Source organism: Mercenaria mercenaria, chromosome 8 (genome assembly GCF_021730395.1).
Source record: "Mercenaria mercenaria strain notata chromosome 8, MADL_Memer_1, whole genome shotgun sequence".
NCBI classification, from domain to species: domain Eukaryota; kingdom Metazoa; phylum Mollusca; class Bivalvia; order Venerida; family Veneridae; genus Mercenaria; species Mercenaria mercenaria.
The window spans coordinates 82,799,576-82,943,754 of record NC_069368.1 but is presented as its reverse complement, the minus strand read 5'-3'; the positions used below and the strand labels follow the sequence as shown (position 1 = coordinate 82,943,754).

General features: G+C 35.6%; 2 long non-coding RNA genes across 2 annotated transcripts; one reads left to right on the top strand and one right to left on the bottom strand.

The window, feature by feature from the left end:
• Positions 1 to 41,837: 41,837 nt before the first annotated feature.
• LOC123565954 (uncharacterized) lies at positions 41,838 to 47,101 on the bottom strand. The gene is made up of 4 exons (XR_008372278.1): positions 46,818 to 47,101; positions 46,429 to 46,507; positions 44,164 to 44,193; positions 41,838 to 44,012 (listed from the first exon to the last, which is right to left on the bottom strand). It is a non-coding gene; the product is annotated as an uncharacterized LOC123565954 (long non-coding RNA).
• Positions 47,102 to 78,194: 31,093 nt separating this feature from the next.
• Positions 78,195 to 143,243, top strand: LOC128559125 (uncharacterized). The gene is made up of 7 exons (XR_008372206.1): positions 78,195 to 78,311; positions 93,235 to 93,401; positions 99,243 to 99,339; positions 119,831 to 120,015; positions 123,922 to 124,082; positions 134,441 to 134,542; positions 143,190 to 143,243. It is a non-coding gene; the product is annotated as an uncharacterized LOC128559125 (long non-coding RNA).
• Positions 143,244 to 144,179: the final 936 nt, after the last annotated feature.

The window sequence follows — 144,179 nt, the reverse complement described above, 5'->3', positions numbered from 1 at the left end:
CACTCAAGAGCATCTCAGAAATTTCCAGAGCCTGGACCGGGATTCGAACCCCGAACCTCTGGATTGGCGGTCAGGCGTGTTACCACTAGACCACCGGCCCACATTGACAAAACAAGTTTCTGAACGACAAAACAATACATAGGATGATGTCATGCCAGCAAAAGGCTTGTAAACACGTTAGTATTCCAAAACGTCAGGTTGCAATCATTACATTGGAGGAATAAAAATCCGGTGACCGAAAGGAATTCTTGGAAGTGATACAGTGACTCCAAAACAGCTCATTTGCCTTGTTTTAAGAGGAGACAAGGCACCTTATGATTTGGACGTACTTCTCAACTAAATTTGGATAGAAATGATCTTGGCTGTTACCTTTGCTAAACGGAGGAAAACTCGAAAACAAACTGAAGAGGACTTGAACATCGTATGTGTAAATCAAAGTCAGTCATTGATTATGAAAATGTTTAGATGCAGACGTAGACAAACGGTTAATAAAATTCCAAACGTTGAACAGAAACTTAGATATTTTATAGAGACAAGACAATAACAATAAAAAGATTAAGACAGATCTATGTGTTTATATACACACGGTTGAACTCTAATGTGACAGTAACTTAAACTGTGCAAACTGTCAGTATTTCTTGGAAAACATTACTCTTATGCATGAATAGATCATTTCTTAAAGACAATGTGTTGTTTCTGCAGTTCATAGATATTCTAATAAAGTATATGAAACTATCAATGAATAATGTAAACATTAAACAAGATGTATGTACTGGATTCTTAAATGAAGAAGTTGATTTAATAGTATTGTTAAGCTAATACCAGTTATAACAAAGGTACATATAAGCTTAAAGGAAGGAATATACTGTAAGTGGTTTAAGTGTTCTTAAAACAAAATGTTGACGACAGCAAATCAAAATTATCAACCGCATTTTACAAACATATATTGCAATGTCCAGGATATATGGCGATAAACGTTTAGTGGCAACAAATTTTCGGTAAACACACAAAAAAAAAACACGTTGTCATACCCTACCAAATATGATATTCATGTTCTAGTAAACATCATCATCTACCCTTTTGTATTCTTAAAATGGTATTCACACACTGGCCAATGTTTATCAGATCAGGTGGTTCCAACCTTGTTTGAGTGATAATCATATTGAAACAAAATGATGTTTGCAACAATTGAAACAAAATGATGTTTGCAACACAATATTTGACAATAAAGCCGTTGGGAATAAAGCCAAACACTCAAAGCATGGTATTAGTTTTCAAGTATGTCTCTTGTAATTATTGTTTCTATATACTTATCTTATTTCATTGTTTTAATAATAGTTTCAAGTCACTTCAAACGCTTAATCAAACACTGAAAATTGGTGTCAGAAGTAAGGGCTTATATGTTTACTTATACATAGAAATTTACGGATTGACAGCGTTTGAGGCGATGATAATCTTACATTTGGCTTCATATCAGCGTCACTTAATTAAAGACATTTGTAAAAACATACATTTTGTATTACACGCTAGGAAATGTTGAACGATTTATATGTCTTCTATCATGTCTATAATAGTGCCTCAGTCGCGATGAATATATACAGCAGTACCAAATCTTACGCATGCGATTGCATTATATCACGCAAACCTCTCAGGATCACAAGATCTTCCATTATTCCACGAGACTTGATTTTGGGATGACTTTCACAAAACAAGATGGGCTTACAAAATGCTTTAAATTCGGGTAATAAAATTGCAGTTGGTTTCTCCTTAAAAATGGGCTCGGGAAGCAAAGTGAATATATTTGCATCAATACGCGAGTCAATATTTTTAAGGTTTAGGAGTATATCACCAAAACACAGAAATATTTTATAAACGAATAACATCGTTACCAATATTTTACTTAAACATTACATGTTCTGCCGTACTGTCCCGTATGGAAAATATTCTGAAAAGTTGTCCCCCTTTGAAAATGAATGCCATTTGTAAAGAAATAAAAATAAACAATTGCTGAAAACTGTGTTCCACTTAGTTATGTGAAATTTCAACACTCGCATGTTATTGCAAATGAATCAAAACAAACATGTGTAACAGTTCTTTGAAAATGGTGAGTTTCTGAAGGCGTTTGACTGCCCGGAAGTGGGGCCCCTTTAGGCAGTCCTTTTTTCGGAATTCAATGTTTATATTAGTATACTGACACTTGTTTTGTTGTTTTTGTAATGATAGCGTGTATGTTACTCAACAAAACAAGTGTCAGTATACTGATATAAGCATTGAATTCCGAAAAAGGACTGTCTAAATAGGCCCCACTTCCAGACAGTCAAGCGCCTTTAAAAACTCACCATTTTCAAGGAACTGTTACACATGTTTGTTTTGATGCATTTGTAATAGCGTGCGAGTGTTGAAATTTCACAAAACTAGGTGGAACACAGTTTTCAGCAATTGTTTATTTTTATTTCTTTACAAATGGCATTCATTTTCAAAGGGAGACAACTTTTTCAGAATATTTTCAGTACGGGACAGTACGGCAGAACATGTAATGGTCAGGTAAAATATTGGTAACGATGTTATTCGTTTATAAAATATTTCTGTGTTTTGGTGATATACTCCTAAACCTTAACTTTCTGATGTTGTTCTAAGTCCAAGCATCTAAAATTTCTTTGCGAAATGATGAAGGTATTGGCAAACTTACGAAAGACCGGTGGTTACATTTCAAATTCACGATTTCTCGACTTCACGATTTCACTTCACAATTTCACGACTTTACGATTTCTCGATTTTACTTCACAATTTCTCGAGTTTACTTCACAATTTCAGGATTTCGCGATTTTTCGAGTTTACTTCACAATTTTACAAGTTATCGATTTTATTTCACAATTTCACGATTTCTCGATTTTACTTCACATTTTCAAGATTTCACAGTTTCTTGATTTCACTTTACAATTTCACGACTTCATGATTTCACGATTCCTCGATTTAACTTCAAAATTTAAAGATTTCACGATTTCTCGATTTCACGATTTCTCAAATTTATTTCACAATTTCAAGTTTTTTTGATTTCACGATTTCTCGAATTTACTTCACAATTTCACGGCTTCACGATTTCTTGATTTCACGATTCATCGATTTATCTTCAAAAGTTTACGATTTCACGATTTCTTGATTTAACAATTTCTCGATTTAACTTAAAATTTACCAGATTTCAAAATTTCTTGATTTCATGATCTTGTATTTTTGAAAGATATTTGAAAAACTTTTGTGTGCAGATGATGATGTCCAAAATGATGAAAATAATTATATCGAAGTACTTGAAGAAAATATGAGACAAGCAGTGCTGTCTCATGGTCTAAATGAAGCCAAGAATGTACCAGAGTCTATTCTCGAGCTGTTGAGAAAGTGTTTGACCTACGACTTAAGAAAAAGGCCAAGTGCAATTGACATCATTCATAAACTGCGACACTTTCAGGTAAATTGCAGTAGATGCTGCAAAACTAATCCATTACAAAATAGCTAATGATTAATAGCTTACTGGAGCACAATTTTGCAGAATTAACTACACTTTCTTTGAAGTGTTGCAGCTATTGTAATCACCATTTATCTGGTGAAAGTCTGTTGTTTATTCACACTATTCTTGTTATCAGTACAGAGACAACATTTTCAGTCAAATCAACATGAAACTTAGTCTAAATGTTTCTCTTTTAAAGATAAAGGTCAAGTGCAGAAGCTGGTCATAAGGGGACAAAAACTTGATCACTACACTGGATCAAATGAAACTTGTTCACACTCAGGAGGCCACTTTTCAACTAAAATTATCATGAATCTTGCTTAGAATGTTTGTCTTGGTGATTTCTAAGTCAAGTTTGAAATAAGGTCATTCGGGGTATAAAAAGGACACTAGAGCATACCAATGGAAAAACTTTTAAACACTCTAGACCCCACATTTTTAGTCAAATAAACAGATTTTTTGTCTGAACGGCTTTAGGTTAAGCATGAAACTGTATTATTTAGGGTCAAAATGTAGGTAACAAAGCCAGATCAAAGAAAAACTTAAATTTGACACTCAAGAGGCCACATACTAAGTAAAACCATCATAAAACTTTGTAAGAATGTTTCTCTTGATAAGACTTATGTCCAGATGTAGGGTTTTTTTTCCATCAATTTGGGAATATAAGCCATACCCCTGGCATTGGAAATTTTCACGTCGTTTTTTTTTTTGCCAAAATTGGGGAAATGCATTTTTGAAGTGACATTGAAACACAATATACTGACATAAAAACTTAAATAGCGGTTTTCAATATATAATTAACCTTATACTTAAAATCACCTTTCAAGTTAAAACCCTGGCTTTTCTGGTTTATTACATAGTGTTGTTTTGTTGTTGTTGTTTTTTTAGATGGAAATTAGGAGTTTTTTACTTGAAATTAGGACAAAAAGACAATTTTCATTTGGGAACATTGCCCATTACCGGCTATAAAATAGGTTATTAAAACTGTCGGTTCTAAATGTAGGTCTTTAGAATAGATAAAAGTAAAACTTTGATAATACTTTTGAAGCAACATTTAATATCAAGAAAGGAATCTCACTGAATATATTTGTCTTGATGATTTTTAGGCCAAGATTGAAAGTCAATCGTCTGGGTCAAAACTAAGGTCATACGAGAAAATCAGTCAAAAACAATGTTAAACAAGCATCTTAAATAGTAGGTCACCAAAGCAAATCAAATGAAAACCTAGATCCATTTGACACCTGAATTACTGTCCAATTATCAAAATACTTCATCATAGTGTTGGTCCTAATGATCCCTAGGACAAGTTCAAAACTGGGATATCATGAATCTTAATCGGAAAGGTTGTCTTATCTTGTCATCAGAGGCAGTGATATTCAGGGCCAAGATATTCAGTGCCGTTATGACCCCCTTGAGTATTTGTCCAGTTACGATAACTAAACACAAACATATAGAGCTTGCCCATAATTTAGCAGATAGCATAATGCCTGATGGTCCTCAATCAAGATTTGGACACTTTTAAATAAGAACTTGAACGACCTATTTAGATATGTCAACATCTGTGATTCTGCTTTTAAATTTGCTGTTTGTTTCGGATATTATGATGACAGGCAAGTAAACAAATTGATTAATACGATTATATATGAAACAAAATGGGAAATTTGGAAATATAGAAATAATTGTAAATACAATAACAACTATCAGTCAATAAGAAGCTTTTATAAACATCTAGTTAGAAAAATTAAAGAACAAATAAAATGGCACAATACTGATAATGAAAAACTACAGTTATTGAAATCTATTGAGTCCATGTCAGATACATATATAGACGTATAAATTTTCACAATGTTGTGTATGAAAAAAAATATTTGTAAGCTTGGCAATAGAAACTTCGTCAAATTTTACTTGTCTTACAAGTTCTATTTCACTGGCGATGTAACTATTGTGTTCAATATAATATTATCACTAAATTTATTATTCATATGTTTGTATGAATTGGTTGTTTAATGACTTCTTTTCTGGTTATTGTTTTGTAAATGTTCATACTTTACAAAAATAAATGGGGTTATCCCAAGCGGGAGCCCGAAAAAAAACAAAAAAAAAAACGATTGTTTGCATGCAGTCACATGATGGTTCACTGGTTAGAAAAAATCTCTAGATATCTCATAGTCTGAACAGCGTGTTCTGGTTGGCACTGCCCAACATCATGCCAGTAACAATAATGTTATGGAAATGTAACTTTGTTTAATTTGGAAGAAATGAGAAATCGTGAAAGCGAGAAATCGCGAAACTGTGAATTAATATCGAAAAATCGTGAAATCCAGAAATTGTGAATTAAAATCGTGAAATCAAGAAATCGTGAAATTGCACATGAAAATCGAGAAATCGGGAAATCATGAAATTGTGAGGTATACTCGAGAAATCGTGAAATCGAGAAAAAGTAAAATCATGAAGTTCTGAAGTAAAATCGAGAAATCGTAAAATTGTCAAATTGTGAAGTAAAATCGAGAAATCCTGAAATTGTGAAGTAAAATCGAGAAATCCTGAAATCGAGAAACTGTGAAATCACGAAATTCTGAAGTAAAACTTTCCTATCTAGAAATCGGAAAATCGAGAAATCGTGAAATCGAGAAATCGGGAATTTTAAATACTACCACCGGTCTTTCGTACAGACCAGTAAATGACAATTTCGCTATTTCGATAGGTATGCTACAGTGCTGTTGTTAGAAAGTGTATAAAAAGATCATTTTCATAGCCTTTGATAAATTTCACTATACAGCATACGACAGTGTATTCTTGTATTTCTGAATTGTTTTCTCCTTGATGACCCAAAATACAAAATCCTCCTAAAAACAAAAAAAAAACACATTTTATCATGCATTTCTAAACCAAAACTTACTTCGAAATAAGGTTTTGGACATTCTGATGATGGTTAAAAGATCCCTTTATATGAAATTCAGTGGGAAATGTATGAGTATGTGATAGCAATATTGGAAATCATTTTGTACTTCCAAATGAATGACTATATTGTTTGTAGAAAACGATAAATTGTTAACAGTTGTCTTGTGTCTATTGAATATAATTTCCAAAATCAATTGATTGTCAGCACGAAGAATAATGCATATTTTCATGTAATAATACATGTGAATACACGGACAAGCACTGATTGATGGCCGTTGGGGGTCCGCACAAAGCATTATTGATATGTTCTTACATTCAGACCTGTGAATACATTAACAAAAGGGTTATGTAACTTATTTAAATTATTTCAGTGTATATTTTACCACTAAACAATATAATCGAGAGTCATATGCATGTAATGTAAGGGCCAAATTTTGGCAGACAGTTAAAAGTCCTATTAATTTTACTCTTAAGAATATCTCACGAAGCTAGTGAATATATTGATTGGCATTGGTTATAACAGTTCGAAGTAGGTCTGAAGCCATGCATGACTTATTACTTTCTTGGTATTTGGTTAAAATTTCATTGGCCTGGAGACAAACAGCAATGGATGACCATGCATTGGTTATTTACATAGTATATATCATATGGAAAAACAAAGGTAAAACGCCATTTGCTTTTTTTGCAAATATCTTAAAAGTTAGTTTAGTTTAAACTAGGGATGGGAACGAATATTCGAAAATTGGTCGAATATTTGAATATGAAAATCAAATTCGAATATTCGTAAATTATTTTTCAAAATAAATATATATATATCATTGATTTTGGGCAATATAAGCATGCTTATCCTACGTTTGTTCTGTCGTGTGTGTTTATCGCGTATCAAAAGATGTCCAATTAAGAACATAGCAATGCATAATTGGCAGGAGCCACCGTTATGGATTAACAGTTTGCAACAGGCGTAAATGTGTCAGATGCATGTCATACTTTTAACATATTTATTCCAAATAAATGTAAATATATTTACATAAAAATGCATTACATGTATTACATTTGATAGGATTAGAGTTAAAGACAACATTTTCAGATATTTCCAATTTTAAGAATAACTGACGTGTCGTTGATAAGAGATCATTTTTTTTTAAAAACATCGCATTAGTCGAATGCAAAATTTCATTCACTTTACTATTTAAAAAGTCACAAAAAGGTGTGTTTAGAAAAGTGTAGATTTTAGAGGAATGGTTAAATATTACACAAATATTAAATTCTTTTTCCTGACAGGGCACAACAACGTAATTTTGTTCTTCTTGTTATTTTATTCCTTGAAAACTGTTTTCGCCCATGATGAGTTTGTGAATTCTAGACATCTTTTTCTCTGATATCTGACTTTTCAAAAACTTGTCGGGTAGACTCTTTCTTGGCCGATTGCGCGGGGTTTAAACTTGAACGATTTAATGTTATACAAATTTCTGAATCATTGTTGATTCTTTTTAGAATATGATTGGTCTCTTCAACATACAAAAATTAAATAGAAACGTCACTTATGGGTTCATTATACGTTATTCTAACACGATCCGATTCATTTTCCTATTAAACAAAGAAGGCTGGAAACAGTGAACTATTAAACAACAATTCACTGTTCTGACGTCACAATATTACGTCATAGCGTCAAGCGGCGTAGCGGCGCGCTGGAAAAGAACCCGATTGAAAACGGGCAAATATTTAATGCATGCCGACAAGGATGTACTTTAAAGTCCTTAATAATGTGTTAGAATCGAAATAATATATCTCATTTAGTGATTTGCTCTTGAATAAATCACTGTTTGTCGTTCAGATGCGTAGCATTATATCACTCGGGCTGCGCCCTCGTGATATAATTCCTTCGCATCTGAACTCCAAACAGTGATTTATTCAGCGACAAATCACCGATGAGATATATTATTTCTTAAATAATTTACACCGTATACAGGGTGGCCAACCCATGTGACTTTTGGATGCTGTACACACGGAGAAAACGTCCCGCTTCAGGTAATATTTTGCCCATATTTTCCTTATTACTTGGCGGATTTTCATAAGAAAAAAGGAGCGTGGAAGACAGCAAAGTGAGTGCTTTCCTCCGCACAAAAAGTCTGCAATCATTTCTCAGTACTTTTCTCAATCACTTCGCCCAACTGAAAGTGTGTAGAATCTACGTTACCTACACAGTTAGTCCACAAAAAGCACGTGGGCGAAGTATTTGAGAAAAGTACCGAGAATTAATGGCAAACCCTTTGTGCGGAGGAAAGCACTTTTGCTGTCTTCGGCAAATCTCCTTGTGTACGGTATCCAATAGTCATGTAGGTTGGCCACCCTGGTATATATATATGCCTGGAAATAGACTCCAACGAGATGAATCTGTGATAGCTTGTTTTCAAATCTTTAGAAATACACTTATCATTTATATATGACTGTTATATATTTGTGTATGAACTGAAATAAATACTGTTTAAACTAATCAAATCTGGCTTGCTGTTTGAAAAGGAGTTAACTGACATAAACAAAAAATCGCTTTGTCCTTTTAAAGAAAATATATATAGTGCGAATTCATCTTAGGTTCAAGCTCTCGTGGAGTCGAATGCTTTATTCTAGGAAAGCCATCAACAGGCATTCTGAATCTGCAAGGCAATTATGCCTGCAGTAGTACCTGAGCGATTTATTCACTTTTACACTATGACGGATGACATTTGACCTAGTTTATCAGTGTGATAACATGAAAGAATAAGAAACAGACTGCCTAAGTCAATTGTCGCTCTGGGTGTATTGCAATGCTGCTTAATGCTTCAGAAAAAGTGATATCCGTTGCAAGTAGAATTCTTACAATTGCAACATCTTCAAAATCTCGAGATTATAACGGAACTTTAAGATTAACAATCGTTTTCCATTTACACGAAAAACATAGGTATATGTGTATATCTACATTCATCATATGAAAAACAACGTTTTATGACAGCACACACATTGCAGTCACCCGTTTCACGACAAATAAGATGATACAATTTAGATTAGTTTATCAGAACTGACTCGCTTTCATGCGGCTTTGCCAGCTGATGTAACACCGTAGTGTTTCCTTCAAAAGAGTGCCTTAATTTGGATAAAGTTTAAGTGATTTTCATTTCAGAACATGAGCATTGCAGTCAGCACATTTCTGCTTAATATGTGCAAAACATCTATTTTTATAATACTTACTGGTACATTATCTCACTGGTACATCGCTATACGAGTTCTATGTCAATATACAGATATAGGCAGCGAAACCAAGTGTAACATCTAACATTAAATTCTTTTATCAGACAGCAGATGAAATACTACTTTTACAATGAAGTTCTAGTCGAGATGTTAACAATTGTTTACTATATCTAAACCATTGTAATATGTCAATGACGATTGTTTTCCCTGTGAAAAAAGTTAAAACATCTGTTAAATAAATAAGTTGTCCTTTGCTTACGTCGTGCTAAAGTTCATCAGCTATTTTCCTGTGAACCGAACACGCAAGAAACAAAAGAAAGCAGCTGTTTAATCGTGACATTGCAATCCAATTACCACATGATTAATGATTATCGTGCTTCATCATGATCACGTCTTGAAAATAAGACAATTAGAAAAGTAACAATGATAAATAATCTGTTATGAATGACATTTACCCAGGTCAAAAACAAAACAAATACAATTTTTGAAATAACCGTCAATGACATGAAATCAGGATAACGCAAATTTGTTATCATGCTGTCGCAGTTCTTTAGATTTTCAGTACTTGTCTGCAACGTCTACTGTTCATAGACAGTTGATTTGGTAACTTTTTTTTCTTACGACTATTGCAAATTACCGTCTAGGTGTTTGCTTTTAAATATGGTGTGACACCAGTGAATCTTTCAACCAGTAGAAGCTTTACGTGGCTTAGTAATCATTACAGTCTACATAGACAAATACAAAAATGTGGACAAGTAAAATATCCCTTAGCACCATTCACATTATTCATCATTTAAGAATGCAAATCATTAGAAATAATATAAGGGGCATTCCTATACTGCTGCAGATCTGAAATTCATTGTATTTCAGTTCAGAATATATAATACACGTGCAAGATTCAGTAGCAGTCGGCAATTCGAGTAATTAGTGCAAACAGGTCTTTTTTTACCATTTCTGTGAAAAGTAGCAATGATAAATAATCTGTTATTAATGGCATTTAGAAGGTCAGAAACAAAACAAATACAATTTTTGAAATGACCGCCTATGACATGAAAACAAAAATTTGATCATTCCAGTTGATACTATAAAATCCATAGCATATGGGAAACGTCATCAGGGAAATAGGTGGGCCGGTGGTCTAGTGGTAACACGCTTGACTGTCAATCCAGAGGCCCGGGGTTCGAATCCCGGTCGTCCAGGCACTGAAAATTTCTGAGATGCTCTTGAGTGTCTCCCGCCTAACTAAGAGGCCTGTACTGGTTCTTCCCAGGAAAGACGGCTTCGCGTGTATCGGTGCTATACACCGGGCACGTTACAGAGTCGCAAAGAGCTAGGCTAAGTTAGCCTGTGTCTAAAAAGCAGTTCTCTCTATCTGTTATTGGGGATTTATCTCACTCTGTCCCTCTGGTCAGATCGCTCTGAGTCTGTACTAGTAGAGGATGAATGTCGCGCCCTATGTGGCAGTGTTTGCTATATGTTAAGCGCCTTTGAACGTGTTTATCATGGAAAGATCTATAAATAATAATAATAAGTGATATTTACCAAGAACACCCGTGTAACTCTTCATGCTTCTTACCTTTGAAAGGAAACCGGTTTCAAGCCATTTTCCTACATGAACCTGAAACAAAACATAATGTTCTGAAAGGCAAGCAATAAATATCAATAAAGGATTCAAAGTTAAGACAATTATTGCTATTGCAATTATTGCATATTATTGTTATGGGGGATTTATCTCACTCTGTCCCTCTGGTCAGATCGCGCTGAGTCTGTACTAGTAGAAGATGAATTTCGCGCTCTGTTTGGCAGTGTTTGCTATATGTTAAGCGCCTTTGAACGTGTTTATCATGGAAAGATCTATAAATAATAATAATAAGTGATATTTACCAAGAACACCCGTGTAACTCTTCATGCTTCTTACCTTTGAAAGGAAACCGGTTTCAAGCCATTTTCCTACATGAACCTGAAACAAAAATTAATGTTCTGAAAGGCAAGTAATAAATATCAATAAAGGATTCAAAGTTAAGACAATTGTTACTGTAAATTAGGATAGCAATATCGATTTCATCAAAAACACCTCTCATTAATCGTGAAATGTGATTTATTAATACTTAAGAATATTGTTTTTGTATTCGTTAAAAGTAATAACTTTCCTTTCTGCAAAATAGTTGCAGAATCCTGCATAATTATGATAAAAAGAACCGATAGTGATATTTTTTTCATTTTACTAACGGTTGTTAGAAAATATTACTGACGAACAAATGATTTTAAATGATACAGTTTATTTATTAGGACAGTGATATTTCGTTACTTTAAAGTGTGAATATTTGACTAACATAGAATATTGTGTCATTGTATTTATTAATGTTTATAAGTTCCCTTTATAGCGCTGGTGTGCAAAATTGAAAGTAGTTTTTCTAACAACTAAATTACGCATACTGTCTATTTTTGCAGCAGCGTTATCCGTTTTAAAGTTGCATTTATAAGGCTTGAAACTGTATGCTGAAAACAGATGAAACAGCTGTCCAAATAGATCTTTAACATAAATACATGGTTAGGAAAGCGCTACTTTTAATACTGATTATGATTTTTTACAGTTAGAGCCATAAAGGGGGATAATAGATAACAAATTGAATGCAAGTGCATATGAAAACACAAATCTCTTCTATACAGAAAACGTACCCGGCTATAATCATAGTGTGGTTAACGAACGCAAATATGCATTTTAACGTAAATAGTGTCGTTGGAAAGAGCATATGATAAGCTAAACGTAGATAACTTTGATTTGTCTCTGATCAAAACAAAAAGACCAGGGCAGCCTTATGAATATAACCATGGCCGAAAATTGATGATTTTAATTTTGTAAACTGTCAATACTTTTAATTACCAACTCATTGTTTTCTCTAGTTGTGGCTATTTCGTGAATGCTACTAAAACATTATATGGCAAAGGTCTTAACCCTTAGCCTCCTGGCGGCAACTGATTCTGCCTTTGCGACCAGTGTTCGCTATTCGGTCTGTAAATTTTCAGTGAACACCCCTTCAAATACTAAATGGTACTGCCAAACTTGAAAGATAGACCAGTCCAATTTAGATATGTTGCTCGTATGTTGATTCATATATTGCTTCTATTCTAAATTACTCGTGTGGGATTTGGGAATTTATAAAGGCAGAATATCTTGAATGTGTGCATAGAAAGTTTCAACGTCATATTACGTCATTGTTACCCTTTCACCTTCCTAACTGTTTTGTGAACAAAACTGTATATTATGTTGAGAAATTATCCTCTGTCATCATTTATCACACATGAAACTGACTTTATTAAACAAAACCAGTTCGTGAAATACCAAAGAAGCATAAACGGAAATGTATTTTCAGTCTTAGTTACTTGAACGAATGCGGAGGCGAACGATTATTTATTTTGATTTAGGCAAAAATTTCAATAAATGTTTCTAACTGTACTGAAATAGTGTAAGAGTTTATCATTTAGATTATAAATTGTGCCTCTATTACGTGGAGAAATAAAAGGCAAGGCAAATGATTTTGTACTGAACAGACTTGACAAGAAGCTCCGGAATGAATGTAAGGTCTTCCTCTTTTTCTATTGTAATGGCTAACACTGAATCCGATGATTTTAGTTTACAATATTTTTTTCTAATTATACAGTTACATGCATATATGCTGTAAAGTAAACAATGACATTAGGTGATGAAATGATGATACTTTCATTATTATCAATATTTTAAAACTTTAAACTAATTATATTGTGTTTCATTTGTTTACTAACGAATCATCACATGTCGATTTACTATAATGGAGTTATCATCCGGAGAAATATACACATTATTTAGTAGGAAAGAAAACATTCGGGTGATATCTAGGTATTGGTTTCATATCTCTGTTGCGTGCTTATTGTTAATTCAAACCCATATATTTTTTATATACAACAGTTAATGGAAAGATGACATTAAATCATGATTTCTCAACTCCTTTTGCGCCCATATAAAAGGGATTAGATCTTATAAGATAAAAAGTCAGCAAATACAGAATACAACAAAGTCAATACTTATTTCTTTGGAATCATGCAATATGTTTTCTTTCTTCGCTATAAGACACATTAGAGACGTACGATATTGTTTCAGTGTAAAGTAATGTTCGAAACCTCAGAAAAGTGGCAATCTAGTCTGTGTGTCAATTTCACGAGTAGTAAAATACATGCATACATAAACAGAAATGTGAAGTTACATTTCATGAGCATCAACATACCAGCCAGGAATATTTTAAATTTTTAATGTCATTCTACATGTTTGTCTACAGGAAGCGACGGCGTAATGTCATTTATATACGGAAACCTCGGACTAATGCCTGGTAGCCGTTATACGGGCAGCATGAATGTCCCGTGTATAAAGTAATAAAGTCAGCGCTACTGCATTTCTTAAGGTAAAGTATTTTAAGAATACGAGTCTTTAACGTCATTAATATCGATTTATAAATAGGCATTTAAAACAATTAAATAGTGTGTCTCGTACTTGGGATCACATATGCTTTTCGCAAATTGTAACAAATACGTATAAAAAAACTATTTCAATAAGTGTCCCGAAATAGTATTCACATACAATAGAAACAGATACTTGCTGGTGTAATAAAAAGTCAGTTCACCTTACTTGATCACTTTAGAAAACCACCATGTGTTAAAGCATTCCGCTGGTATATCTCAATATTATGTACAAGCTTTTGCGGAGGAATTACAATCAGTTGTTTCCGTGGTGTAGTGGTTATCACATCCGCTTAACACGCGAAAGGTCCTGAGTTCAATCCTCAGCCAAAACAGAGTTTTTTTATTTACTTTTATTGCACAAGCATATGTAGGCTAAGTATCTTCATAGAGAAATGATTATAATTGCTTTCTTTCGCTTTAAAGCTATTCGCCGGAGCCGGAGTAAATTTTTCCAACATGTTCATTTCCAGCAAGTTTGCCATCGAGTGTACATAAGGCACAGAAAATGACATATGTGTTAAGATAAGTGTTACATATTTGGGAAAAAGGTAAATGAATGTTGATTTTCTCCAATATTTCAAGAGCGTTGTAATGGTGTGCTCTCGTGAACGAATTCAGTCTAACTGAATCTACTGTTGTTGTGCTTCCATTTGTACTATAAATTCCAAAGGGCTTATATTTTATGAAAAAAATGTTCACATATTTCTTCAAAATAATACATTTACCGAAAATCAGTGTCATCCATTAATAACGACGAGTTTTTGTTACTTTGGTATAGGTAGTTCAACATCCTTCACTTATATTTATGCATCATTTGATGGCAGTTTACACTTTAAATTTCAACATAGGATTGAATAACAAAACGCATTTCGAGGGTTCAACGCAATAAGGGCGTATCTACATATAATAATTATTTGTAGATATGCCCTTATTGCGTTGAACCCTCGATATGCGGGTATTTGGTCTCATCCAAGTTCATTACAATTAATATGGCAAGTCCTTTATCTAGAGGGAACAGCACAACTTTTGCCTAAATTCCGTATAAAATGCACAAAGGCCAAAAGAATGAAGGAGAAGTTGTTATATGTCCCAGGGCTCCTGTGGACAGGTATAGAGAAGGTTTAATTCTGATAATACATTTTGTACACTATTCCAGGGTACCTACATGAACGTTTTGTGGGACTTGTGTAAAACTAAACAATAATTTAATTGGAAGATTTATGAGTAACATGATGCTGGAAATCACCTTGTGCGAATCAGAGTGGACAAGCGACCGTGTTTCGTCAAACACGTAGAGAAAGCAGTTAGTAACGCACACAACAAAGCCTCGCCTATGATAAAACGATCTCATGTAGTATTTGTAGTGCAATACGTAGGGTTTCTTATAATTAATGTTTTTTTACGATTGTTATATTGTTTTAAGTGTCTATAGGATATGTGATATACTGATAAGACCCAAATAAATGCTAAATACTTGTATGATGAATATATATACACTGGTTGTCAGATAATTAGTCAAGTATAATTTCTTATTCTGCTTTAACATTCAACATAAGTAACACAGAATGATTTCGAAGTTTTTAACAAATTTGTAATGTATGTGCTTAAGACATTCTCCGTATAAAGGTCTCCACTGTAGAACCTGTTTATAAAGGTCATTATGTTCTCGTTTCACCACAAATGCTAAGACTGAATAGTGCAAATTTACTTGTGTTGGGAGATCACTTGTCAACAACAACCTGATAGCGGATTTTACAGACAGGTCTGACTTTGAAATGATACTAGTAGTTAACCTTCTATCTTACTAAGTATTTAAAATCGGATTTTAAATTATGGAAATATTTTGCCTGATGTCCATTTTAAACATTATCTCACAAGTGGTGTAATATTACTAGATTATTTCACTTTATTTGTTTTTTTTTTTCTTTTTTTTGTAAATACATTACTCAAAGCATTAGTAGTACTGGCAAACATTATTTTACTGTTGGCTTACAACTTTGATCAGTAAGCTAACTACCAAGCTTCATACAAACAATTTATAGATTTTCTGAAATTTGCAATATACATAATGCAATATATTTTATTGATGATGCAACTATCTTATATTGGCTCTCTATAAAATAAAACCAGCAAAACTCGGATATTCCCTATTTTCTGGAAAAAGACCATAACATAACAATTATCAAATGATAGTGAATTTTTACCAAAATAATGAAGCATACAAAACAAATGTACCGGGCACATGTAATAGAAACTTGTTTTAGGGTACTAGTACCTACAGAAATTTGCCTCATGCTTATCGGTTAATCACAGTGCATAAATTATTATAATATTTTATTTTCAGTTGTCTTTCGCATGATGTAAATCTTTTTCAAAACAGGTGAAAGTTTGAACAGAAGCAATTGTAACATACCTGTGAAGACATAGGAACACTTAGAAGTTGTATTTGTATCATATATAATACAATCTGTAAAAAGATCATATGGAAGCAAAGAATGCAACCAAGAAGAATAATAGCAGACTCGGTTTGATTGAGTGTTCATGAGAGGTAATCAAATATGCAACGCCTCTCACGCCCCCTAGCACCGGCTTAAGCGGAACTCCATTACGCATATGTTGAATGGACTCCATGATCCCAAAGGACCAGAAAATATAACAACACTGAATCCAAAGCCTCCGTTTGGTGGAATATAAATAAAGTTTCGAGGAATCGATATTTGATTGTAATAATCTCTTACTGTATAATACGTACAGAATTCGAAGTACAAGCTGCAGGACCCTCTTACACTGAATATTTTTTGTATATTTTGCATTTGTTTACTTCATAACTGAACATGAACCGCAAAACATTCAAAACATTTCTTTTACTTTATTTTGTAATTCTTGGTTAGTTATAAAGTAACTTATATACGCAGCTAGAGCAACGCACCCAACGCTGAACCTTCGGCAGATAGACACTGTAATGAAAAGATAGAGCAAATGAAGTGCTCCATATATCTATCAGCATTCTGAAATAATAAATATGTTGATTAAAAAGTAAAATTCTATTAACATATGAAAATAGTAATCAAAACAATATGAAACAGCAAGAAAGTTGAAAATATGACCTCCGGCTTAGAGCGACTACACTCTCATATTTTAATCAGCACGATCGCATCGATATACTGTTGTACCTCGGCTGTTAGGGCTTTTATGTTGGGGAAGAAATATGATAAAACTGAAAACTTTACTTTTTCCATTAATTCGATGACTAAACCATGCAAAGAACAATAAAATATCTGGCCCATTAGGGAAAATTGTGGCTTTTATAGCTGGGCGTAAGGAACGTCTATCCAATGCATAAAGCTCATCTGATCCTACAAAACAAATTGAAGTAGCAAAAAAGAACATGTAATAAAACCATTCCATTACGTCTACATTCTATTGTCTATGCTGTTGGTCTGATTACGGCATGTGTGCCTATTATCTTTCTAACTGTATTGATTGATTACAGATTAGTAAAAGATCTAGCGCTAGTTTTCCTAATATCATATGTAATAATAATGGAAATAAATTGCACTTTAGTCAGATAGCTTTTAGACAGCGGGTCTTCCTTATGGCTAATTGTAACTTGCGAACAAGTTTATGTGCTATTTACTTTCAAAATACATTTCATATTGTACATAAAACATTGAACTAAATGGAATCATCCCGTCAGAAAGGAAATGTATTTACATCTTTGAGTTACTGTTTAGATTTGTTGATGAGTCTGCTATTAATGTGAAGCTTTAATTCCGTTTAATGTTTTAAATGTATCCAGCTATTTCTTTTACTTTATTTTGTAGTTACTGTTCAGTTATGAAGTGATCAATATGTTTACATGTGCAATATTCAGTCTACTGGGTTCTACAAAATATTTGTCACTAACGGGAATGCGTACTTTAGCCGTGTTCATAAAGCATCTTAAGTATAAGATAAGAAATTGATTATTTACTAAAGTATTACCTAAGTAAGAAATTTATTTTACTTAAGTATATTTGTTATTCATAAAACAACTTAATAAGTAATTCTTGGCTTTTATTGTGGACGAAAACATCAAAATAAAAAACATTAATTTCAGACAGATACTACATGCACAATTATGTTTAAAGTGCTTTTATCTGAAAAACAACACTTTAATCGTACTCATTCCTGACAAGTCATTTCTTACGTATCGTATCTTAAGTTTAAGCTGTTTTATGAATAGGACTTAAGTTTTTTACTTAGACTTAAGCTGAAATCACCAAAAACTTAAGTAAAATCTTCAACTTAAATCAAAACTTATACTTAAGATGCTTTGTGAATACGGCTCCAGAAGTATGTTTTAAAACGCTTGACTTCTCTTTAATCCCACAACTACAGATACTAAGATTTTGGGTTAGGGAGTTTGAACAAGATGGGTTTTAGCTATTATTTAATATTCTTTTCCAAATATTGATTGCCGACTTTCAAAGATGTTTTGGAACGACACCAGTTTGTTCACGTCAGATCTTACGTCCAATCTTGTGGAAAGGATCGCCCTTGATATCATTGCATCAGTGTTGTTTATACGGAAATATTTACATTCGCCCTATTCTTTTCCATTGAAAAAATGACGTTCATTTCGTATGAACAGCAAAATGAAAGGCGCGAAAATAACGTCAACGCTGCTTAGCGATAATGGACCGATGTTTTGACGACGTCCGCGTATAGTCAGGGAGAACGTTCTTTAGATGACGTCGCGGTTGTTCCGTCTGGTGAACAGAATTGCCGGAAAGCTGATTTTAATGTTAAATGCAACAAAATGTGTGCAATTTATAATATAATCTTGTTTACAAATGGAAAGGAAATATAATGTAAATATAAGAAATTAAATGTATTTTTTCGGTGTTCATGCGAAATGAACGACAGAATAGGATCGGCAATTTAAACATGAATCGCTAGCGCGATTCATGGATTTGCTGATCCTACTCTGTCGGTCATTTCGCATGAACACCGAAAAAAAAATCATTTCTTAAATAAGTGTTATTGTCTTCCTCTACAAAATACATAGTGAAATAAATATATAGAGGATATTTGTTTGTTTTAGTGTAAGATTGAAATATATTTCACCGAGTGAACATTCACGAGTGAAATATATTTCGATCTTACACTAGAACAAACAAATGTTCTATTTATTTTATGTATTTTTAATGGTTTTAACCAAATTATATCCAGTTTGTCCGCGCAACGTCACGTGCATCGCATCATGACGTCATTAAGTCGTGACGTCAGGATATCTTTGTAGAAAAACTGTAAATAGTTCTGTTACGTTTCGTGATTTCTGTTGCACTTTGTTATGATAGAATGTATATATTTATGATCCTGTTAGTATTCCATAATCATTATTCAGGAGGATGTATATTTCTATTCGAATGAAACCTAAAACAAGACTTTTTAACTTGCTTTGCTAGCATGTCCTCATTTAAGAAATAATTTAAAGCAAAAGAGTGTTTTAACACTATTTATGCACGATGGGCGGTTATACGTCGGGCGTTATAATTTCACGAGGGCGCAGCCTGAGTCAAATTATTCGTACGACGTAATACCACCCGAGTGCATAAGTAGTGTTAAAACACCCTTTTGCTATAAATTATTTCGATTCTTATATGCCCTTAACCTAAAACAGTAGATAAAATATAGAAGCACTTTTTCTTGGTCGCAACAAAACATTGACGTCGCCGCATGTTAACGTGACGTCATTTTAGCGTAAGAGTGTTTTAACAGAGAAAAGCATATTAGAATTAGCCTTAACGTATTTATTTAAATTCGGAGCACATACTTGAAAATAACATCATCGTATAGGTTTCATAGGACCTGTTATATTAAATGAAAAATAATGACTTTTTTCAATTGAATGGACGCCCCGAAACTAAACTAATCGCCATAAAAACGGCAACGTCAAAACTATTTTAGGGCTAGGCTAAAATGTGATTTTCGAAGCCATTTGCGTAAAAAATGTGCATTTGACCATTCTGTTACTGGACACCTAGTTTGCGCACAAGAGCTTTGTAGCTCGTGTTTTATGTCGGATTATATGCGACATTAAATAAAGCTTACCTTTACCTTTACCTGATAATTATACATTGGATGAAGGTCAGCTTTTGCTATTATTTGAACATGTTAATTATCAAGGATGCAACTTGATTTTGAAATTTTTGCTCATTACGCCTTCTTTAACTTAATCAAAGTTTGTACATATTGGAAGTATATTGCAAAGCCAGAACAACATACACGAATACTGACATACCAGTTATATCAGTATAGTAGACACTGTTTGTACCACGGGCAATCAATGAGTCTTCACTCAAATTAGTAATTTGTGACCCCATCCCTTCCCACTCAGTGCCTCATAGCTCAAATCAGGTATTTGTGATCCAATCCCGTTCCACTCAATGCGTCTTAACACAAGTCAGGTATTTGTGATCCCTTCTCTCCCCACTCCAAACGTCTTAACTGAAGTCAGGTATTTGTGATCCCATTCCTTCCCACTCAGTGCGTCTTAACTCATATCAGGTATTTGTGACCCAAACCCTTCCCATTCCAATTAGACAAGTTTTGAAAAAGTGTTGTATAGAAATCAAGAAAAAAGTAAATGGTTGATTAGACATGCGTGAAAATGTGTTTATCATTTAATGTTTATAATACGTACCTATACCCGTCGTAGCTCAACAACCGGGAGTGTGCGCCTACAGTCATGTAATAATACCTGATATGACCAACAGTAGCATTAAATATGGTGGCTGTTTTATGCCATTTCGTTATTTCGTTCTGTCGCAACGCCACAACGACAGACGTCGTTATGGTGCCTCATCGAACGTCGCCCCACCAAAATGTCGCCACGCCGATCGTCGCCCCACGAAACGTCCGTAATGGCGTCCCACTGAACGTCGTCCGGACAAATGTCGCCCTGAATATCATTAAATTCAATACATTGGAGAAGCGATAGGAATAAAATATGTATCTGAAATTTCTTTTATGCAGTTTACTTATTATCCAAAGTAAAAAAAAAATATCCGACGACCGTTCAAGTCAATTGTGAATGACTGACCACTTACATATTTCACTTCTGCCGAATTTTCATCCGAAATTTTGGGATTTCGAGGGTGGGTGGGATTAAGCAGAATGTCAGTTACGTAATGATGGGCAGTTAAGCTAGCTAGTGTCCCTAGATTCAATACCAATACTAAACTGTTCCGTCTGGTATTGTAGGACATTTACCCCAAGGACATTTGCCTCAACCTCAGCCCCCAATCAAAAAAGGACTACTGGATATTTGCCCTCAGTTATAATGACATAATGACATAATGACAGATAGGACATCTGCACCCCCCCCCCCCCCCCCCCCCCAATATTTTTGTCCTAAATACCATTAGATGTAACTGTGTTTTATGTTGTTTTATTATCAAAATTACTCTAAATACAAATTTGATAAATATCTTATTTACATTTAGGTGTTAAGGTAAATAATAGCATATTATCAAGTCGTAAAAGTGCTCATAACGTTATAATTTTTTCATTTGTGCAATGTATTCAACACTGAAAACTTGTGAACTTGGCAATTATTTACTAGAAAATTGTTAAGTGTTGAGGAGGGGTAGGGGAGGGCGATGAGGGAGGGGTAAGGCAAATGTTCCATTTTAGAAATAAGCACTGTGGTGTGTGTGTGGGGGGGGGTGTTAAAATGTCCTATCTTCCATTTCAACTGGGGAGGGGCAAATATCCAGCAGTCCAGTTTCTCAATGGAGTGAGGATATCATAGCATACTGTATATATAGAAATACATTTGAAATCACCATAGTGCTGGTGATGATAATGCTTGACATGTATTCATACAAATGTGTAAATGTTGTGGAAACATGCGACCTTTTTCACCTTTCTAATTCGGTTTCGGCATAAGTTAAAGCTTTATAAAAGAAGGAAACGACTAATAAAACTTGCTTATAAAGGCTACTATCTGCTCTGAATTCGTTTAACCATAAAAGTGTAAACATGTGTGGAGGGATCACCTGTCAAGAAAGACCACTTTTTTATTTCCCAAGTGTGGTCTTTATAGACAGATTTGATTGTTTATGTGAAAACTTTTAGCTGTAATGCATGTTTTACATTTTTGGTTGAGGTTCTTTTACATTTCAGACTATGGTAAAAGATCTTCATGCAGCCGCAGCGGGCAACTGATTACATTGTACCTCTAAAACCCCTCTCTCAGTCGAGTTTTTATCCAGTGACAGTTAACCCACCCCTTTCAACATAACGGACAAATTAATACTTTTTAAGGTCAGTTGCGTATATTGCAGGTAGGCATTGCATCCCCTAACATAATACTCTGTTTATACTGTATGTACAAGCCGAACTCCATCACGAGAGCAAGTGATTCGAAGTCTGGGGACTTAAACCCAAATTTTCCACGGAGGCCCCTTTATTAATGCAACCTGATCGTAAAAATGAATACATCAAAAATCATCCTTTTGCTATACAATTCCTCTTGGCAACATTTATCAAACCAAAGTATACGAATCAGTGACCTTTGAAATCCCTCAATAGAAACTGAATCTTTACGGGACAATTACCAAACTAGGATAAGGGGGGTAAATGAGGGCTTACATACGAGTATACATTACCGAATAAAATTAGGAAGCAATCTTGGAGTTCGAAAATTACGTATGTGTTCCTCGTTCGTATCAAATATATAAGTTTCCACATTTGAGCTAGGGCAGATATCAGAAAAGAAACATACATTCCCACGGGGTTCATTAGAGACCGAAACCCAAAACGAAATAAAGTTTAACTCCTGTGGGTCCGGGACCCAATCAGCAAAACCGGTCCTTTGTGTCTTTAAACACCCTTTCGAACATACCCGGTTTTAGGGGCACACTTCCTGGGTTCTGAGCTACGGCGCTCAAATGGCCAAAGCAGGCCGTTTTGCTACGACACGTCCTTTCAGACCTCTCAGTTCCAGACCCAAGAAAGCTAAAGCCTGGCCCTTTGTCTGCTTAACACCTTTCGATACATACCCGTTTAGGGGCGGCAACTTCTGGGTCGAGCTACGGCGGCTCAAAGGGCCAAGCATTCGATTTTGTTCCGACACTGTCCAATCACGACCTTGCTGTCAGTTCAGACCCAAGATACAGCTATAATCTGGGCTCTTTTGTCTGTCTTTGAACACCTTTCGATACATAAAAGTCTTAGGGGGCAAATTCCTGGGTTCTGAGCTACGGCGGCTCAAAGGGGGCAATCAGGCCGATTTTGTTCGACACTGCCCCATCAGACCTGCTGTCGTTTCAGACCCAAAAATACATCTAAAGCCGGAGCTCTTTTGTCTGTCTTTGAACACCCTTTCGATACAACCGGTTTTGGGGGCACATTTCGGGGCTTAGTACGCGGCTAAAATGGGGGGGTGGGTGGGGAGGAGCAGGGATTTGGCTCAACACGGCCCTTCACGACCCGTTCAAACCCAATACAGCTATAAGCCTGGGCTCTCTTCCCTGTCTTGAACACCTTCGAACAACCCGTTTAGGTGGGCACACTTCCAGTTCTGAGAGGGCGCCAAAGTGGGGCCAAGCAGGCGATTTTGTCTCCGACACTGCCCTTTCACGACCGGTCAGTTCCAGCCCCAAAGATACGCTATAAAAGGGCTCCTCTTGTCTGTCTTTGAACACCCTTCGATAATACCCGTTTAAGGGGGCCGTTTCCCGGGTTTGAGCAAACGCGGCTCAAATTGGGCCAAGCAGCCGATTTGTCCCGACAGTCCCTTTCACGACCCTGCTGTCGTCCGGGACCCAAGATACAGCTATAAGCTGGTCTCTTGTCGTCTTGGGAACACCCTTTCGATACATACCCGGTTTAAAGGTGGGGGGGGGGGGGGGGGGGCACACTTCCGGGGTTCTGAGCTTCGCGGATCAAATGGGGCAAGCAGGCCGATTTGGTTCCGAAAAACTGCCCCTTTCAGACCCTGCGTCAGTTTCCCAACCAAAGATAACAGCAAAGCCTGGGCTCCTCTTGTCTGCTTGAACACCTTTCGATACATACCGGTTAAGGGGGGGGGGTGCACACTTCCTGGGTTCTTAGTACTGCGGCTCAAGGGGCCAAAGCAGCCGATTTTGTCACGACCTGTCCCTTTCACGACCCTTCTGTCAGTTCCAGACCCAAGATACAGCTATAAGCCCGGCTCCTTTTGTCTGTTTTTGAACACCCTTTCGAAACTACCCGATTTTAGGGGGGCACACTTCCTGGTTCTGGGGCTACGGCGGTTCAAAGGGGGCAAAGCAGGTCGATTTTGTCTCCGACACTGTCCCTTTCACGACCCTGCTGTCAGTTCCAGACCCAAGATACAGCTATAAGCCTGGGCTCCTCTTGTCTGTCTTTGAACACTCTTTCGATACATAGCCGGTTTTAGGGGGGGGGGGGGCAAACTTCCTGGGTTTTGAGCTACGGCGGCCCAAATGGGGCCAAGCAGGTCGATTTTGTTCTCCGACACTGTCCCTTTCACGACCCTGCTTTCAGTTCCAGACCCAAGATAAAACCCTATAAGCCTGGGCTCCTCTTGTCTGTCTTTGAACACCCTTTCGAAAACATACAGGTTTTAGGGGGGGGGGGGGGGGGCAAACTTCCTGGGTTCTGAGCTACGGCGGCTCAAAGGGGGGCCAAAGGGCAGGCCCGATTTTGTCTCCGATACTGCCCCTTTCAGACCCTGCTATCAGTTCCAGGACCAAAGATACAGCTATAAGCTTGGGTCCCCTCTTGTCTGTCTTTGAACACCTTTCGATACATACCGGTTTTAGAGGGGCACACTTCCGGGGTTCTGGGGTACGGCGGCTCAAAGGGGGCAATCGCCGATTTTGTCTCCGACACTGCCCTTTCACGCCCCTGCTGTCAGTTCCAGACCCAAGATACAGCTATAAGCCTGGGCTCCTCTTGTCTTTCTTTAAACACCCTTTCGATACATACCCGGTTTTAGGGGGGCACACTTCCTGGGTTCTGAGCTACGGCGGCTAAAATGGGGGGGGGGGGAGGAGCAGGCCGATTTTGGCTCCGACACTGGCCCTTTCACGACCCGTTCAAAACCCAATATACAGCTACAAGCCTGGGCTCCTCTTGTCTGTCTTTGAACACCCTTTCGATACATACCCGGTTTTAGGTGGGCACACTTCCTAGGTTCGAGCTACGGCGGCTCAAAGGGGCAAAGCAGCCGATTTTGTCTCCGACACTGTCCCTTTCACGACCCTGCTGTCATTTCCCAGACCCAAGATACAGCTATAAAACAGGGCTCCTCTTGTCTGTCTTTGAACACCCTTTCGATACATACCCGGTTTTAGGGGGGCCGTTTCCTGGGTTCTGAGCTACGGCGGCTCAAATGGGGCCAAGCAGGCCAAATTTGTCTCCGACACTGTCCCTTTCACGACCCTGCTGTCAGTTCCAACCCAAGATACAGCTATAAGCCTGGGCTCCTCTTGTCTGCTTGAACACCCTTTCGATACAAACCCGGTTTCAGTGTGGAGGGGGGGGGGGGGGCACACTTCCGGGGTTCTGAGCTTCGGCGGCTCAAATGGGGCCAAGCAGGCCGATTTTGTCTCCGACACTGTCCCTTTCACGACCCTGCTGTCAGTTCCAGACCCAAGATACAGCAAAGCCTGGGCTCCTCTTGTCTGTCTTTAAAACACCCTTTCGATACATACCCGTTTTGGGGGGGGGGGGGGGTGGCACACTTCCTGGGTTCTTGAGCTACGCGGCTCAAAGGGGGCCAAGCAGGCCGATTTGTCCCCGACACGGTCCCTTTCAGCACCCTGCGGTCAGTTCCAGACCCAAGATACAGGCAAACCCCGGGCCCTTTGTCTGTCTTTGAACACCCCTTTCGATTACATACCCGGTTTTAGGGGGGGGGGGGTGGCACAACTTCCTGGGTTCTGGAGCTACGGCGGCTCAAATGGGCCAAGCAGGCTGTTTTTGTCTCCGACACTGTCCCTTTCACGACCCTTCTGTTATTTCCAGACCCAAGATACGCTATAAGCCCGGCTCCTCTTTCTGTTTTTGAACACCCTTTCGAAACATACCCGGTTTTAGGGGGGCACACTTCCTGGGTTCTGAGCTACGGCGGTTCAAATGGGGCAAAGCAGGTCGATTTTGTCTCCGACACTGTCCCTTTCACGACCCTGCTGTCAGTTCCATACCCAAGATACAGCTATAAGCCTGAGCTCCTCTTGTCTGTCTTTGAACACCCCTTCGATACATAGCCGGTTTTAGGGGGGGGGGGTCAAACTTCCTGGGTTCTGAGCTACGGCGGCTCAAATGGGGCCAAGCAGGTCGATTTTGTCTCCGACACTGTCCCTTTCACGACCCTGCTTTCAGTTCCAGACCCAAGATACAACTATAAGCCTGGGCTCCTCTTGTCTGCCTTTGAACACCCTTTCGATACATAGCAGGTTTTTTTGGGGGGGGGGGCAAACTTCCTGGGTTCTGAGCTACGGCGGCTCAAAGGGGGCCAAGCAGGTCGATTTTGTCTCCGATACTGTCCCTTTCACGACCCTGCTATCAGTTCCAGACCAAAGATACAGCTATAAGCTTGGGCTCCTCTTGTCTGTCTTTGAACACTCTTTCGATACATACCCGGTTTTAGGGGGGCACACTTCCTGGGTTTCGAGCTACGGCGGCTCAAAGGGGGCCAATCAGGCCGATTTTGTCTCCGACACTGTCCCTTTCACGACCCGGGCTGTCAGTTCCAGACCCAAGATACAGCTATAAACCGGGCTTTTCTTGTCTGTCTTTGAACACCCTTTCGAAACATACCAGTTTTGGGGGGGGGCACACTTCCTGGTTCTGAGCTACGGCGGCTAAAAGGGGGGCAAGCAGCCGATTTTGTCCCTTTTCCCACGACCCTGCTAACAGTTCCTTCCTTATTTTATGTCAGTATTCTTAGGCATATATTTATAGAATTTCATAAATGTGACAGATTGCTATATTGATATTGTTAACTTCTGGTGTAATTTTAAACAATCATCCTGCTAGCTATAATATTTATTTGCTTGGTTGTTATATATGAGCAGTCTTGAGCTATGGTTGAGAGGGGTTTTCTTCTTTTACAAATGTGAGCTAATTGTATCTAAATTCATGGATAAATGGTCGTTTCCGTTTCGACATTCTTCCAGTACCTCAGTTAAGATTTTAGACCCTACAGTCCCTAAGGAGCTAGGAAAATCAATTCAGGCATTTTCGTTTATTTTATACAATTACTCTTTCGCGGGAGTTCTTAGTTCTTTAAACATCATAAATAATCTAATATATAAATGCCTTTAAAGTACATGTACGTCTTTTATTTAAAATTAGTGCCCGGGCCACAATACGAAACTATGCAACTGGCCAAAGCTCTAGTGTGCGGACCGTAAATAGATTCCTGGGTCGCAGTTTAGTTACGTTCGCAAGCTACTGTTCGCCAGTTTTATTTCCGATTTCTATTCAAGGGACAGCACTCAATTTAATGTGCGCTAGTTTTAATGCTCGCCGTTAGTGCGCGCTAGCTTGTGTTTATCATTCAATATGAACAATATTCAAAGTAAACGGAAAATAACTGATGCGGAAAGCGCGTTTTCTGCGGAAAGAACCCTTTCCGCGGGAAGGGCCTCAGTAGGAGTGTACATAGTCTGTTACATTTCTTCTTCTTCCAGTTTACTGGCCATCTTCAACTAACTGAAGTTAATTGCCAGGTTAAATGCGCTAAGAGAATATACACTGATCTGTCTAAGCGTAAGAGAAGCAGTAACAAACCGATTACAAACGTACAGATTTCCGTACGAATACCATATAATCTACTACACAAATGCTAATCTACAAATAACCAGACATTCTCCAAGAGAAATTTAGCTAAGTATAAACATTGGTATTGGATGCATGATTATAGTAAATTGTGTTATTAATTCTGAAAGAATCGTTCAAATTAAGTAACATAACATATTAAATCTACAACCAATGCAAAGATGATACGCGTTTCAAGTCCACAATGTCCAGGTGGAATACGTATAGAAATCTAGAACTTACTATAACTCAGTCTCTTTCTAAGCAGGTATCTAGTATAGATAAGTAAGTACTAACTACTTTGGGTTCTAAAGATTCTATAGGCTATGCGTAGAAATTTCAAATGACAAGTAAAATCAAGACATAAAATTTATTTAAAAAAAAAAATAAAAATAAAAAAATAAAAACATTTTAAGCTTTTCTTCAGAAGATATTTTTTAGTGTGCATGTCAGTTTTCAAGAAAAAAATATTTATATATACATGTATCTGTATTGATATTTCACTCTTTATTTCATATTTTCGGACATTTGTCCTTTTTCAATAATACTCTTGAAAATATTCTATAAAAAGGACAAGTGTCCGAAAATTCGGAATAAAGAGTAACATATCAACACAGATTTATTCTATACTTCCCTTTGGAAGATTTACAGACATATTGTGTATTTATATATAGTTTGGTTTTAAAACGAAAAACTTATACGAGTGTTTATTTCACTAGATTTTATATGTGAAGAAATCTCAAGTGACAGGCAAAATCAAAACATAAAATCTAAAGTGATAGATATTTTTTGAAAATCCTTGTAAGCTTTTATCTGGAATATATTTCTCTGCATGCATGTAAATTTTCTGGAAAAAATATTAATATTTAGTATGATTAATAAACGAAAAACTTGTACGGATGTTGATTTCGCCAGATTTTATATAAAATCTTAAAACTTTAAGGAATGAATATTTAACAAGAAATATCTTTAAAAATGATGGTCGGCGAATTGTAATAAGGAAAGAAGTTTATGAATTTTTCATCTAACATTCATCTTTCATCTAACATTTTTCAAATTGCAAATCTAAACACCGCACTTTAACAATTTAAATGGTTCGCTTTTATTTTTTCGCAAAGGTTTCTAAGGTTGCAATTTTGTTTCGTTTATCCTTAGACGAATAATTACAGCAGTAGTTTGATGAAGATTCATGGAGCGGTTCATGAGAAGAGGTCATTAAACGTGTTTATATTTTTAGGTAAATTGGTCCCTATCCCCATTTGTAACAAAATAGCAGGAGACCTTACGATATTGTTACACATCGAGTTTGATAAAAATCCATTACATTTTAGTGGTTATTGCGAAGAAAGGCATATCTACTTTTAGCTATAGTGGTCCCTAATAGGGCCCAAGTTCCTATATAAATAAATTTGGAAGAGGACGTTATAACGATGCTCCAGACCAAGTATGACAAAGATCCACCAAGCTGTTCATGAGACGCTGTATAAAGGCATTTCTAGTTTTAGCTCTAGCAGCCTTTAAATGGGGTCAAATGTCCCAGCTGAACAAAGTTGGCTGCGGGCCTAATAGAGATGCTACAAATCAAGTTTGATTAGAATACATGAGAAAAAATCAATTCAAGGATTTTTTTTATTTATTATTTTTATTTATTTCTAAACTGATCCCGCTTTAACAAATGCATATTCGCTATTCATGAATCTTTGGACAATGACGTCACACCTATAAAAAAGTGAAGGTCAAGCAAAACATACAGTTGTAATTATTTCAATATTTCTGTTTCATAAGCAAAGTTTCAAAGTTTGACCGTAGTCATATCACATAGATAAACTGTATGCAGCGTACCTTCATTACAGTGTAATGAGATTCAGTCATGATTATATAGCATATATATAATGAAACAGATTTCAACTGAGTTCAATATTTGCATACCATACTAAAGAAAAATATTCATATATAATAAATCAATTAAATAATTCATAACAAATATATCAAAGCAAACAAGTACTCATTTTAATATGCAATCTGAATAAGTCACAAAAGCAAGAAACCTTTTCATATACAGACGACAATTGTAACAAGGAAAATCTTTTAAAAAGCACTTCTCTACATAAAAGACTCTTATCACAACCTTATTCATGTGATACGCAGACCGTATTCAGCTCTTTCTTTAATTTGATATATTTTGGCATTTGAACAGGTTTTTATCTTATCTATTAAACTTACTTATCATTTTGAGATATATAAATATTTTTGCTAAATATACTGAGCCAAAGTTAGCTTTAAAACTGTGAACAGCGTCGTTTAGGATAAACGCTTTGTCTACATTTCACTCAGCGTAGCACAATCAACAGAGTGAAAGAAATTGACACTCTCGTCCAATCAGACAGAGTGTTGCATAAATATTCCATTTTGATAAATCATCTATAATGCGTCATCAAGTAGTTTGATTTGCAAACTGAAGTCACGTGGCATAAGTAACGAAAACGAATTTAGACGGCGTCGCCGAAAAAAAAATCCCTTTGAGCTTTTATTAGGAATATATTTCTACGTGTCCATTTCAAGTTTCAAGAGTAAAGAATAATAACATTTAGTATGGTTTTGAAAAGAAAGCATATGTGGGTCATGAATTTGCCTGATTCTGTATGCACAGAAATCTTAAGTGCCAGGAAAAATGAAGACACAGTATATAATTTAAAGTAATGAAGGTTTTTTAAAAAATCCTTTTGAGCTTTAATTATGAATATATTTCTATGTGTCCAGGTCAAGTTTCAAAAACAATATTTATATTTTGCAGGGTTTTGAAAAGAAAATCCTAAGTGAGTGATGATTTCGTACTATTCTGCGCGGAAGCAAAATCAAATGCTTGTATTATTTATTAAAATTGTGTTGAGCCGTTATTGAGAATATAATTCCACATTTATATGTCGAAAAATAGTATTGTTTTAAAATAAATGTATACAGGTGCATCTTGATGCATTATTCCAACATTAAATCTAAGTTGGGGTTTAATGAACCCGTAATACAATGAATTATGGAAGGTGTGAAAATAATTGGACCGCATTGCTGTGGGGCTGTGATACATGCAATACACGCGGCGGCAATATACAACACAATACACAAACTGTATGCCATGATTTTTATTACAATCAAAGCCATAAATAGATTCCATTAATTATAGAAAAATTATGAAAGACAAATATATATACAGACAAATGTTTTACAACTTTCTGCACGAATCATTTATTCATTTACGCGTGACAACACTCCTTGGCATTGCTGAATGAAAGCAATGAATTACAGCACTGCGTATTTTAATAAATCCACTTGTTCCCGGATGCACAAGGTCTTGACAATAATGATAATTGTTACCCCCTTCATTATAATGTAACGGCTTGTATGCAATTTGAATCAACACGTTGTGTGTATATTTGCACGTATCATCATCTAATTGTTTAATACATGAAAAAATTTTATTCAACAATAATTGGAGAAAGAATGCATATATGAATGAAATTTAAAAAATGGGCAATATCCTTAACATATAACTCAGTCAAACCGAGTCTGCTATTATTCTTCTTGGTTGCATCTTTGCTTCCAAAGGATCTTTTACAGATTTTATTCAATATAATTCTTAGAAATACGTTTTCATATGAAAAATGTGTTAATGAAAGAAAAATTGCAAATCTGACTAATTACTGTTTGTTACATGTAATAATCCAATAATTGTCGGATGATATAAATCGGCACACTTTTGACCGAATGATTATCTGCTGCATTTCACACCTCTTCAAACGTCTGAGAAAACCATCTTAATTAAATTATCGTTTATCCCGGCTTAACTAATTGGATTAAATTTAATTTTATTAACTAATCAACTGTATGTGACGACCGTTGTATCTTTTGTGAAATAGAACAGAACAGAAAATATCTTTATTTTCACCCATGCAGGTATCACGCAGTATACAACATGGGGTATAACAAAGAAACATTTGCAAGTTCGACATTGAAATTTACCAGTACAAGAGAGTGACTAAAAAGAAAAATGTTATTGCTACATATATACTGTATACTATAACAAACCAGAGAGTTAATTACTAAGTACTGACTGTATGTGGTAAAAGGGGGATAGACAGCTATTACTTATAGTGAGTCTCAACTACGCTCTTTGATTTTGACCTGATAACTCGAAAATAATTCCTTTATTAATTTAGCAACTGTCATTCTAAAAATAAACCGCTAAATAAACATTGTATAAGCCGCGCTTGCACAAAATAAACACGCTCCATTCATAAAATATCGTAGTACACACCAATTTCTTAAAATAGTTTCATTGATGTAGATTGTGTCACATTTATTTATCATCAACTAGTACACAGGCTGAAAAAAGGACTAATTCCTAGCACGAGAAAGTTGCTATTACTTACAAAATCTGAGTAAAAAAGAAACTTTCTCTATAATAAATATAATTATGGAAAGGAAGAAAGAACTAATATCTGCCGAGTTAATAAGGTCAAGTTACCGCTGTGATTGTCTAGCGACAAAACTTTCAAGTACATATCTAGTGGTATTAGTGCTATACAAAGTAAGATGCTTTTTTTTAGAATTTACACATTTATAGTGGTATAAGTGATACACAATTAGTTGAATTTTTCTATAATTATTTTAAAGAATTTACACAAGTGTTTGAGTGCAATTATATTCTCAGATGCTAAACACAGCTTCAAAGTTAGATGTGGTGTACCACTTAGTTCTAACGCAGTTAAAAAGTGTTCTCTCTGATGAGAGAAAAAATCGCATTGAAGCAAGTAATGTGACTCAGAACTATGTTCCTTTGTTTGTTCGTTTTGTCCTTGTGTGTTCCTTTGTTTGTTCATTTTGTCCTTTGGAGTTTGAAGTTGGCAGTTCTGTATTTAAACAAGATTAGAGAACCGTTGTTATCGAATATCTTAAAGTAATACTCGAAAGCATGGGTGTCTTTAAAACTATTATAAGTTCTACCTTTATTAGATTCGCGAAGCTGTGCAAACCATGCATTTCCATTACCGTCCATGAACAGGTTCAGTCAAACCGAGCCTGCAGCATTTTCGTTTTTATCGTGTTGAGCGATCTGTGAAGTTTCCACTTTTCTCTATTTTGTTTGTATTGATCAATCAGTGTTTGTTTTACTCCTTTTTTGATTTACTGATTATGCTATTCTGATTTTGCCATAGGTCTGGTCTACCGATTGAGTTTAAGATGCTTTTTACATTCATGAGATACCCATTTAAAATCTCTGTTATGGTTCTTTTATCTTTTATCATATATTGATACAACTGAAAAGATAATTTCGAAACTTTTCCAGTGATTAAACCATTCCAAAACGAAATCATACGTGTTTTTACTATTCCGGAAATAGGATATCTCCGCAAGTAACTGCCAACTTCCCCACATGAATTATCAGAGGTGGAGGACTAATGATTTCAGACTCAATGTCGTTTATCAAATAGTTATGGAGAACATACGCCCCGCCCGAGGATCGAACTCGCGACCCTGCGATCCGTAGACCAACGTTCTTACCTACTGAGCTAAGCGGGTGGGCTTTCGATTATGGTACTTAAGGCAAACAGATGGTCTGACGTGGAGTAACCCATTCGGATGCCAGTCCATGGTTTTCATCTAAAATATTATTTTGTTCTAGGTATAAGATGTTAACCTTTGATTCAGAACAGAGGTAAAGAGTTTTCCTAAGCAGCTCAAAATTGTTATTGGCCTATAGTTACTGTTATAGAATCTGGCGAAATCAACCCCGTATATGTTGTTTTTTCTTTTCAACAACACCTTATATATAATATTTTTTTCTTGAAAGGTGACATGCAAAATTCGAAATATATTCTTGATAAAAAACTAAAAAGATTTTAAAAGAAAATTCATTACTTTAAATTTTATGCATAATTTTTCCTGTCACTTAAGACAAGTGTTTAAAACAATATTAAATATAGTAATATTGAATTGAATAACACAGGTATAAATTCTGCATTTTTTCCCCAATATCCTGTATGAAGATAGTGTTCTGATTATCAGTAAAGCTGTATGGATATGATAAGCCTAATTAGGCTAAATGTATATGGAGTAAAGGGTTAAGACAGGACTGAGCTTTTTTGATTTCCGTCTCCTGGCCTGTTTCGTTGGGCCCTTAAGGGTGTTTTCCTTGTTGCTCTGTCTTCTGCAAAGGCATTTAAGTACATGCGTATTAGGTTCTTAAGGACTGCATGTTTATATTATATTTACAAGGGCATCTTTGTGTTTTACATAACATACCTTCTGTTGCCTTTCCGTATGTTAGGATTTCACCTGGCGGGGATTATTTTTATTTACACTGTCTTGTAACTTTGGAACATGGTGGGGTTAAGAGTGAGGTTAGGTGCACCATAAACCGGTTTATACTCCCCAGTGGTGGGTTGCCACTGACCGTTCCAAGGCGGTGCCCCACTGTGTTCCTATATTTGTTTGTTTTGTCCTTTGGTGTTTCATTTTCTGTGTTGTGTGCGAGGGTTGTTCGTGTGTGTCTTTTGGGAGGCTGCGTGTTTTGAACGTGGCGTTCCTTGATGGATATTCTTCCTTGTTTTTTCCCCGCGTGTGTAAAATCGGGCGAAATCTATACCTGTATACGTTTTTCGCTTCAAACCACCCTAAATATAAATATTTTTTCTTGAAAATTGACATGCACACGTAGATTTATATTTCTAATAAAACCTTAAAAGGATTTTAAAAGATATTTTATGTCTAGATTTCGCTAATTTGATTAGATTTCGCGAAATCTACTAGATTTCACTATTCGATCTTTTCGCTTAAACGGCCCTTTCCAATATTAAGGCATTCCTAAACTTCCTGCGTAGGATTTGAAATTTGAAAAAGGTTTTTTTTTTTTTTTGGTTTTCTTAATAGCCATCACTGGATACAAAGTAAGGTGTAGTTTTACACATTTTATATGTTTAATTAATGTATAATGTTTGTTTAGTTCGTTGACTCACAAAGACTATTTGTGTGTATCGATAGATCTTATTCCGCCGGCGCCGGAATTCTACCGGAATCTACTTCTTCCTTCCATGTATATGGTAGATCTACATTGTTTCAAATCATTTTCATTGTATGCGGGGGAGGTGCAGAGGGATACGGGGTGTTCTCCCCTGGGATATTTTGTTAAGGAACACATCTAGTTTAGCGGTCCCTGGTTGGAAATATGTTGTGACATCATGTTACTTTGGTCCCCACACTCTTGCTTTTTCCATTAGCATCACTGTACCATTTCTCGACCCATTTTGTACCATTTACCAAGTAAATAAAGACTATTAAAGTATTTTCACATGTTTCACACAAAGGGGTCCGACACGTGTGGGTCACCTTAATATGGCATAATAAATAGTCCTATGGCACTGGGGGCAAAAACATTGGTCAGTAGATATATAACTGTGACCAGGGAAATTTTCCCAAAATGCAAGTTAAGATTTCCAAAAATCATTCAACAGATGGTTAAGATTTTGTCACATTTTATTATTTTCAGAGGAAGTGTTTGTCTGGTATCAATTTTTTTTGTCACACTATAGCCTGCCAGTGCACCGAACCACATGTGAGGCATTACATTCTAATCTGTTATTTTCCATGGCCCGGATTTTATTCATTGTTTAATGGGAGATAAATCCTATTAGTATTTCTGTTTTTACTTGCTGTTGATTACTTTTCCCAAAATGGACAATTATCGCGCATAAAATTCTCAATTTGAAAGGCCAAGGTCGCTTCCTAATTGACTGAATCTTGAATCTTCTTGTTTAAGTTTTGGTAGTGAGATATAGTTTGTATTATTTCCTAATGGATGAAAAAAAAACAGACAGTATTTATTCAGTTTAAGAATTAAAAAAAACAAAACAAATAATTATGAGTATGTCATTTTATTGATAAAACACTTGAACCAATAACCAATATGAAACATTTTCTTCTGCATTAAATACAGAAGAAAGATTCCAGTTTGGCATAGGCAGATCCAGAATTGGTCTAGTCAAACTAGAATTCTAGTTTGGTCTAGGCAGTTCTGGAATCAGTCAAGACCAAACTAGAATTCTAGTTTTGCCTAGACAAACTAGAATTCTACTTTGGTCTAGATCGATTCTGCAAATTGACTGATCATTTGAACAAAGTAAATGGTGTCTGCATTTTTAGAACATGGTTGTCCTTGTAGGATATTCTTCCTTGTTTTCATCTTTAAATACATCTACATTGTGTGTATTGTTAAATCAGCCTTTTTGTGCCCCCCTCCCCCAATGGTGGGGGCATTTAGATTTGGTCTTGTCCGTGTATGTGTATGTCAGCCCATCCACCCTCTGTCCCAAGTTCATGACATGCACCTCCAATTATTTGTTTGGCTCCACCCCCTATATAAATCTACCAATAAATCTAGAGGTGCAAAAATTGAAAGCATTAAAAACTAAAATTAACAATTATGATCTAATATGCAACTCATTTCAGATGTTTTGTGGCCAGTGCGGATAGAGGGTTCAAACTAACTGGCGTTTTTGTGTTTTTTGTGGTGGTCCTCTCAAAATAGGTAAGGTTGTTTTGCAATTTATCAAATTTATTTCCATTGGTTTATGTAAACTGTTAATACATTTATTATTTTGCCACAAAATTAAGCAGACAGGATTTTCTATCTTTTTATCCCCCGCCGATGAATTCGGGAGGGGGTATTGAAATGGCTTTGTCCATGCGTCTGTCCGTCAGCAGCCAGAAGAATTTCATGAAACTTTAAATAAACTTGAACCAAAATTCTGTGATGATGTCCGTCAAGTCTATTTTGATTGGTCAATTTCCCTTAGAGTTATTGCCCTTGGTTTAATAAAAAATACCCCAAAATGTCCATCCACAGCCATTTCTCAGTTTAAGTTACCTTTTCTCCTTATTAGTCAAAGCTATTTTTTAAACTCAGCCGTTATTTGCCATTAAAAGGTGACTGCACAAGTACCATAACTCTACATAGTACATTGTGTTTTGCAAGAATTATGGACCTTTTTCGGGGCACTTGTTTCGCCATTTTTGGGGCCGAATATGGGTACCATTCCCCTCTTTAAATATGTTTTTTCCCCTTTCTCAGAAGAAAATTCCCCTGATGATAGGTTGTTTGACACAAATAGATATTAAGACTAAGTCTTTCTTTTAATATTATATAGTGCCTCTAAGGAAGATTACTGTTGCAATATAGTCACATCAGTTAGAAATTATTGAAAAAAGTGTAAATAAGTGTGAAAAGTAGTTACATATACATGGCTTAAACGTCCCCTTTTCATCTTAAAATGTCGAAAAATTCCCCTTCCTGAGGGTATGGGTACCTGTCCCCAAAAGTTGCCGAGTGCTCTGTTTCTGGAAAATCATGGGTAGGTCATTATTTTCATTATAATACAGAGACAAAAAAATCAGAGTTTGATAAGTGTCTGCACCCGCATGATGGTGCTCTTGTTATACTTAGCCGTTGGAAAAAAAACAACACCATATATCTTACTGTAACTTCACATAAACATTGTCCAGTATACAAACAATGTATGTGTAGGGGCTGAGCCCTTTATACCCAAGGTCGAGGTCACCAAGCTGTTATACTTAGTTATTTTTAAGGTTAAAGTTTTTCTGTCATATCTTTTCTTACTATTGCTTATATCTTACTGTTACTTCACATAAACTTTGTCCAGTATGCAAACAAAGTATGTACAGGGACTGGGCCCATTTTATCCAAGGTCAAGGTCACCAAGGTCGTATACTTAGTTTATTTTTAAGATTAAAGTTTTTTGGCAACCTTTGTTTTTCTGTCAACTTTGTTACTTTGCTTATATCTTACTGTAAGTTCTCATAAACATTGTCCAGTATACAAACCAGGGCCACTGAAATTTTAGAAACAGTAAAATTTTAAGGCCAACAAGTCAACTGCAAAGCGTAGCACTAATGTTATTGGACCCGAGGGGGGAATTCTTTTGAAAGTAGGGGGAAATAACATACTATTTTGAGGGGGGAATGGGGCCTATATTCGGCCCCAAATTTTGCCAAATGAGAGCCCTGCAAACATAGTATAAGCAGGGGCTGGGCCCATTATACCCAAGGTCAAGGTCACAATTTTGTCAAAGGAGTTATACTTGGAAGTATTTTCATGTTATTAAATTTTTTCGAAAGCTTTATTAATAGGCATATCTTTGGTACTCTACTTGGACATATTTATGCACTTTAATCTTTGATAGCCTGGAAGCCAAATTGATTAAAGTCCTTTTTATGATGAAATATTTGTCTACATTTTATCAAAACAGAATCCGCTTTAATATAGTAAAAATTTAACAACAAAAAGATGTATTCCTGCCAACAGGAAAAGTAGGATTTCCTGTATTTAAACTTTTGATAACAAATTTTTCTACAATGTAGAATTTGATTAAACTCTGATTTTTCAAAATTTCAGAATATACCTTGAAAATTCAGCAAATAAACAAGATAGGGTCGTGTGCTATATTTTTGCTAGACTGACTTGAAAAATTTGGATCTCACGCAATATTTCATAATGGGAGTCTATGAGAAAATCATAACTTTCATAACATTTTCACGATCAGAAATGTTTCTACAATGTAGATTTTGATGAAACTTCTCAAAGTTCTAAATATACATATGACCTATAATTTGGTGATAAATGTATAGGTCCGTATGCTTATTTTTGAGATATATGACCAAGATTAAAGTTAACCGGACATTTCTCGCTAATTTTAAGACATGTTTTGAATTTTTTAACGCGTCATATGTTTTAATATCATATTTTGACTTTAGAAATATATAGCAAAAGTGCCAATGTAATAAATTTACTCACAGGTTTCGATTAAATCATAAAATTATTTTCATTTTCGTACGCCGAATCCAGGCTTTATTCTACGTTTTCCGGATAAATGACGTTACGCAGTCACTTCCAGTTTATCAAACGTGCAGAACTACCTTAAGAGAGGTTGAAATTAGAATAGAAAGTCAATTTTGGGAGTAAGCAAAGTGGCTGATTAATAGAGGTGACTGCTCAGGCAGGTTCAACTGTAGTATTTTTTTTTCCAGATCAGCCATTTGGAAATTATGTTCTTCATGAAATACTACAAAACCACAGAATTAAGAATAACATCTGCAAATGTAAAGAAATTTGCTATGATGGCATTGACAGGTGTATTGTGACATTCTGGCACCGTTGTTGTTTAATATTTCAGAAATTTGTTGTCTTTTTTTCTCTCTTTAACTCAGTGAATATTTTTATTGTCTTAAACAAACTGAAGATAAGGATAATCAGTGTACTTTGATAACCAAACCACCGGCAAAACATTTTTTCTTAATACATAGTCTTAGAATGGATTAGGTAAATTAGAAAAGGTATGATTGAATTTTTATTAAGAATAAGAAATATTATTATAAAGATAATTAAAAAAAAATAAAGAATGAAAATAACAAATTTTGTTTTATATCAATTTCTTAGCTTCAGCCCTATAAAGGGAAACAACGTAGTCAGAAAGTATGTATCATTAATAACTGATTTTATCTCCCTTCAGTTATCTTGTTCTTTGTCACTATGTATTATGTTCAGTCATCTGTTTGTAATTCAGCATATCATGCTATTTATTTACTGAAAGATTCATGCTATATTATGTGAACATGTGAAAGGAGTTTGTATGGAAATAAAATATAAATTACAAAAAATATATTTCAGAAATTTCTCTTCCTTTACAGAAGGTAATACTGAAAGTGAAAGCCCAAGTAAACTAAAGCCTGAAACAGAGACTGCGGTAAAAAAGGAACATACTCCGGCGGGTTAGTGTAATGTTGGTGTTTCTTCTTAAATGTTAATGTAAATGGCACCATAACATTCAACAACCAGTAACTTGGTGTTCACAAATAGCTCAGTGGCTCAAACATTTCGTAACTGATTAATATCAAACATTATTAGAAAAAGATGTTGCTTTAAGGTAGCTTTGAATTAAGTTACGGGTGGTACATTTTATTTTATGGTAATATTTCACTTAATGTAGATACTAAAAGTAATAATTCTAACATGTCTTGATTTGATTACCAGTTAAACAAAGAAGGAAATAAATCTTTGTTTTTATTATGCAATAAACAATGATTGACTCTTGGATCTGTAAGAGAGCACTATGACGGCAAATTGCTGCATGATGTAAATGAAATCATGCTTAATATTTTTAATATAAAATATGACAATGAACATATCTGAATGAACACAATCAAGACTTTCCTATTATTTTATATTGTCTAATTTACCATGGTTCATCATTCAAATGCTTCAGTATTAGACCTCTTGCTTATGCCCACGTGGTTCAGTTCCTGCACATCTGAACTCTGACCCATAGTAAATCAGATGATAAACAGCTCAAAGGCCTTGTTCCAGTTTTGCAGTTACTCAGTTTAGCCTTGTAACATTGTCAACTTTAGATGGATAATGCCAGTCCTGACTGAATTGTATTTTTGATTAATGGTTTAATAAGTGCAATCCATATCATGCAAATGTTTAGCTCACTCAGTGTGACATTCTGTGATACCCCTGTGTCCTCCATTTTATTTAATCCCCTGCTATGAGTGTAGTGTGTGGTGGGTGGGGGGGGGGGGGTATGGGAAAGGTCTCTGTCTGTAACATTTCTTGTCAGCTTTGTGTCTTGAAGGATTTTCGTGAAACTTGGGTCTGGTGACCACCTTATTAAGAGGATGTGCAGAACTTTATAAGGCAGCCTTGTTAGGTCAAGGTCACAAATAAATCTCAAAGGTTTGAGCCTTCCATTTTGTGTCTGCTCTGTATCGCCTTTACCCTTGTTGGATTTTAATATGATGTGGCTGTAATATTCCTTTTATCAAGTAAATGTGAGAATTTAAAATTCACCCCTACCAGTTTAAGGTCAAGGTCACAACTTGATTGTTTAATGTTTCCACCAAATACCAAACCCTTTCACTATCAATAGCAATGGCAGGGGATATAGCTGTCTTATAGAATGTTTTGTTCATCTTGCATCTTACTCTTTAGGGTTCAGTTTTCGCAAAATGTAAAAGAAACAGTTGGATATAATCAAAATATGTGACAAGTTCAAGAGTGGTTCATCTCGAAGTTAAAAAAAAATCGGTCATTAGGTCAGATCATGAAATAACAATTCCTGTCTGATCTTCATAAAAACTCCATAATATTTGCCTCTATGAAATGGGAATGATTTTAAATTATATTTTTCTTGGTCTTAATCTTGTCATATTTTGTAGAAACCTGTCAACAGTTCCAACAGGCCTGTAATTAGCTCGACTATACGAAGTATAAGGAGAGCTATCCTACTCATGTCGGCGTCTCTCCATGTCCCCACCTTGGTTAAAGTTTTGGTGCACTTTCTCTTTTTATGCCCCCAAAGGGAGGCATATTAGTTTTCAACTGTCCTTTCGTTAGTTCGTTCGTTAGTTAGTTAGTTCGTTTGTCACCCGCCCGCTTAGCTCAGTAGGTAGAGCGTTGGTCTACGGATAGCGGGGTCGCGAGTTCGATCCTCGGGCGGGGCATGTGTTATCCGTGACTATTTGATAAACGACATTTTGTCTGAAATCATTAGTCCTCCACCTCTGATACATGTGGGGAAGTTGGCAGTTACTTGCGGAGAACAGGTTTGTACTGGTACAGAATCCAGGAACACTGGTTAGGTTAACTGCCCGCCGTTATAAGACTGAAATACTGTTGAAAAACGGCGTTAAACCCAAATCAAACAAACAAACAAACACAACGTTAAACTTTTGCATGAAGGCACTTTACTCGCAAACCACTGCCCCAGGACCCTTTAAACTTTACGTGCTGATAGTATTATTAAAGTAAAAAAAAGAAAAAAGAAACAAGTAACAAGATATAATACAACTAGAGCAACTGACTAGTCATATAAAATTAATGAAAATATAAATTCAACAAGGAAATCTATTTGAACGTCACTGATGCTTTGATAAGTTATGGTCCCATGAATTTTGATATTTCGATCAAATCCCATTTTAAAGAAGTATTAACTTGTCACTGACAAATTCAGCCAAATGATGGCCCTTTATTGCACACCTTAGTTGACAGTGAATATCTGTAAACAATAAGTATATGACACATAAGCAAAAAAAGTCAAAGGTTAGAATCAAGATGAGTTTATAAAATATTTAGAAATATTCTGACCAGTTGTACATGTGGTCACAATTGGGAAACTCTATGCTTCAAAGTTAAGGTATCCATAACAGTTATATAAATATACAACTGTAAAATGAATCTGCAAAAATGTGCGCATTCTGACATTACATCACTGTAATCAACTGAGAAAATAAGACAAAAGATGAAAAATAAGTTAACATATATATGCTTATTGATTCTTTATTTAATTTGTTAGTACGTTTTTCAAGGAATTTTATGCAGGCAAAGTGTACTTTTCCGTATTTTTGATAATTAAATATTCTCTTCGAAGTTTACTGAAAGGTTATTGTAAAATGCATGAACGCTCCCTTGTCCGCAATTCATGCGTTGCAATATGGTGGTATATCTGCGATGTGTTCTATTTATAGAAAATTAGATAGGTAAGTAGGTCATGCTAAGGTCAGAAATAGAAAACTTGACTTACAGAGTAACCTCCCTTATCAATAAATCGGATCAACATTTTGACGAAATTGTTCATGGTTCTAGATCAAATATGTCACAAGTCATTAAGCAGAAATTGCCATATTCATAATACCTCATACAGTTAACACTAGAAACTACTATTAACTGTGGTGTTATTTGGGCAATTTGACTGACACTTACAGGCCGCATTTCCCTGTAGTGGTGAACATGTATATTAAGTTTTATCTTTAAAATATACTAACCCACTTCCTAGATATGGCTCCGGACGGACGGACAGATGACACCAAAACTGTATCCCTCCACCTTCAGCAGGGGATAGAAATCAATAGCATGTCATTAGTCTACATCTAATACTCGCGATATGAAAACAACTTAAATGTTTTTAGCAACAAATGTAAATATAAGGACACTAATTTAGCACATGGGTATGTAAAAAGTCTCATTGTGGTTTATATCCATCTAAATGCTGAAGATCAAATGTTCAATATGTGCATACAGACTTGGCAAACATACTTACAAAATATAAGATAAATGAAATTAAGAACACAACTGAAACACATAAACACAAAACATATATAAAATAAATGCACAACCTTTGAAAGGTAAGTGCCCACAATAAGAATCCTTTACACATAGGAAAATATTCCCTTGACAGTTATAAGTAACTGACACACATATTAATAACAGGCTTGATACAAATCCTGTATAGGATTTTAATTGTTATTTTTGCTACAGTTGTAAAGGACCTTATTTGCAAACGAAGAAATACTGCGTCTGTTTCATTTACTTGCATGCTAAAGCTGATCTGGAGACTCAGTAAACTCAACTTTCTTCTATTTTTCCTTTTTTGAATAGCAAGTGTTTTCGTAAACTGTATATAAAATCAGCATTTTGTTGAGATGCCCTGAAAGTTGATGGCCAGACTATAATAGGTATGTCAATTCGTTCATTGATATTTTCCAAGGATATGCAAATTTTTCTTCAAACCTTGCTCCATCCTTAATTTGAAAGCTTGAATATCCTGAGCATATTATGTACTCCAGTAAACATAATTTACTTGGCTGAAAGATTCATGGAATAAAAGTTTTTGAAAAGCAAGACTTAGTTTCTTGTAAACAGTATATAATCAGCATTTTGTTGAGATGCCCTGAAATCTGACCGCCAGTGTCAGAGGTATGTCGATTCATTCATTGATATTTTCCAAGGAGATGCATATTTTTCTCCAAACCTTGCTCCATCCCTAATTTGAAAGCTTGAGTATCCTGAGCATTTTATGTACACCAATAAACAAAATTCACTATGGCTGAAAGACTCATGGAATAAAATTTAAAGGCTCTCAGCATGGCTTTATATCAAATGTTGTTAACTGGTGGCTAGCCTTTGGTCATCAGAGATTTTCATCTGGCCCATTAACTTGACAGTCTAAAATAAAAGAAAATTTTAAATATGTTAAATGAAGTTATTAGTACTAGTTGTCATCATTTTGAATGACCAAATGGATTAGTCATGACATAATGTTACACTTAGTTGTAATAAACTATTTAAAACAATGGAAACATAGTTATGTACATACCAAGCATGTGCTTTTCATTCATGTCCCAATCTACAATATAAAGAAGGTAGAGAGTAGTCAGTTACGTGCGGAGAGCAGGTTTGTATCGGTAGAGAATCCAGGAACACTGGTTCGGTTTACTACCCCTGTTACATAACTGAAATATACTCAACAGAATTCCTAATCGGTCAGTTTTTATTGTATTGCTACAAACAAACGGAAGAACATTATAAAATGTACATGTATAATTTCATATTCGTCACGAAAAAAACGGAGGATTCAGTATAGAAAATATCTTTTCGAATTGTGTATACAGATCTGAATGAAGTAGGAATTTGAAGACAGGACATTATGTAGGTTTTTCAAAGCTTATATTAGAAAAACTGGACCATACAATTAAAACATTAATAAATAAATTCAGATTTCAGTAATGATTTACATATTTTTACAACTCTTCCTATCTGTTATTTGTATACATGTTAAAGAAGTTTGATGATCCGTGTGCCATCGGCAGCTTTATTGAATTACAAAACTCAACAGTTTGGTATTCACGCAGCACTTATCATTACCAAATACCTTAGAGTTTGGACATGTATAAATTCTATTGTATTCTTATCAGAACCTTAAATAGCATCAAACCTTGCCATCATATTCGTAAATTATTTTACAACCTATGCTTAAAATAAACATAGATGTCTAGATATTACCATGGAAAATCAAAATAAACAGATAGAAAAAGAATAAAGCGTTTTGCGCCAAAATTTTAATCAATGTTTAATTCAAACATTTTATAACAGATTATTAATAAAGTATAACATAATTATACATATACTTATAAAAGTCATATGAAATAGAAGTGTAGATTAAATATCAGTATTTTTTGTAGATTTCAGAAAGTGTAAACATGTTTTATATTTTTTATTTCTGAACTTATGCCATTTCATTATCACTAAAGTGTGTTTCCATGTCATATCATTTAAAAGGTTTTTTTGTCTATAATCTCACATTATTTGAACATTCAGAATACATCTTATTCAGTTAATATTTTAGTTAAGGCAGAATAGTAAAAAAAATATTTTGAAATATGAACATTTAGTGTACAGTGTATTAAACGGTATTTTGCATTGTATTAAAAACCGTGCACAGTTATTTTTAATATAAATGTAACACAATATACTTGATGTTATAACGTTTTCTAATAAAAGTGATTCCACGTTTATGATAAAATTATGTTACTATTTTTTGTAAGTATTGTATAAAGCTATAAAGGCAAAATAATTTTAAGGACACGTCACGGCTGAGATGATTAGCATTATTACAATACACAGTCGGTATTGAAATTGTGTTTCCAATACATGTGCTCATTAGATAAATCCTCAATATCTATGTGAAAATAAGGGATGTGTTTTGAATAATTGCAACACTATAAGTTGCTCTAGTTAGTGACAAATGACTGAAACAATAGGAATTCGTACGTGACCTGGATAGACAAAATGGCAGTGAGGTAACAATATATTCTTTTATTGTTTTAATTAATGAGTTGTAAGCTACAATATAGAATACCCATTTTATAAAAATCAAACTGGAAATTAGAAATAACAGAAATAATTTAATTAGGCCATGAGTCATCATATACCTGTCAAAATTTGTCATTAGTTTTCACGAGCTGTCAAAATTATTTTTATCTCTCTATTCTGCAAATGCATTGTTTTTGTAAGAATCTTGGTCGGATATTGTAGTGTGTAACTTACTTTACATTCCACATTAATATTGGTGCTTGAAATTGCTTTGTTGAGCTTACCGAAGTCACGTATGTATTTCTACTGTTTTAGCTTATTGTGGGTTATAAGGTACCAAATCTCAATATTAAGATATAAGAATTGTTCCTTTCTGGCAGACAAAGGAAACTATTTGGTTGAATCATAACATAACGGTTTTTGGCAAGAACTGAATGTTCTTTGGTTTTTTGTTATTCACCGGAATTTCAAAACGTGACATCACCTTAATAGCATGTCCTTTTCCATCATTATGATGCTGGCAGACCAAAACAAAATTATCGTGATTTTCGCTATAAACAAACGAGTGTTAATGCATGAGAGTAGCGTTACATACACTAATAATTAATACAGTAAATAATGTTAGGCACTTGGTATTTAAGTATCTAGTAAAATATTTTGCCGATCAGTAAAATGAAGCTAAGATAGACAATATCTTTATATTCATTTATTTCTTCAGATTTTCATTATCTGAAATTTTGAAGATTCTCAACTGGATGAAATTCCTTACCTTTTGAAATGCGCATTGCACAGCGCCTCCATAACCAATCAATCTGAATCCACAATGTTGTTGAACTAGCATGTGAACACTGAAATTAAAGTGTTCACCTTTCATGGGACACAGAAAAGGCATATATACATATATATATATATATGTATATATACATCATCAATTATGATATCAGATCACCTAAAGCCTGCTTACAAAATGAAAAAGCTGATATAGTTGTTCACCCTTGTTGAAGTATATATATTAGAATAAACATAATATGCACATTTAAAACGCCTAAGTAATGTATATTTGAATTCACTTTTAAAACACTTTAAAGAAAACAGACTTTCATTTTACTAGAAATCTAAGAAAAAAACCTATTTACAAATATAAGTAGGGATAAACACCTTCCAAAAACAGTCCTTGCACAAAAAGCCAAGATAGATTGAAAAGCTCTTGTGATTCTGCATAAATAATCTTCGACAAATCCGTAAACCTTTTATCAGAAATCACCCTTTAGAGTACGTGTATACACGGTAGTTTACACATTTTTAGGTTAATCAATTTTTATTGGCATCCTAATTTACAAAATTAATAAATTCCAGTTGATTCTCTCACTTTGTAACATAAGTTATTGTCCATTAGTTTGAGGAAATGATAAACATCTTGTAAATATACATACTGACTAGTATCTCTGTTATCACAACGTGTAGCACGAAGTCTTATCGCTTCCGGATCTAGTCTAAATATTATGAACTTCACATTCAGATGGTATTTGTTTATATTTGTGTGTAAATATACATTATAATAGATCCAGTTATATCAACATTGACAGTGTACAACATATGATAATGTATGTTAGGTAGATGCGTTGTATCTGAATTATTTCTGTTCAAAAATACTCACAATGATCCCCTTATTTCAACAATGTAAGTCTGTTGCTATTTCAGTGAAAACGGTAAATATTTACTGTATAACACAAAACGATTGATTTTAATTTCGTATTATATCCTTTAAATAATAAAACCTAATTTGCTATTATTTCTTTAAGAACTTATTTTTTCGTTTCATTGTTTCTTCTATAAAGCCAAGCAATTCCAATCGGATTTTATTTCTTTTACTGACAATTTCTTTATGTCTCAAATAAACAAAGAACAATGCAAATCAAAATTAACTGCCTGAAAATAGAGCAGGTCAAAGAAGATTCTTGATATCTTTGTTATATAGCAATAAACTAGACACTAGACTAAAATGAAATGAAAATATGAAAACCTTAATCTTATGTTCCATGTCAACGTAGTTTCACAGGAATCAAAAGCCAGTCTATTCTAGAGGTTTTCTTAGAGAACTGATTGTAAGATTGTCTATTTGAAATGCTCTGAAAGAGATTATTAGAATTTGATTACCCCCAGATAATGCGGAACCTCACGTTTGAGGCAAAGTTACCTTTAAGTGTTTTGCAGTCGACAGTTTGGTTTATTTACCCAACGCATCCGATTTTAACAGTTCTGACCAAAACGAGAAACAGTTTCCTTCCATGGGGAAAATTGATTTTTTTTTTTTTTTTTTTGTTATTTTTGAACTGACATGAAAACCTGATACATGCGCATAAAAATATATTAAGTTTATTTTTCTATAATGCAGTGACAAGGGCCAGTTTTGTATTGTTGCCTGAAAACATAAGATACCTGTTTGATATGAACATTTACATTCAGTTGATTAATTATGATGTTAATTGATCTGAGGATCCCAACGAATGAGTATCTGTTGTGTCAAATGAATGAATGCTTGGGCAATATAAGCATAATGAACTGATATCTGCCAATGATGTATAAACAATATTGTACTATATATACAATTTGTTATAACAAAACACTTGGATTAAAATTTATATATATTAAAACCTACATTTGTTTTCATATGGCATTTTTGGCCGATTATCAAAAAAAAAAAAAAAGATATCATATAAGTCATTTATAGTAACAACAAAGGGAAATTAATCCTATTTCTATATTATATAAGTTATAATATAAGTCCACAAGAAACTCTTTACCAGGTAGAGATAGGTCAAAATACACCTAAAAATTGATTGGATGTAACATGCATGTTGTACCACAGAAAACTGGTCTCGATTGTTTCCGACGGCCTGTAATAAATAAGTTACAATATAATCTATTTATAGTTACATCTAAATTCCTCCATGCATGAAGAAGAAATGCACCGGACAAAGTCATTCTTGAATTTGACCTTTGGCCTCTAAGTGTGACCTTGATCTTAGACCTAGGGACCTGGTTCTTGCGCATGACACTCCGTCTCATGATGATGAACAACTGTGCCAACTTTCATCAAATTCCCTCTATGCATGAAGAAGATATGTTCCGGACAAAGTCATTCTTGAATTTAACCTTTGACCTCTAAGTGTGACCTTGACCTTAGACCTAGGGACCTGGTTCTTGCGCATGAGACTCCCTCTTATGATGGTGAAATATTGTGCCAAGCTACATCAAAATCCTTCCATGCATGAAGAAGATATGCTCCGGACAAAGTCATTCTTAATTTTCATTCTTGTATACTTTGACATCTAAGTGTGACCTTGATCTTAGACCTCGGGACGTGGTTCTTGCTCATGACACTCCATCTCATGATGATGAACAATTGTGCCAACTTTCATCAAAATCCCTCCAGTTCCAGACAAAGTCATTCTTGTATCTGAATTTTGGCCTCTATGTGTGACCTTGACCTTAGACCTAGGGACCAGGTTCTTGCGCACGACAATCCGTCTTATGGTGGTGAACATTTGTGTCAAGTAATATCAAAATCCCTTTAAGGATTAATGAGTTACAGACTGGACAGGAAAAAAGCCCTTTTGGCTTTTGACTTCAAAGTGTGACATTGACCTTGCAGCTAAGGGCCCGGGTTTTGCGCACGGCACATTGTCTCATCCAGGGAAATATTTGTGCCAAGTATCCTGTTTTGCATGACAAAGGTATAGACCGGACAGGAAAAATACTTCTTTACATTCTTCATCGTCCCATTGACCTTTGATCTCCAAGTGTGACCTTGACCTTTAAGCTAGGATTCTGGGTGTTACGCTTCACACGTCGTCTCTTCATGGGGAGCAGTTATGCCAAGTAATATTAAAATCTATTGATGGATGACAGAGTTATGGACCGGATAGGAAACAGCCCTATTGACCTTTGACCTCCAGTTGTGACCTTGACCTTTGAGCTAGGGGTCCGGTTTTGTGCATGCGCGTCGTCTCATCATGGGAAACATTTGTTCAAAGTAATATTAAAATCCCTTCATGGATGGCAGAGTTATGGACCGGACAGGAAAAAAAACCTATTGACTGCCTCCAACTGTGACCTTGACTTTAAAGCTAGGGGTCGAGATTTTTGCATGGACACTTCGTCTCATCATGGGGAACATTGTGCCAAGTGATATTCAAATCCCTTAATGAATGACAGAGTTACGGACCGGACAGGAAACAGACCCTGTTCATGCCATGTTAACATTTGACTGCCAAGTGTGGACCTGACCTTCGAGCTAGAGGTCTGAAAGTTGTGCCTGACACATCGACTTATTATGAGGTATATTTGTACCTAGTAATATTAAAATCCCTTCATGGATGGCAGAGTTAAGAACCGGAAAGGAAAAAAGCCCGGTTGACATTTGACCTCCAATTGTGACCTTGACATTTAAGCTAGGGGTCCGGGTTTTGCACATGACACGTCATCTCATCATGGGGAACATTTGTGCTAAGTAATATTAAAATCCCTTCATCGATGAGTTATGGACCGGACACGAAATTACGGACGGACGAACGGTAACACGGACGGACGGAACGGGCGGACAGTAAAGCGCATTCCTATAGTCCCCGAAACTGGTTTTCAACCAATAGGGGACTAATAAAAAGTTATTTGCTGAAACATCATTTTAAAATATAAGGGAGTTATTAATAATTAAAAAAAAACTAAAATTATCATTTTTTTGTGTTAAAATTCCCGAAATACAAATGTATATATGAGCCGCGCCATGAGAAAACCAACATAGTGCGTTTGCGACCAGCATGGATCCAAACCAGCCTGCGCTTCCGCGCAGTCTGGTCAGGATCCATGCTGTTCGCTAATGGTTTCTTTAATTACAATAGGCTTCGAAAGCGATCAGCATGGATCCTGACCAGACTGCGCGGATGCGCAGGCTGGTCTGGATTCATGCTGGTCGCAATCGCACTATGATGGTTTTCTCATGGCGTGGCTCATATATACTTAATATCTTAATTTAAGAATAATACTTAAAGTCGCATTAGCTATAGTGGGTTTAATCTGTACACTAGTGAGTAGCTTACATGTATTTACAACTATGCTTTGCAGCGATGTTATGTTGCGCGGGTCAGAGAGATAACAAAGAAACCGATAGGTAGACGGGTAGATAGACTGGTTGTACTCAGCAGTAATACCCGGCGCGGAGTTAACTCGCTTAACAAACTGTAGGGAATCTAAAGTGGTAGTATATTCATGGCATGGGTATCACATTCCAAGCGAATATTGCCATTCTTACAGTCATCATCAACTACCGTACTGCACGCAGAGCTAATTGTCTACCCTAATAAATTCCAACTCGGCGGTAGACTCCGGTGCCGCCATTTCCCCCTTGTACGCCCGAGCGACCGCGGTCTCCGACTCTCGGGTACCGCCCGTTTCCCTGATGCGGTATATCTCTTGAATAACGCCCGTAACGTCCATATTACCGACCATTTCCACGTGTGCCTCGGTAACGGATACAATCGATAGCAATGTGTCCCATCTGACTACAAAGCTGACATGTCAGTTTACCGTTTGCCAAACTACAGTCACGTTGTATATGACCGTAACTGTTACACAACTAGCATTTCACATTGATATTGTCAGAAACGAACATTTTGTCTACCTTTTGTGCAAGGTTATTTACTTCACCTGACAAATGTTCCAATGTTCGTTTAGTTGCTGCTGCAACAGATGGAGGTGACATTATTCTGTTTCTGTACCCATACTCATCGCCAAGTTTTGCTGATACAAGAGCTTCTTCGGAGGTTCCTGTATTTCCGGCTCGAACATAGACCCTCGGTTGTTCTGGTGGTCCTTCAACAAACTTGGACATCACGTCAAAATCAGTTTTGTTTAATTTCTTACCCAAGTTCATTAATTGGCTGTAATATTGTTCTATTGTTGAGTGTTCCAGTTGCAAAGAACTGAATGTCTCCGAATTGCATATTAACACAGCTTGGTTTTGATCAATGTATTTATTTGTGAAAAGTGTTTCAACATCATTGTCTTTGTTGATCTGGTAGATTTGAAAACCAAGTTTTTGCTGGTCCATCTAAATGGAGCTGGAATGTTGCAACTCTCTCTGTTCATTATCTTTTTTAATTTTATAGAAGGAACAATATACGTTAAAGTCACTTATAAATTTACTCCCGTCTTCACTTGAATGTCCTTGAAATTTTGAAATATCAATCCGCTCTGCCATTTCGATGTAATAAATTGTAAATCAGAAATGCACAACTTTAGATTTTCCACGATGTTAAGAGTCTCGCTTGGCTATATTAAATAGCACGATTATATTTTATATCTTTTTTCTATATATTCCTTAGATAATTTTTTAAGATGTTGTTTGGCAAAAACACTTCTTCTAACTGAGAGGAACACAAAGACAGAGCATAATTAAACTTCAAAGGGCTGGTAAGCTCCTTGATACAGGAAATATTAGCAAGGTGCTAACTGCTTTATGCCAATCAGGTTAGAAATCAAAAGAAGCCAAATGAATTACATAATCAATCTTTTAAGCCTGGAAACTGACCACCCTAAATATTACTCAACAATTATATAAATATGTCACACCCTGCCTGTGCCGCCCTGCCTGTCCTGTTCTGTCCTGCCTGTCCCACCCTGCCTGTCCTGTCCTGGTTGTCCCACCATGCCTGTCCCACCCTGCCTGTGCCGCCCTGTCTGTCCTGCCTGTCCCACCCTGCCTGTCCCACCATGCCAATCCCACCCTGCCTGTCTCATCCTGCCTGTTCCACCATTTCTGTCCTGTCCTGCCTGCCCCACTATGCCTGTCCCACCCTGCCTGTGCCGCCATGTCTGTCCTGCCTGTCCCGCCCTGCCTGACCCACCCCGTCTGTCATGTCCTGCCTGTCCCACCATGCCTATCCCACCCTGCCTGTCTCACCCTGCCTGTCCCACCATTTCTGTCCTGTCCTGTCCCACTATGCCTGTCCTACCCTGCCTGTGCCGCCCTGTCTGTCCTGCCTGTCCCGCCCTGCCTGACCCACCCCGTCTGTCCTGTCCTGCCTGTCCCACCATGCCTATCCCACCCTGCCTGTCTCACCCTGCCTGTCCCACCATTTCTGTCCTGTCCTGCCTGCCCCACTATGCCTGCCCCACCCTGCCTGTCCTGTTCTGTCCTGCATGTCCCACCCTGCCTGTCCTGTTCTGTCCTGCCTGTCCCACCATGCCTGTGCCGCCCTGTCTGTCCCACCACCCTGCCTTTCCCATGTTCCTGCACACGCTTCAGCTTGTTTCAAAGTTCAGATTCAGTATGTATGTATATTTACTATTATCATTTTTTGGTTCTAGACTCCATACTCAAAAGCGTGCTAGTAAGACGGTATGTTTTATTATTTACGTTCAATGGCAGTGACCCATCATTTAGAACACGCCAGCTGTTAGGGTATAAGACATAGTGATACAAGTAACGTGTTTGTCACTACATAAAATGCTTCGTCGTGAGATTCATCCAATACTATCTCATTAATCAGGTTGGTAGGCAATTTATGTGCAAATTTAGTTTTATATTAATATTAATCTGCGAACATATGAATTTCATGGAAATGATAAACGAGTTTCTGCGTGAAATAAAAATGACACACGAAATTTAAAACCTACTTTAATGGAAAGACTTTGATATATATTCTATTAAAATTAATGCTCTTCAGTGTGCTTTTTAACGTGGATGAAATTGATAAATGTCCGCCATCGCCTAGCCATCCTGTTTTAACATGTAAAAACAAATCAAACTGTGTTTAGGCCAATCAAAGAAAATGTCGTTTTAGGTAACTACATTCTGCTAGTTAAGCACCAAGATCTGTATTTATGGCTATTTACATAAAATGGTGTACAGTTAATTATCAGTTTGAAATATTTGTTAAATGAAACGTTTATGATACAGTGCTGTCTAAATTCTGTTGCAAATAAAAAAGTCAAACACATGAATATGTATAACTCGTGTATAATTCTTTTTCCTGGTGTTATGAATGAGTTTAATTCGCTAATAAGTCTTGCTCATAAATGTGTCTAACTCATGAATTAGTTTAAATCCTTCAGTGAATTTGTTTAAAAAGGCCTAACTCGTAAATAACTCGAAATATGTCTAACTTAATGAGTATTATATCTAATGAATAGTTCTGATGTATGGTTACATGTAAGTATAACTAATTGATTCGCCTTTTATAAAAGTGTGTCTAACTCAGAAAATGTTAAGTTATGTCTCGAACAAATGTCTGCTTTTTTCTAAAGTCCTCTTTTTAAAGTCATTTGTGATATATAATTATTTATTTTTGATTGTGTCATTAAACACAAATGATAATGTATATGTATCTTGCATTTAATTAGATTTAAACAACTTGGAAAACAAGTAATGGGAGACAATTACCGAGTATTTCGTTGCTAAGCTACCCGGAAAAAAGACCTTGTCTGCAGCGTTTGCTGTCAGTATTTACACGAATTAACCGATTGTTTTTAATGTTAATTTTGTACTAAACTATTTATTTTATCAAATGAGAAATCACTCGATCGTTGTTTTCACATGTATTATGTTAACATACAAGAGGAGTGTATCTATAAGTTATTTGTTTTGTTTAAAAAGCATTAAAAACTGGAAGAAGGAAATTAACATTTTTTTGTTGCATTTTAAGTCTAAATCCAAAACAAAAAGTCACATATTGATAACGAGCATTAATTTTTAACGAAATTCGAGTCTTTTATTCTTCCCCACAGGTGTTATTTGACAAATAGATATTATGATAGAGGCAAAATAGTCGTCTTCAATAGATAAATTTTTATAACTATTCTGGTCGTATCTATCGCCATCTGTCTAAACAGTTGTAACATGAGCATAAAAAAATAAGATTTATATGGGTATTGTCATTATTTACAATAAAATGTTAGCGTAACTGTAGAGTATTTGAAGATTGCTATCAGCTATAATGTGAGAACGTATCCTATCATCAGCGCCATCTATTTTACTGGCTTAATGTTGTAATATCATTCTTCACCATCTTTCGGGTTAAACCGGTCATTATATACCAGAATTTAGCATTATCACGGTAACACATCAATAAATTCAGAAAATTATTTTTGCAAAGACTTACATGTTGTAATTATTTAAGATCAAGATGAAAATTTACGACAGCAGTAATCTGAGTTACCTATACCGTTAAGTGAAATGCGAGAACGCCCAATTTGGACTGACCCGAAGATTGACCAGTATAAATATCCTATCCTGTCAATATCACACTGGATAACCGGTTATCCTGACGTCCGCTGGAAATGTAACCCAGCTGTAAATCGGTAGGTCAAGTTTTTCATTTATTTCTATTAAAACGAAGCCAATTCTTGCAAATCAACTTGACAGTTTTGTCAAGGAATGACCATGGCTTACATTTACAAATTCTGGGCCAAATACGATCGTTATTTTTTGAGATATTCGCTAACAATTTCTTCAGTTTGAAAAAATCGAGCAAAAATCCAAAGTTTTGCGCAAATTGTTTTGTTTATGAACAACCTCTGAAAACTTTATCATCTGGTTTAACAGATGCGTCCTTTCGGAACACCTGTGTAAAGTTTCCGGGTTCTACGTTATTCCTGAAAAAGTATATTAGCCGTTAAATAGGCATGGTCGAGAAAAAAAAGACTGTCGAAAACGGCCGCTGGTGCTGTCGTTGAACTCGGATGTTAACATTTATAGACTATCCTTTAACTCCGATGGTTTTGAATACTTTTGTATGTAAAAAGTATTACTGGCAGTGATTTGTCGGAAACTTTATTTTTTAAAATGGCACTTTTATTTCAAGAGGCTTTAGGACTATATTCCTTCACACCCGGGCTGAATTTTAACCTAGTTCACGCGTTCTTGCCAGTTTTCCGCCATGCGAAAGCCAACCATATACTTTTTGCAGTTACACCGAAGCAATATAGTACATATTGCTATTATGCCAGCTTTTGATGGTAGAGGAAAACCACTACAGGTGCCTCCGGGCTACTACAGAAAGTAATTTCACCTCGGGTTTTGCAAGTGCAAATGATTGCTTCTGGTCGTCAGTTCTTTGAATTTCGTTTCAAGAATTCAGTAACTTTAACGAATCTCAAGTGCCCGTTCTTGTTTTGAAAAGTATTCTTAGTGCAGTGCTTGATAGGTGTATAATCTTATTTGCTCATACATAATTATTTCATTGCTTCTAATGTAAATCTGCCATTTTGTTTTATTCATAAATATTTTTTCAACAAATACCAGCTTATCAATGGTCTAAAATTGCAAGTTGTTGATGTATAGAGGCAAACGATTGAAAACGATTGTTTCAAATCTAAATAAGCAGAACTTTGCAAAATGTCACATGACTGTTAATCAGTTATTTCTTATTATGACAGCCACGTGTAGCTTTAATTAACATATAACAAGGTAAATCTGAAGTCTGCTTTGCTTGTTTACGATCTTACACAATCAGCTATCAAATAAAACCACATGAAGATAAAAGTTCTACTATACGACACAAATTTTGTCTATGCATGTAGGAATTGCCAGCCTGACACAAAATACTTATTTATAGCTTTGTGTTGAAGATATTTTTGTTGTACTGACATTGGATTTAATGAATGGGCCTAATTAATACTTGTATCATCGGTAACACTTGTTTGAAGTTAAAAAATAAATACTTAAAATCAGTCCACGCATGTAGAATCAGAGCCCGGACAAGACACTGCGGCCCGACGGACGGACGGACGAAAGGAACAAAGCAACTTCTAGACTCTAAACCACTAAACAATGATAATGAAATCAACCAGAATTACTCGACATGGCAATAAGAACCATACATGAGTATATACAAACTGTTTACTGGCTGCGAATATACACATTTTACACAAATGAAAGATAAAAGAAATCGCAAAAACACAGACAGACTAAACAGATACAAAATATACACAAAGAAGAGATACAACGGGGCATATAACATGTCTAGAAGACAATTGTTTTACCTATATACAGCTGTATTCTCGATAGCCGACAGCTGACTTCAACGACTGCCTTTTTCAAATACAGCGGCCGTTTTCGACAGTCTTTTTTTCTCGACCATGCCCATATAACGCCTAATAAACTTTTTCAAGAATAACGCAGAACCCGGAAACTTCACACAGGTGTTCCGAAAGGACACATCTGTTAAGCCAGATGATAAAAGTTTTCACAGGTTGTTTATAAACGAAACAATTTGCTCAAAACTTTGGATTTTTGCTCAGTTTTTCAAACTGAAGAAATTGTTAGCGAATATCTCAAAACATAGCGATCGTTTTTGGCCCAGAAATTGTAAATGTAAGCCATGGTCATTCCATGACAAAACTGTAAAGTTGATTTGCAAGAATTGGCTTCGTTTTAATAGAAATAAATGAAAAACTTGACCTACCGATTTACAGCTGGGTTACATTTCCAGCGGGCGTCAGGATAGCCGGTTATCCAGTGTGAATATATGGATATTTTATCACATGTTAAGGTGATGTCACTTTTTGAATTTCCGGCGAATAACAAAAAACCAAAGAATATTCAGTTCTTTCCAAAAACTGTTATATTATGATTCAGCCAAATAGTTTCCATTGTCTACCAGAAAGGAACAATTCTTATATCTTAATATTGAGATTTGATACCTTTATAACAGACAGTAAACTAAAACAATAGACATTCATATGTGACGTCGGTGAGCTCAACAAAGCAATTTCAAGCACAAATATTAATGTGGAATGTAAAGTAAGTTACACACTACAATATCCGTCCAAGATACTTTCAAAAACAATGCATTTGCAGAATAGAGAGATAAAAGTAATTTTGACAGCTCGTGAAAACAAATTTTGACAGGTATATGATGACTCATGACCTAATTATTTTTTTTTCTGTTATTTCTAACTTCCAGTTTGATTTTCATAAAATGGGTATTCTTTATTGTCGCTTACAACTCGTACATTAAAACAATAAAAGAATATATTGTTACCTCACTGTCGTTTTGTCTATCCATCTCTCGTACGAATTCTTAAACGTTTAGCAATCTAATTTGATAAATGGCCATTAGGAATCACAGCTAACAGACACGGTATAAATGTTTAATCATCTGTGTCCCAAAGGGTCAATTTATCTACCAAATGACTAAACAAATTTGGGGTTTTTTTTATTTTCAACAAAACAGGTTTTGTCCTCACGAGTATGTTAAAGCAAAATGTAAAACAAAGATCAAAAGTTATATCAATCGATAATCAATATGACATTACAAATGAAATTTTTCTATACTTTTCATTTTTGTTGTCTTTTATTTTTCATTTTTTTAGAAATAGGTTAAAAGATACATAAACTTCACCAAAGGCTTCAGCAGTTGTTTTTTTTTATTCAACATCTACAATCTGTCTTGGAAAGACATATAAACAGGCAGTATCTTAGCTATTTATCTGAGTCTAACTGTCGCTTGATACCAGGAGTCATTTTTTCTCTTTTACAAATAACGCATTAACGGTTAAGGGGACGCATACTTTGAAATTAGAAAAAAGTGGGTGGGGTATTATAAAATTTACCTGCAAAAAAGTACAAGGTAAATGAAATGAATACTGTTTCAACTGTTATAAGTACACAAAGGATTGCTCAATAAAATAAAAATGAGAAAAACTGAAACAAGAAAGTTATTGTTGAATTACATAAGACTTCTTGTGTACATTCAAAGTCAACAATTAAGACTTTTTGGTGCGAAAATAATAGTGCTTCACTTTGTCCAAACATATATCAATGTCCTACAGATTCTAATTTAAAGAAAGAATATGAAATAAGTTCACTGTCTTGCTTTTCATTTCGCATATGTGAGCTAAAACACATTATTTAGTTTGTTTACAAAGTAGTGCATAAGAAAAGATACGGTGGTCAAGGAATAATACCACATTACAAAACTAAAAGAGTATATTCCCCTTAATACATTAAACATTTATCGTTACAGAAGTCTAGTGGCTTACAATAAAGGCCTAGAAATGTTGCCATTATTAATTTTTAACTTGGTATTCATGAACTACAATGCACTTAAATATCAAAACACATTCAACAAACTTTTGAATTGTATTGTCTTAAAAATCCCAAAAATAAGGTATGAAATTTGGTTGAGAGGTCCAATCAAAGTGTATATGTGCAAAAGCAACATTCTAATCTTGTTCACAAAAGTTACTAATAAACAGCAGGAATGTCAATGATCAAAACTGGACGAATATACAGTTATCCTCACTTTAATGTCATTTATAATTTGTCCTTGAATTCTCCACCATGCTTTTCATAATTCTGTTTGCACGAGTTGCACGAGAATGCTGTCATTCACGTAAAAAAATCGGGGTCAAATAAGTTGTAAATGCAATATCATCTAAACGTAATTAATGGATTATGCAGTTCAAGATAAACTTTATCTCATAACGTAACGAACATGTGTAATGTTGTAACAACAACTTTACTTACACTGATTTAAGTAGCAGTCGGTTTATAAGTGACTTTATTGATTCATTTTGTGCTTTGTTATTGTTGTCAAAAAGTATAACGGAAGTGCCTCACAACTGAAGCGGAAACCAGTTTGATGCGCAAAGTAGTCCACTGTAAGTAATATTATTTGACAAATGTCCACAGAAATTAATAATTTTCTAATATTAAAGACGAATATCTGAATAGGATTCATTATTTGATAAGAAATTATAATCATCAACATGTTTGTTTTTTTTTAAATCGTACACGTGCTGACACCTAAGTTGTCTCCCGTTGTTTATTAGAGTTACCTTTCGTCCGGCGCAGTAATACATTTGCAGTGAATCGCCGAGAAGTCGTGGGAAAATTAAAAATCATGTAAACAAACTAAAATTAACCACCTTTTCAAGATGAATTTCAAGTGATCGACATTATGCATTTAACCCGCCTGACCTGTGTAGCATCTTAGATATCTGTTCTAAGGTATTCATTGTGTAGAATGTCATGTTATGCCCTTGCAATGCTAATCCCACTCTGATTTTTTTGTTTACATTTTTTATCAATGACAAATATGGCGTCCATCCCGAGACGAACAGACGTGGCGTTAATTTTTTACATGTTTAAGCAAACCTGGTGTGTTAGAAAGAAAATCTCATCCCTTCAACATTATTTGGAACACTGTTATTGTAAAAAACCTGTTTTTTCCTTATACAAAAGCTTAATATTTCGTGTTGAATGTACTTTCACAAAGACCTCTGTTTTCCTATTACATTCATAGTACCACATCCTTATCCACAAAATACTGAATATTACAGGTGTCCATCAGTATTATATCAGTTTAGGAATATGTTTTTTATTTTCCCACCATCGATTTCTTGAATATGCACCCCTTCCGCATTGCTATATGAACTGTGAATGTAGCAATATGTGTCCCCTTAATCAGGGTCGGACAGGGTAAATAGAATGACCGGAAAGCACCGGATAGCACCGAAACACCGGAAAGCACTCAAATTTCTTATAAAAAACATATAAGGGATGTTCTGGGCGAGTTTTCAATGGTTTAAATCGATTAATTATTGAAAAAAAAGATATAATTTGATAAAATGTTGACCAATTAACTTGCTTGTATCAGGATAGTATGATAATTGACATTTCGCGAGTGCTTTCCGGTTCTGCGATCCTGTTAAATTATGAGAGATTAATAATATTTGAACTTCAAATTGAAGGAAATTCGAATATATAAGAGCAGCAGAAATTCAGATAATTATTTAAAGTTTTATTATATTAATTGATTATAAGCGAATTTATCATTGTCTACATTAAAACTAAATGTCCGACGCACGTGTCCATTCACTTCGTGAATATATCAACACGACCGGAAAGCAATCTTTAATCATAGCGTTGAATCTGTTTAACTTGTAATGATTGAAAAAGTAATAAAAACTGATAAATATTTGGTCAAATTAAGTCTCATAATTACGTTCACTTGATAATATTTATTTCAATAGTGCTTTTCGGTTTTGAGAAAACTGTGTTAAAATAAATAAACTTGTTAAACAGATAAAGAGAATCAAAGCATATCTGAAACAATTTTCATATTTATTTTTGTGACAACTGTCAAAATAACATACAAACATGTACAAGCACATACGACATATAATATACATACAAACGTGAAAATATTATTACATTGATCTTCTGTGTCTGCCTCCGAAGCAGAATCAGTTGAACGGTTATTTGTATCTGTACCAATTTCAGCTGTATCATCACAACTGTCAAGCGGTACATTATCAAACGACCTTTCAACTGTTTCTGATTCGTTACAATTGACATGAATAATGCTAGCGTCTATTGGAACCTCAGAAAGATTAACGTCATTAATGTTGAGCGAGCATGTACTTTCATCATTTTCAACAGTTCTTATTTTGGAACTTGGCACGAGCGGTACAAAGTGGTTTGGTACTAACTGTGACGTTGGCATTGTCATCTGTGTCCACATGTTGCACAAATCTGGTGCCATATCTTTACAGCCTTTACCTATCACCCGACAAGTCAGTGGTTCCGATGTGTAATCAGAGAAATTTTGAGGTGGATAATATGATTTAATGGTTTGATTTAGCACTGCACTTAATACAAATACTTGGTCTATGCCAGAAAAACTATTTATCACTATCACATCATGTACGAGTTTTGAAAATTCATGTTTGACTATTCTGTTGTCTGGCAAGAATTCATTGGAAGTGTAGTAACTTTTGTTTTCTATCAATTCTAAAGCAGACAACAATCTTAACAATGCGTGTTGATCTTCTGAGCCATTTAAACATAGAGACACTGCTCTATAAAGACAATTGCCGTCACCTATGGTTTTAATCGGGACACTGTTCCCTACTTTTGATGGATGAAACATTCTAAGAATGTCAGTCGAGGTTTGATCCTCGCTGCTTGATGGGTACTTAACATCAGTCTGTCTAAAAGCTATGTTGTAACTTTGTAGCAGTTTCCTTTCAGACTTTGCGACATTGTTAAGGGCAGTTTTCTTTTTTGACTGCATAGCAGACTCAAGTCTGTAAGAAAATATGCCTTGTAAATAAGTACGCTGAATTACTCATAAATCAATAAAATAGCCGCGCCATGTGAAAACCTACCTAGTGGCTTTGCGACCAGTACAGATCCATGTATCTGTACTGGTCGCAAAGCCACTAGGTTTGTTTTCACATGACGCGGCTCAAATAAGTATTTGACGCTAAACCTGAAATTATTTTCAACTGTTTTTAAATATTTTGCTGTTTTTGTCATTATCCATATCTTATGATCATTTCAGATGGCATATATTCTGTTAGATATTTATTAAGTCACAGTGGGAAAACCACGTGACTAAATCGGATAACGTGCACGCAAAAGTGCTAAAAATAGGCCCGCTTCAGGTATGTTTTTTCACTATAACTTTTTTGATACGGAATTGTTTTAAACGAGATAACGTGCATAAACCCCGCAATAAAAAGCTCTTTCAGCGGATATATGTAACTTGATGAAACCCCCTCCCGTTTTTACGTAATCCTTGCCCAACCGATTCGAAAGATGCAAAATATTTTGGTAACGAACACGTCTGTTCACAAGTTACGCATCTAGGACATATTCTGCAGAGAATTTTCGCTGGAATGTAGGTTTAGAATAAAGCTTGTCATTGTCCAAAGTCCTGTACCAAATATTTAACATGACTATTCATGAATATTGAAGATATCGTAAGACAAAGGGTGCGGTAACGTACACGTTGCGGTTTTCAGGAGGTAACGTACACGTCATTTTTCCCCAGAGGGTAACGTACACGTCAAAGACTATTTATCACGCATGTAGAACATCTTTGTTTTTAAATGACGGAATTGTAAACATTTTGATATTGTTAAAAAAGATGCAGATGCTGGAAATAGGCTGTTTTTCTTTCGATAGGCTATTATATACAGAAATGCTACAGTGAAAATGAGCAGCAGTTGGAATTTTATGTTTTTCTTTCGATAGGCTATTATATACAGAAATGCTACAGTGAAAATGAGCAGCAGTTGGAAATTTATGGTCTAAACGTGTATGTTATTTTGACAAGTAGACATTGTTAGCAGTTTCCATTTTAAATGTCAACTTGTTTTCTTTCCAAATATCAAAAGTCGATTAGGTTTCTGGGAATAAACCATATAGTTTTGTCTTTCAGCGGTGTTTAATCAAATCCATGTGTTCAAATCTTTTTGATGACCCGTTGAAATGTAAACATTTTTTGGTATTGTTAAAAGATGCTGGAATTAGTATAAATTCCGACCGATAACTCGAACGAATAACATGTTTGATAACCATGATTTTCTTCATTAAAACATTTCAATACAGAAAATCTTTTTGTATAATATGACAGCATGCACTTTATTTGTATCATTGACAACATTTTTCAGTTCAGTTATGCATGGGACCATAACAATCAACCAATAATATAAACACGTTGTCGTTTAAACTATCGTGCGGGAGTAATATGTTATTCTTTCTGGAGGTTAGTGACATATCATTTTGCTGGTCATCTAGATATTCATTTAGACCTCCTTACTGAAACAACATATCAGTATTGACCTAAATTTAGCATATCTAAAGACTATAGCCATTCCATGATTGATTAAGTTATAAATGCTGACATATTCTGATAATATAGATCTATAAATGCGTCAATTACATTCAAAGCTTTAAAATAACAGACTCGGTTAAGTCACAAAATCAAATATCTTATATGTTTTGATAATGATTTCATTTTTTTCCTAATTTATTGTACATGTATAAACATTAAAGAGATTATAATTAACTATTAAACTAAACTAAACTATATTGGATTGCGATTTTATAAAAATGTGAGTATTTTTAAACAAGTACAGATAACTTAGACAGTTTTTGTGTCGCCTGCTACAAAGTAGCTGCGACATATAGGGATCACTTTTCCGTCGTCTGTCTGTCTGTCCGTCTACCGACTGATAGGCGTCCGTCACGCTTCTTGTCCGGAGCATAACTCAAGAAGTATTAATGGTGCTAATTTGTTACTTCACACAATGACAGAACACAATGGGAGGATGTTCAGTATCGAAGAACCATAACTCTAGGTAGTCCTATTTTTCAGTTATAAAAATCCATACAATAATTTAATACAGTTGAGTACTGATTTCATAAATATCAAATGGATAATTTGACCTGTCGAGGAAACACAAAGTTACCTTCTTCGCAAGGCCACTCATATCAACCACGCATGTGTACAGTATTTTAACATTATAGTACCCGATCATCATTGGCATAAGTATTCATGTATCTTTAAGCCTTTGATGATATGTTGGAACTTTTTAAAAGTGTTTAATGTTATGGAATACAGTACATGGGCGTACCCTTATATTAGGAGCCTGGCCAAAGTTGTTGTGAAATGCTGACGGACTGGAAAGCCCGCCATCGAATAAAGATTCCTTTGAAATTTAGATTTAAAGGAAACCTTTATTTTTCACGTTTTATTTTACTCTTGAACAATGTTACCACATACATGTATGATCCGTCTCCGTTGTCAAGTGCTTAAGGTCGCTTATCTCAAGTCGCTGTAACCTGTTACTGATAGACAGTCATGAATTCGAGCCCCTCGCTAACGATATGCAGCCTGACCGGGACTCAAATCCGGGGCCTTTTGCTTATAAGGCAAAAGCTCTACCGACTGAGCTTACGAGCCACTTACACATTTCCCCAACATTAGTAATTAGATTCGATCTAGCGCATACACCCCTGCAACCATAATTTCAGGACTCTGACGCTAAGGATAAATCATAACATTACAAGCGCTGTAAGACTTTCCATGCAATGTTGCCACGTTCAAACGTTATGTGGAAAGTTGACAGTTGCTTATAGAGAATGGGAGTCTAGTAGTCGCTGTGGCATCATTTTAGTCGATTCTTGATAAAAAAAAACAACTTAAAGTGTATAGGTTTCTTTAATAATTTATAATTTTAGATCGATTGTAGAGTAAAATTCATACACATTATATCGTCCACTCTCCATGACTGTTTCCTTGAGTTCTGCCAGTACTCGCGAGGAACGAATGCATTGTGATGGTAGCAGTCAAATACTGCGGACGTAATTCGAACCTGCGGCCTCCGGGCTACAAGTCCAACGCTCTACCCATACATTATGATCTTAGATTTAGACTGATAAATTAAAAACAGATTTTAATGAATTGAATATATCCGAACTTACCGATGTCTGGTTAGATGGGCTTTTGAAGAGTAGTTTTTCCCACAACCGTGTAAGGACACGCTCCACTGTGTCTCTTCTCGTGCTCTTTAAATTACTTTTTCTCCGAAAAGACTTTCTGCACTCCTGGCACATTTATTCATTCTCCTTGCTATAAATATATAATAATTATGATAGTTTTAATGCTGTTACCCTCGGTGCAACAATGATATCTATGTGCGTATTAAATGTTAATACTTATTTTTGTTTGTCTTTGATTTACGTCCTCTTTCAAACGTCATAATCATATGGTGCGGACAACTAAACTAACCATCGTTACTGGAAAGAACAAGTACTAGGCTTCCATCGCCCGTAAACAACTGTCAACATTTTCACTCAAAGATACATGGTCGGTTGCGCATATGATATATTTAGAGCAAAATAATTTCAAAATTTTATCATTTTACCTTTTTATGTATGGATATACAAGAAACGTTTAAAGAGCAGTAAACGTATAATTATTTCCAAGTTAGGGTGAGGAATGACGCTGCTCATTTTCACTGTAGCATTTTTGTGTATATACTAACCTATCGAAAGAAAAACAGCCTATTTCCAGCATCTGCATCTTTTTTTAACAATATCAAAATGTTTACAGTTCAATCATTTAAAGACAAATATATTCTACATGCATGATAAATAGTCTTTGACGTGTACGTTATCCTCTGGGGAAAAATGACGTGTACGTTACCGCACCCTTTGTCTTACGATATCTTCAATATTCATGAATAGTCATGTTAAATATTTGGTACAGGACTTTGGACAATGACAAGCTTTATTCTAAACCTACATTCCAGCGAAAATTCTCTGCAGAATCTGTCCTAGATGCGTAACTTGTGAACAGACGTGTTCGTTACCAAAATATTTTGCATCTTTCGAATCGGTTGGGCAAGGATTACGTAAAAACGGGAGGGGGTTTCATCAAGTTACATATATCCGCTGAAAGAGCTTTTTATTGCGGGGTTTATGCACGTTATCTCGTTTAAAACAATTGCGGATCAAAAAAGTTATAGTGAAAAAACATACCTGAAGCGGGCCTATTTTTAGCACTTTTGCGTGCACGTTATCTGATTTAGTCACGTGGTTTCCCCACCGTGTAAGTTATTATGTATAATCTATTAATTTATTAATCAATTTTTAGGATTTCTTTTTTTGCCGCATAATTTTTAAACTTAAAAATAATATTATTATTATTACTTCCCTTTCCTGCCACGGATGCGCAGTGTTGTTTTTGATTATATCGAAAAGCAAATTATACCGCTTTTTAACATATTTAAATTTTAATAGATAGGCTACTTTTCTTAATAAATAAATCTGTAACAGAATTTATGAAAACCGAGATTTTCCACCCGCTAATTGTTGGATTCGACTCAAATCACTCATTCAGCAATTAAGTATCAAACAAGCAACACAATGTAATTAAAGACAACAGCTTTTTTTTTTAAACTGACACTTTTATGAAATAAAACTATATAATCATTTGCTTGCTTTTCAGGTTCAGCGTCAAAACTCAAAAATAAAGGGAGATAATAACAAAACTATTATTTGTGTTTGTTTTTATAAGAGATTTAATAAAATGTAACTTTATAATGAATTTTGTTTTTATACATTTGATAAATACATAGGAAAAACATGGTATATTTTTAAACTCTAAATAAACCTTGCGTATTGTTTAAAAAATTCTCTTATATAGTTGACTGAGACTCATAGAAGTTATGAACTATAAAACGTCAGTTAGACGGTCACTGAATTGTTAAAATGATAATCAAATGATACGTGTCCTTCCATGTATCATGTGCATTTACAGTATGTTGAGTATTACGTAGAAAATTTATGGATTGCATCAAGTGTCATATCACGATGAAACAATATCTTTTAAATCTTATTTGCTCATTTGGGTAAAATTTCTCACCACTGATGTTGAACATGATAACATGGATTGACCTCATAAAAAAAGAAAAAACAACAAATGTACTCACCGCCTAAGAGCGCCTTCAGCATCGTAATCCGTTCCACGGAATGCACAACACTTACACAGATAAACTAAATTTCTATCTGACCAAGACCTAAATTCTACATCAGTCAAATTTGTACAAGTGCGATGTAACCAATTTCTACAATCTGAACACTGTATTGTGTCATCTGAGCACTCTAAAGTGCATTCAATGCACGGAAATTCTGTCATGATTTTGATTTTGATTTAGCAATGTAATAGCGTAATAGATAAGCATAAATAGCAATATCGAATGGTAAAAGGAATATCTTTTTCAGTGTTTATATAATAAATGTAGATTTGGTGCAATTTCTTTTCATTTTCAATAAACAACACCATTAATCATCTTTGATTAAATTAACACCTCTGTAAGGCCGCTAACCCGTTAATCATTGATTAGATTAACACTTGTTATACTACTGCTAGATCTACTTGTTTTTATTAATTCTAGTGGTTATCGTTAATTTTATTTATCAATGTTTCTTATCAAGTACACATAATAATGAATTAATATTTCTTACAAAGTACTTATATTTATGAATTAAAAATCTTAAGTAATAATAGTTCTGATCCCGCTGACGTCGTGTGTGCTTTCCGGTGATCTCGAGTGAATATTGAGTTTATTAAGTCTGTTTCTTGCCCGTTTTTTTTTTCGTGTTTATTTCTTGTGTTTATCGTTTTTTTTTTTAAATTAAAGTTTCTTATCAGGTTATCAGGTATTCTAATGATGAATTAACTGTCTAACTTTATAAATGAAAACAAAGAACAATGTCAAACATAAAGCGAGTTATTTTTTAACATTACATATCTTAAGTAATATATTGTGATGTCTTATGTGCTTTCCGGTGATCTAGAAATGTTTAATAGTCAGTCAAAGTAAGTTCATATAGGTCTGTTTTTGCTACATATAATCCAGATATTGAAAACTAAAATATAAATATAAAAACACATTTATTTTATTTTATTTTTTATTCAATTTTTACAAAAACACTTCTGTTAGTGCTTTCCGGTTTCAGATGTTATGTTTTTATGAACTGCTTTTCGACAGCGTGGGGAATATGGTTTACTCACATAGACCCAACGTAATTGCATCATTTACATATTTTTTGGCATCATTATTATATATCTTAAATATTTCTCACATTACTTTATCCAACGTTTTTTCTTTAAATTCTGACCGAAAAGCACGTTGTTTTTTTTCAATTCTGACCGAAAAGCACTATTCAAATCAACATAGTCGCATCATCAATATGATCAAATATAAATCTATGTGAAACATATTACTTAATAAATAAGTAAAACCACTTAAAAGCATGAAGAAAGATAAAATTGCACTATATTTCTAACAGAAATATATATATATTCTATTTAGTATGACCCTGGTTTTGAATTAGCTTTAAGCTAATTATATTTAGTACGACCCTGGGACAGACATATTCTATATAGTATCATACTAAATCGAATTAGTACGACCCTGAATTAAGATAAATCCATTTAGCTTTAAGACAATTCGAATTAGTACGACCCTGGGTCAGACATATTCCAATTAGTATGACCCTGGGTCAGACATATTCCAATTAGCTTTAAGACAATTCGGAATTAGTCGTGATGACCCTGAATTAAGATAAATCTATTCAGCTTTAAGACAATTCGAATTAGTACGACCCTGGGTCAGACATATTCCAATTAGTATGACCCTGGGTCAGACATATTCCAATTAGCTTTAAGACAATTCGGAATTAGTATGACCCTGAATTAAGATAAATCCATTTAGCTTTAAGACAATTCGAATTAGTACGACCCTAGGTCGGACATATTCCAATTAGTATGACCCTGGGTCAGACATATTCCAATTAGCTTTAAGCTAATTCCGAAATAGTATGACCCTCAATTACGGCAGCCATCTTTAGTACGACCCTGGGTCGGACATAGTAAGTTACAATTTGTATGACCCTGGGTCGGACATATTTACAATTAGTATGACCCTGGGTTGGACATATTCCCATATGTCTGACCCTGGGTCGTACTAAATATGAAATAGCTTTAAGCTAATTCCGAACCTGGGTCATACTAAATATGATATGTCCGACCCTGGGTCGTACTAAATGAAATAGCTTTAAGCTAATTCTCAACCAGGGTCATGCTAATTGGAATATGTCCGACCCTGGGTCATACTAAATCGAATTGTCTTAAAGCTAAATCGGCATTTTCGACCCTAACGGTACGCCATACTAGTGAAAATGTCACCAAAATCTCAGTGAAATTTCACCAAATTTCATTGAAACGGGTGAAATTTAACAAAATGATAAAAATTTGGTGAAATTTGGTGCAATTCATTTCTCACCACAATTTATTTTATCACAATTTATCCTAGCCTCCGGTTCTAGGATTACGGAAGTTCCGTATTCCTAGACAACCCTATGAGGATAGGCTAGGATTACGGAAGTATTTAAGAGACATCAAAAATATGTTAGGAAATGCATAAATGATGTTATAAACTTTTTATTTCACTTTATTAAAATAGCGATTTTTGATGCCTGCCTTATATTGTTATCTATCCGCCATTTTGGGTTAGTATAATCTTAAACGCTATATTAATGGCGGCCCGCGGAAATATTATAGAAATATGAGGGAAAAAGTTAGGTTTAAAAAAATATTCTATACTTTGATTTTTTTATTTATTACCAAATTGTATGTTATTAAAGACCATTTGTGTTGATTTGATGACAAAAATTGCAGGTATATATGAAACATAGATAATTATATATAATATTTCCGCGAGCCACCATTAAGATTATACTAACCCAAAACAGCGGGACGATAGCACGAAATAATAGTGAAATAAGTAATTTTACAACGTCATTTATGCATGTCCTAACATATATTTGATGCCTCTTAAATACTTCCGTAATCCTAGCCTATCCTCATAGGGTTGTCTAGGACTACGGAACTTCCGTAATCCTAGAACCAGAGGCTAGTATTACGGTACCGTAATCGTAGCCACTGCCATTTATTTTTCAGTGAAATTTTGATTGTCAAATTTTTGTGAGCAAAATTTTAGTGAGAAAATCTGATGAAGTATCATTATTTAGAAGTAAAGCCTTACTATGTACACTCATGTGCCAAATTAATGTCCTAAAATGGCCACCAAGTTATTAATTAACAGCAAATTCAAAGCGTGTTTTCTTCAAATTGAAATGCAATTAAGGGTAGGATAATTTTACAGGGTTACAATCTATATTAGCACCAAGGGAAATAACTGGTGATTACATATTTCGTCTGCAAAGTCACATTGATAGAAGATTTGATTCCATCTGTGAAAAATACCATATTTTCATTACATGAACATGGTTATAGTGGAAGAAAAAATGCAGAATAATTGAAAATAGCTAGTTCTACAGTAAATAAGTGTTTAAAGCTTTTGAAACAATGCTGAAAATTTAGAAAACATTGATGTAAACAAGTGGGTGGGGAAATGTAGAAAAAAAGAAGACAAGTGTGAGACTAACATAAACATCACAGGAATGATCCTTAGGTAGCCCCCTTTCAAAATTATTCAAAGAATTGAAATTCAAGAAGAACTCTGGTTGCCATGACAACCAAAAGGAAAAACTTTAAAAATCTTCTTGTCCAAAACCTCAGTTCATAGGGCTTTTATATTTGGCATGTAGCATCATCTAGTGGTCCTCTACCACGATAGTTCAAATTATTCCCCTAGGGTAAAATATGGCCCCGCGCTGGGGGTCACATAGACATATATATACAAGTCATATTTCCCTATAGGTAAAACTTTAAAAATCTTGTTGAAGTTCTTGCCAAAAACCAAAGGTCCTAGGGCTTTGATATTTTTTATGTAGCATCATCTAGTGGTTCTTTACCAAGATAACTCAAATTATTCCCCTAGGGTCAAATAGGCCTAACTAAACTAAGGAACCAGCGTGGGAGCCATCTGGTCTAGTCGCGTAATGGCTGCCAGGTATTTGAACACTAATTTTTCACTTGGCATTGCAACAGAGGTCTAAATTGAGGCTAGTTTTTGTTTAAATTTCATTGTGGATGTATTGTTGACATTTTGGTAGGAAAAATGGGAGAGCAGGTTGTATTTGGTGAAGTCAAGCTCAATTTTAGTAGGAGTAGTACTTCCAGGTCACAGCAGATTGATTTTGATGTCAGTTTACAGTAAGAAATGTGACCAGAGAAATCTCTCTTAGAAGATACATGACCCCTACTTTTCTCTTCATTTTATATCAGTTTTATCATAACTCTTTAAAATGGGTCTAGCTATGTTTGGTAGCTCTTTGAAAAAAGGTCAGTTTTATATAGAATATATGGGGAAAACTGTTTAGGCTATTGTGGCCTATAAGAAAATGTGGGCAAAAATTGAGATTTGTCCAGATATTGATATAAATGAACTAGTTTGGTCAGATTTTGGTAAAAAATGAGCATTTCATTGAAATTTTGCTGCAAAAATTGATAAAAACCCAAAAAATCACATTTTCACTGTTTTGGGGGTATTTTTAAAAAAAATGCAAATTTGCGCTCTAAATTATGCCCATCTATATCTTTCAGAGGGGACATTTGGTATATTTCAAAGTGTTAATGTGTAATTTGCTTGCAAATTATGGTGAAAATTCATGAAATAGGGCAAAAACTAGCTCTGGCTAGAAGAACTGGTTAAAAATTATGTCGCGACATCAGTTTTGAAGGAAAATTGGCGCAGGGACCCGCGTTACTGAAAATGCCATAAAACCTGGAAAACTGATTTAATCAAGCTGAAACTTGGTATTTTTCATGCAGATGAGTTACTGGTTCTATACAAATGAAATTGAGACTATTACAGAAAAACAGTTTTTCTTATAGGCCTAACTAAACTAAAGGAACGAGCGTGGGAGCCATCTGGTCTAGCCGCGTAATGGCTGCCAGGTATTTGAACACTAATTTTTCACTTGGCATGGCAACAGAGGTCTAAATTGAGGCTAGTTTTTGTTTAAATTTCATAGTGGATGTATTGTTGACATTTTGGTAGGAAAAATGGGAGAGCAGGTTGTATTTGGTGAAGTCAAGCTCAATTTTAGTATGAGTAGTACTTCCAGGTCACAGCAGTGTGATTTTGATGTCAGTTTACAGTAAGTAAATGTGACCAGAGAAATCTCTCTTAGAAGATACATGACCCCTACTTTTCTCTTCATTTTTATATCAGTTTTATCATCCCGTATGAAAAAATAAGGCGGAATCCGCTCTGAATTAAAGCGTATTAAGGGCATAATCCTGCTAAAATGGATATTCAAAGGCAGACTATTGGCGGACATGGATTATTCAAAAAATTACGCCTAACAGGAAGACGGAATTTTTCTTAAATTTTGGTTAATGCTTTTCAGAAAAAGGTGCATTCTCACTAGGCAGAATTTTCAGATAAAATAAGGGGAAATTTTGAACTTAGAAAAAATGGCTTTACTAAGATAAGGCGGAATTTTAGAAGGTGGTAATTGTATATCAATTAATTTGAAATAGGATCACTGAAAGGGTCCAGTGAGTTTATTACATCCAGACGTTGTGACTCCTGTTTAGAGAGAAAGCACTTTCTGTTGGCATTTATACATGGGATGTTGTTAGTAAAGTAGACTAGACTAAGGAGTACATTATATATTTGTGGTGTGTTAGAATTTAATTAATTTACATCTGTAAACCTTTAGAAATAGCAAATTAAGGTGTAGAGGATTTAATGAACATCTTTTCTGTTTTAACCAAATCACTATCTGTTAATTACTTACATTTCAGAAGTACATGTATAATGCATAGCAGTTACAAGGTAGCAAACAATTTAAATAAGATTTCAAGTCTAAGTTAGTATTTAATTGTTATTATCTTAGTATCATAATTATTGCCATAATTATAGACATCACAATAGTATGGCACTGGCACCAAACATTAATGATAATTTCAGTAATAACCAGTAGTTCATGACATGTCCATGCTAGTTTAATAGTGAAGGTTTAATAACTTTTCATTTTTTCAAGAAATGTTCATGATATTTAGTCGGGATTGTGCATTTGCTTCAGTAATTTTGTTAGTAAGCCACAGCTGATATATTTGTAAAATTGAAGCTGTCTTATTAATCAACTGTATTTGGCAAAGCAAAATGAATCTAGTGAAATGTGAAAAGCTTAATTCATGCTCAAGATATAATATTAAGGGTACTTTTTTATGTTTTACATAAGGCGGATTTTATTCCGGTCAAGCTTTTCTGGGTATTTTTTTCCCGCCTAAGCAGAAAATATCCATAGATGGAATTTTTTCCTGCTTAAACATTTTTACGCCAATTTAGGCGGTTTCCGCCTTACTAACAGGAAAAAATTTGCATATTTCGAGCCCTATTCTCCCTAAGGTCTCCCTAAGGCTGATATTACGCTTAATAGCAACATAAGATGGAAACCGCCTTATTTTTCTGGGCGGTTTCCGCCTAAAGTATGGGCGTACTTTTTCGTACGGGATAACTCTTTAAAATGAGGTAAGGATTTGTTCTCTGAAATGGGTCTAGCTATGTTTGGTAGCTCTTTGAAAAAGGGACAGTTTTATATAGAATATATAGGGAAAACTGTTTAGGCTATTGTGACCAATATGGCCCCGCCCTGGGGTCACTTGGTTTATATAGACTTATATAGGGAAAAACTTTGAAAATCTTCTTGTCAAAAACCACAGGGCCTAGGGCTCTGATATTTGGTACCATATGCAACATTATCTAGAGGTCTACTACCAAGACTTTTCAAATTATGTCGCTGGAGTGAGAAGAGGGCCATCCTCGGGGTCCCAAGTTTTACATAGACTTATAAAGGAAAAGACTTTAAAAATCTTCTTTCCTGAAACGTAACAAGACTTAGGCCTTTGATATTTGGTATGTAATATTGCCTTATGGTCCTCTACCAAGATTGTTCAAATACTTACCCAGGGGTGAAAAGAGGACCCACCACGGGTGTCCCAAGTTTTATATAGACTTATATAGGCGTTTGTTTTTAAAAATGTTCATGTCTGAAAGTTCAAGGCCTAAGCCTTTGATTCTTGGTATGTAGCATTTCCTAGTGGTTCTCTAACAAATTTGGTCAATTTTGCCTCTGGAATGAAAAGAGGCCCCAGCCTGGGGGTCACTTGTTATATGAATTACATAGGAAAAAATACTTCAAAAATTTTCTGATCTTTTTTCCTAGACTATTCAAGTACATTTAACTGATGACCCCAAGTAATTTGGGGTCACTTGACTTCGACCTTGACCTTAGTAACTTTCTTGCTTATTAGAATACAGCCTTGAAATTTTGCCAAATTCTTTACATGACATTTCATTGATATTTCTGTGAAATTTTGCCGAAATTTTGACAAAATTTCTCTGAAAGAATTTGGCAAAATATTGATGAAATTTGATGAAATTTCACAGAAATATCAATGAAATTTTACCAAAATTCACTGAAAGAATTTGGCAAAGTACTGATGAAATTTGGTGAAATTTTGCCGAAATATCAATGAAATTTCACCAAAATTCACCGAAAGAATTTGGCAAAATATTTATGAAATTTGGTGAAATTTCACAGAAATATCAATGAAATGATATTTTATTGAAATTTCATTGAAATATCAGTGAAATTTCACTGATCATTTTCACTGGGGTATGTAAATGAAAAGGGGTTCTCAGTGTACTTGTGAATTTAGTTCCTTCTTATTTACATAAAATCTGTATTCTGTAAACGTTTCAGTACTTTGTAATACCCTGATATGCCTAGTGCAATTGCATAGTGTTTGTTCTTGATATAGTGTTCTAGTGAATTTAATAATTTAGTTTCACAATTTTTGTAGTTTGAAAATATATATACATATAGCAAAGAAAAAAGAAAAGATAAGGGAAAAAAGGAGAGAAAAGGGAAAGAAGGAAGAAGAAAAAATGACATGCATGAGCATTCGTTTTTATATTTGGCAGAGAGCACAAGCTCCAGGCTCCTAATTTGAAGGATTGGTCATATTTTGGGGATCAAAGGGAATACAGCATGTCCAAACTGTAACATTGACATGCATGGAGCAGTCTTCATATTATTTCGCATAAATACTTACTGAAAGTCAAGGTCACATTTTACAGGTATAGAGCATTTTTAGCTCAACTTTTCAAAGAAAAAGTAGAGCTATTGCACTCGCCCCGGTGTTGGCATGGGTGTCGCCGTTGGTTAAATTTTTTGATAAAGTCAAATATCTCTGTTACTATCAAATATATTGACTTGAAATTTACTATCAAAATCTGCACCAGGAGAAACAATACCCATAACTCTGATTTGAATTTTTACGAGTTATCCCCCATTTTAACTTAGAATTTTTGGTTAAAGTTTTTGATTGTCAATATCTGTTACTATCAAAGTTATTGACTTGAAACTTGAAATAGTTATTTACTATCAAAGTTTACACCAGGAGAAACAATCCCCATAACTCTGATTTGAATTTTGACAGAGTTATGCCCCTTTTAACGTAGAATTTTCGGTTAAAGTTTTTGATAAGTTCAAATATCTGTGGTAATATCAGAGCTAGCCTATTGACTTGAAACTTAGAATAGTTACCTACTATCAAAGTGTACACCAGGAGAAACATTCGCCACAACTCTGATATGAATTTTGACAGGGTTATGCCCCTTTTTAACTTAGAATTTTCTGTTAAAAGTTTTTGATAAAGTCAAATATCTCTGTTACTATCAAAGCTATTGACTTGAAACTTGAAATAGTTAACTAGGGGCCTCCGTGGCCGAGTGGTTAAGGTCGCTGACTTCAAATCACTTGCCCCTCATCCATTTGGGTTGGAGTCTCACTCGGGGCGTTGAAATCTTCATGTGAGGAAGCCATCCAGCTGGCTTACGGAAGATTGGTGGTTTTACCCTGGTGCCTGCTCATGATGAAATAATGCAATGAAAAAAAAAGAACTAAAAAAAAGTTAACTACTAATTCAAAGTCTACACCAAGTGAAACAATCCCCATAACTCTGATTTGAATTTTGATGGAGTTATGCACCTTTTTGACTTAGATATTTTTTGTTAAAGCTATTGACTTGAAACTTAAAATAGTTATTAACTATCAACAGTGTACACTTGGAGAAACAATACCCATAACTTTGAAAGTTGTCAGAGTTATGCCACTTTTTAACTTAGAATGTTTGTTTAAAGTTTTTACTGGCAAAGCTCTAATTTTGAGTCAAGCACTGAGAAAAGTTGAGCACGCTGACTCTTTCGGACAGTTCTTGTTAGCTTAACTGTTCAAAGAAAAGTCTTAGTTATTCTACTCGCCGTGGCATTGGCGTCAGTGTCTCACCTTGGTTAACTACATGCAAGTACATATGGCTATCATTTAAAGGCATATTTTTTTACTTTTTTTACTTATTTTTTCTTTTCTATGCCAACCTCCATATATAAGGTCGTCACTCATGGTCTCATAAAACTGACATGTTATTTGGCCAAATTATGCCCTCTTTTGGACTTAAAAAATCCTGGTTAAAGTTTTACATGCAAGTTACCCGTGCAGAAATATTTTCCTGTTCTCAGGAAATCCCAGGAGTATCCTGGGATATCCTGGGATTCTTTTAGCAAGGCTGCAAAAAAGTCCTGAAGACAGGACTTTTAACACTAAAAGACAGGACTTTTGATAGAAAAATTGTCCTGTTCACAGGAAAGACAGGACTTTTTTCTAAAAGACACAGATTGAAAGAGGGTAATTAATTTGAAACATGATCTTGTAATGGTGTAATAAGTTAATTACATCCTGGTGTTGAAGGCCCATGTTTTGGAAGAAACTGTATCATTAAGTACTTCTGATTGTGTTGTTGTAAGTGTAACAGGAATATATTCTATAAATTTGTGGTAAGTTATTATTTCTGTATAAACTTTTAGAAATAATACTCTTCACTTAATGATTTTGCAAAACAAGAAGTTATTTAGAAAAGTAGTTGTCTTTAAAATCAGTCAGAGCATTAAAAAGTGAAATGCGTTACTACAGTTTAGGTTATCTGTACATGCATGTTTGATCAAAGACAGTTTCACTCTAGTGAACAGATCATAGAATGATAAGAGCTTTTTGCTCAGTATGAAGCTCATTATAATTTGATGATTCTAGACTAAATAGTAGTACTTTCACCTAGTTTTATTTGCCATGAGTGCACATATTTGAGCTGATTTAAGATGTGCCAAGAAATTAAAATTTCTGCTATGAGAGGTTGTATTGTTTCAATGTACATGAGGGTTGCCTTTTAACTATAAAATATTTTTTAATATTAGGAAATGATAATCCTTATATTCTTACTGTAAATACTATTGAACTTTAACAGTCAATTTGTTATCTGTATTTCCCGCCAAAGAGAATTTCAAATCATGTGTACAAGATATTCAATTACATGTTCTGGGGTTTCCTGAAGACAGGACAATTGTCCTGAGTCATCAGGAATTCCTGGGATTTCCTGAAAACAGGACAATTGTCCTGTAATTTCCTGACATCAGGAATTCCTGGGATTTCCTGAAGACAGGACAATTGTCCTGGGATATCCTGGCTTCAAGAATTCCTGGGATTTCCTGAGAATAGGACAATATTAAACTTTTATGTCCTGTCTTCAGGAAATCTCAGGACATTCCTGGGATTTTAGGATAGCAGGATTGGAATTCTCAGATGTCCTGTTTTTTCCAGTTCATAGGAAAATCCTGGGATTGTCCCATTCCCATTTAACGGCGTGAAAAGTCCCAGGACTATCCCAGGAATTCCTGAGATATTTTCAGGACATTATCCCAGGATAGTCCTGGGACTTCCTGGGATAATCCCAGGAATTCCTGTTCCATTTTCGCACGGGTACTATCTCCAAAACTAATGGGCAAATTTTGTCCACTTTTAGACATAGAAAGTCCTGCAAATTTAACTGTCTCCAAAACTGATGCAGACATTGAATTGAAATTTCACACGTGTCCTTAGGGTTATAAAACCAGGTGATAGCATCAAGTTCAGTAAGCCTGACTTGCATTTTGGCCAAATTATGCCCACTTTTGTGCTTAGAAAATCCTATTTAAAGTTTTAAATGCAACTTACTATCTCCAAAACTATAATGCAGATACTGGTTTAAAAGTCTAGAGATCTCAACTTTTAAGGGTATTATATAGAGACCGTACCATAGCTCTTCGCATACTTTGATTTTTCGAAATAAAGTGATTTTTACAAGTGCACCGGTTACGATAAAAATGTAAACAACGGACTCTGTCTATGAAACTTTGAAATGAATGAATGACAGTCGATCTTAGTCTTAATACTGATTGACAGTGAATGCTAATGACTCCATGTGTTGCAGGAAGGTATTTAGTGTGTAACTGTAATTTCCCATCAATTGAAATCCTCTCAAAACTGGTAAAATAATTACTTATATTTGGACAAAACTCACCGTCTTTGCCGTTCGACAGCTGCAAAAAGGGGGAAGGGGTGAAAGTCTATACGAATTTCAGGATATTTTGTCTATACAGATTTGAAAGTCGAAAAATCTGTATGATGTCGTGAAAGTAATTATAATGCATGGAATCATTATATTTTTTTCATTTTCATGATAGATACATGTTGAGATTTGGTATTTAGAATTTAATTGTTTTACCAAACAAAAAATTGATTCCTGCAAAAGGTTCCAGACCACCATTTTTTTTCCTGATATTTTGTCTATACAGATTTAAGTTGCCTCTTTAAACAGAACAAAATGTATACAGTATGTATGATATTGTATCACAACCTGTCCATAAATGTGTCTATATATATTTGTAAGGTCTTGCAAATTTATATTTCATCCTTACGATGTGTCTATACAGATTCCACTAGAATTATCTGGGTATGTCTATACAAATTTCGACTATATCTCACTGGGTCTGACATGTCTATACAAATTTCACTAGGTTCACCCTGTATGATTTGTCTATATCAATTTGAATATATTTCACCCCGGTATGATGTATTTATACAAAATGTGCTATACTGTGTGATGTGTCTGTGGAGATTTTGACCAGACTTCACCTCGGTAGAATGTGTCTATACAGATTTTGACCAGATTTCACCCCAGCATGATGTGTAGACTCAACCCTGTATAATTTGTCTATATAAATTTAACTATACTTCACCCTGTATGATATGTCTATACAGATTTGGCTATACTTCCATCTATACAAATTTGCATGATCTTCATCCTGTATGATGTGTTTATACAGATTTTGTCAAGACTTCATCCATGTATGGTGTGTCTATACAGATTTGACCATACTTCAACCCTGTATCAGGGGTGTAAAATTCTTTTTCACACCACTCGCCCTGCAGGACTAGTAGCTAGTAAAATCTACTCGCCCTTAGTGGACAGTCACTCGCCCTAATAATTGACATTTTTAATACCGTCCCGTTTTATGGAAGGAGTATTATGTACAACAAGCAAATTTCAAACATAACACCTAGCTCGTACACTACGTTTCCTATTTGATTATTCATTTTTGTTACTCTTAAATTCTCTTTTCACACCAGACATTTTTCTTTCACTAATTTTGCATCTCCACCATCAAGTTGTTCTCCATATTAACTACATCGATACTAAAAATAATCACAGTCTAACCCCTACCATTGTTTCCCAAAGTGTCTGGAAAGTATTAAACATCGGTTATTTTCATTTTCTCAAGACTTATTTCCCTAAAAATAATTATTTTGAAAAGTGTCTTAAAAATATGGACACAATAATCATCATCCACCTACCCGTCTTGAAAGCGAAAAAAAAAGTTGACGATCATCGGTAATTATTCTGTTGATAAACTAAGTAATTGGTCTGTTTTCATCATCAATTAACATCAAAGAGCTAAAAGAAGTGTGTCGGTATCATGACCTCTGAAGTGGAGATCAAAGCGGTATTGTGGCACGAGATTGTCATGGCATTACGTCATATTACAGTTTTCGCGCCATGTGACCTATTTTCCCTCAAGGAATTTACGTTATCGTTTGAGAAGAATATTTTATATAAGAAAAATACATGTACAAAGATTCATTTAAAACTTTTTAAAAACGCAACAACATCATTTTGTTTAATTTTAAAGCCACATTTCTATTTACGTCCACGAGGTCACGTACCCTATTCCGCCGCACTAACAGAAACCTTTTTACCAAACAAATCGTTTTACTGCCGCTTTTTCATTATTTAAGATTTTTTAATTCTGTTTTTTGTTCTTTCTAGTCAAAGTCTGAATTTTATGCCCATAGTATGTATCACTCATTTTCTTTTAGAAAGAAATGAGTAATTAAGATCGCGCTGTTTGAAATTTAACAAATGATTATATGAAAATTCGACCGTTTTCATACAAATTTGCTTACATTTCCGTCGATATTTTATTGAAATCTTAATAGAATTCAAACTGTATTACTTCTCAAGCGGTGTTGAAAAACTGAAGCGATAATGTTAAAAAATGAATGCACTACGCGCGTTTTTTGTGTACGTGTCGATAAACAAAAGTAACGGAGATGTAAATTTGATATTACGATAGGTCGCACGTGCTCTCGGAATGGAAAATTACCGGCATGACGTTTTGATATCTTTACGATTCGCGGGTAAATTCCAGTCAATCAAAGTGGCAACTGAACAATCTCAGTGTTTGTTGACGTTTTTCAAGATGTAATTTCTAAATTTCATTAAAGCTACGACGTAAAAACCACTCGCCCGATCGGTCGAGTATACAGCGAGATCCACTCGTCCTATCCAGACTTTAACTCGCCAATGCGAGCGGGCGAGTGGAATTTTACACCCCTGTGTATGATGTGTCTATACAGATTTGACTATAATTCCATCTATACAAATTTACCTAATCTTCACTCTGTATGATGTGTCTTTACAGATTTTGATCAGACTTCACCCTGGTATGATGTTTTTATACAGATTTGACTATACTTCAACCCAGTATGATGTGTCTATACAGATTTGACTCTGCTTCACTCTGTATGATGTGTCTATACAGATTTGACCACACTCAACCCTTTATGATGTGTCTATACAGATTTGACTCTACTTTAACCTAGTATGATTTGTCTATACAGATTTGACTCTACTTCACCCTGTATGATGTGTCTATACAATTTTGAGTCTACTTTAACCCGGTAGGATGTGTCTGTACAGATTTGACTCTACTTCACCCTATATGATGTTTTTATACAGATTTGACTCTACTTCCCTCTGTATGATGTGTCTATACAGATTTGACCATTCTTCAACCCTGTATGATTTGTCTATACAGATTTGACTCTACTTTAACCCGGTATGATGTTTCTATAAAGAGTTGACTCTACTTCAACCCTGTATGATGTGTCTATACAGATTTGAGTCTACTTCACTCTGTATGATTTGTCAATACAGATTTGACCATTCTTCAGCCCGTATGATCTATCTATATCTATAGAGATTTTGACCAGACTTCACCCTGGTATAATGTGTCAATACAGATTTCACTGTTCTTCAGTCAGAATGATGTGTCTATACAAAATTTACTATAAACTCCACCACTCCGAATAGTGGAGCTAAAAATTTACTATACTCCATCTTGTACAATGTGTCTATACAGATTTGACTATATGTCAGCCCTGTATGATGTGTCTTATACCTATCTGCCTAGACTTCACCCTCAGGTCTGATGTGTCTATACCAATTCCTAGACTTCAACCGGAATGATGTGTCTATACAGATTTTGACCAGACTTCACCCCGGTATGAAGTGTCTATACAAAATTAACTATACTCCACCTTGTACAATGTGTCTATACAGATTTCACAAGACTTCTCTAAGAATATGTCTATACAAATTTGATTTTACTTTACATTATATTATGTGTCTATACAAATTTGAATATATTTCAACCTATACGATGTATCTATACAGACTTCACTTTACATGATGTGTCTATACCAATTTGCCCAGACTTCACCCAATATGATGCACATGTGTCTATACAGATTTGACTGTACTTTTTACTTGGTATGATGTGTCTAGATACAGATTTCACTGTATGTTTGTTTTTCTTTTAAATTTCAATGTTAGGCTGACAGAATTATAGGTCATATATCAACTGAAGATGTTTATGTTCAAATAAAGTTCTGTCAATGTGCATAGGGCTTCTTGCTAGGACTTGAACCTAGAATTCTTACAAGAGTAAGTGTGTTTCTTTACACTACAAGAAGTGACCCCTTAGCAACAGAGACATGTAGTAATTTAAATATTCAATATTACATGTATGAAATCCTTCAGAAATAGACACAATTACTATAAATTACTAAAAAAAGCAGCTGACGCCTGATGGCCTTTTGGCTGGATTTTCCGAATTAGATGGTAATGAGTTAAAGTTCTAAAGTTTCAAGGTCCTAGGTGTACAGTTATATATACTTGTATAGACACTGGGCGGAAAAAATTCTCAATGTTTAGAACACAGCGGCCTTTGACCAAGTGACCCAGAAATCTATAGAGGTCAGGTACACATCATATAAGATCATGTATGGTTTAGTTGCGGTACCAGTTCCATCTTACTTAGAAAGGCCTGTGAGACTGTCGCGGCATATGCATGAACTCTCCTTCCGTCAAGTCCATACTGAAGCAAATTATTTCAAATACTCCTTCCCTTATACTGTTGTGTTGTGGAACCGCCTCGGCCCTGCCTTCTCAAACTGTACTCCAACCTGACCTTGAGGGGTTCAAACGATGTCTTGACCCCTCGGTCCTCTCTTACCGCCCCTGAACTCACAAAGCGGATGTTTTTAACCCCTTTTAGATTGTGAATATTTCATCTTACCTAACACTTTCACACTTTTAATCTTCTTTCTCACTATCTTCATTTTTGAAGCCTTCCTTTCACTGCATTTAAACCAACTTTTATCTGGTTGTGACGCGCAACCCGGCTATTATACCCGTGAGGGGAGTCCAGCCGTATACAAAGATAGATAGAATACAATAATGTTAAATTTGTTGGAAAAAAAAACAATTTATGAATTGATAATTAAGCCTTGGTGTATTTACATGTATGTTGTTAACAAATTTTGTAGCCGTTACGAGATACAACAGATTTTTCACAAACAGTTTCTTTTGCTTAATTAATTTTTAAACAATCAGTTCCGTGCAGATTATCATAATATCTTGATAAATAACAAGATAAAGTGCATGTTATTATACCTAATTAATTTATTTATTTATTATTATTATTTAATTTTTTTCGCTAAATTTCAAACTGAATTCATTTACGCAATAGATTCATTCATTAATCTAGCTGTAATCAACAGTTTATTTGACAACAAACTAATCGGCACTGAACAGTGTATTCATCTGGAGTTCCTCGGTTATTTAGGTTTTGAAAGAGAAGGTAAACAATTGGGTGAACACTGGCATCTTTAAACCAATTAGTTACCGGTATTACATCCAAGTTTTAAGTGAAGACCGGTTAATAAGTCTTACTTGATATTTAATTTTCAACGAAATTTGATATATAAATAATCCTACATGATAAAATCTCAATAAATAGGAGGTCCGTACCCCTAGAAAACCCCTAACAGGCCTGTCTAGAGGTACGGATCCATACCCCAAGGCACTTCCAAAAAATAATGGTATCCTGGGTGTCCCTGTGTGTTTACGTAGAAAAGTATTTTGTTAATAGCACCTACCACAGTACTGTTAGGCAGGGTTTTCCTGGACGCAGGTTTTTTGCGTCCCTGACGCGCTTTTACTGTATTGAACTCGCATTTTTAGCTCGACTATTCGAAGAATAAGTAGAGCTATCCTACTTACCACGGCGTCGGCGTCGGTGTCGGCGTCGGCGTCACACCTTGGTTAAGTTTTTCGTACCAGTCCACATTTTGACAAGTCTTTTGAGATAAAGCTTTGAAACTTTCAACACTTGTTTACCATCATCATGGCCAGTTATAGGCAAGAGCACATAACTCCATCAAGGATTTTGGCTGAATTATGGCCCCTTTTGACTTAGAAATCATGGTTAAGTTTTTTCGTACCAGTTCATATCTTGACAAAGTCTTTTAAGATAAAGCTTTGAAACTTTCAACACTTGTTTACCATCACCATGGCCAGTTATAGGCAAGAGAAGATAACTCCATCAGGGATTTTGGCTGAATTATGGCCCCTTTCGACTTAGAAATCTTGGTTAAGTTTTTCGTACCAGTCCATATTTAGACAAAGTCTTTTGAGATAAAGCTTTGAAACTTTCAACACTTGTTTACCATCACCATGTCCAGTTATAGGCAAGAGCACATAACTCCATCAAGGATTTTGGCTGAATTATGGCCCTTTTTGACTTAGAAATCTGGGTTAATATTTCGTACCAGTTCATATTTTGACAAAGTCTTTTGAGATAAAGCTTTGAAACTTTCAACATCTGTTTACCATCACCATGTCCAGTTATAGGCAAGAGTACATAACTCCATCAAGGATTTTGGCTGAATTATGGCCCCTTTTGACTTAGAAATCTTGGTTAAGTTTTTCGTACCAGTTCATATTTTTTGTAAAGTGTTTGACATATGGCTTTGAAACTTTTATCACTTGTTAAGTATAATAGTTTTTATCTGTAGGAAAGAGAACATAACTCTGTCACCTATTTTGGCAGAATTATGGCCCTTTTTGGACTTTGAAATTGGTTCTGTTTTCATACAAGTCCATGTTTTGTCAAAACTATTTGACATATGGCTTTTAAACTTTGAACACTTGTTTATCATTATGATTTCCATCTGTAGGCAAGAGTACATAACTATTTTGACTGAATTATGGCACTTTTTGGACTTTGAAATTGGCTCATATATTGCCATTTAGTGCAAGACTTATTGAAATCAAAGAAATACAGGAACATTGTTCGTCTAATCTATTTATTTCTTTTGTCTGAATATCCGTGGAAATATTTTGACCCCATTCTTCAATCAATTCTTCGAATAGTCGAGCGCGCTGTCATCCGACAGCTCTTGTTTAGTGCCTCTGCATCCCACTGGACCCGCAAAATCGGTCATGAAACTCCTTTGCACTGAAGCCTCCTTTGCGCAGATACCCATGTAAAATGCGCAGTTTTTTACCACCGGGACCATCATGGAATCGTGGGTGCTCATTATACACAGGTATAGACGATTTTTCAACTTCAAAACAAGTTTTGTTATCGATGTTCGCCATTTTGGTAAAGGGAAACTACTCTCCACGCTAACTGTCACCGCTAAAATCTAAGATTGCCCTTACGTTCCATAAAAGATCGAATGGTTTATTTTTTTATTAAACAACATTAATTTCATATAAATTTAAAGTATTTTGATGAAAAAATATTAATAAATCACAGAAATTATGATACTAATTAAGGATCGAGTATTATCTTTAACCGAGATAAAACTGTGAACAACATAATTGACACAAGGTGACACGTTAATTGCCGGTAATTACTGGCTATTTAATCATAACAAAAAGACTATCACACCTTTTGTAATCAGTCTGAATTGAGAAGCTCATGCCATTTTGAAACATATCATTCCGAAATATTGAATCACCTGCTATCTAAATTAAAAAGATACAATTAAGTTTATTTGGTTTTAGGGTAAATTTTTATAGTAATAATGTCCATTTTCAAGATCAATAATTTGTGGACCCCCAAAAATTATTAGGGACCCTTAATTATTAGCAGCCATGGGAGTCCATGGACTCCCAAATTAAAAAAACCCGAGGGAAAACCCTGGTTAGGCCCAGTACTGTTTGTTCAACTAGGAAGCAAGCTATCCAGTAAACGGCTTAAAATCACATTTTATTATTTTATAATGTATATCCGAATAAATGCTCGGTTTGATCCATAGGCATTTTTGCTTAACAGATCAAATAATTAAATAACCGTTACCTCGTTTCATCATATTTCTCATTTCTGTCTACATAAATCGAACTCTTTTCCTTAACATCAATATATTTCAAGAGTTCCATAACCACAAACAGTTGTTGTTGTTGGACACTGTGATCCGCCATTGTTTTTGCTGACAATCGTTCTGCCTGACGGTTTACAGCAGATCAAATTTGTATAGACAGTGGGAGCGAAATCTGTATAGACTTTCGCTTTAACGCAAAAAGGGCAAATATAAAAGATTCAGTGTAAGTAATATTTCACTGGTACTACCAGTTAGTAAGTTCATACTCTGAACAATACGTCAGAGAAATTTGGGCAAATTTGACCGATTATGACGTTGGCAGCATTAGATTATATTTTTTCTTTACACAAAAATTACCGTTAGGTAGCAAAGCGAATACGCCGATAATCCGGAGTTCACCGATTATTGTTCCAGTTCACGCAATGTAATTCAGCAATTAAACTGAATAGCTATTAACTACTGCTGTTATAGGGAAGTGGTAGAGTGGCTGCCTTAGGTGTGAGAGGTCCTGGGTTCGAGTCCCAGTTAGAGCTTAACTATTTAGATTCTGCTAAAGCATAGTTTTGCTGTTAATAGACTGTTCCAGATGTTCTAATTTTTAGCACACAGTATCATGGATCGTTACTTAGCAATCCAGATAAAAATTGAATGTTAAATCAAATGCACCCAATTAGAAAATATTGACTATATTATGTCCCTTAGATGTTTATGCTCTCCATGTTCAAGAAGAGTTACATTTCCTTGATCACAAAATTTTCGTTAACATGAAAATATTAAATGCTCATAACTCCACGCTTCTGGTTAAAACATTGTCTATTTCTGTTTTTGAGAAATATATGGACATTTGTCTTCATTTCAAAGCTTTTTAACTTCAAACCTATGATTTGAAAAACTTAGGTACTATCTCTATATTATATTCCTGCTTCTGGGACAACAATCGAATAGTCGAGCATTGGCTGTCTTGCGTACATGTGCTCTTGTTTAAGATTTTCTTAAGTTCCATGTAACTTGGTGCTGCAGATAGTTCTACCAATCAAGTCATTGATATATAGATATTTAATCCCCAGTTATAACTTGCTTATTACTGGAAGAACATATGTCAATGCAAAAAAGTTCTCAAATACATGCATATTATATGACATAAGAAAATGTTTTGAGTGTAATAAAATAAATTCAGATTCTCTTTTTAAGCTGAAATTTAGATAATGTTATTATATAAATATTGCATTCCTGAGAGGGTGATATGAAAAATGTTCACCGCGAGATATGTGAATATTGACCGAGGGGTGAACGTTTTTAGCTCACCTGTCACATAGTGACAAGGTGAGCTTTTGTGATTGTCCGTCGTCCGTCCGTCCGTGCGTCCGTCAACAATTTCTTGTCTGCGCGATAGTGGTTTCGTTTATGATTTTATTTTGACCAGACTTGCACACAACTTGTATCACCATAAGATCTCGGTTCCTTTCTTGAACCGGCCAGATCCCATTATGGGTTCCAGAGTTAAGGCCCCTGAAAGGGCCAAAATTGGCTATTTTGACCTTGTCTGCACAATAGCAACTTTATTTATGATTTGATTTTTACCAAACTTGCACACAACTTGTGTCACCATAAGATCTCGGTTCCTTTCTTGAACTGGCCAGATTCCATGATGGGTTCCAGAGTTATGGCCCCTGAAAGGGCCAAAATTAGCTATTTTGACCTTGTCTGCATAGTAGCAGCTTTATTTATGATTTGATTTTTACTAAACTGGCACACAAATTGTATCACCATGAGATCTTGGTTCCTTTCTTGAACTGGCCAGATTCCATTATGGGTTCCAGAGTTATGGCCCCTGAAAGGGCCAAAATTAGCTATTTTGACCTTGTCTGCACAATAGCAGCTTCATTTATGATTTGATTTTAACCAAACTGGCATACAACTTGTATCACCATAAGATCTTGGTTCCTTTCTTGAACTGGTGAGATTCCATTATGGGTTGCAGAGTTATGGCCCCTGAAAGGGCCAAAATTAGCTATTTTGACCTTGTCTGCACAGTAGCAGCTTTATTTATGATTTGATTTTTACCAAACTGGCACACAACTTGTATCACCATAAGATCTCGGTTTGTTTCTTGAACTGGCCAGATCCAATTATGGGTTCCAGAGTTATGGCCCCTGAAAAAGCCAAAATTAGCTATTTTGACCTTGTCTGCACAATAGCAGCTTCATTTATGATTCGATTTTAACCAAACTTGCACACAACTTGTATCACCACAAGATCTTTGTTCCTTTCTTGAACTGGCCAGATTTCTTCATGGGTTCCAGAGTTATGGCCCCTTAAAGGTCCAAAATTGGCTATTTTGGCTTTTGCAGACATATAGATACTTCATTTATGGTTTTATTTGATACAAACTTCCAAAATAACTTCAACAACAATAATTCTTGGATTCCATGACAAATCAGATCCAAGCGTAGGTTCAGAGTTATTTTTAGTCCCCTACTGGTTGAAAACCAGTTTCGGGGACTATAGGAATGCGCTTTTCCGTCTGTCCGTCCGTCCGTCCGCAATTTCGTGTCCGGTCCATAACTCTGTCATCCATGAAGGGATTTTAATATTACTTGGCACAAATGTTCCCCATGATGAGACGACGTGTCATGTGCAAAACCCGGACCCCTGGCTCAAAGGTCAAGGTCACAATTGGAGGTCAAAGGTCAACAGGGCTCTTTTCCTGTCCGGTCTATAACTCTCCCATCCAAGAAGGGATTTTAATATTACTTGGCACAAATGTTCCCCATGATGAGACGACATGTCATGCGCAAAACCTAGACCCCTAGCTTAAAGGTCAAGGTCACAATTGGAGGTCAAAGGTCAACAGGGCTTTTTTCCTGTCCGGTTCATAACTCTGCTGTCCATGAAGGGATTTTAATATTACTTGGCACAGATATACATCATAATAAGACGATGTGTCGTGCACAACTTTCAGATCCCTAGCTCAAAGATCAAGGTCACACGTAGAAGTCAAATGTTAACATAGCATGAACAGGGTCTGTTTCGTGTCCGGTCCATAACTCTGACATTCATTAAGGGATTTTAATATTACTTAGCACAAATGTTCCCCATGATGAGACGACATGTCTTGCGCAAATCCCGGACTGTTAGCTCAAAGGTCAAGGTCACAATTGGAGGTCAAAGGTCAATAAGGTTTTTTTCCTGTCCAATCCAGAACTCTGTCATCCATCAAGGGATTACAATATTGCTTGGCATAAATGTTCCCTATAATGAGATGACGTGTCATGCGCAACACCCAGTACCCTAGCTTAAAGGTCAAGGTCACACTTTGAGATCAAAGGTCAGTAGGATTTTTTTCCTGTCCAGTCTATAACTTTGTCATGCAAAACAGGATTTAGATATCATTTGGCACAAATATTTTCCTGGATGAGACAACATGTTATGCGCAAAACCCAAGCCCAGGGTCTAATGTCAAGGTCACACTTAGAGACCAAAGGTCAGACACAAGAATGACTTTGTCTGGAGCATTTCTTCTTCATGCATGGAGGGATTTTGATGTAACTTGGCACAAATGTTCACCAACATAAGACGGATTGTCATGCGCAAGAACCAGGTCCCTAGGTCTAAGGTCAAGGTCATATTTAGAGGTCAAATTCAAGAATGACTTTGTCCGGAGCATTTCTTCTTCATGCATTGAGGGATTTTGATGTAACTTGGACCAAATGTTCACCACCATGAGGCACCCTATTTTTAGAATTATGTCCCTTTGTTGTTGCTATAAATAGATTTTATTGTAACTTTTTTATTATTGGCCGTAGAGAAAAATCGAGACCACTTTTCTGTGGTACAACATGCATGTTACATCCAATTTTTAGGTGTATTTTGACCTATCTCTACCTGGTAAAGAGTTTCTTGTGGACATTTTTTATTTTTTTTATTTTTTTATTTTTTTTTTTTTTCTATAAATGACTTATATGATAACTTTTTTTATAATCGGCAAAAACATTTCAATATGAAAACAACTGTGGGTTTTTAAATATGCACATTTTAATCCAAGTGTGTTGTTATAACATATTGTATATATAGTACAATATATTGTTTATACATCATTGACAGATATCAGTTCATTATGTTATACTGCAGTAGAGAAAATTAGGTGCCTTCCAGTAGGGGACTTTGTATTGCATGGCAATACTTCATTCACTTGTTTTATATCTGATTACCTCCCCTGATTGTAATCAAAATGGATTTATATCAGTAAGTACTTATAGTACTTATTTGAAATTTCATTATTGTCATTAGTTGGACTGAGCCAATCAGGGTAGACACCTATGGACTGATTTTTTGTCAAGTTACCTCCCTTTATAAATTTCAAATTAAAATGGGTATATCTCTGTAACTAATGAAGATACTGATCTGAAATTTCATTTATGTCAACAGATTTATTTGGCAGATCCTTCTTTTCTTCACTTACAATATTTTTTTTTTAATTACTTCCCTTTTACGTTACTATAAATAGCTTATTTTTAGTAACTTTTTTATTATTGGCCGTAGGGAAAAACCGAGACCACTTTCTGTGGTACATGGATGGTACCTCCAATTTGTAGGTGTATTTTGACATATCTGTACCTTGTAAGAATTTTTATTTTATTTTTGGTTAAATTTCTTCCCTTTGTTGTTATTGTCATTTGGACTTAGATATTTTTTCTGAGGACCTTCTTGTCCTCAAGTGCAATGATAACAGGTGAGCGATATAGGGCCATCATGGCCCTCTTGTTCATATCACCCTCTCAGGAATGCAATATTTATTTTATTATTTCGAAAATGTTTAAGGGTCAAAGCATTTACTGGAAAATCAACATAATAATGTATTTAACATTAAAAAGTAATTACTAACCAAATAATGAAGACAGAATTAAAAAGTCTTACTTGTTAGCACTCCTAATTTGTGGCGACTTTGCTTTGTAATAAGATTTTTTTGATAGATTTAGTCGAGACGTTTACATATCGCTGACTCCTATAATTATTCTAATATTTCAACATTGTGTCAATCAGTAGCATTCTAAAAACGGCAATAACTTTCTGTTTTCTAAATGAAATATATAAGTGTGAGCACTCATTTTCTTAGTTAGATAATTTCCAAACTTATTGTGGTAGTTTCGATTCAATATTTGATGAAAAATTGTTTTCACAAATATTTTGCACATAGCATAAGAAAAGAAAATTCGGCCGTGTTCACACATGCAAGAGCACCGGAAAAGGGTAATTTAATCCTAACGTATAATTATGTCTCCCCCAGGAAACATATTGTTTTTGCCCTGTCCGTCCGTCCGTCAGTCAGTCCGTCCGTACGTCACACTTCATTTCCGAGCAATAACTGGAGAACTATTTGACCTAGAACCTTCAAACTTCATAGGGTTGTAGGGCTGCTGGAGTAGACGACCCCTATTGTTTTTGGGGTCACTCCGTCAAAGGTCAAGGTCACAGGGGCCTCAACATTGAAAACCATTTCCGATCAATAACTAGAGAACCACTTGACCCAGAATGTTGAAACTTCATAGGATGATTGGTCATGCAGAGTAGATGACCCCAATTGATTTTGGGGTCACTCCGTCAAAGGTCAAGGTCACAGGGGCCTGAACATTGAAAACCATTTCCGATCAATAACTAGAGAACCACTTGACCCAGAATGTTGAAACTTCATAGGATGATTGGTCATGAAGAGTAGATGACCCCTATTGATTTTGGGGTTACTCGATCAAAGGTCAAGGTCACAGGGGCCTGAACATTGAAAACCATTTCCGATCAATAACTAGAGAACCACTTGACCCAGAATGTTGAAACTTCATAGGATGATTGTACATGCAAAGTAGATGACCCCTATCGATTTTGGGGTCACTCCATTAAAGGTCAAGGTCACAGGAGCCTGAACATTGAAAACCATATCCGGTCAATAACTTGAGAACCACTTGACCCAGAATGTTGAAACTTAAGAGGATGATTGATCATGCAGAGTAGATGACCCCTAACGATTTTGGGGTCACTCTGTGAAAGGTCAAGGTCACAGGGGCCCGAACATTGAAAATCATTTCCGGTCAGTAACTTGAGAACCACTTGACCCAGAATGATGAAACTTCATAGGATGATTGGTCATGCAGAGTAGATGACCCCTAACGATTTGAGGGTCACTCTGTTAAAGGTCAAGGCCACAGGGGCCTGAACATGGAAAACCATTTCCAATCAATAACTTGAGAACCTCTCGACCCAGAATGTTGAAACTTCATAGGATGATTGTTCATGCAGAGTAAATGACCCCTATTGTTTTTGGGGTCACTCCGTTAAAGGTCAAGGTCACAGGGGCCTGAACATTGATAACCAGTTCCGATCAATAACTTGAGAACCACTTGACCCAGAATGTTGAAACTTCATAGGATGATTGAACATGCAGAGTAGATGACCCCTATTGATTTTGGGGTCAGTCTATTAAAGGTCAAGGTCACAGTGGCCTGTTCATGTAAAATCATTTTTTGGAAATAACTTGAGAACCACTTGACCTACAATGTTGAAACTTAATAGGATGATTGGACATGCAGAGTAGATGACCCCTATTTATTTTGAGGTCACTTGATCAAAGGTCAAGGTCACAGGAGCCTGAACAGTGACTTGAGAACCACTAGGCCAAGAGTGTTGAAATTTAGTGGGATGACTGGACATGCCAAGTAGATGATCCCTATTGCAGCCAACCATCAGTGTCTCTTTGACTTTCGCTCCTGACCCCTATTGACTTCTTGCCTATAGGACTTTGCATTGGGGGAGACATGCGCTTTTTTACAAAAGCATTTTCTAGTTATATAAGCGCCTCGTCTGAAAATTTATCAACTCCGTCTTTTAATCAATTCCAAAGTATCAATCTGTCGACGGGTGATATGAAAAAATAATATCGCATGCGCAGAAAAACAAAATAACGCTGTTGTGCATGTGATATGAAATTATGGATCATATCACCTGCGCAGAAATTTAAAATAACGATTTTGCGCATGTGATATAAAATCACTGGGGAATATGATCCATTATTCAAGTTAAACTAATGGGAAATTTGCATTGGACATTTGAGGTATAATAATTGTACCATATCGCACATTGTATATAAAACCAAGAAAAGAAAACTCTTTAGTATTTACAGTGAAAATGGACAATAGAATGAAATGATTAAACACTAACTTTTTAACTGTAAAGGTATTTCATTCTTCCTCATACAGGCGTATACATAAATGCAAGGTAGGATTATTTGTGTCATTGATTAGTCTCTAGTACTGTATCTAAGCAATGTCAAGAACAATAAACAATTTATTTCAGGCTGATGAGTCTATTATTGGAGATCTACACCTTCTTCGTAACCCAAGTTTGTTCTGATGTATGCCATCATTTTAGCTGACTCTCACAGTGGTGAACTTTATAACAGTTGTCAGAATGGGAACCAGAGCAATTACCTCAGTGAAAGCCAAGACATTTTCATTGTTCAAGTGAGTACATGTAGATAAGTTTGGACAGAATCTGTATGCTTTTCTAGAGATGGTTTGTAAAAAAGTCGAATGAATGTCGATCTTTACAAAAAAAAATTTTCAGTCTAAAATGATGCTAAGTTTAAACAATCTAAATGCACTAATTTCCTAGATATATTTGTTTTTCTGCTATTTGATATTTAAAAAATGAGCTGAGAATCTACAAAAATGGCAGCTCCTGTATTTGTACAATAGTACTAAATAGGTAATCAAGCAGCAGTTTCAGGCTGGTTGGAAAATGGTGGAAAGAGAATCCTTATTTTATAGCTCAACTATACAGAGTATAAGGAGAGCTATCTTACTCAACCGGTTTTGGCGTCAGCGTCTTTCAACATCCCCACCTTGGTTAAAGTTTTTTTACACTTTTTATTTTTTTCACCTTATCTCTCTAATTACTGGATGGATTTGCTTTAAATTTAAAATAGTTACTCCTCACCATCACCCACATCATCTGGCAGAAGGGCCATAGCACTCACACCAATATTTTATGATTTATTCCCCCTTTTTACTTAGAATTTCAGGTTAAAGTTTTGGTGCACTTTCACTCTCTCTGAGTTATCACTCTACAGATTTGATTCAAATTTAAAGTACCGGTAGTTGTTCCACATCATCATCCACATCATATGACACAAGGTGCTAAACTCTGGCACCAATTTTTCATGAATTATTCCCCATTTTTAAATGAAATTTCTGGTTAAAAGTTTTGGTGCACTTTCACTCTATCTTTATTACTGAATGTATTTGATTCAAACTTGGAACATTTGTTCAACATCATCACCCAGATCATATGACACAAGGGCCATAACTCCTGCACCAATATTTCATAAATTATTCCCCCTTTTGACTTAGAGTTTCAGATTAAAGTTTTGATGCACTTTCACTCTAGCTCAGTTATTATTAAATGGATTTGATTCAATCTTAAAACAGTTGTTTCACCTTATCACCCACATCATATGACACAAGGTGCATAACTCCTGCACCAATTTTTAGCTCAACTATTCAAAGAATAGTAGAGCTATTGGACCTGTGTGCGGTGTCCGCATCCCAATTTGGTCAAGTTTTTGTAAGTAAGCTGGTATCTCAGTAACCACTTGTGGGCATGGATTGAAACTTCACACACTTATTTACTGTGATAAACTGACTTACATTGCGCAGGTTCCAAAATGCTTATTTTGCTCTTTTACAAAATTATGCCCCTTTTTCAACTTAGAAATGTTTGGTTAAGGTATTGTATGTAAGCTGATATCTCAGTACTCACTAATGGGAATGGATTGAAACTTCACACACTTGTTCACTGTCATGATCTGACATGCACTAAGCAGGTCTGGTAACTCTACTTTGTTTGTTTTCAAAATTATGCCCCCTTTTCCACTTGGTAGTTTTTGGTTGAGTTTTTGTATGTTAGCTGGTATCTCAGTATCCACTAATGGGAATGGATTGAAACTTCACACATTTGTTATCCCCCGCCGATGAAATCGGGAGGTGGGTATTGAAATGGCGTTGTCCGTCCTTCACGTCTGTGTGTGCATCCGTCAGCAGCCATTTCTCGGTAACTAGCAGGTAGAATTTTATGAAACTTGAAATAAACATGAACCAACATACTGCAATGAGGCCCATGAAGTTTTTTTTTATTGGTCAATTTTCCTTAGAGTTATTGCCCTTGATTTAATGAAAAATGCCCCAAAATGTCCATCCGCAGCCATTTCTCAGTAACTATCATGTAGAATTTCATAAAACTTAAAATAAACATGCACCAACTTACTGCAATGATGCCCGTCAAGTTTTTTTTTGATTGGTCTATTTCCCTTAGAGTTATTGCCCTTGATTTATTGAAAAATCCACGTCTGCAGCCATTTCTCAGTAACAAGCTGGTAGAATTTCATGAAACTTGAAATAAATATGAACCAACATACTTCGATGATGTCTGTCATTTTTTTTTTAATTGGTCAGTTTTCCTTAGAGTTATTGCCCTTTAAATGTTTAAAAATCTGCAGATTTGTACAAGACAAACCAACCAATAGGTAGAATTTCATTAAACTTCTTTCCTTCTTTTCTATGAACATTTATTAGAAACATGTGAAGTTATGTACCCACACCTGGTCACCACCTTGCCTTGGTCACACACACCCCCTCTCCCCTCCCCCACCCCCCTCAAAAAATAATTCTATTTTAGTATTCTTTTTCAAACCTTCCATGAATATTTATCAACATGCAAAGTTGTACCATTACCCCGCCTTAATCCTCCACCCAGTCATGCCCACCACCCCGATCATGCCCACCATCCCGATCATGCATCACCCCGATCATACATCACCCCGCACCCCCTTGGTTCCTTTCTTGAACTGGCCAGTTGCCATTATGGGTTCCAGAGTGAGGGCCCCTGAAAGGGCCAGAATTAGCTATTTTGACGTTGTCTGCACAATAGAAGCTTCATTTATGATTTGAATTTAATCAAACTTGCACAAAACTTCTGTCACTATAAGATCTCGATTCCTTTCTTGAACCGGCCAGATCCCGTAATGGGTTCCAGAGTAATGGCCCCTGAAAGGGCCAAAATTAGCTATTTTGACCTTGTTTGCACAATAGCAGCTTCATTTATGATTTGATTTTAACCAAACTTACATACAAATTGTATCACTATAACATCTTGGTTCCTTTCTTGAACTGGCCAGATTCCAGTATGGGTTGAAGAGTTATGGCCCCTGATAGGGCCAGAATTAGCTATTTTGACCTTGTCTGCACAATAGCAGCTTCATTTGTGATTTGATTTTAACCAAACTTGCACACAACTTGTATCACCATAAGATCTCTATTCTTTTTTATACGCCCGAAGGGAGGTATTATGTATTGCCTCGGTGTCTGTCTGTTGGTTAGCAATTTCCCTTCCCCTCTGTAACTCTTGAACCCCTTGAAGGATTTCAAAGAAACCCGACACAAATGTTCACCTCATCGAAATGACGTGCAGAGTGCATGTATTGGATGGCTCACTTCAAGGTCAAGGTCACACTTAGTGGTCAAAGGTCAAATGACTTTTTGTGTGTATGTTGCTCTGCATTATTGCGTTGTATTGCAGTGCTCTTGTTTTTATTTGGAAGATCCTTTTTTTGTTCACTTACAGTAATTTTTTTTTAATGACTTCCCTTTTATGTTACTATAAATAGCTTATTTAGTAACTTTTTTATTATTGGCCGTAGGGAAAAAGTGAGACCCCTTTTCTGTGGTACAACATGGATGGTACCTCCAATTTTTAGGTGTATTTTGACATAGGTGTACCTTGTAAGAATTTTTTTTCTTTTTGGTTAAGTTTCTTCCCTTTGTTGTTCCTGTCCTTTGGACTTAGATATTTTTTCAGGGGATTAAGATTTATTTTTAATTTCTTCCCTTTGTTGTTATGAAATTTTTATCTGGGTCATGTGGGGTCAGAAACTAGGTCATCGGGTCAAATCAAAGAAAAAGCTTGTTTACACCCTAGGGGGCACATTTTTATGCCCCCGAAGGGAGGCATATAGTTTTTGAACCGTCTGTCTGTCTGTCAGTCTGTCGGTCTGTCAGTCTGTCCGCAATTTTCGTGTCCGGTCCATATCTTTGTCATCGATGGATGGATTTTCAAATAACTTGGCATGAATGTGTACCACAGTAAGACAACGTGCAGTGCGCAAGACCCAGGTCCGTAGCTCAATGGTCAAGGTCACACTTAGACGTTAAAGGATAGTGCATTGATGGGCGTGTCCGGTCCATATCTTTGTCACCGATGGATGGATTTTCAAATAACTTGGCATGAATGTGTACCACAGTAAGACGACGTGCAGTGCGCAAGACCCAGGTCCGTAGCTCAAAGGTAAAGGTCACACTTAGACGTTAAATGATAGTGCATTGATGGGCGTGTCCGGTCCATATCTTTGTCATCGATGGATGGATTTTCAAATAACTTGGCATGAATGTGTACCACAGTAAGACGACGTGCAGTGCGCAAGACCCAGGTCCGTAGCTCAAAGGTCAAGGTCACACTTAGACGTTAAAGGATAGTGCATTGATAGGCATGTCCGGTCCATATCTTTGTCATCGATGGATGGATTTTCAAATAACTTGGCATGAATGTGTACCACAATAAGACGACGTGTCACACGCAAGACCCAGGTCCGTAGCTCAAAGGTCAAGGTCACACTTAGACGTTAAAGATCATTTTTCATGATAGTGCATTGATGGGCATGTCCGGTCCATATCTTTGTCATTCATGCATGGATTTTAAAATAACTATGCATGAATGTGTGACACAGTAAGACGATGTGTCGCGCGCAAGACCCAGCTCCGTAGGTCAAAGGTCCTAAACTCTAACATCGGTCATAACTATTCATTCAAAGTGCCATCGGGGGCATGTGTCATCCTACGGAGACAGCTCTTGTTTATTCTATCTTCATAAATTTTGGTCAGTGTGTTTGTTATCATGAAGTCTTTGGCAAGATCTTACCTAAGTCACATGGGGTAAAAAATAGGTCAATAGGTCAAATCAAAGAAAATGCATGTTTACACTCAAGAGGCCACGTTTTTTTTTGATCCAATCTTGCTGAAAATTGGTCATATTTGTCTCCGTGTAATCACTAGGTAAAGCATGTTTATACTGTTATGGTGTGTAACACAGGTGAGTAACCTAGGGCCATCTGGCCCACTTGTTTAGTTACATTTTTAGCTGTAAGATGGTATCTTAGTACCCACTAAAGGAAATAGATTATAACTTTACACACTTGTCCACTGTCATGAGCTGATAAGCACTCTGCAGGTTCTAGAACCCTGTTTTGCATTTTTACAACAATATGCCCCTTTTTAAGCTCAACTTTTCGTCGAAGAAAAAATAGAGCTATTGCACTAGCCCTGGCGTCTGTGTTGGCGTCGCCGTTGGTTAAAGTTTTTGATAAAGTCAAATATCTGTGTTACTGTCAAAGCTATTGATTTGAAACTTAAAACACTTATTTACTATCAAAGTCTACACCAGGAGAAACAATCTCCATAACTCTGATTTGAATTTTGATAGAATTATGCTCTCCTTTTTAACTTAGAATGTTTGGTTAAGTTTTTGATAAAGTCAAATATCTCTGTTACTATCAAAGCTATTGACTTGAAACTTAAAATACTTATTAACCATCAAAGTCTACACCAGGAGAAACAATCCCCATAACTCTGATTGAATATTGACAGAATTATGCCCCTGTTTAACTTAGAATTTTTGGTTAAAATTTTTGATATTCAAATATCTCTGTTACTATTAAAGCTTTTGACTTGAAACTTAAAATAGTTATTTACTATCAAAGTCTACACCAGGAAAAACAATCCCCATTACTTTGATTTGAATTTTGACAGAATTATGTCCCTTTTTAACTTGGATTTTTTTTACTGGCAAAGCTCTAATTATTGACAGACTAATTCAGAGTCAAGCACTGAAAAAAGTTGAGTGCGCTATCTTACGGATAGCTCTTGTTGACTTTTGTATTCATTCAATTGACAAGGCTGTTGAGTAGTGGAGCATTGCTGTCCTCCAACAGCTCTTGTTAATGAATTGTGTCCCCTTTTACTTTGAATTAAGGTTAATTTTGATGCATTTTCACTATATTATAGTTATTACTAAATGGATTTGATTCAAACTTGAAGTAGTTGTTCCACATCATCACCCACACCATATGGCACAAGTTGCATAACTCTTGCACCAATATTTTATGAATTAACAACTGTTACAGCTCTCAGAAGATTGCTAATTTTGTATAGAACATATTGCAAATTTATTTACTACTGTATACCTTTATTCTACAGCAAACCAATGCTAATCATGTGACACTTGTTGAGAGTGCATGTTCATTCAGCTGTTGGTAAAGGACAAAAAAAAATGAACACAGAGCATGGAAGGAAGGTAAAATAATTTAAAAAAGAGTGACTGTATAGATAGTTTTGCTTTTTTAGACTTGTTTTGGTTGATCAGATTGTTTTTTCTAGATTTTCTTCAGAGTGATTTGGTGAGAAGTATTTTTTTTCTGATAAAGCACAGTGGTCATGTTGTGTTAGGCTTGAACCAGTTTTCTGTAAAATCCATGGTTATTTGCTAGGTCTTATGTCTATCTAATTTCATGTCACTTTTGTGGGTGATAGCTTTGACATGCATGAGCAGTATTTTTATGCCCCCGAAGGGAGGCATATAGTTTTTGAACCGTCTGACTGTCGGTCTGTCCGCATTTTTCGTGTCCGGTCCATATCTTTGTCATCGTTGGATGGATTTTCAAATAACTTGGCATGAATGTGTACCACAGTAAGACGACGTGAAGCGCTCAAGACCCAGGTCCGTAGCTCAAAGGTCAAGGTCACACTTAGACATTAAGGGATAGTGCATTGATGGGCGTGTCCGGTTCATATCTTTGTCATCGATGGATGGATTTTCAAATAACTTGGCATGAATGTGTACCACAGTAAGACGCCGTGTCGCGCGCAAGACCCAGGTCCGTATCTTCAAGGTCAAGGTCACACTTAGACATTAAGGGATAGTGCATTGATGGGCGTGTCCGGTCCATATCTTTGTCATCGATGGATGGATTTTCAAATATCTTGGCATGAATGTGTACCACAGTAAGACGACGTGTCGCGCGCAAGACCCAGGTCCGTATCTCCAAGGTCAAGGTCACACTTGGACATTAAGTGATAGTGCATTGATGGGCGTGTCGGGTCCATATCTTTGTCATCGATGGATGGGTTTTCAAATAACTTGGCATGAATGTGTACCACAGTAAGACGACATGTCGCGCGCAAGACCCAGGTCCGTAGCTCAAAGGTCAAGGTCACACTTAGACATTAAGGGATAGTGCATTCATGGGCGTGTCCGGTCCATATTTTTGTCATTCATGCATGGATTTTAAAATAACTATGCATGAATGTGTGACACAGTAAGACAGCATGTCGCGCGCAAGACCCAGCTTCGTAGGTCAAAGGTCCTAAACTCTAACATCGGCCATAACTATTCATTTAAAGTGCCATCGGGGGCATGTGTCATCCTATGGAGACAGCTCTTGTTTTTATTAGCTCGACTATTCGAAGAATAGTCTAGCTATTCTACTCACCCTGGCGTCGGCGTTGGCGTCGGCGTCGGCGTCACACCTTGGTTAAGTTTTTACATGCAAGTACATACAGCTATCATTTAAAGGCATATAGCTTTGAAACTTATTTATTCTTTTTCTAGGTCAATTACCAACCTCTCTGGGTCAAGTCCCATAACTCTGACATGTATTTTGAGCAAATTATGCCCCCTTTTGGACTTAGAAAATTTTGGTTAAAGTTTTACATGCAAGTTACTATCTCCAAAACTAATGCAGATATTGAATTGAAACTTCACATGTGTCTTCAGGGTTATAAAACTAGTTGATAGCACCAAGTCCCATAACTCTGACCTTCATTTTGGCCAAATTATGCCCCCTTTTGGACTTAGAAAATTCTGGTTAAAGTTTTGCGTGCAAGTACATACAGCTATTACTAAAAGGCATATAGATTTGAAACTTATTTTTTCTTTTTCTAGATCAATTACCTACCTCACTGGGTCAAGCCCCATAACTCTGACATGTATTTTGGCCAAATTATGCCCCCTTTTGGACTTAGAAAATTCTGGTTAAAGTTTTGCGTGCAAGTACATACAGCTATTACTAAAAGGCATATAGATTTGAAACTTATTTTTTCTTTTTCTAGATCAATTACATACCTCACTGGGTCAAGTCCCTTAACTCTGACATGTATTTTGAGCAAATTATGCCCCCTTTTGGACTTAGAAAATTCTGGTTAAAGTTTTACATGCAAGTTACTATCTCCAAAACTAATGCAGATATTGAATGAAACTTCACATGTGTCTTCGGGGTTATAAAACTAGTTGATAGCACCAAGTCCCATAACTCTGACCTTCATTTTGGCCAAATTATGCCCCCTTTTGGACTTAGAAAATTCTGGTTAAAGTTTTGCGTGCAAGTACATACAGCTATTACTAAAAGGCATATAGATTTGAAACTTATTTTTTCTTTTTCTAGATCAATTACCTACCTCACTGGGTCAAGCCCCATAACTCTGACATGTATTTTTGGCCAAATTATGCCCCCTTTTGGACTTAGAAAATTCTGGTTAAAGTTTTGCGTGCAAGTACATACAGCTATTACTAAAAGGCATATAGATTTGAAACTTATTTTTTCTTTTTCTAGGTCAATTACCTACCTCACTGGGTCAAGTTCCATAACTCTGACACGTATTTTGGGCAAATTATACCCCCTTTTGGACTTAGAAAATTCTGGTTAAAGTTTTACATGCAAGTAACTATCTCCAAAACTACTACAGATATTAAATTGAAACTTCACATGTGTCTTCGGGGTTATAAAACTAGTTGATAGCACCAAGTCCCATAACTCTGACATGTATTTTGGGCAAATTATGCCCCCTTTTGGACTTAGAAAATCCTGGTTAATGTTTTGCGTGCAAGTACATACGGCTATTACCAAAAGGCATATAGCTTTGAAACTTATTTATTCTTTTTCAAGGTCAATTACCAACCTCACTGGGTCAAGTTCCATAACTCTTAACATGTATTTTGAGCAAATTATGCCCCCTTTTGGACTTAGAAAATTCTGGTTAAAGTTTAACATGCAAGTTACTGTCCCCAAAACTAATGCAGATATTGAATTGAAACTTAACATGTTTCTTCGGGGTTATAAAACTAGTTGATAACATCAAGTCCCATAACTCTGATATGTATTTTGGTCAAATTATGTCCCCTTTCGAACTTAAAACTCTTTTGATATTTAACATTTTGGGTAATAATTTCCTGCTTCTGTGACAATATTTCGAATAGTCGAGCTTGGCTGTCTTACAGACAGCTCTTGTTAGCTCACCTGTCACAAAGTGACAAGGTGAGCTTTTGTGATCGCGCAGCATCCGTCGTCCGTCCGTACGTCCGTCCGTGCGTGCGTAAACTTTTGCTTGTGACCAACCTAGAGGTCACATTTTTCATGGGATCTTTATGAAAGTTGGTCAGAATGTTCAGCTTGATGATATCTAGGTCAAGTTCGAAACTGGGTCACAGTGTGCGACATTAACGGTAGCCCGATCGCCAATGGCTACGAAAATTCGGCTCGGGCGACAGAAAACCGGTAGACCGTAGCCCGTCGGGCTATGAGAAATTCTGAGGAGTAAATTTACCAAAAAGATCAATGCAAACGTGGGAGCAAAATAGTTGCTTTGAAGCTTCAAACTTCGCTCAAATCCAATCTCAAAGCGAATTCAAGTCGCCCGAATTTTTTTTTGGATGCGGACCCGCTTATCTTTTGACAATTTGCACCATGTCATAATGTTCGTTGAATACACATACACACTCGCCGATAGCATAATTTAATCCGCCTACTTCAGGTACTTGTGAGATTTTCGCGAGAAGTGTGAAAGCAAATCAAATTATCGGTTTCACCAGAGGCAATTGTAATAGGCCAATCAGCGCCGCGGTTACGTCTTTGACACTTAGCTTTTAATTGTCAACACGTGCGAGTCGTTTTCTAAAGAATTGTCAATTACATATGCGATTAATTGGAATTATAGACACAATTATTTAGTGTCCATGGTAAAAGTATGACATGTAAAGTATTAACTTCGTAAAACTAACTTTGATGGATGAATTGATTTGAATACCGGTATGTATTTCTAGGTTTGACACAGTTTACTTTCAGTTTTATTCGAATGAGAAACTGTTCACACAAGTGGTGACTCGGTATAAATGTTTATGGTAAAATGATGTAACTAAGAAAATGAATGGTCATTGAATCAATTCACAGCGTCGAGGTAAAAATATAAAAATTAATGGAGCCTTCCAACTTCTCCCTAAAGTCTCCCCACTTCTCCTTAAATCAGTTTGAGGGATAATTGACTTCACCCAAAAAAATAATGCCTTAATGGGCCTAGCGAGACCCCTGGTCAGTCTACTGCCAAGCTATTTCTTGTCTACCATGTCTACAAAGCTGTTTAGATCTCTTTTCATGACTCTGTGTCTTTGACTTTCTGCACAATTTTGTGAACACTGTTTCAGATTTTGAAATCAATTCTGAAAACCTCATACAAATTTCTGAAATATATCAGTATTCGCCAACCTACAGCAGTATCTTGAAAGAAATTAAATATTACTAGAATGAAAGTCTTGTTCATTCTTGAGCGAAAAATTAGTGGGGCTACGAAAAATTCTGTCAGGCTACAAAAAATTGGAAGTCCGTAGCCCCATTCGCTACGGTGTTAAAAACTTAATGTCGCACACTGGGGTCACATGCAGTCAAAAACTAGGTCAGTAGGTCTAAAAATAGAAAAACCTTGTGACCTCTCTAGAGGCCATATATTTCACAAGATCTTCATGAAAATTGGTCAGAATGTTCACCTTGATGATATCTAGGTCAAGTTCGAAACTAGGTCACGTGCCATCAAAAACTAGGTCAGTAGGTCAAATAATAGAAAAACCTTGTGACCTCTCTAAAAGCCATATTTTTCATGGGATCTGTATGAAAGTTAGTCTGAATGTTTGTTTATCTTGATGATATCTATGTCAAGTTCGAAACTGGGTCACGTGCGATCAAAAACTAGGTCAGTAGGTCTAAAAATAGAAGAACCTTATGACCTCTTCATAAAAGTTGGTCAGAGTGTTCATCTTGATTATATCTAGGTGAAGTTCAAAAGTGGGTCACGTGTTTTTAAAAAGTAGGTCAGTAGGTCAAATAATGAAAAAACCTTGTGACCTCTCTAGAGGCCATATTTTTCATGGGATCTGTATGAAAGTTGGTCTGAATGTTCATCTTGATGATATCTAGGTCAGGTTTGAAACTGGGTCAGCTGCGGTCAAAAACTAGGTCAGTAGGTCTAAAAATAGAAAAATCTTGTGACCTCTCTAGAGACCATACTTTTCAATGGATCTTCATGAAAATTGGTCAGAATGTTCACCTTGATGACATCTAGGTCAAGTTCGAAAACTGGGTCACATGCCATCAAAAACTAGGTCAGTAGGTCAAATAATAAAAAAACCTTGTGACCTCTCTAGAGGCCATATTTTTCATGGGATCTGTATGGAAGTTGGTCTGAATATTCATCTTGATGATATCTAGGTCAAGTTCAAAACTGGGTCAACTGTGGTCAAAAACTAGGTCAGTAGGTCTAAATATAGCAAAACCTTTTGACTACTATTGAAGCCTTATTTTTCAATGGATCTTCATGAAAATTTATCTGAATGTTCACCTTGATGATATCTAGATAAAATTTGAAACTGGGTCACATGTTGCCAAAATTAGGTCAGTAGGTATAAAAATAGAAAAACCTTGTGACCTCTCTAGAGGCCATACTCTTCATGAGATCTTCATGAAAATTGGTGAGAATGTTCACCTTGATAATATCTAGGTCAAGATCAGAACTGGGTCATGTGCCTTCAAAAACTAGGTCATTAGGTCAGATAATAGAAAAACATTGTGACCTCTCTAGAGACCATATTTTTCAATGGATCTTCATGAAAATTGGTCAGAATTTTTATCTTGATAATATCTAGGTCAAGTTCAAAACTGGGTCACATGAGCTCAAAAACTAGGTCACTATGTCAAATAATAGAAAAAACGACGTCATACTCAAAACTGGGTCATGTGGGAAGAGGTGAGTGATTCAGGACCATCATGGTCCTCTTGTTTAAATTGGTGTAATATATATTTTTGTCTCAACAAATAAATATTGTGCCCTTTTGGCTTGAAAATTCTAGTTTCATCCTAGATACCAGTACTTATATCAAATCATTGTATGAATTCAATAAGTATTCATAAAAAATATAAGAGGAGAAGATAAACTTGTAAATAATCAATTCAGAGTTATGGTTCTTGCATATTGCATTTCTTCTCATTGCCATCTGTCAATATATTCAGTGTAATTTGAGTTCTGTTTAGTTCATTAAAATTGCTATCACACAAAGGGGAGATGAAACTATACATATCCTAAAATTCATTAATGGTTCAAGGTCTTTGCACTATGGACCATAACTCTATTTGTCATATACAAAAGGTGAAATCATTGATTTGTATGGTTTTGCTGTTTTAATATATTTCAATGTACAAGTGGTAGTTTATGTAGGCTATATATTTTGAAGATTGTCAAGAAATTTAATAGATGAAACAGTTTGGTATATTGATATATTTGGATGCAGTTACCATTAAAAGGGCCTTAACTCAATTATTTTTACATAGCACAATATGCTGATTATATGCTCAAGTTTGTTGGTAAATAATTTTTTATTTGTTTGGGTCAGGTCATTCGAAAACTATGAAATTGGTTATCTGGAAAGCAAATTGCAAAATTTTAATTTGCCAGAGAAATGAACCAGTATCCTCAATAAATTAATTGGGGAAAACATATCAGTGCTTTAAACCAGTGTACTCTCAATTATTATAGTCGTTTTCTTGATTTGCAATAGATCTGAACCAGTGTACTCTGAAATATTAATTTTGGAAAAACATTTGAATGTTGTGAACAAATATCTTAATAGATTTAGATATTATTTTGATTTGCACTAGATCTGAACTAGTATTCTCAAAAACTTAATTGGGAAAACCACATTAGGTCTAAACGAGTACTCTCTCAGTATTCAACTTGGTTTACAATAGATTTGAACCAGTATCCTCTAAAAGTTAATTGGGAAAACCATGTCAGGTCTCAACCACTCTTCTGTCAGTCAACTTGGTTTACAATAGATGTGAACCAGTATCCTTTAAAAGTTAATTGGGGAAAACCATGTCAGGTCTTGACCAATGTCCTCTCAATATTGAAGTTGGTTTACACTATATTTGAACAAGTATCCTCTAAAAGTTAATTGGGAAAACATATCAGGTCCAAACCAGTATGCTCTCAATAGTCAACTTGGTTTACAATAGATTTGAACTGGTATCCCCTAAAATTTAATTGGGAAAATCATGTCGAGTGTCAACCACTATTCTTTCATTAGACAACTTGGTTTACATTAGATGTGAACCAGTATCCTTTAAGGCGTAAAAAAAAAAATTGTTTGTTTCCGGTGGCCCGACCTACCCTATTTTTTTACCTCCGACCCTAAACTTTTTTAGCGGTAAAATCGGGCCGCATATTTTTGCAAATAAGTATATTATTATTTTTATAGCTCTTTGCACGAATGGACTACTCCGCCGATCGGGCGAGTGGTTTTTTCATGGTAACTTTACCAAATTGAGAAATTACATCAGGCAAAATTACCTGGATTGACTGGAATTTACCCGCGAATCGTAAAGATATCAAAACGTCATGCTGGTAATTTTCCATTCCACAAGCACGTGCGCCCTATCGTAATATCTAATTTACATCGCAGTTACTTTTGACACAAAAAATGTGCATAGCGCATTCATTTTTTAATAAAATCGCTTCAAATTTCCAACACCGCTTGAGAACTAATACAGTTTGAGTTCTATAACAATTTTAATAAGATATCGACAGGAATGTAGGCAAAATTCTTTAAAAACGATCAAATTTTCATATAATGTTTTGTAAAATTTCAAACAGCGCGATCTTGATTATTTACTTCTTTTTTAAAGTAAATAAACGGTACATACTATGGTAATAAAATTCAGACTCTTGACCAGAATGTTCAAAAAACACAATTAAAAAATCTTAAATATTGAAAAAGCGGCAGCAATTTAAATACATGGAGTAAAACGATTTTTGTCAAACAGATTTCTGTTAGCACGGCAGAATAGGTTACGTAACCTCGTGAACGTAAATAGAAATGTGGTTTTAAAATAAAGCAGTATGATGTTGTTGCGGAATTTAATAAGTTTTAAATTATTCATTGTACATGTCGCGGGCTTAGCGCAAAACGGTTGTAACTCCTTCTTTATTTCATATAAGTTACAACCGTTTTGCGCTAAGCCCGCGATGTATTTACATGTCAGTTTATTCGGGATAAAAAAAGATAAAGAAAAAACATCTCAACAAGTTAAGGAATCGAGAAAGTATGATTAGACAGTGATGTGTCACATGGCGCGAAAACATGACGTAATGCCATGACAATCTCGGGCAACTGTACCGCTTTGATCTCCACTTCAGATGCCATAATAACCGACACACTTCTTTTAGCTCTTTGAGTGGGTGTTAACTGATGATGAAAACAAGGCTAAATTACTTAGTTTATCATCAGAATAATTACCGATAATTGTTAATGTTTTTTTTTTTTCACTTTCAACACCGGTCAACGTCGGGTGGATGATGATTATTGTGTCCATATTTTGGGACACTTTTCATAATTTTTTTTTGGGATAACAGATTGCTACAGTCTTCCATTTTTAATTATTTTAGAAATAAGTCCTGTTTCTTTGAGTCATATGAAGTTACGACGGTTGGAGGTCCACTAAAGTCTGAGCAGGTCTACTAGATTTCAGCAGTTGGTGACCTGCTGAAAAAGTTAAGGTCGAGGCCTGCAGAGTCTTGAAAAGTCAGGTTTTAGATGGGATTTATAGTAGTAAGACGTTGAACAACCACTTGCAGCTTTATTAATTCACAATTTGGGCATACCAGTCAAAACTCTATTGTCTGGCATTTCCAGTTAATCCAGAATTTTAGATTGGGATTGGGGGTGATGGTATTAATCTCAATGCAGATCAAAGATGCAAATCATATTCCTGGCCAGTGTGCTTTTACTTGGTTTTAGTTTGAAATATTAATGGTGGTTGTTGAATAATATTCAGTATTAAAATTATTATTTAAAGAGAGAATCCACAGCAAAGTTCATTCAAGTTTCATGTTTAATTAAATATAAACCATGTTCTCCGCAAGTAATTGCCAACTTCTCCACATGAATTAGTGGCGGAGAATGAATGATATAGGACACAACGATCCTATGACCACTTGATCCGTAGATCGACTGCTCTACCTATTGAGCTAATCGGATGGGCTAATCTGGAAATGGAAAAACAACAACAACAAAACGCAAACATGTAAAGCATAGAGGATATAACGTGAGTGTCTTTTCATATTGAATTTATTCAACGAGTTTAATAAATTCAATGTGGAAAGTCACAAATGTAATATTCTTTTTATCACATGTGAGCTTTTCCTGTCGAAAACTCATACATTCTACTTTCTTTTACTATATAAACAAGTCAGTTTGACCAACGTCTCCAATGCTATAAATGATGTCGATGTCAAAGTTTTATTACACTAGTGTATTATCATTTTTATTTAATGACTTTATTACACTCCCGCAACGTCAAACATGTGATAAAAATATTTATTTCATAATATTTAAATACACAATCAAATGGCATTTTATATTGCTAAAACATCATCAAAGTCATTGTACATTCAGGTGTAAATCAAACATAACAATAGGATGCATGTTTATAAGGTTTATTATCTTCCTGTTTGAAACTACGATGGTGTTAGGTTTAAAAAAAAAAAAAAAAAAAATGCCTACCTACCTACCCTATTTTTTTTGGCCATGTCACTGGAAACAAACTATTTTTTTTAGGCCTAAACGTTATTTTGGAAAACCATGTCAGGTCTTAACCAATGTCCCCTCAATAGTCAAGTTGGTTTACGCTATATTTGCTAAGTTAGTTGGGAAAGTATGTCAGGCTCTGAGCTAACCAATATCACTATTGAAATCATTTACTTGCATGGTAGGGCTCTGAACAAGTTAATTTCCTTTGAACAACATTGTCTTAACTGGGAACAGATTTTGGGGTTCCAAATCTAAAAAGCCGTTGTCATAATTTGAAACAGATTGATTGGCTCTCTGCAACCAGTATCCTGTTTTGGCATTTATTTTTCTGTATTATGTCTAAATAATTAGATTTTGCAAACTGGTTACACTTTATAGCACATTTAAGCCTAATTAAATTGCTCTTATTCTGTTTAGCTTAAATAAAAATAATATTTTGTAAAAAATTCAACAACTTAGTAAAATTGGAGGCAGACTTTTTGCATAATATATGTCTGCTGTTGCATTATCTTTTTATGGTTCCGCAATTTTCTAAGTTCATTATACTACAGTTTTGACCTGGGACTTTATGTTCTTCCTCCCCTTTGCATCCTTCCCTTGCACTGTTCTCCTGCATTGTTCAGCATCCCAGCATGCACCTTGCCACTTCCTCATAAAGTTCCAAGTCAAATTTAGTACCGGTATAATGTACCATCAGATTTTGACTATTTTCATGATCTCATATAATCGCACTGTTAGTTTCTCCAAAACAACTAGTGTAATTTAAATAAAATGTTCAGCATGATGTTATGTTATGGAAAACAGTCAGTCTGAGGTCAGTACATCAAATGTCAAGGTCACCAGTATTACACATTAAAAGGACTGTAATACTAACTTACTTTGTGTCTCAGCAATATTTAAACTTTTAAACTATTCAATGGATTCCAATGAAACTTTTATCAAAAGTTAAGCATAATGAGAAGGTATGTTGAGAGTCAGTTCTGTCCCCAAAGATTAGGTCACAGACAATGGCACTTTTCCTCCAGATTGTTCATTCAGAAATAACTTTTAAGATTTCAAGGGATTTCAATGAATCATTATCACATGGTCCAATTTTGAAAATCCTGGTTACCAAGTTTGGGCTGACAAGCATGGTTAATCTGGGTTGTAGTTCAGATTGATATTTATTCACTAAATTTATGTTTAGGCCTAGCTTGGGATTGTATTGAGGCAGTTGGGGTCACTGTATACAGTTTTCTGCCAATTGTGGTAATTGAATTTGGTTAAAACAGTGGGGCTAGGTTAGTCACATCAAATGGGGTTTCAGGTCAATAATTTAGTTGTCACCAAACATGGTGTGTAGCAAGTTTGAAATTATGAATTAGATATTGCAGTGAAACTTGATAGAAAGCTTTTGAGGAGAAGGCTTAAGACTGGGGGTCTCCAGGCCAAATGAGGTCAAGGTCACCATTACTAAAACAGCATATTGTCAACAAACTTAGTGTATAGCAAGTTTATAAGCTTGTACTGTTTGTATTAAAGGCTACTGGAATCTGGTCACTGGTACTAAAGCTAAAAAGTAGAAAACAGTTTCTGGTCAATAATTACCCAAGATATTAAACTGGCAAAGAGATACTGGTTAAAGATTTATGAATAAACCAAAGTGTCAGAATCATTTATTTTTGGCTACAAGTTACAAGAATATGATTTAAAAGGAACTGGATTCTTCAGATAACATGAAAAGGGTTCTAGTGGCATTAGACTATTAAATACTTTTTGTCAAATTTCTTTACATACATTACATCAGTAAAGCGCTTCCGATTCAGGTTTAAATTGCATTTAGGGACAATGTCATTCATTTCGGAGGCATTTGTAATCTTTCAACTGCTTTTATAGCTGGTACAGGGAAATTGTAAAGAAACATGTGTATGTTAGATAATGTATTTTTTGTTATCAATATTAGATGATTAACTAGAAAGTCAGTACACTTTTGACCAAAATGCCACCAATCTTTCAAAAACGCTGAAAAAAGTCACTGACAAAGGAAATAGGTGGAATGGCTGCTGGTTCATGTAACTGCGTATAAAGACACCTTCATTCTTTTCTAGGTCAAGATGTGAACTGTATTACAGGTAATTTTTAAGCTGATAAACACAATTTTAAAAAGTCACATTTCTCTTGAATTGAGTCAAACATTCTCATGGTATTGATCATCTTTCAAAAATACTTGCAGCTGGCTATAATAGCTTGCTATGGATTAATGTCAGAACAGTTTGTGTCAAACAATTTTGACCTGAAGCTCAGCTGTTTGGAATATCATAGGATTGGGTTAAGAAATATTAGCTACTGACTAATATTGAACTACTGTATTTCAGGATTTAGAGATGGTCTGTTTACCATTGGCCTGCCAACCCTATTTACCACATACAAATATATCCTATATTTAAAATTATTCAAGATAGTTTTCATACAACTTAGAAAAAAATCTGTCCTATCTGCCTTAGACTTATACTTGTTTGTTATTAGAAATTCAGGAAGTAAAAGATTAAATTTTAGGATGTATGTATACAGATTTTTAGCTCACCAGTCACAAGGTGAGCTTTTGTGATCGCACGGCGTCTGTCATCAGTGCGTCCGTAAACTTTTGCTTGTGACCACTCTAGAGGTCACATTTTTCATGGGATCTATATGATAGTTAGTCAGAATGTTCATCTTGATGATATCTAGTTCAAATTCGAAACTGGGTCACGTGCGATCCAAAACTAGGTCAGTAGGTCTAAAAATAGAAAAACCTTGTGACCTCTCTAGAGGCCATATTTTTCAATGGATCTGTATGAAAATTGGTCAGAATGTTCACCTTGATGATATCTAGATCAAGTTTGAAACTGGGTTATGTGCGGTCAAAAACTAGGTCAAATAATAGAAAAACCTTGTGACCTCTCTAGAGGCCATATTTTTCATGGGATCTGTATGAAAGTTAATCTGAATATTCATCTTGATGATATCTAGGTCAAGTTCGAAACTGGGTCACGTGCAGTCAAAAACTAGGTCAGTAGGTCTAAAAATAGAAAAACCTTTTGACCTCTCTATAGGTCTTATTTAATAATGGATCTTCATGAAAATGGGTCAAAATGTTCACATTGATGATATCTAGATCAAATTTGAAACTTGGTCACATGCGATCAAAAACTAGGTCAGTGATCTAAAAATAGAAAAACCTTTTGACCTCTCTAGAGGCCATACTTTTCATGAGATCTTCATGAAAATTGGTGAGAATGTTCACCTTGGTAATATCTAGGTCAAGTTTAAAACTGGGAAGTGCCTTCAAAAACTAGGTCAGTAGGTCAAATAATAGAAAAACCTTGTGACCTCTCTAGAGGCCATATTTTTCAATGGATCTTCATGAAAATTGGTCAGAATTTATTATCTTGATGGGTCACATGAGCTCAAAAACTAGGTCACTATGTCAAATAATAGCAAAAACAACGCCATACTTAAAATTTGGAAATGTGGGGACAGGTGAGCGATTCAGGACCATGATGGTCCTCTTGTTTACAGTTTTATGCAAAGGGGATAATAAGGGGAAAAGGCATATTTTTGTTAATGTTTGCTTTAAAAACTTACTTTTTGAATGGTATTTCTTTCACAGACATTGCAGGATTATTTAATTTGTAGGTCATGAATACTTTTCTTTAGAACTACATTTTGATAATTTAACAGATAAATGAAATAAATTGGTACAATTACACCTTTCTTTCATGATTTTTATTTTTATGAAATTCAAAGCATAAAGTTATAGAAATTCAAAGCATATATTTGTAAGACAGATTCCTGTTAGCAACAACTGAAGGATTTTTAATATAGAACAGTTTTGATAGAGCATTTCTGTCTTTGCAGTGAAAGTGTTTGTTTGAAAATCTTTGAAAAATTAAAATCTTAACAACTTTTGAAAACTGAAAATGCATTGAGCAAAATTATAGCCGAGTCCAGCATTGACATAAGCAAAGCAAATGTTCAGGTTTTCACTTCCCAAAATGTTACATCTTAATCTGCTCACTTCAGCAATATTCATCAATGCGGTTCAGTTTGTACTATGAAATAGAAATCAACATTTCACTAATTTGTGCTTGTAAATTTAGAGCTAAAATAAAAGTATGACTTTTAATAAAATTCTAGGATTGGCTTTGCTCATAAATTTTTGTCATAATGATTGGGGAATGTTTTTTTTTAAGTCCTATCAATTCAAGGTCAAGGTCACTGCATGTGCTATGGTGAGATCAAAGGCCACACAGGCACCATTTTGTTATGTGCTGTTTTTTCTTCCAATTTGAAAATCTTTCAAGAAGTTGGCACACAGCTTACCAAAGTAAAATGACCTGCAGGACACATCTTTCAGTCATGTTGGTTCAGTATCAAGGTCATATAGTGAGATCAAAGGTCAAATAGGCAGGTTTTCATGTGCATTAGATATCTTTATATAGCTTAGCAACTGCACCAGTCAAGGTTGTACATTTTGGGGTCAAGTTTACACTTTGAAAGGTCAAGGTAAAGGTCATACAGGCGGTATTTCAGGTCTAATTTGTAGTTTTATGGAAATATTTTCAAATAACTTCATAAGTTACAGAGTTTGCTCTTCAAATTTAATGAAAAGTGTATGTGGTGAAAAATCACAGAAAAGGATTTTTTATTTAGCTTAAACATTATAGTTTGTCTTGATACAAGATAATATTATGATATGAGAATAACTATTTTAGTGCAGATTTAAAATACTTTACAACATAAAGAAAATACATGAGAGGTCAATTTTGTATCAAACTGCAACGGCTTAAGTCTTTAAAATGAATATGCTTAAAAATTGGAAAAAATGTATAAGAACATCCTGTGGAAACCCACTAGCATACTTGGTACAAATGAGAAGTTTTGAGAGGTTTTGAAATGTGCTATACCTCTCAACCTCCCTTAGCATGTTATGCATAAGCACTGGTTACTGTAAGTAGTTTTTCATATATTTTGTTGAATTTGAGTGAAATATCTATTGATAACATGAATTATTGATTGTACTATTTTGAAAAAAGCTCTGTATTTAAAGACTGAAAGATAAGATCAATTTTCTTTATTCTACTCTGTTGCTTTTCTATCAATGCAGCTTGTTCGCTGTGCTTGTATCTGCATTTAGCTAACTTCTTTTCCTATCCTATTTCACTATGATATCCACCTAACTAGCTAGCTATCCCATGGTGTTCCCCCATGATGCTACTAGGGTATATATTTCTTCCAGCTAACTATCATATCCACCTAACTAGCTAGCTATCCATTGGTGTTCCCCCATGATGCTACTAGGGTATATATTTCTTCCAGCTAACTATCATAATCCACCTAACTCTAGCCAGCTATCCCATGGTGTTCCCCCATGATGCTACTAGGGTATATATTTCTTCCTGCTAACTATCATATCCACCTAACTAGCTAGCTATCCCATGGTGTTCCCCCATGATGCTACTAGGGTATATATTTCTTCCTGCTAACTATCATATCCACCTAACTAGCTAGCTATCCCATGGTGTTCCCCCATGATGCTACTAGGGTATATATTTCTTCCAGCTAACTATCATAATCCACCTAACTCTAGCCAGCTATCCCATGATGTTCCCCCATGATGCTACTAGGGTATATATTTCTTCCTGCTAACTATCATATCCACCTAACTAGCTAGCTATCCCATGGTGTTCCCCCATGATGCTACTAGGGTATATATTTCTTCCTGCTAACTATCATATCCACCTAACTCTAGCCAGCTATCCCATGGTGTTCCCCCATGATGCTACTAGGGTATATGTCTTCAAGCTAACTATAATAACCACAACTATTATATCCACATAATTCTAGCTAGCTATCCCATGGTGTCCCTCCATGATGTTAATATTGTATATATTTCTTCCTTGTAACTACCATTAGGACCCATATTATATCCATCTAGCTATCACATGTGCTGCCAGGTTGTATATTTCATCCACCAAGCTAGCCGAAGTTGCTACCAAGAGAGATGCTGCATACTGCCAGCCAGCCCATGTTTCTTCTAGGGAGCATTTACCATTCTTTGCTTCTTACAGCCTACCCTATATATTCCTATAAGCTCATCTATCCTATAGGGTCTTATTGGTAGTATATTTCATTATGGTCTATACATTACATCTAACTAGCTCTCTTATGTGCTACCAGGCTGTATATTTCATCCATCAGGCTAGCTAAAGCTGCTACCTTGTATGGTTGTATACAGCAAGCGAGCTTTCTTTTCTTACAGGCTCTTCTACCTGTTGCTCTTGACCGAATTTTTTCAGTCTTTAGCAAGTTCTAATTGCATAATTGTTTTAACTAGAAGATTATAAGTTAATTGTTATGGAAATATGGGACCTATTAAGTTAATATTAAAGTAACACTTACAATTTAAGCCTACCACAGAAAGTAATTCAAAACAATTAAGCTTGTATGATTTTTCCATGTTTGATAGGATCCTTTTTTTTAGTAAATGTAAGAAAGCAAAAATAGAAGTTTTTAAAATTTGCATCATAATGGTTGTTTTCTAAAACTTGTATGGGAGCATTATTTTCAGTTATTTTAATAATGAAACTTTACAAGTGATTATATTATAGTGCTATAAAAATAGATGATAGCATCAAATCCCATAACTCTGACATTCATTTTAGCCAAATTATGCCCCCCCCCCCCCCTTTTTTTTTTTGGACTAAGTACATCCTGGTTCAAGTTTTGCATTCAACTCTGTAGGTATTTTAAAAATTAGGGTAATATTCCTGATTCAAATAGTACAACATTAATGTCTTAGGGACATCTTTTGTTCTTTGATCTCGTGCATACTGGATATTTCTAGGTCATTTCTGAGAATTTGCTAGTCAGGACCAGTTTTCTAGAGTAATGGCCCTTGAATAGATCAAAATTGCAAAATTTAAATCTGTTAAGAAGAGTATTATAGAAAATATAAATTAATTTGAAGGGTATATATTGTGACTTCTACACTCTTGGTATCTCTGGCATTGTTCGACAAGGTTCACTTAAGTGAAGTGTTGGTTGCTATTTCTTAGTATTTGTACTATTCTCAGTGGCTGATGTTTAAAACTAAATAAAAGCAAGCAAGGCATGAACTTCAGTTGATCCATTTTGGTTAATGGTGCGTTTCATTTAAACAGGGTTCATTAATACTGACTAGGTTACCGGGGTTACTAGGCCAAGAAAAAAATTAATAAGATAGAAAGTTGCTGTATCAAGCTAGGCTTTAATTGGTAATAGTTTCCTTTATGAATCAAATTTACTGAAACGAATTGTTTTTAAATTCATTGGCATTTGCAATGTCTGTTTGAGGAATAATTTTTCATGGTAAATTGGCTAGGTTTAAAGTTGATATAATATGGAAAGTTAAGTGGCAAGGTGAATGAGATGAATGGATGCAAGGGTTGATCTTAACTTTCTTCAACATTTAATCCTATAGCCACTTTTTTGTAAAGCCAATCAAAATTTTAAGATATTTGTTATTAGATAGTATAAAGTACTAACCTTGGTTACACTCTAGTAATATTACCTTTTAGATGTTAAGCATGGTCAGGCAATCTAGCACTATTGTGACCCACTTAGGTTTTGTAAATTTAATCAGAAGTTTTAAGCAATTTTGATGTAAGTTTCAGTTTGAATAATTTTAAACTTGATGTTGCATTTAGTTATGGTTTGATAGGGTAAGGACTTTTTATATGCCCGAAGGGACGTATTATGTTATGACGCCGGTGTCCGTCTGTCCGTCCGTTAGCAATTTCGTGTCCACATTTATGGGTCAAAGGTCATATGAGTGTGTATCGTGTCCGCTCTGAAACTCTAACTCCTTGAAGGATTTCAAAGAAACTTAGCACAAATGTTCACCACACTGAGATGACGTTTCGGATGACTAGCTTCAAGGTCAAGGTCACACTTAGGAGTGAAAGGTCATATATGACTTTGCTGTGTCCGCTCTGCAACTCTTCAACTGCTTGAAGAATTTCAAAAAAAACTTGGCACAAATGTTCACCACATTGAGACGACGTGCAGAGCGCTTGCTTCGGATGACTAGCTTCAAGGTCAAGGTCACACTTAGGAGTGAAAGGTCATATATGACTTTGCTGTGTCCGCTCTGCAACTCTTTAACTGCTTGAAGGATTTCAAAAAAACTTGGCACAAATGTTGACCACACTGAGACGACGTGCAGAGCGCTTGTTTCGGATGACTAGCTTCAAGGTCAAGGTCACACTTAGGAGCGAAAGGTCATATATGACTTTGCTGTGTCCGCTCTGTAACTCTTGAACTGCTTGAAGGATTTCAAAGAAACTTGTTCACCACACTGAGGCGACGTGCAGAGCGCATGTTTTGGATGACTCGCTTCAAGGTCAAGGTCACACTTAGGGGTCAAAGGTCATATATGACTGCTTTGTGTATATTGCTCTGCATTGCAGTGCTCTTGTTTTTATTTGGCAGATCCCTTTTTTGTTCTCTTACAATAATTTTTTTTGTATTACTTCCCTTTTTTGTTACTATAAATAGCTTATTTTGAAACTTTTATATTATTGACTGTAAAGAAAAACTAAGACCACTTTTCTGTGGTACAACATGTATGGTACATCCAATTTTAGATGTATTTTGACATAACTTTACCTGGTAAGATTTTTTTTGTGGACTTAGAATTTTTTTTGGAATTTCTTCTTTTTGTTGTTCCTGTCCTTTGGGCTTCAACAGTCAAGTTCTTTAAATTTTGCTCCCATCCTCTGGTGTAACCCTTCGGATGTATATTGCCCCGCTTGGCGACGCTCTTGTTTTTACTTTTAAGACGGTAGGAGTGAGCTTCTTTCCTTTTGTTTTATTTTTCTGCCAATCTTCCATACTGCTGAGGAGGAGATGCTGCTTCAAAAGATTGGCAGAGTTGCATTTGTTACAGCTGCCAATCCCTGACAGATCCCTTTACTATTGATCAAGACATACTAGCGTGACCATCGAGGACAATCCGGTGCCTATATGTCCGCAAGATTTTGGCGTTGGAGTAACTTGTTCTACAATTCTGTACCGGCAGTGTTTAGATGAAGGTTATTCCTGTGTTTTGAGAAATGGGAATCAGGGATTGTGAGGATTTTTATTTCTTTCAGGTACACAGCCTGCCAGTGACAACTGACTGTATGTCCCGTCCATACATACAGTCAGCAGGATATTCTTTCAGCATCAAGACCTGCCTAGGACAACCTTTATGAGGTGGGCAGGATTTCATCTTTTTCAGGTCCAAGGTCTGCCTAAGACTGCAGAAGATACAGAAGCAGCAGAATATTTCTTTCAGGTTTCATGGCCTTGCAGATCCCTAAACTGTTGATCAAGACTGCTATCGTGACTATCGAGGACCCGGTGCCTATATGTCCGCAAGATATAAGCGTGTGGGGGTGACTGATCTGCAATCCTTGCCGGCGGGTTGCTAGATGATAGTTGTTCCTTTGTTGAGTGAGATGGAAATCAGGGATTGCAAGGATTTCTTATTCATTTCAGGTCAATACCCTGCCTATGTCTTCTAATGCATGTTTTACTTGGACGGAACATACATTGGGCAGGTTTTTTTTTTTTTTCCGGTTCAAGGCCTGCCAGGACCGGGCAGGATTTTCTCTCTTTCAGATTTCTATGAATGTTTGCCATCCTCTACCAGGACAGGCCAGTCTGTCAGAATTGTTTTCATGTAGCTCACTTCTGCAATATTGAATTCTTTCCTTATTTAAGCAAACTTAACATAAAATAATTTTGCATTTTTTTCTTCCTGTTTTGGCTTATTGTACCCCCCGACAACAAAGTTGTAAGTGGGGTATACTGGTTTCAGGTTGTCTGTCTGTTTGTCTGTCCGTCTGTCCATAGACACAATCTTGTGCGCTTCATCTCTCCTCATCCCCTTGACAGAATTTAATGAAACTTCACACAAGTGATCAGTAACAACAGTAGTTGTGCATGGGGCATGTTAGGTTCTTTCAGAAAAAAAAAATTGCAGAGTTACGGGACTTTGTTTTTTGTTACTATACTATATACATAGACAATCTTGTGCACTCCATTTCTCCTCATCCCCTTGACAGAATTTAATGAAACTTCACACAAGTGATCAGTAACAACAGAAGTTGTGCATGGGGCATGTTAGGTTCTTTCAGAAAAAAAAATTGCAGAGTTACGGGACTTTGTTTTTTGTTACTACACTATATACATAGACACAATCTTGTGCGCTCCATTTCTCCTCATCCCCTTCACAGAATTTAATGAAACTTCACACAAGTGATCAGTAACAACAGTAGTTGTGCATGGTGCATGTTAGGTTCTTTCAGAAAAAAAATTTGCAGAGTTACGGGATTTTGTTTTTTGTTATTAAACTATATACATAGACACAATCTTGTGCGCATTATATCTTCTTATCCCCTTGACACAATTTAATGAAACTTCACACAAGTGATCAGTAACAACAGTAGGTGTGCATGGGGCATGTTAGGTTCTTTCAACAACAAAAATTGCAGAGTTATGGGACTTTGTTTCTTGTTAACACACTGTGTACATACAGTCTGCATATGCAGTCTTGTGCGCGCCTAATCTTCCGAACCCTTGCACATAATTTAATCAAACTTCACACAAGTGATCATTACCAAATCTAGTTGTGCATGGTGCATGTTATGTTCTTTTAGATAAATATTCTGCATAGTTGTGGGACTTGTTTTTTGTTACTATACTGTATACATACAGTCTGTATACATACAGTCCACATAATTATGCAATCTTGTGTGTGTCAATTTGCAATGTACTGTGTCAGTGCATGAGGGGGGTACATTCATCACCTTTAGTGATAGCTCTATTTTATTTTCAGGCTTGAGAGCAGAGACTTTCATTATTTCCATGCATGGAAACTGAAATGATAACGGTCCTTGTGTAGAGATCTAGACACTTTGTTCCCAAGGTGATGTGAAATGGTGCGAAGTGTTGTGTATGTCTTTTGCCTTCACTCTACTAAACCACTACTGCATGGATCTACAATATCTTCAATTAGTACCGGTAAATATATCTTCTTTAAATTCACTGAATTCAACAATTTTTAATCCCCCGCCACAAGTGGTGGGGGGTTATAGGAATGGTCTCCGTCCTTCCATCCGTCTGTCCGTAACACTTTCGTGTCCGCTCCGTATCTCCTAAACCCCTTGAAGGATTTTCATGAAACTTGGGTCAAATGATCACCTCATCAAGACGATGTGCAGAACTTATGAGTCAGCCATGCCGGCTCAAGGTCAAGGTCACAGCTGAGGGCCAAAGGTTTGAGCCTTCCATTTTGTATCTGCTTTATATCTCCTAAATCCCTGGAAGGATTTTTATCAAACTTGGGTCAAATGATCACCTCATCAAGGCGATGTGCAGAACTCATGAGTCAGCCATGCCGGGTCAAGGTCATAACTCAAGGTCAAAGGTTTTAGCCTTCCATTTCGTGTCTGCTCTGTATCACCTAAACCCCTTCAAGGAATTTTATAAAACTTGGGTCAAATGATCACCTTATCAAAACGATGTGCAGAATTTACGAGTCAGCTATGCTGGCTCAAGGTCAAGGTCAGTTTAGGGTCAAAGGTTTGAGCCTTCCATTTTGTGTCCACTCTGTATCTCCTAAACCCCTTGAAGGATTTTCATCAAACTTGGGTCAAATGATCACCTCATCAAGAGCTCATGTGTCAGCCATGTCAACTCAAGGTCAAGGTCACAACTCAAGGTCAAAGGTTTGAGCTCTGTATCTCCTATAAACCCCTTGAAGGATTTTCATGAAACTTGGGTCAAATGAACACCTCATCAAGACGTTGTGCAGAATTCATGAGTCAGCCATATCAGTTCAAGGTCAAGGTCACAGCTAAAGTCAAAGGTTTACCCTTTCACTATCCATAACAGTAGCGGGGGATTTAGCTGTCTTTCAGACTGCCTTGTCTAAAACGGATTTGTCCATCATTCAATTTGGGCAATACCATTTATTAGTCCCCTACTGGCTGAAAACCAGTTTTGGGGACTATAGGAATGTGCTTTTTGTCAGTCCGTCCGCAATTTCGTGTTCGGTCCATAACTGTCTTCATCCATGAAGGGATTTTAATATTACTTGCCACAAATGTTCCCCATGATAAGACAACCTGTCTTGCGCAAAACCCGGACCCTTAGCTTAAAGTTCAAGGTCATAATTGGAGGACAAAGGTCAACAGGGCTTTTTTCCTGTCCGACTATAACTCTGCCATCCATGAAGGGATTTTAATATTATTTGGCACCAATAAGATGTGTCATGCACAACTTTCAGACCCCTAGCTCAAAGGACAAGGTCACACTTGGCAGTCAGATGTTAACATGGCATGAACAGGGTCTGTTTCCTGTCCAGTCCATAACTTTGTCATTCATTAAGGTATTTTAATATCACTTGGCACAAATTTTTCCCATGATGAGACAACTTGTCGTGTGGAAATCCCGGACCCCTGGCTCAAAGGTCAAGGTCACAGTTGGAGGTCAAAGGTCAACAGGGCTTTTTTCCTGTCCGGTGTATAACTTTGTGATGCCAAATAGGATTTTAATGTTAATTGGCCACTATGAGACTGAGTGTCTTGCGCAAGAACCTGATCCCTAGGTCAAAGGTCAAGGTCACACATAGAGGCCAAAGTTCAGATACAAGAATGACTTTGTCTGGAACATTTCTTCTTTTTAGTTCACCTGTCACATAGTGACAAGGTGAGCTTTTTTGATCGCGGGGCGTCCGTCGTCCGTCCGTGCGTGCGTAAACTTTTGCTTTTGACATCTCTAGAGGTCACAGTTTTCATGGGATCTTTATGAAAATGGGTCAGAATGTTCATCTTGGTAAATTCTAGGTCAAGTTCGAAACTGGGTCACGTGCGGCCAAAAAGTAGGTCAGTAGGTGTAAAAATAGAAAAACCTTGTGACCACTCTAGAGGCCATAATTTTCAATGGATCTTCATGAAAATTAGTCAGAATGTTCACCTTGATGATTTCTAGGTCAAGTTCGAAACTGGGTCACGTGCGGCCAATAACTAGGTCAGTAGGTCAGAAAATAGAAAAACCTTGTGACCACTCTAGAGGCCATAATTTTCAATGGATCTTCATGAAAGTTGGTCAGAACGTTCAACTTGATGATATCTAGGTCAAATTTGAAACTGGGTTACGTGCCCTCAAAAACTAGGTCAGTAGGTCAAATAATAGAAAAACCTTGTGACCTCTTTAGAGGCCATATTTTTCATGGAATCTGTATGAAAGTTGGTCTGAATGTTCCCTTGATGATATCTAGATCAAGTTCGAAACTGGGTCACGTGTGGTCAAAAACTAGGTCAGTAGGTCTAAAAATAGAAAAACCTTGTGACCTCTCTAGAGGCCATGTATTTCATGAGATCTTCATGAAAATTGGTCAGAATGTTTACCTTGATGATATCTAGGTCAGGTTTGAAAGTGGGTCACGTGCCATCAAAAACTAGGTCAGTAGGTCAAATAATAGAAAAACCTTGTGACCTCTCTGGAGGCATATTTTTCACGGGATCTGTATGAAAGTTGGTCTGAATGTTCATCTTGATGATATCTAGGTCAAGTTCGAAAGTGGGTCACGTGCCTTCAAAAACTAGGTCAGCAGGTCAAATAATAGAAAAACCTTGTGACCTCTCTAGAGGCCATATTTTTCATGGGATCTGATCTCCATAAAAAATGATCAGAATGTTCATGTTGATGATATCTAGATCAAGTTCGAAAGTGGGTCACGTGCCTTCAAAAAGTAGGTCAGTAGGTCAGATAATGCAAAAACGTTGTGACCTCTCTAGAGGCCATATTTTTCATGGGATCTGTATGAAAGTTGGTCTGAATGTTTATCTTGATATATAGGTCAGGTTTGAAACTGGGTCAACTGCGATCAAAAACTAGGTCAGTAGGTCTTGAAATAGAAAAACCTTGTGACCTCTCTAGGCCATACCCTTGAATGGATCTTCATGAAAATTGGTTAGAATGTTCACCTTGATGATATCTAGGTCAAGTTTGAAACTGGGTCACGTGCCATAAAAAACTAGGTCAGTAGGTCAAATAATAGAAAAACCTTGTGACCTCTCTAGAGGCCATACTTTTCATGAGACCTGTATGAAAGTTGGTCTGAATGTTCATCTTGATGATATCTAGGTCAGTTTGAAACTGGGTCAATAGGTCAAATAATAGAAAAACCTTGTGACCTCTCTAGAGACCATATTTTTCAATGGATCTTCATGAAAATTGGTCAGAATTTTTATCTTGATAATATCTAGGTCAGGTTCAAAACTGGGTCACATGAGCTCAAAAACTAGGTCACTATTTCAAATAATAGAAAAAACAACGTCATACTCAAAACTGGGTCATGTGGGAAGAGGTGAGCGATTCAGGACCATCATGGTCCTCTTGTTTTTTTTACTATAGATAACTTATAAGATACCTTTTTGATTATAGGTTTTGTCGTGTTGAGCGACCTGTGAAGTTTACACTTTTCTCTATTTTATACATACAAATTTTAATCCAAGTGTTTTGTTATAACATATTGTATATGTAGTACAATATTGTTTATACATTATTGACAGATATTAGTTCATTATGTTATACTGCAGTAGAGAAAATTAGTTGCCTTCCAGTAGGGGACTTTGTATTGCATGGCAATACTTCATTCACTTGTTTATCGAAGCGATGTTAACTGAAAATTTACTGACTGAATAGTGAACAATGCAGACCTTGATTAGCCTGCAAGGATGTGTAAGCTGATCTTGGTCTGCACTGGCTGCAAAGGCACTATCACTTGCTGCCAGCAGGCTAAAGGTTAAGTTTAATATGTGTATTTGTTGTCGGACTTTGAAATTAGATAATATTACTAATATTAAATTCTTTTATTGTATCTGAGGTTAATTGATTCTTCTTGTATGATGTATCTTGTAGGAACTGTGATGACACTGAGGAAATATTCTACAGTCTTCACCATGGTTACGGTTGAATAGGGATTCCCACATAGCAATTGCTGTACAGTGTAATGCCAGCATGTATGTTTTTCTAAGAAAGCAACAGTGTGTTAGCAAGGTGGAAGCTGTGCATCTGGACAGGTAAGGTTTTTTTGAGAATTTCATGACTTTGGCTTGATTTTTTGTTTACAATACAGATTCTCTAAAACAGTTTGATACTGCTCGAGTGGCAACCACTAAAATTTAAAAACAATGCCTTTGTTATTGCCATTCTTTACTTCAAACCAGTTTATCTGTAGGCATCCTGTGAATTTGTTATTACATTTAATAGTGTAGAATTTTAAGCAGCCTTTAGGAACGTTGTGTCAACTTCCAGCAAAATCTTATAGCTGTTTGGAAATTTTGAAAGCTGTTTGGAAAGTCCTGCATTATCACATAAAAATTTTAGTGAGGTTTAATATGGGACTATGAAAGCAGGTTGTCACATTCAAGCTAATATAGTACTGAATGACATGTTATTTTGTTAAAATTGAATGTGAATAGGAGTCAAAAAAAGGAGTAGGTTTTATTTATCTTTGCTATTGCAAAACACAATAGGAATCTCTGTAAATGCAAGGATTTACAGGGTTACTGCCTGCATTACTGAATTGATTCAGAAAATTGTGCAAGCACTTAATACAACTTTTGTAAATTTTCTTTGATATTGGTCTCTAATTTCTGCAAAAAAGTAGGTCACAAGGTTGATAAAATGCCAGTTAAGAGAAGTTACTTCAGAGTAATGTCCCTAGAATTAAAAACAAAAAAACACCATAAGCAGATCTCAAAGAGTTACTGCATTGATCAGCATTGTTGATAATTAATACAAAAAGGATGTTCTGACGGCCAATTAGTTGCTATATTGTTTGTTACTGGCACTATGTTACGAAATGACAGATATGAACTGGTTTAGGCTTGAGAAAATAAAATTGACAGTGTTGCACGAAAGACCCTGAAAATACACAGGACAGTCGGACTGTAAACCTGATTTTTTTACAGGACCGGATAATATTTTACCAGACCCGATTTTTTTTTTAATAAAATTATTGATAACATATTCTTTAAAACTGGTATTTTAAACTAGTCATATAGAACAGCATAACACAAATTACATCCTTAAAGTTTATTTCCACTTATAAAATGAAACAGATTTCAGACTAATTAAGTTTTCAGGCTGTAAAAAGTCTCCCTGTACTTGGAATCAGTGTTGTTTAACTTTTTCTGTCCTTTGGCCCATGGAGTCCATTCAACATATGTGAATAGATCTAGAGTCCCGCATAAGCCGTTGCTAGGGGGCTGAGAGAATATCACATTTCATTGGGCCCATTTCAATACCTTCTCGCGAACAGACTCAGTCAAAACCCGAGTCGTTTGTTATTTCTTCTTGGTTTCATTCTTTTGCTTCCAAAGGATCAATTAGTAATTTACCAGATTTATTCAATTCATTTGCTAAATCATCGCTGTTTTTTTAATTTTTATTTAATTAAATTAATATTATAATTTATTATTTTTTAAAAAAATTAAAATAAAAAAAATTAAAATAATATTAATAAATTATGAATAAAATATAATAATTAAAAATTATTTAATTCCTTTAATTAAAAAAAAAAAAAAATTTAAATAATTTAATATTATTATTAATTATTAATATAGATTTTTAATTTTTATTTTAAAAAAATAATATAATTAATAAAATTTATTATTTTAATTAAAAAATATTTTTAAACATTTAAAATTAAATAAAAAAATAAATTCAAAAAAAAAAATAATCAAAATTTATATATAAATAATATTAATTAAATTTTTAATTTTAAAAAAAAAAAAAAAATTTTAAATTTTTATATTTATATTTATAATAAATAAAATTTAAATTTTAATATTTTAAAATTTAAACAAATTAATAAAAAATAAATTAACTAAAATAAAATTTAAATTTAATAATTAAAAATTAAAAAATTAATTTAATTTATAAATTTTTATTTAAATTAATTAAATAATAAAAAATAATTATATTGATAAAAAATTAAAAAAAATAAAATAAAAAAAATAATTTAAAATAAAATTAAAAAAAATAAATAAATTAAAATTTATAAATTTAAAATTTAAATAAAAATTTAAAATATAATTAAAAAAAAAAATTATTAAAAATAAATTATTTTATATTTTTAAAAATAAAAATTTTTTAAAAAATTTTTTTAAATAATTATATAAATTTAATATTAATTTATAATAATATAATTAAAATAATTATTATTTTTTTAAAATATAATATATATATTTAAAAATTAAATATTATTAAATATTTGAATAAATTTTAAAAAAAAATTAATATAAATAATTAATTTATTAAATTTATTTAATAATTAAAATTTTATTTTTAATAATTTTATAACCCCACAGAACATCAAACTAAGATGAGAGAAGTCTATGTTTGCACCGAGGCACTTAGATGTTGCCATATAAAGAAAAGAATGACCTCGGAAAAATTCTGTAAATTCCCGTTGGTACCCCGTACATAAAACGAGTACCCTCCAACGCTAAGTACGCATCCAATGATTACGCGCGCGTTACTTAGAAATTGTCGTGAACGTCGTTAGGTTTCCACGTTTTCTATTTTAAAGTACAAAGAAACAATCGCATTACTACAATCTAGTTTGACATCATTTCTCTGGATTCCAATTTACAATTTAATTATGAAAGCGAACTTTCGCGAAATCGAGGAGGCTTACTTCTTATTTTAACATTTGACCTGTCAATTTTTAATCAGGACACTCGGTCTAGTGAACTTGATATAACATGCCGGACCGATCAAAAATTACCCGGAAATGTCCGACGGTCCGACGGCTTTCCGCGACCACTGAATGTAGAATTCCATCTTGTTAACTCCAGCAAGGACTATATTTCTTTCACCAAGTACTGAATCCAAGCTTGCTTTGCTAATCTACAAACTTTTTTTTTGAGCTTTTCTTTCATAAATACTCTTAAAAACATTTTGCAAGTCATTATTTCTCTGATCTTTGACAATGAAACATTCAGTTGAGAAGGTGGCATGCATTCCTCCCTTGCACTGTACACCCGCCCCTCCCTTGCACTGCACAGCATGTTTGCTGCTTTCACATGGAAATTCAAGTTGAAGTGTTGGAGAAAATAAGTACCTAAATTGGGAGGGAAAGATTAGTCCTAGTTTCTCATACTTATTTTAATTAAGAAAACAAGCAGAGTTTTAGAGTATGTGGTGTTTATCAATCCCATTATCCGCTATCTGAGGTATACTGGTGGTCCCTGGCTCTAACCAGTATCCTTAGGGAAGCGTCACACACATGGCCACTAGGTCAATCATCCGCCATTCATTTCATTTAAGATCTTCATGAAAGTAATCTACTTTCTCATATTTAAATGTAGAACAGACTAAAAGGAAAAGATCCATAAAAATCATATATTAATGCTAAAACTGCTATTCAGTTTTCTGGTTTATTTGTAATTATAATGACGAATAAGCAAAGAGATAAATAAACTGGCTCCTCTTTCATTGTAAAATACCCACCATCAGTGGCAGTAAATGTATGACTTCATTAAGAAGTAAAATAAACAAACAATTCCTAGCCATTGTGTTCCAATATCAGAATACGGAATATATTATTGTCCAAAATAGAAAACCATATTCGTACATTTTATCTAGAATTAATGGCTCTGTTTTTCAAGATGATTAATCTTGATCAGGCATTATTATAATGAATCATTTAATAAATTTCAATTGCTGATCCAAATATAACCTGCTGATTCCGGGGGTCTAATCGGGAATGATTAAGGTACAGTCTATTCATAATTGTTTAATGTTTTTATGACTGATAAAGGCAGATAAAGAGATGTAGGAATATTACCTATTAAGCATACCTTTTATTGTTACGAACTTTGTTAATAGGTACTTGGCTACATTTTATAAGAATTAATTTAATAAAAATTAATTAAATGGTTACACTTATTGTTCCGACTGTGTCATTAGTACTGGCTACAATTTATAAAGCATATAACAATTAAGTAAATGGTTACACTTTAAATTTGTTACGAACTTTGTCATTAGAAACTGGCTACATTTTGTAAGAATTTAACTGATTATGCCAGAGAAGTTTGGCTACTGAACTGCTATTAGTATAAGCAGATTGAGTTTCATGCCATATATAACGTTATTTCACAAATACAGTATTCCAACCATGGTTCAATAACTGGATGTAATTTTTCAGATTAGATTAGTTCATCATAAACCCATTAAGGAAAAAAAAATTTAAGACAGGTTACAGTCACTGTAATGCATAAGCTAGTACATATTAATATTTTTGAGTGTCAGACGTAAGAGGGAGGTGCCAGCCAATGCATTAATTAGGGAAGGTCAAAAATTAAGTCCACTGAAACAATGTTGACTAATAGTTTTACATCGTACCACCACATTATTAAGCTAGTGCTGTTTGGTTGAATCAAGCATATAATGTTTATTAAATGCAGGCATTGACAATGTCTAGATTCAATGCAGTAAAAATCATAGTAGTGTTTTAAGGAAAGATGTCTGTCAACTATGCTTTTGCCCCCACAATTAACTACAGTTTAAGAATACAACCTTATCATTTATTTTTGTCAACTCTTATAGATAGCCAGTATGGTAGGATAAGACAAAGACACTTGGCTACAGTTTTCTAGAAACTGCCATTTCATCTGCATCTTAAGGTGTGGTATTTGGACTAATATTTCAGTGGCAAGGATGATAAGGTAGGAAAAACGCTTATTCTGCCACTGTTTGTGTGAAAGAGTACTGTATGAAAGTGTTTAAGTCAGCCCTTCAAAATATCAAGTAAAAGGTACTACCAAATCATGAAATATGTGCATGAGTTTTTTTTGTAGCCAGCCATTTTACTTGGTTTAAGTGAAAATCCACACATCACAATCTGACGGTTGCTGGTCATATTTTTAAATTTTTGCATTTGAAGGAACATTTTTTTATTCATTAATTTTTTATTTGTAAATGAAATTTCAGTGTTCTACTGAACAATCATTTAAGTCATAACTCACTATCATAGTGTGTTTTTTTTGAAATAAGAATGTCTTTTAGGTGTAATTAGGTGTTAAATCAAAGTGAAGGTTACAAAATTAAATTTCTGATCCAGACAAAGTATTATAAACACCCTTGGGGTTTCATCCAAAAACTTGTCCAACAATTAAAATAATCAAACTCACAGATCTCGGGGAGAACACTGGAATTTCATTGTTAGGACTACTGGGTACTAGTGAAAAAAGCCAAAGAAAAACTGGGCTTCTATGTTAAAATTAAACAAACTACTTCTTTCATATTTGATAATTTCTTAATAATAAAACCCCCTGGTATCTGTAGGATAAGTATAGAATAAAGGCAAAGGTTCAATTCTGGCTAACTGGTTTTGTATGAAAATTGCTATTTCAACACATTCTAAAGGCAATGTCACACTTGGCCATCATATATTTTTGACAAAATTTCAGTGAAAAAGACTGATATGGTAGAATGTAGGAGATCATCAGCATTCCCTTCTATTCTGAAGCTGTATAATATAAATATCTGATAAATAATGAACACATTGTTTTTCTTACTTAACAATACACCAATACTCAAATGGCTTTACCTATACATTTAAATAAAAGATTGAGAGACCTGTTTATAAGTGATTTTATAAAGGGAAGCTAAACCTTTAAACTACAACCGTCCGACAGAGTATTTTCAACAGAATTTACTGGCATATATGACAAAAATTAGGCACTGGTTAATGGCTAATCACTATCTAAAATATTATATTGAAAATGTTGTGTCAACAGTTTCAGAGTTCAAAGGTTATATTTATGATTAAATAGTTTTAGTTAGAATAATTCTATTCTTAATCTACCATCAAGGAAATCTGAACATTCTCTTTTGAAACAATATTACTAACATGACTCATTGATTTGGAATTGCTGAAAGAACATATGGATGGAAACAAGTCTATTTACATAGAATAATTGTCAGTCTCTTTTTCAACATACTTGCTTTTTCTGGTCCTCATGGCTCATATTTGCTCAAAACAATTGTCCAATTCTGTTGCCGGTGTGGATATATCAACCACGGTATCTGTCCCATACTTCACCCACAAATAGCTTTCCAGTTCTTCTAAGAGTGGAAAACTCAAGACCAGTTGGCTGTGGCCAAACTGCTGCGTGAAGAATTCCAACCAAGCCAGCTCTCTCTCAGCTTCCGAGGACGAAATTCCACAGAGCCATCAAACCTCCATAACACCTGTCCTTTACTGTCCAATAAAGTCCTATAAATCTGTCCAAATTAGCTGTCATGACAACTTTAAAAAGGAGGAATTCTACAAAGCAGCCCCCTCCCAACACCCACCCCCCCCCCCCCCCTGTTCCCATCCAACTATTGCTGGAGGAATTCCACCAAGCCCCCAATGACCATATACTGCTTTCCAATAAGCTTGTCGAGACAACTTCAAGGAGGAATTCCTACCAAGCCAGCTGTCCCATCCCAGCTAATGCGGAGGAAATCCACCAAACCACCTGATACGTACCTATACAAGGAATTCTGCAAGCCAGCTTCCCCATCCATCCAGCTTTTGCAGGAAGAAATTCCACCAAGCCACCTGCCCCAACCTGCTTTGGGGAGGAATTATCCAAGCACCAGCTTCTTCCCAGGGCCAGCTGTCCCCAACAACTGTTTTGGAGGAATTCCACCAAGCCACATAATGACCTATAACTTATGGCCAAGATAGTTGTCAAAACAGCTAAAGGTCCCCAAACCAACTACTGATGATGGAAATCCACCCAGCCAACTCTGTCCCAACCAGCTATTGCGGAAGAAGAGCAAACCCTGGCCCAGTACAGCTAATTGAAAGGAATTCTAGTAATCCGTTCTGTCCTGTACAGCTATTGAGAGAGGAATTTCCCTAAGCCACTTGCCATTACTGTTGCCATGAGGATAGATAAACAGTGGACACGAAGAAAAATATTTTGCTCAACTAGTGTCAAGATTTGCTTACTTTCATGTAATATAACAAGGGCCAATCCAGCAAGAGGAATTTATTTTTGGTTCCTTCTAAGCAGCAATTGTTAAAAGAAATTGAAAATAAATACATTTACAAAACAAAGTAAAATTTCATTTTAGAGTCAGGTAGTTACTACACAGAATTAACTGTCATTGAAGAAACATAAAACAAACCTTTTCTTGACAGGTCATTTAGTATAAACATATTTAGTTCTGCATAGTGACTGGCAAAATAACTGTAATATAGTAACAAGTGTTTTGAAAACAATAAATAGACATGAAGACACCAAGTCACATTTCATTGTAACAGAAAATATTGAAGGTAGTTTGTATAGTTTAAGGTAGTCCATTAACCTGTTGCCTAAAGATCAAATTTACTTTAAATTTTTGTGTAATCATTTTCATTATTTTCAACAGTGTGTATAATATGTATACAAAACTGGTTTGTACTGGTCTTCAAATATAATAAATACAATAGAATTCCATTTAAGCTTTTGTTCAGTCAAAAAACTTCATGTTCAAGACACGCACCAAAGAATTTTCCTCCACATACCAGCCTGCACATCTGTTAGAATGGCAGCATTTTGTCCAACTGGTTTCTAGTTTTCCGTTTCAAAGACAATCAATGATACTTAAGTATAAAGATATATTTAGAGTTGAAGGTTAATACAAAAAAGTTTGGTTGTGGACTTCCTCCAACAATAAAATCTACATTATATATGTGTTTATTATAGAGCAGTACACGATAGTGTAACATGCTTACATACTGACTGGCTAAGGAAATAATTCCGTGAGGTTTACTTAAACCCTGGACAGTACTTCCGGACTAGTACTGTTTTAAGCCACTGTCAAACTTGACAGTCCAAAGACACAATAAGGAGGAACCATTTCATATTGCTCCAACTCTGAACCGAAGCCAGAACCGATGAAAATCCGAAGCTGATAAGCTTAATTGAATCTGTTTAAAGTAATTCAATCTAATGAAATCCTATGATTTAATCAACAATTTCACCTGTATTAAATATAATAAGGAAAATTGTGAATTTTTGGAGAAAAATTACCAGAACAAAGGGATGGTATGACAAAAACGGAAAAGATGCGCTTTAGAATGTTTGTTGAAAAAAACATCATTTATCATGAAGTTAAATGTTAAATGAAAAAAGTTACTATATAAATAATGTTTTACAATGTAAATGCTTTGGTGCATTGAATAACCACACCTTGTATAATGCAGTGAAAAGAAAGTGCAAAGTTGAATGAATGTTAAATGAATTTTAACTTTGAAATTGTGCGAGTGAATATCAAAATTCAAAAGATAAAAGTAAATTGTATTTTAAAAACACAATGCCCAGACAGAAGAACCTAATGATTTTGTTAAAGGCAGTGGCAGAGTTAGGTTATTCTGTTAGAGACATAGGCATGGCATATAAATTTAGTATTTGTTTTGTATTTGTAAGTGGTAAAAAACTTTTTGAGTTTATATTTAATTGTAAAACACAGTGCACGGACTTAAAGTTGATTTAATTTTTGAATCACTCTGGCAACGTAATTATTCAGTTGATTTAATTTTCTAATAGTTCTCATTTACATAGGAAAAATGCACAAAACTCGAGTAAGTATTGGGGCTTTTTTTCTGCAATAGAAAGTAAGTATAATTACAAGTAATTAAGTGATCTTGTATAGATTTGATAACCACACAAAACCCGGTGTATGATGTGTTTGATCCTCTTCACTCTCTTTATTAACAAGTAATTAAGTGGCAAAAACCATGTTAATTTCATATAGTAAAGAATGGGTTGTACAGTAGCCCATATTGTCTGCAGTGAATGCAAGTATTGGTTTACTCTGTTGAGCTGATAACAAGACACTCACATAATCAGCCCCAGTTTTACAACAAAGAACATTTTAATATTGAGAAACCAGTTAAAGCTATAGAAAATAACATTTTGAAATAAATTCCATGTAGCCCTACAGCAAGAGGATTTTAATTTTCAAATGTTAATTTTTTCTAAATATTGGCAAAGTAGCAAATAGCTAGTAGCCTTTTTTTTTATTCAGTATTTATATGGTTTTGTATCTGATGAAGCTTGGCTATCTTCATTTTGAAGTTTTCTTTTAATTAGTATCTTTGCAATTGACTTTGTTCAGGTGAAGGTAAGAAGAGGAAAGCTTGCAATGATATCAAAGATGTAGTTCCAGTAGAATTAAGATAGTCTGCTTTAAGCACACCATGGAGATTTTTTTAACATTACTTTCAGTATAATAATTTTATGCCGCATTCAATTTTGTTATGGTCTTTTAGATTTAGCAGTAAATTATATTGTTAACTTGGTATATAAAGATTCCTAATCGATAGGTTTTCCATTGGTGAGTTTTCTGAGCTGTTTTGCAGGTTTTTTTTCCCCTATTTTATACTGAATTTCGAAGCCTGACAGATCCTTTACTGTTGATCCACACAGCTAATCGATGCCATTTATACGATGCCCTGTGCCATATAATCGCAGCGTGGAGTAGTGTTGGAGATACTGGTCTACAATATTGGGCCGCAGTAGGTTTAGATGCATGGTTTCCTCCATTGTTGAAGAGAAGGGAAGCGGAATTGGTCCAGGTCTTTTCGCCATCCAATATACAGAGTTGTTTTCTATTTCCACATTTCAAGGTCAGTCTGTCCTTTGATCCTTTTGTCTGCCAAACAAGACTACAAACGTTACCATTTGAAGGATCCTGTGACAATATATCCGCAAAAAGGGGTCTTTTGGGATTAACAGATCTCCATTTCGGGCCAGCGGTTGTGAGCTAGACGACTGTTGTTCCTGTGTTAAGAGAGGTGGAATCAAGGATTTTCAAGATTTGTCACTGTAACTAGGTCTTAATCTGCCTCAATTGCTGATATCTGTTGCAAATACACTGGAACAGAACTTCTTTTCTTTTTCAAGGGACTTCCAAAATGTATTTTTCATACCAGCATAGGCAAATATAATTGTTATAACTGAATTGTTTTATAAGCTATCTGAATTTTTACCAAATGCTGTCAGATATTTTTTTCATTTTTTTTTTGTATTCAATCTAATTTCTTTTTAAGACATGTTATAAAGTAAGCACTTGTAACTTTACTGGACATGATAAGGCCAAGGTGTAGCTGATGGTCAAAAATAGTGACAGTTAATACAATCTGTACAATACAAAAAGAATTTTCTTTGAAGAAAGCCAGTATCACAGTAGAAATTAATATAAACTTTGTTCCTTTATTTAATAGCCAGATCCAACAGTGTACAGATCTGTGAAATTAGATATTTCTTTATTTAAATATAAAACTTTTGACAGTATCATTTGATAACTTGATTCTACTAGTTTCGATTTTTAAGCCATGTTCCATTCTTCTGGCAGCTTTTTCTTTCCTTTTTATTAATAATTTCAGGATGTGAGTGGTTGTATTCCAATGGCTGTAAACATGAAATCACCTGGCCTTGTGTGGAAGATATCTATGATGGATCAACCAGATGTATACCTCTAATTTAAAGTGAGTATTGTGTTACAGAACTTACTTAGACAGGGTTTAGCTAAATCAATTGTCCGACTTACAGTCACATGGATGTCACCTTATTAGCTCATCTGAGCACGAAGTGCTCAAGGTGAGCTTTTGTGATTGCCCTGTGTCTGTTGTCATCCGTCTGTCATCAGTCGTCCATCCGTCGTCAACAATTTGACTGTTAACACTCCAGAAGTCACAATTTGGCCTAAACTTAATGAAACTTGGTCAGATGTTACCCTTAAATAAAATCTGGACAAGTCGATATTGGGTCATCTGGGTCTATTAAAACACGGACACCATGTCAACGTAAAAGCCAGTTAACACTCTAGAGGACACAATTTGACCCAATCTTATGAAACTTGATCAGAATTTTACCCTCAATAAAATCTTTTGACAATTTTGATATTGGGTCATCAGGGTAAAAAACTAGGTCACCAGGACAAATAAAAGGAAAAGCTTGTAAACAGGCTAGGGGTCACAATTTTGGCCAAGTCTTAATGAAACTTGGTCAGAATGTTACCCTAAATAATATCTTGGATGAGTACGATATTGGGTCATCTAGAGTCAAAAACTAGGTCACCAGGTCAAATCAATGGAAAAGCTATTTAACACTGTAGAGGACACATTTATGACTATATCTTCCTGAAACATAGAATGTTAATCTTGATGATCTTAAGGTCCAGTTTGAATCTGGGTCATGTAGGGTCAAAAACTAAGTCACCAGGTTAAATCAAAGGAAAAGCTTGTTAACACTCTAGATGCCACATTTATGACCATATCTTAATGAAACTTAGAGTGTTAATCTTGATTATCTTAGGTCAATAGGTCAGGTGAGCGATACAGGGCCTTCATGGCCCTCTTGTTTTACTGTATAACAGTTACACGAACAAGTTTCCTGCCCGCTTAGCTCAGTACGTAAGAGCGTCGGTCTACGGATCGCGGGGTCGCGAGTTCGATCCTCGGGCGGGGCGCATGTTCTCCGTGACAATTTGATAAATGACATTGTGTCTGAAATCATTAGTCCTCCACCTCTGATTCATGTGGGGAAGTTGGCAGTTACTTGCGGAGAACAGGTTTGTACTGGTACAGAATCCAGGAACACTGGTTAGGTTAACTGCCCGCCGTTACATGACTGAAATACTGTTGAAAAACGACGTTAAACCCAAAACAAGCAAACTAATACCTGAACAAGTAGGAAATATTTCTTGGCAAAAAGGCTCATGCAGCAAGCTAAATTGGCAATAGGGAAATAAAATGAATTTGTTGTATTCTCTGTAGCAGATTCACTCTTGTATTGCACTTCAGACTGCCTCTGCACTAGACTTTTGATATGGTCAGACAAGATTTGTGACACACACGCACACATACGGACTGGAGTAAATCAACATGTCTCCCACACCACTGTATGGTGGGAGACATAATTATGAAATAATTTTAGGGGAGTGGTGTTCTAGTAGATAAGGTGTCGGCCACCCAATCCAGGCGTTGTGGGTTAGAGCCCCACTGGGGTCACAACCATGACCTCATATGACACCAGTACTGGTTTTTCCAGGAAGTGGACTCGAGAGCGGTTCCAATAAGCTTGAAATTTTCATCACAATCAAGCTAAAACAAATTAGTGTAAACTAATCATGAAATAATTAATAGACCAGGACATTTTATCAAATTGTTTTCATCAGGTTCAGAGCTCTGTGTTCTTAGCAATGTTTCAAACATGTATTTTACCTGATTCCACCATTGTTTAATATTAGAGGTAGATGACAACCGATATTTGGCTTTTAAAAGGAATAACTACAGTATTCCCAGGCATGTCAATAATCACTTTAAGTTAACCTTTAGACAACTGGTGGCAAGTTTTTGCCTTTGCAACCAGTGCAGATCCAAGATCCGCCTGCACATCCACATTCAGACAGTAAATTTCCAGTGGAACATCTCTTTGAATAAGATTTAGTACTGCCCAATCTGAATGATGAACCTGTCCATGTAGTCCGGACCATAACTTGACATGCATGGAGAATCTTGTTATATTTGGCTGAATGTTTACCTCAATGAGAAAGGTGTGTCATGCGCAAACCCATGTTCCTATCAAAAGGTCAGAGGTCCCGTGGAGGTCAAAGTCCAACTGAAGTTTGTCCGGAGCATATCTTCTTCATGCACGGAGAAATTTTGATGTAACATGGCAAGAATGTTCACTATTAATAAGATGGAGTGTCAAGCGCAAGAACCCAGGTCCCTAGGTCAAGGTCAGGTACACTTGACAGCCAGCGGGCTCGCCAATCTGCCCGTGGGCATACCTTGTAGAAGGATTTAGCAGTGGTAAATGTTTCAGCACAGTATCAAAATGTAAGATTAGAATCTTGAAGCAATGAGCATAGCAAACACAACTAGAACCCGAACAGTAAAACAGTTCATTTGCAAGTTTAGGCAAGTAACAGAAACCTCAACAAAATTTCATTTCATAGTGTTAGATCCTTAAAGAAATGTAATGTAGTTTATTACATAATATGAGAAGTTTGTGATTTTTAGTCATCTGAGCCAAAGGCTTCATGGTGAGCTTTTGTGACCGCTAGTGTCCGTCGTGGGGTGTGCGTCCGTCACAATTTCTAAAAAATCTTCGTTGAAACATCACTGGGCAATAATACTCAACTTTACAGATTGATCCTTGGGTGACCCGCAACCAAAAATGTTCAAAGAATTGAATTCTATGCAGAAATCTGGTTTGTCATGCAACCGAAAGGAAAAACATTAAAAATCTTCATGTCGCAAACCGGCAAGGCATAGAGCTTTGATATTTGGCATGTGACATCATCTAATGGTCTTCTATGGAATTGTGCCCTGGGGTGAAAATAGGCCCAGTCGACATTGGTCATGAGTATTGACATAGACTTATATAGGAAAAAACTTTAAAAATCTTCTTGTCTAAAACCACAAACAAGGCCTTTTGATATTTGGTATGTAGACATTGCCTTGTGGACCTTTACAAATTGGTTTCAATTATTACCCTAGGGAGAAAAGAGGCCCTGCCTGGAGGGGTCTCAGTTTTACATAACTAACATAGGAAAAACTATAAAAATCTTCTGCCAAAACTAGAAGGCTAGGCTTTTGATATTTAGGATGTTGCATTGCCTTTGTGGTCCTCTCCAAAATTGATAAAAATCTGCCCTGAGGATGAATAGAGACCATCCCAGGGGGTCCAAATATAACATAGAATTATATAGGGGAAAAATAAAATCTTCTTGTCTTAAGTTCCAAGGGCTAAGACCTTTGATATGTGGTATGAACATTGCCTAGTGATACCTAACAAGAGTTTTTCAAATAATGCCCCTAGAGTAAAGTGCCCTGCCCAGGGGGTCACGTTGTTCTATGAGTTATAATAGGAATATAAACTTCAAACATAATCAGATTAGACATTATCCTAGACTGTATAATTATATTACCTGATGATCCACATTCGCTATGGGGTCACATGCTGTGAACCTTGACCTACTGATCTACTTCTTTGTTTTTAGCTCACTCTTCACATAGTAAACAATGTGAGCATTTTGATCACTCCTTCGTCCGTTTGTATGTGCGAACGTCCAACATTTCCTTGATCTGCATGAAGTCGGTTTTATTTATGATTTAATTTTAACCAAACATGCACACAACTTGTACACCATAAGATCTCAGTTCCTTCATAACTGGCCAGATCCCATTATTGGGTTCCATAGTTATGGCCCCTGAAAAGCCAAAATTAGCAATTTTACCTTTTCTGCACAATAGCACTTATATTTATGATTTATTTTACCAAACTGCACACAACATGTTCACCACAAGATCATGGTTCCTTTTCTAGGAGCGGTTGGGGGGGGGGGCCAGATTCCATCATGGGTTCCAGAAGTTCTGGCCCCTTAAAGGCCAGAAATAGCTATTTTGACCTTGTCTGCACACTACAGCTTCATTTATTAGCTTGACTAATCAAAGAAAAGGGAGCTATTCCCACTCGCCCCGACGTGAGCGATAGCGGAGCGTCCCACAAACTGTTACAGTTTGCAAACCACCTAAATATCATTAAAGTCCATTGAGATATTTGCTTTCATATTTGCATCTACTGATGGTTTACCATCATGACCCCAGTCTGTAACAAAGGAGGAACAGGCAACCTCTATACAAGCATTATGACTGAATTATGGCCCCTTTCGACTAAGAAAAAATGTAAAAGTTTGCTACCCCCCCAAATATTTTTCAAAGTCCATTGAGATATTGCTTTCAAATTTTGCATACTTTGTTTACTCATCATGACCCCATCTGTCAAAAGGAAGAGCAACTCTATCAAGCATTTTGACTGAATTCTGGCCCCTATCGGAGCTTAGAATAATGCTTATTGTAATGCTAAATTTACTCATTGCTTATATTATACTATCAAGCACTGAGAATAGTCGAGCGCGCTGTCCACTGACAGCTCTTGTGATTTGAATTAATCAAACTTGCACAAAACTTGTGTCACCATAAGATATCAGTTCCTTATTGAACTAGCCAGATCCCATAATGGGTTCCAGAGTTATGGCCCCTGAAAGGGCCAAAATTAGCTATTTTGACCTTGTGTGCACAATAGCAGCTTCATTTATGATTTGATTTTAACCAAACTTGCACACAACTTGTATCACTACAAGGAGATCTTGGTTTCCTTTCTAGAACTGGCCAGATTCCATCATGGGTGTCCAATTTATGGCCCCCCTTAAAGGACCAAAATTTGCTATTATATGGCTTTTGCAGCCATATAGAAACTTCATTTTATTGTTTGATATGATACAAACTTCAAAGTATCTATCAACAACAACAATCTAGGATTCCATGACAAATCTGTCAGAATCCAGTTAATAGGTTCCAGAGTTATTTTTATATCTTGATTACCACCCCCTGATTTAAATCAAAATGGATTTTAATATCAGTTAAAGTACTTTTAGGACTTATTTGAAATTTCATTGTCAATAGATGGACAGAGACAATCACAAGGTCGATAAATATGAACTGATATTTATGTCAAAATACCTCCCTTTATTTCAAATTTAAAATGATATATCCAACTAATTTAAGATACTGATCTGAAATTTCATTTACGTCAACACATGGACCAATCAGGGAAATAACTTATGACTGAATTAATGACAAATTACCTCCTTTATTTTATGTATACGAATATAACACAGCCAGCATCAAATGAGATGGTTTTAAATGTTATATAAGTCTTCCCGGGTACAGGATAGTCATGTAAGTACAAAACAGCAGCATTTGATCCTAGGACCCTCAAACTTGTATGGAAATTTGGCCATGACAAGGTCAAAGTGGAGGGACTGTTACAAAAAAATGATTATCCTGAAGATAATTTATATAATGTGTATGCCTATGTGCCACTATGTCCAAATTTACATAACCATTTGCGCAAGGGTACTCAGGTGAAGCCGATACAGGGCTTATCATGGCCCTCTTGTTTTAAATATTCTGAAATTTGAATGGCATGTACAGTTTTGCGCACCGATCTTAAAACTGACTTTCAGTGACCATGAATGTGACCTACTGACCTACATTATAACATTTAGCATCAGTGTGCCAGTTTAAACGTTGGCTTGTATTACCAGGTGAGTCGATTCAGGTCAACATAGAAACCCTCTTTGTTCCCTTTAATATGAAAGACAGGCGAGCCAGTTAAAGAGACCGACTTTAGGGAAGCAGCAAAAAGGTCCATATGACAGAGAGTCTCTTAAAAACAGTATCACTCAAGCAAATTGACCGCTGGTTTCATGTAAACATAATTATACTGATTGATTTTTTTTCCAATCAATACAGCAATATCGGAATACTTATATATAGGCCTCTTATAAGGAAGAGTGAAAACTGTTTTTAAAATAAATATCTTAATTACATTTTGATAAAATAAAACCATCTGAAATATTTGTATCATTCATTAAAATTTAACTCATGATCTGCAAGAGAATAAAGGATGAAACAGTAGATTGGATTTTAAATATAAATGTTCCATTAGATATAAGATGAACAATTTACACAACTGAGGTTAATGTTCAGTTGTTTCCGTTGTGGATTAATGGGCCTGTGGATATATTATTCCATTTAGTTGAAATGCATCTTTAAACCATGTTTGATATCCTCGTTTTCCTGGTTAAAACACCACATTTCTTTTTGTAATTCACCGTGAACATTGTTAATTATGCCCTGACTCCAAATTCTTCACTACGACAGCGACTTTATACGCTGGTTTTCCCCGATCGAGCAATTCTAGTGCCTTAACATGCTGTTCTAATGTCAGAACAGTTCTTTTTATGCCCCCGAAGGGAGGCATATTAGTTTTCAACTGTCCGTCCGATAGTTCGGTTCGTTAGACACTACAATAACTTTTTTGCATGAAGGCACTCGCGAAACTACTGCACCCAGGATTCTTCAAACAAACACGCTGATAGTACTTATGAGAACACCTGCCCTTGTGCGCACGATGTACTTTTTGGTCACCAGGTCAAAGTAGTTGCAAGGTCACAGGGCCAACTTTAACTTTATTGAATGGAGGCACTTTACGCACGAACCACTGCACCCAGGACCTCAAACTGCAACATGCTTGATAGTACTTATTGATTATTGAGTACACCACCCCTACTGACTTTGGGGTCACCAGGCCAAAGGTCAAGGTGCTACAGGGGCATTTGTCACCATTAGGGACAGCTCTTGTTTACATTTTTCACTAGCCATATTTTGTAAACAAATGCGTTCTCGCCTCAGACAACTTCACACGAGATAACGAACAGTAACTCTGTCGGGTACATTAACTTGCCAGGGAGCATGTCAGAACGTTCAAATATCGATTCAGGAGCCTGATTTACAGTCGCTTGTCCACGATAAGGCAGGGGTTTCTTAATCGACTATTTTTTAGCTCACTCTGTCAGAGGGGGGGTGAAGGTGGGGTGAGGTGGGATAAAAGGGTTTAAGGGTTGTGGGTTTGGGTGGGATTGTGAATAGGTGAGCTTTTGTGACACGCAGCGTCCGCGTCCGTGCTTCGTCCGTCCTCCGTAAACTTTTTGCTTGTACCAATCTAGAGGTCACATTTTTTGTGATCTTTATAAGTTGTCAGATGTTCATCGTGATGAGATCTAGGACATAGTTCGAAACTGGGTCACGTGCTTGTCAAAAACTAGGTCGTAAGGTCTAAAAATAGAAATAACCTTGTGACCCGTCTCTATACGGCCATATATTTCACAGATCTTCATGAAAAATTGGTCAGAATGTTAACCTTGAAGATATCCTAGGTCAAGTTCGAAACTGGTCACGTGCCGGCGAAAACTAGGTCAAAAAAGGTCTAAAATAGAAAAACCTGTGACCTCTCCTAGAGGCCATATATTTCACAAATTTTCATGAAAATTGGTCAGAACGTTCACCTTGATGATAACAGTCAAGTTCGAAACTGGGTCACTTGCCTTGAAAAACAGGTCAGTATCAAATAATAGAAAAACCTTGTGACTCTCTCAAAGCCATATTTTTTCATGGATCTGTAAGAAAGTTGGTCTGAATGTTCATCTTGATATATCTATGTAAATTTCGCAACAGGGTCACGTGCGGTTACAAACTAGACAATAGGTCCTAAAATAGAAAAACCTTGTACCTCTCAAGAGGCCATATATTACATGAGATCTTCATAAAAAATGGTCAGATGTTCATCTCGACGAATCTAGGTCAAGTCGAAGTGGGTCACGTGCCCTCAAAAATCTAGGTCAGTAGGTCAAATAATAGAAAAACTTGTGCCTACTCTAGAGGCATTATTTTTCATGGGATCTGTATGAAAGTTGTGTCTGAATGCACAGATTGATGATATCTATGGTCAAGTTCGAAAGTTGGGTCACATGCCATCAAAAACTAGGTCAAGTAGTCAAAATAATAGAAAAAACCCTTGTGGACCTCTCTAAAGGCCCCCCCCCATAATTTTTCATGGGAACTGTATGAAAGTTGTCTGATGTATTATCAACTGGTCAAGATGGGAAGAGTGACGATTCAGGACATCATGGTCCTCTGTATAGTAAATTGCGTCCAGAGCATAAAATAGGTCGCATCAGACAGGGATCAGCTGAATTTAGGGGTCGTTAAGCAGTCCTCAACTATTCAAAAAGGACTACCTGCTTATGATTTAAATGTAATTTCTGAAAATTACATTAGAGTTGATAGATATATGATATATTCAACAATCTTAACCAACAGGCAAGTTTAAAACAGTATAAAGCTTTTGGAATATCAATATTTCCATATATCCTGATTGTGCAGCAAAGATAAGTAAAGGGGAGGTAATAACAAAGTTTACAAACTGAATTTTCAGAACCGTTGGCTAGATATATATTAATTTTTTTAAATTAAGTAAATATTTGACGAACATAATCAGAAGTTTTCTCATGTTCATGTGAATGTAAATTTACTAAATTCATGCACAACTACAATAACTAATCCGGTTGCTAGGATAGGAAAAATCAAATTTTTAAAATACCTGAAGTGGAATTTCGACATGTATATGCAGTTGGTGAACACACCCGTAAGGTAAAGATCATTAATTTGTTAAACTTTCGACAAATCCCTTACCTAATCAGAATCTGATGAAAATATCCAGTTCCTGAAAATCCCTATGGTTGTGGGTGTGCATAACAGAATATGAGCCAGGAAGACAACAGTAAAAGACCAGACATTTCCGTAGTTAGGAGAATCTTCATCTTCAGTGAGTATAATTACATCTATGAGACTTTCTCCAAATCTGTTTTATCTAAAACAACTTCTACCCTTACCTTGCTAATTGTGTTAATGAACAGTTCCATCCTTTCAGTTTGGACAGAACCATTAACTGTTATAAGGGAGTCTTACAGAAAAGACACTGAACTGAATGCGAACCAGAGCAGATCTTTATCATACAGCCCAGATGTACAGACAGATCCAGATCTACACTGGTCCGCAAAGGCAGAATCAATCTGTCTAAGCATGTTAAGGGTTAGAATTATAAGTAAGAGCCGCAATAGGCTTATGAAAGAAAAGAGCATGGATCCTGACCAGACTGTCAAGGAAGCACAGGCTGGGTCAGGATCAGTGCTGTCCGCTGAGGTTTCTCTAATGCAATAGGCTTTGAAAGGAATGAGCATGGGTCGTGGTCACAGGCGGGCTGATCCAAGCTGCTCACAACGCTGTGTTGGTTTTCTCAAGGGTGGCGGCTCAGATACGCTTTCAAACGAACCAGAAGCCGATATAGTCCTAGGCATAACAAATGCAAACTCCACAGCACAGCCATATAAAACGCACATGATATTCTGAAACATCCTGTTAGACTCACATTAGATTAACAATAGCTAACGCCACTATTCAGGGAACCCACCGCTTCCAGGCCAACTGAACCGTTCCTTGAAATATTACATTCCATTACAAGGCCCTATAGACCGTACTGAAATAATAAAGAACGAGCAAAAAAACCCAGAAAAAGTCGGAATATATAGATTTCTATACTGTATACTCACAAAATTGGCCAGAGTCCTAAACGCAAACAACTATAAAAAGAGAACACCGGTCAATGCTTCCCTGTCTTACAAATATCACGTCTTCAACTCCAACACATCAG